Source organism: Sorex araneus, chromosome 4 (assembly GCF_027595985.1).
Source record: "Sorex araneus isolate mSorAra2 chromosome 4, mSorAra2.pri, whole genome shotgun sequence".
In the NCBI taxonomy this organism is placed as follows: Eukaryota; Metazoa; Chordata; class Mammalia; order Eulipotyphla; family Soricidae; genus Sorex; species Sorex araneus.
The window spans coordinates 185,755,000-185,894,363 of record NC_073305.1 but is presented as its reverse complement, the minus strand read 5'-3'; the positions used below and the strand labels follow the sequence as shown (position 1 = coordinate 185,894,363).

Genomic DNA, 139,364 nt, shown 5'->3' with positions numbered 1-139,364 from the left:
CTGCAAAGGCCCATTCCCGCCCTGTGTCCTCGGCTCTTCCCGGGGCTGGAGACGCGGGACCACAGCGACTCTTGCTTTGAGTCAAAGCTGCATGTCTAGTGTGGAAGCCGTGGGCGGCTCCCCGGCCCCCCACTTACTCTTTTCTCTTTTGGGGTGCCGTGGGGGGGTTGGACCCCACGTGCAGAATGCTCAGAGGCTATTCCTGGCTCTGTGCTCAGGAGAGACCCCTGAGACTATAGGCAGCGTTGGGGACCCATGGTGGGGGCCACACCCTGCGGTGTCAGAGTCGAACCCAGGGCCGGCCCCCACTCTCCCCCAGCCCCTCCTGGAAGCCTCGATGCCACCCTGCTTCCTCCCCTCCCCGGGCTTTCGGGTCTCCGCGGGAACAGAGTTAGAGAGCCATGCAAGAACAAAGGGGTTTATTCCAGTTAGCTGGGGTCAACTATCTCACCCACGAAAGCCGTCTCTTTTTTTTTTTTTTTTTTGGTTTTTGGGTCACACCTGGCGATGCACAGGGGTTACTCCTGGCTCTGCACTCAGGAATTACTCCTGGCGGTGCTCAGGGGACCATATGGGATGCTGGGAATTGAACCTGGGTCGGCCACGTGCAAGGCAAATGCCCTACCTGCTATGCTGTCACTCCAGCCCCAAAAGCCGTCTCTTGATAGCGACCCCGACTCGCAGATGCCAGTGGTCTGGATAGGTCTTGGTTACACAAGCAGCACACGCCTCAGTTTCTCCTGGAAATGTTTTTCTATACTCTACCTAAGGCGATTGTAGCAGCTAAGGGCACAGGGCTTCTTCTGATCTGACAGGGCCACCTAGCAACCGAAGAGGCATTTTGGGGGACTTTTCTGAGAACTGAAAAGTTCACCCTGTCTGGGTGAACATCCTCCTTCTGCAGCTTGTGAAACAGAAACTTGGTCCCCGGGAAAAGGAAACGTTGGCCTGGCTAGCTTCGCAGCCTGACGGGAGTCCGTGCTGGCGTTGCTCCTGTCCCACACCGTGGTGTCCATGTTGTGACAACAAAAACTGTCCACAGACATTGCCACATGCCCTGGGTGGGGTAGGAAAGGGGTGAAAGCCCCCTCAGCTGAGGACCCCCGGACCAGCCACTGCTCGAGAGAGCATTGCCACAGGCCGAGGGTCGAGGACCGAGCTACACAGCCCAGCACCATCTCGCCCGAGCCCAAGGGAATCCTGGAGCCAGGGGCCAGCCCAAAGGGCTGCAGGGGGGGCGCGATGTAGACCCCCGGCACCGCCAGGGGTGTCCCTGATGGTCCCTGCACTGTCGGGACCAAGCACAGAATGGTCGGCTAGTGGCCCCGAGGTCTCCTGAGCACTTGCTGGGGAGGCCCCCAAAGGAAAATACGAGAACAAATCAGGAACTCCAAGTGGATGTGGGTCTAGAAGGCAGGACATGACACGTGCTAAGGCATGCAGGGACGTCAGCTGTGGCGCTCTCTCTAGGACCGACGGTCGAGTGCCAACACAGATGCAGCAAAGCAGGGGAGAGGTGTCGGGCCGTGCTGGCTCACCCACCTACCCCGAGGAAGTGCGTGCCGAGCAGCCAGCTCCGTGGGGACACCAGGTCCCAGTGCTGGAAGTCCCCGCTGTGCTGCAGTCACACCAAGGGCTCGACTCAGCACGTCACAAATATTCCTGCAGAGACGCCGAGATGCGAATAATTTCAGTAGCGGTCCCAGGGTGAGAGGGTTGGTGTTCCTTGCAGGAGGTGGGCAGCCTCCCCCGCCCCATCCCCCATACTTCCAGAACCCCATGACCGCCCCCCCCCGTCACCACCATGCCAACTCATGGGCCAGACCACAGATCCTGAAGCCTTGGGCCACGTGACGCCTCCTAATTCCTCAGCTCTGACATTCCAGGAGGAGCACAAATTAGATGGGGGAGTACCACAGAAGCCAGCTCGCTCTCCACCACCAATGTTCCCAGGATCCCTCCCGCCACCCCCATTCCCCCTGCCCTTGCCCCCTCACTTCTGTGACAGGCACCTTCCCTTTTACTCTCTCTCCTTTAGGGTTTTGTGCTCTGCAATGCAAGGATTGAGTGGCCATCATGTCCGGTCTCTAGTCTACTTTCAGCACGCATCTCCCGTCCCGAACAGCCCTCCTAGCACCCTTTACTTGGTGGTCCCTTCTCTATCTGAGCTGCCTCTTCCCCCAGCATGTGAGTCCGGCTTCCAAGCCGTGGCACAAACCTCCTGGCACTTATTTCTACTATCCTTAGGTGTTAGTCTCCCTTTCTGTTACTTTATATTCCACAGATGAGTGAAATCTTTCTATGTCTGTCCTTTTTCTGACTCATTTCACTTAGCATGATACTTTCCATGTTGATCCACTTATATGCAAATTTCATGACTTCATCTTTTCTAACAGCTGCATAGTATTCCATTGTGTACATGTACCAAAGTTTCTTGAACCAGTCATCTGTTCTCGGGCACTCGGGATTTTTCCAGATTCTGGCTATTGTAAATAGTGCCTCGAACATACAAGTACAGATGTCATTTCTACGATACTTTTTTGCATCTCCAGGATACATTCCCAGGAGTGATATTGTTGGGTCAAATGGGAGCTCAATTTCTAATTTTCTGAGAAGTGTCCATACTGTTTTCCAAAAGCCGCCTAGTTAGACAAGGACTTAAAAACCCTGAAATTGGGGCTGGAGCGATAGCACAGCGGGTAGGGCATTTGCCTTGCACGCGGCTGACCCGGGTTCTAATCCCAGCATCCCATATGGTCCCCTTAGCACCGCCAGGGGTAATTCCTGAGTGAAGAGCCAGGAGTAACCCCTGTGCATCGCCAGGTGTGACCCAAAAACCAATAAATAAATAAATAAATAAATAAATAAAAACCCTGAAATCACGTATAATAATTTTCACATACAATTTTTTTTATATTTATTGATTTTAATACTGAAGATTTGTTACCTAATCAATTTCAACTCTAGAATTGAATCAACAGTTGTGGGGTTTGTCTACATTAAATACATCTTTTTAAACTTTCTGAAAAACCTGTGGTGGTTTGCAGGGTTATAACAGCAGAGAGGGCGTTTGCCTCACATGCAGACAACTTGGATTCAATCCCCAATACCCCATATGATCCCCAAACCCGCCAGGAGTGATTCCTGAGCACAGAGCCAGGAGCAACCCCTGAGCATCGGCTGGGTGTGACCCAAAAACAAACAAAAAGCCTGTGAGGACATTTAAATTTTTTAAATTAATTTTCTTATTAAAAAACTGTGATTTACAAAGTTATTGATAACTGATTTTTAGGCCTGTAATATTTCAACACCAATCCCAACACCAGTGTCCACTTCCCTTCAGTGTTCCCAGATTCCCTCCCCGCCCCACCCCTACTGGCCCCTCACATCACACAGTTCCAGTGGCTGCCGCTTAGATCCCGTGTTCTCAGTGTTGTCTGTTTCAGTTACGGCAGTGTCGCTCACGCATATGTGACGACCTCGCAAGCCCATGTTCTCCCTGAAGACCTCCTCTCTCCCTCTCCTCTCCCTCCTTTCCTCTCTCCTCTCTCCCTCTCCTCTCTCCTCCCTTTCTCCTCTCTCCCTCTCCTCTCTCTCTCCTCTCTCCCTCTCCTCTCTCTCTCCTCCCTTTCTCCTCTCTCCCTCTCCTCTCTCCCTCTCCTCTCTCTCTCCTCCCTCTCTCCTCTCTCCCTCCCTCTCTCCTCCCTCTCTCCTCCCTCTCTCCTCTCTCCCTCTCCTCTCTCTCTCCTCCCTCTCTCTTCTCTCTCCTCCCGCTCTCCTCTCTCCCTCTCTCCTCTCTCCTCCCTCTCTCCTCTCTCCCTCTCCTCTCTCTCCTCCTTCTCTCTTCTCTCCCTCTCCTGTCTCCTCCCTCTCTCCTCTCTCCCTCTCATCTCTCCTCCCTCTCTCCTCTCTCCCTCTCCTCTCTCTCCTCCCTCTCTCCTCTCTCCCTCTCCTGTCTCCTCCCTCTCTCCTCTCTCCCTCTCATCTCTCCTCCCTCTCTCCTCTCTCCCTCTCTTCTCTCTCCTCCCTCTCTCCTCTTTCCCTCTCTCTCTCCTCCCTCTCTCCTCTCTCCCTCTCCTCTCTCTCTCCTCCCTCTCTCCTCTCTCCCTCTCCTCTCTCTCCTCCCTCTCTCCTCCCTCTCCTCTCTCCTCCCTCTCTCCTCTCTCCCTCTCCTCTCTCTCCTCTCTCCTCTGCTCTCCTGTCTCCTCTCTGCCTCTCTCCCTCTCTCTTCTCCTCTCCTCTCCCTCTCTCCTCTCTCCCTTTTCTCCTCTATCCCTCCCTCCCTCCCTCTCTCTCCTCTCCTCTCTTCTCTCTTCCCTTTCTCCTCTCTCACTTTTTCCCTTTCCTCTCTCCCCTCTCCCCTTCTCCTGCCTCCCTCTCTCCCTCCCTCCTCTCTCTCTCTCTTTTTCTTTTAAAAATTGTCTTGTTCTAAAGTCAGATCAAATGGATTAAGGACCTCAACATCAGACCAGAATCCCTAAGGTACATTGAAGACAAGGTCGGCAAAACCCTCCACGACACTGAAGCCAAAGGTATCTTCAAAGCTGACATGCCACTGGCCAAGCAAGTGAAAACAGAGATAAATGAATGGGACTATCTCAAACTAAGAAGCTTCTGCACCTCAAGAGAAACAGTGACCAAAGTACAAAGACAATCTACAGAATGGGAAAGGATATTTATGCAGTACCCATCCGATAAAGGGTTGATAACAAGGATATACAATGCACTGGTTAAACTCCACAAGAAGAAAACTGCCAACCCGATCAAAAAATGGGGTGATGGAATGAACAGAAGCTTTCCTAAAGAAGAAATCCGAATGGCTCAGAGGCACATGAGAAAATGTTCCACATCACTAATCATCAGGGAAATGCAGATCAAAACAACCATGAGATATCATCTCACACCACAGAGACTGGCCCACATCCCAAAAAACAAAAGCAACCGGTGTTGGCGTGGATGTGGGGAGAAAGGGACTCTTCTTCACTGCTGGTGGGAATGCCGACTGGTTCAGCCCTTTTGGAAAACAATATGGACGATTCTCAAAAAATTAGAAATTGAGCTTCCATTTGACCCAGCAATACCACTCCTGGGAATATATCCCGGAGAGGCAAAACGGTATAGTAGAGATGGCATATGTATTTCTATGTTCATTGCAGCACTGTTTACAATAGCCAGAATCTGGAAAAAACCAGAGTGCCCCAAAACAGATGACTGGTTAAAGAAACTCTGGTACATCTACACAATGGAATACTATGTAGCTGTCCGAAAACATGAAGTCATGAAATTTGCATATAAATGGATCAACATGGAAAGTATCATGTTGAGTGAAATGAGTCAGAAAGAAAGAGACAGACATAGGAAGATTGCACTCATATGTGGAATATAATGTAACTGAGAAGTACAAGTTGGCAATGATGCAACTTCTGGCAGATATCTCTCTGGACTTAGTTACTAAAATACTAAATTACAGAAACCCAAAACTGAGAGGCCGTTAAGTGTGGCCACTCGACCTCATACCTCTTCATCCTCAGCAATGGAAAACAAATTATCTAATGCTTCCTTTTCAGCAGGTCTGACTTTAGGGGAGAGACTCTCCAAATAATAATAGTGAGTTTTGTTGAAATATTGTATGCAATCAAAGTGAAAGTAAAGTGAAATTTATTAATTACACAGGCGGGGGGGGTTGGGGGGGCTAGGGGCGTGGGGGGGTTAGGGGTGTGGGGGGGCGGGTGGAGGTATACTGGGATTCTTGGTGGTGGAATATGAGCACTGGTGAAGGGATGGGTATTCGAGCATTGTATAACTGAGATTTAAACCTGAAAACTTTGTAACTTTCCACATGGTGACTCAATAAAAAATTTAAAAAAAATTATCTTGTTCCACTTAAAAAAAAACAACCTTTTTAAAGCCCAGCTGCTGAAACAACAGCACACTGGGGAGGACACTTGCCTTGCACGCAGCCGGCCTGGATTCCATCCCTGGCTCCCGGTATGGTGCCCTGAGCACCACCAGGAGCGACTCCTGAGTGCAGAGCCAGGAGGACCCCCTGAGCAATGCTGAGTGGAGCCCCACCCACCCCTCAAAACACGTGTCTTTCTCTAGTCACCCACCCTGAGCCCCAGCCCCGGCCCCCAGCAAGCTGGTCAAGCTCTGTGTGCTTCGGTTTGGGGGCCAGCCCCCCCCCTGCCCCGGCAGGGCCCAGATGAGCCAAGGCAGGGCGGGACCGTGTTGTTGGACAAGCCTGAGTGTCAAGGGCGGGTGGGGGGACGGCGGGAGGGCGCTTGCCATCCCCGGCAGCCGTGGGGTCCCGGAGCCCACAGGAGGGTCGTGAGTGCAGAGCCAGGGGTGCAGCCAGGAGTGACCCCACACGGCCGCCGCCAAGGCAGCAGCCAACACATCTGACGGGGCGGCAAGGCCAGTGCGTGGTGGCTGCGGGGGGCGCTGTCCGGCCCTCATCACCCTGCAGGTTTCTTCTTGGCTTTTCTGTGTTGGAGAGAAGCCCCCTGCTGCTCTGTGACCCCCCCGCCCCCGACCGGGAGAGTGTGGGGTCCCCGAGGGCCGCAGCCCCAGAGGCGCAAGGCGAGGGGTCCCGCTCCTGCCGGGTTGGTCCACGACAAACGCTTTTGCGAGTAGCCACTTCCTGCCTGCTGGAGCCCTGCGACGGGCGTGACGTGGCCACCCCCTGCCCCCAGCCAGGGACTAGTGACCAGCTGGAAACCGCAGACCCCATTAGAAACCATGTGTTTAGGGAGTCCCCACCCTAATCCCCCCACTTCCTCCACTGCCCAGTTCCCACCATGCGTCTCTGGCCCAGCACCCGGGGAGCCGCGCGTACAGCCTTGCTCCCAGCCACGCCCCGCACGGGGCCCCTCGAGGTCCCTCTCCGTACTTGGCAGTGGCAGAACACGGGGACATTTCTTTTTGAGGGGGTTGGCTTGGGGGCCACCTCAGGCAGTGCTCTGGGGACTGATTCCCAGGGGTGGAGCCCAGGCTGGCTGCGTGCAGGCCTCGCCCCCTCGCCCCGTGCATCTCTGGCCCCTGGACTTTGCGAGTTTTTTTTTTCTTTTTGGGTCACACCCGGTGATGCACAGGGGTCACTCCTGGCTCTGCACTCAGGAATCACCCCTGGCGGTGCTCAGGGGACCATATGGGATGCTGGGAATCGAACCCGGGTTGGCCGCGTGCAAGGCAAACGCCCTCCCCGCTGTGCTATTGCTCCAGCCCCATGGACTTTGCTGGGTTTTGTGGGTTTTTTTTTTTTTTTCAGGTGGGCAGATGGACAAGGCCCGGGGCTTGAGGCTGTCATCAGACCCGGGCACGGGAGAGGACCCTCAGAGCCAGGCGGAGCCAGCGCGTGTGGAAGGCCGCGGCCCCACCCCCGACGCCCTCCCCGTGTGCCGCGGGCGCTGCGTTTGCCTGTGGGTGCGCCTAACGCGGCTTGACCCCTGTCGCCGTGGGGAGCAGGGCGACGGGCACCGGAGCAGCAAAGCCCGACCTTGCAGGGCGGCCCAGAAGCGAAACCTCGCAGAGGGAGTCACAGGGCCAAGTCGGCAGACGGGGTGTCAGCCCCCCGCGGCCTTGAGCCTCAATCCACCCCCAGTTACGCGCGCCGTCAGCACGGCTCCTAGGCCCAGCACACAGGACTGAGGGGGCTGGGCCAGGGGCAAAGCGGAGGGGAACAGGGACCCGCCCACCCGAGACCCCCTACGTGTGTATTAGGCAGCAAAGCGAGCTTTGGCCAGCTGCTCCCCGGGGTCTCTGCACGCTGGTCCTCCTTCGCCCGCAGACAGGCTCCTGCCCGGCCCCAGTGAGCACTGTGTGTGGGCACCTTGGGGATCACTTCCTGACGGTCAGGCCGTGGGACAGACCCCACGAAGGCCGGGCTTCCACAGGTGCCCTGACGGCCTGGGAAGAATACCTGCTCGGGAGGGCGGGGCACAGCCCAGAACCTGCACGGGGCTCACACCGGGGCGAGCGGAGCACAAGGTGTGGGGAGGGCAGAGGCGGTGCAGGGGTGAGGCACGTCCCTGCAGCCTGGAGACAGTACAGCGGTCAGGGCACTCACTTGCTGTGCACCCAGCCGACCGGGTTCGACCCATGGCACCTGGTATTATGGTCCTTGAGCCCCGTCAGGAGTGATCCCCGAGCACTGAGCAAGGAGTGAAAACCTCAGCACTTGCTTGGTGTGACCCCAGGCCAGACTCAGAATCCCGGGCACCACCAGGGGTTACTCTTGTGTACAAGGCCTGGAACGGCCCCAGAACCAAAGGGAAAGAAAGGGAGGGGGGGAAGGGAGGGAAGGAGCCACTGGCCCCCAGGCTGGAGCAAAGCCCAAGCGGAAGTGCACTCTGGTGCAGGGCTGGGTGCTGGGACAGAGTAAGACTGAAAGTCCGTCGTGAGCAACTTTGTAACGACCTCAGGTAAAAAATAATTAAGCTCAGATGCTCAATAAAGAATTAAAATAACCTAAAAAAAAAAAAACACTGGGGTGAGAGTAATACAGCAAGTAGGTCCCGCAGACACCAAGCAGGAGGGGTCACAGGGACTCCTGCACGAGTTTCTCCGGGAAAGAGGAAGCCTTGCTGGCGCTGGGAGCCCCGGGCCCGCGTCGTCTGGCTTGAGCTGTACGTTCCCGGCCCCAGTTCTAATTGCAGACGCCAGCCGGGGGCCCTCTCCTGCCCTCCCCTTCCTGGGCACAGGACCAGCTACCCCCGGCCCTGCCCCCTGCCCACTCCTCCAGCCACTGCGCCCGGGAGAGCAGAGCCTCGGGACGCAGCGGGAACACCACCTCCCTCTCTCCAGGCCCACTCGCGGGGCTTAAGGCCAGTCGGGTCTGTGTCCCCGGGCGGGAGGCTGGCACCCGCAGGTGTGCCGAGCTTGGAGGACCCTCGTCTGAAAACGCCCCCGTGATGCTCGGAGCTCTTCAGATCCGGACTCAGCGCAGGCTGCAGCTGCAGAAGCCTGTGCAGAGGCCGGGGTGCCCGCGTGCTACCTCCCCCGCCAGCCCTGCCCCCACCAACACCTGCACTGGGGGCACGTGCGACGCGGGACGCGTTACTCCCGCGGGACCCAGGCGGGCCCACCGACTGCAGGCGGGAACAAGATCCTCGAGAGCGTTGGGGCCTCAGGAGCCTCGCCCCTGCCCCCCGCGTTGGCAACATGCTGACTCCTTTCCTCACTTGCTGGCTCAGGGCCGTGCCCGCTGCTGCTCAGGAAGCCACGCGGTGCTGGACCCGGGTTTGTTTCCAAGTCACAGGTTTTGGTCTGTGAATCCACCCGTCTCTCCCCACCTCTATTTTTCTGGGAAAGGTGCCCCCCGCCCCCCACGGCCCCCAGAAGCGCTGCTGTCCCCAGCTTCCTTCTAGACGGGGCAGGCCCTGCCATCGGACGGCTGGTCCTTCCACTGCCCACGTGAGTGGGAACCAGCATCCCAGGACTGGACACTGCAGGCCCAGAACACAGTGGACAACAGCAGAGCCGGTGACACTCGGCTGGGTGTCCAGGGCCAGGAACCGTGTGCGGTTGTGGGCGGGGTGCCGCCCGGTGCCACCCAACCGCACCCTCGTCCCTCCCGGTGCCCGTGGTCCCAGGCGCATGCTCTGCTCCGTTTGGGCTGCTGCCTTTGGCCCATCTGGGCTTCACGGTGCCAGCCCCCATTTGGACGACTTCTGTGTGTGCTCACAGGGTGGGGTCCAACTCTCGAGGCAGGGCAGATGGGGACAGTGTTGCGGGGGAAGAGGCGGGCACAGTGGCCAGGGCCAGTGACTTAGAGGTGAGGGGGCGGGGCCAGGGTCTCTGGGGACAGCTGTGGGCAGAGCAAGGCTGCCCGGGGCCAGGTGTGGGGGAAGCGAGGTGAGGGGCATCAGCTCAGGGAGAAGGTGGGTGCCCGCTGCTCCGGGGTTTGCCTCGCCTGGGCCCCTGGCCTGACTCTCCCTGTGGGCATGGGGCCTTCCCTTGCCCCCACACCCTGGCGAAGGGTCCCCGATGCCCGCCACTGGCCCGCTGTCTCTCCTACCCTGACACCCGACCCAGCAGGGCCCTTCCCCCCGTCTTTTCTAGAAGACCAGGCAGGCAGTGCGGCTCCGGACTCCTTTATGGGCTGCGGGCCGGGCTGACAGAGCCCCGGCCCAGCCAGTCGGTGGGGGGCTGCCCGCCCAGCACCAGGTGGGGCAGCCTGGGGAGCAGGTCTGGGGGCTGCGAGAGCCTAGTGCGCGGCCTTCAGGGGCTGGGTCTTCCCAGGAGAAACGCCAGGAGCGCCCAGATAGTGACCACGCTGCAGACCCTGCAAGACAACCAGAGATCAGGGGTCACAGGTCGGGGGCCAGGGCACACAGCCCACACCCTCCCCACTGTTTCCCCACATGCTCTCTCCTTCCCGTCCTCCTCGAGGAGCCAGTGGTGAAGACACCTCTTCCCGCGGTGCAAAGAAGGCGTCTCTTCCAGAAAGTTCCAGAGGAGGCAGCCCAGGGGTGCAGGCCTAAGAGCCTAAGGTTTCTCCCACGGTGGCTCCTGCCACACCCCAGTCCTGTGGCCCAAAGCCCTGTCCAAGCCCCCACGCAACTCCGACTGGTCATCTCAGCCCGGCTGGGCGAGGTCACTGCCCTCAGCCCCCCACCCCGGAGTCTGGCGCCCCGCTGGGGCTGGCCTGCTCTCTCCTCTGCCTGCCTCCCCCGCTGAAAGGTTTCGGGTTTGTCTGGGGGGCCCTGAGTTCTGGGCCCTTCCCCGCCCCAGCTGCGCCCATGACTCACTGGAACAGGCAGTTGATGTTGGGGGAGTGTCGCCAGTAGCGGTAGAGGGACACCCGCAGCGTGGGGTGGCCCCGGTACTCCTTCAGGATGTTCCGGGCACTGCGGGACAGGTGACGGCTGAGGCCTGGGGGCCCGGATGCGGGGCTGGGACACAGGGGCACAGTGGCACGGGGACCAGAGCGTGGGACACAGAGACCGGTTCACAGAGCTGCAGGGGCGCACAGACCAGGGGCGCGGGAATCTGGGAGCTGGTGGTGCAGGGGAACCGGGTGCGGGGCGCGGGGAACCGGGCGCGGGGCCCGGGGGAACCGGGCGCCAGGCGCGGGGAAACCGGGCGCGGGGCGCGGGGGAACCAGGCGTGGGGAACTGGGCGCGGGGCGCGGGGAAACCGGGCACAGGGAACCAGGCGCGGGGCGCGGGGGAACCGGGCACAGGGAACCGGGCCCGCACGGGGTGCGGGGGAACCGGGCACGGGGCGCGTGGAACCGGGTGGGTCGCGGGGGAACTGGGCGCAGGGCGCGGGGGAACCGGTCGAGGGGCGCGGGGGAACAGGGCAAAGGGCGCGAGGAACCGGGCGCGGGGCGCGGGGGAGCCGGGCACAGGGAACCGGGCGCGGGGAACCGGGCGAGGGGTGCGGGGAACTAGTGCCGGGCGCGAAGAAACCAGGTACAGGGAACCGGGCGCGGGGCGCGGGGGAACCGGGCGAGGGGTGCGAGGAACCGGGTGCCAGGCACAGGGAAACCGGGCGGGGCGCGGGGGAACTGGGCGCGGGGAACCGGGCGAGGGGCGCGGGGGAACGGGGCGCGGGGGAACGGGGCGCGGGGCGCGGGGGAACCGGGAGAGGGGCGCGGGGGAACCGGGCACAGGGCGCGGGGGAACCGGGTGCGAAGTGCGGGGAACCAGGTGCGAGGTGTGGGGGAACCGGGCGCCGGGCGCGGGGAAACCGGGCGCGGGGCGCGGGGGAACCGGGCGCCGGGGAACCGGGCGAGGGGCGCGAGGAACCGGGCGCAGGGAACCAGTGCCGGGCGCCTGGAAACCAGGCACAGGGAACCGGGCGCGGAGCGCGGGGGAACCGGGTGCGGGGTGCGGGGAACCAAATGCGAGGTGTGAGGGAACCGGGTGTGGGGCGCGGGAGAGCCAGGTGCGGGGCGCGGGGGGGAACCGGGTACGGGGCGGGGGAGGGGGGACCGGGTGCGGGGCGCGGGGGCGGCTCCTACTCCTTAAACTTGTTGGTCAAGAGCAGGAACTGGCTGCGCGACAGGCGGCGCACATCGAACTTGCAGGTGTTCTGGAACTCGCGGTACACCTGCTGCACGCTGAGGCCGGGACACCGCTGGACGCTGAGGATGAGGATGGGGGGGCGGATGCTGGGGTAATCTGGGCCCGAGAAGTTCTAGAAGACAGGGCGATGCAGAATGTCCCACCGGCTCTGCCTCGGTGCACCCAGGACCCTCCTGAGAAGCGAGGAGGCGCGGGCCTGGCGTCGGGCGGGGGCAGGCAGAGCCCCCCACCCCACCCCTGCTCTGCCCTCCAACGGAAGCCGCCTAAGAAACCCCCCAGCACTAGGGCCGGCGCCACAGCCCAGCAGGGAGGCGTTTGCCTTGCACACGGCCAAGGGGACTTGGCATCCTGCATGGTCCCCTGAGCACCGCCAGGCGCAGCAGCAACCCCTCCCCTGCCACACACACACCCACAACACCCCCCCCACACACACACACACACGCCAGCACAGCCGCTGCGGATGGGGCGGAGCCACAGAAGATACTCACGATCTTAGGGACCCCGGCGCGGATAAGGTTCACCTGGTTCACGTAGGGCGCGAGCACGTCCAGGTACAGTGAGAAGGAGGGCGCAGGCGCGGAAGCGGCGCTGCCAGGGCAGACAGAAGCCCCTGGCATCAGCCCCTCGGCTGCCCCCAGGGCGCCCTCCTGAGAGCCGCGGTGGGGCCGGAGGCAGACACTCACCCGTCCGCTCTCTGCAGGAGCAGATGCGCGACTTTGAGCAGCACTGCGGAGGGAGGGAAAGGCGGCTGTGACGGGTGGGCGCGGCCCCCTCCAGCCCTGCCCCAGAGGGGAGCCCAGGCCACGCGGCGCTCACCCGAGCCACAGAGGAAGGCGTCATAGGCCGCTTCGTGGGGGTACTTGGTCTTCACTGCAGGGGCATCGCAGGAGCAGGAGAGAGCAGGGAGATGAGGCAGACACCTGGGCGCCTCTGGCAGGTGGGAGGAGCCCCGCGGCCCCCAGCCAAGGGGCCAGGCCTGTCCCCCTGCCCCGCTGACCTACCGTACTTCTCACACTGGCTGGCGTGGACGATCACCGGCCCGGAGCCCTTGGTGGGGTTCAAGTCGCTGTGAGGAAGCACGAGTCAGACCCCCGCGGGTCCCTGTCTCAGGGAAGACGCCGGTGGCTGGCCCCTGGCGGTCACCAGCAGCCGGGCCCAGGGGAACGCTCGGGCTGCTCCGTCGGTGGATGCAGAGCTTAACGCAGGAAGAACCCCAGCAGGGCAGCGCCCACCCCCCCGCACCAGGAAGGCCCGGGAGAGCGGGACCGGGCCACTCTCCTCACTGCGCGGCGTCCACCGCAGGGACACACTCGACGGTGCGGGGGAGGCAGCCCTGGGGGCTCCGAGGAGGAAGGAGGGCACAGGGCCGTGGGGCTCTGTCCCGAAGCCCAGGCCCCTCCCCCAGCCCAGGGAGGTGCACAGCGCTGCCACTGTGAGCGTGGGGTGCAGTGCCCAGTGCCCGCGGCACACAGAACCCAGCAGCCTCGTGCTGGGTCCTGGGGCCCGAGCTGGATCTGGGGGGGCTGCCCCAGGTACTGCAGCCACCCGCCCCTCACGGGACCCAGCGGCTTCCTGCAACCAGCTGCCAGAATCACGCCAGGGGGCGCCCCTGAGCCCAAGAGCCCCAGACACCCCCTCTGTACCTGTTCAGGACTTCATAGACTTCCGAAAGGTTCGAAACCCTGGGGAAGTTGAGCTCCTAGAGGGGAGACGCAGCGTGAGAGACCGAGACAGAGACACACACAGAGAGACCCACACAGAGACGCAGAGAGACAGAAACACAGAGACAGAGACAGAGAGACAGGGAGGGAGAACGCGTCTGCGCCACGCCCAGGGGGTCTCCTGGCCAGCAGAATGGACCAAGCCCAGGCGCCGTGTCCCCAGTACCTTCCAAATGTCCTTGGTCACGTTCTTGGTGTCGATGAGGACAGGAAAGAGTCTGTGGATGTTCAGCTTGAACTCCTCGTAGCTCTCTGAGGGGAGAGCCCGGGAGCGGGTGACGGGGGCGGGGGGGACGGCGCGGGCTCCCACGGTACCACTGACCACGAGTCTCGGACCAACTGGCCGCCCCCTCAGACGGGGACGGCAAACGGCAGCCCGCGGGGCGGAGAGAGCGAACCACGCGGGCCTTGTCAGAGAAACGGCCTGGGCAGAGCAACTCCCAGGCTTACTTTTTCTTTTTTTTCCTTTTTGGGTCACACCTGGAGATGCACAGGGGTCACTCCTGGCTCTGCACTCAGAAATTACCCCTGGCGGTACTCAGGGGACCATATGGGATGCTGGGATTCGAACCCGGGTCGCCGCATGCAAGGCAAACGCCCTACCCGCTGTGCTATCGCTCCAGCCCCTCCCAGGCTTACTTTTAATGTCATGTTCTAGGGGCCACACCCAGTGATGCTCGGGGGCCAGTCCTGGCTCTGCACTCAGAATTTCTCTGGGGGGTGGGAGGGAACCTGGGGACACCAGTGCTGGGGACCGTGCACGGGTGGGGGGACGGGTGTTGGGACACTCACTGAAGCCCGACCATGAGCAGCTTTGTAAGGGTCTGTCTCACAGTGATTCAATAAAAAAGTTAAAAAAAAAAAAAGAATCCCTCCTGTGGTGCTCAGGGGACCTTGTGGGTGCCAGGAAGGGCCCCGACCAGCGCCCGGCCTGCTGGGCTGCCTCTCCAGCCCCCGGGAGGCACTGTTTTCGGGTGGGAAGACTCAGTTTCCTTCGTTGCACTGCACCTGGTGGTACTTGGGACCGAGCCCGGGTCTCGGCGTGCTGTGCACGTGCTCAGCCCTCGGAAGGTGTCACTGAGGGCCCCGACAGGGCAGGGCTGTGCCTGCACATCTTGCCTGGCACGTTCGAGGCCCTGGGTTCAATCCCTGCCGTGGCAGAGAATAATAATAATTTCAAACTACTAATCAGCATATGAAAGTCACACCCCGGCAGGCACCTTCCTTGGGGAGGGCGAGTCTGGAACACAGTGGGCAGTGCTCAGGGAGCACCCTCCACCCCCCCACAAGGCTCACACCGGGGTAAGCACATACAGGGGACAGCGCCCAGGTCCTAAGGGGACAGAGTCTCCTGCAGACGAAGCCAAACACTGCACCTGCGCGACCCTGCCCTGTGCGACCCCTGCCCCTGCAAGGTCCCCAAGTCCTCGAACGGCCTCCAATTCCTCTGGGGGTGCTTGATCTCACACGAGGGGGACGCCCAGTTTGGGCCACGTGCCAACAGCCCCCGCCCAGCTGGTCTGCCCAAGGGCGCCCCCGGCTCTGAGCATCAGCACTAGGACCTGCCCCTCCCGGCACCGCCTGCCGTCACTCAGGACTGCGGTGGACCCCCACACCCTAGGCTCTGACACCACTCACACCCAAGTCCAGAGCCGAGCACAACAGTGACCGGACGCTTGCCCAGTACACGCCGGCCCAGGGTCAGGCCCGGCACCCCACAGCGAGCCAGGAGTCAGCCCTGAGCACTGCCGGGCGCGGCTCCAAAACAGAAACACGCAGGTTACTGAACGTGTTTCGGGGGTGCAAGGGGCAGCTGAGGCCACTCCCGGCCTTCTCGGGGAGTCCCTCCTGGCCTGGTGTGGTGCGGGCTGGCCCCTGGGCTCACTGTGCCCTCCCTGGACTGTGCCCTGGCCATGGCGTGTCCCACGGCATCGTTCAGGGCAGGAGCAATGCGGCCCCTCTCTGGGTGGGAACACTCAGACACACGGTTTGCTCATGGCCCAGGGGAAAGCTGCACCTGCCCCCCAGCTGCCCCTCTGTGGGGTGGGCTAGCGGCCTGCATGGCACTCCCTCCCCCTGGGGATGGGGCACACGGCAGGGAGATGGGGGGGGGGGCTGTGCACACCTGGCAGGGAGGTGGGGGAGGGGCGGGGCTGTGCCCACCTGGCAGGGAGGCAGGGGAGGGGCGGGGCTGTGCCCACCTGGCAGGGGCCGGTAGAACTTCTCATGCAGGTGCAGCAGATCCATCATCATATTATGTCCCACGAGGGGCTACTTGGAGGGAACGGGAGAGGAGAGAGGAATGGAATTTTAAAATAAAAACAGACTCTGCAGGTCCAGGGAGGGGGCGCAGGCGCGGCAGAGCCCCGGCCACACGGAGATTCTCTCCACACGCACCAGCCGCAGGGGCTGTGGGGACGGGCAGGGCCCACAGACGCCCCGAGCTGAGCAGCTGCAGGGACAGAGACACCAGCCCCTGCTCGGACCCCCCAGGCCCCGCACGGCCCAGCGAGCAGGGAGGGGTGGAGAGGGGCCGCGGGGAGCCCGGGGGTCCCCTACCTTCCGGGCCTTCACCAGCATCTGGAAGAACAGGGAGAAGCCGCGGGCCGACAGCAGGATCTTCTCTCGCCAGCAGCTCTCCCGCTCGCAGGACGCGCTTTCCAGGTACCAGCGGTGCTGCCTGCTCACCTTCTTCACCGTCACCTGCGGGGGGGAGCCCTGAACCTGCCCAGCCCGAGCGAGAGCACAGCAGGAGGGCGTCTGCCTTGCAAGAGGCGGCCCGGGTTCGATCCCCGGCCTCCCAGGGGGTCCCCGAGCACTGCCAGGAGTAATTCCTGAGCATAGAGCCAGGAGTGCCCCTGAGCACTGCGGGGCGGGGGGCGGGCGCACACTCACCTCCTGGCCCTGCAGCACTGTCCAGACATTGGGGAGGGCCTGGCGCAGCACCAGCTGCACCTCGTAGGCCTGGAAGCCTGCGGCGGAGACACCGAGTCACAGGGGCCGCCGCCCTCGGGGCCAAGGGGGACAGCACACCCACGGCTCTGAGGCCTGCCCCGGCCCCGTGTCCCCTGGAGGTGGAGACCAGGGCTCCGGCCACGCTGCAGTGCCCGAGAAACGCCAAGCAAGCTGGGCACTGTCGGCAGTCAGGCTTTGGCTCTGGAAACCAAGTCCTGTCCCCATCTGTGCTCGGGCCGCTAGGGGCGCCAAGGACAAGGCGCACGGGCACCGACTCCCAGCCCCGATATTGCTGGAGAAGTCACTGTGGCACGCAGGACCCCGGAAGCACAGGGAGTGCAGGCCTGCACGCTGTGGCTCCCGCCACGAGCACTGAAGCGAGAGGCTCTGCAAGAGGGGGCAGCTGTGGGTTAGAAGTGCATGGGCGGGGGGGGCCCGGAGCGACAGCACAGCGGGGAGGACGTTTGCCTTGCATGCAGCCAACCCAGTTTCAATCCTCAGCATCCCATAGGGTCCCCCAAGCACCGCCAGGGGTAATTCCTGAGTGCAGAGCCAGGAGTAACCCTTGAGCATCGCTGGGTGTGACCCAAAAAGCAAAAGTAAATAAATTTATATAAAATATATATATATATATATATTAAAGTGTACTAAAAGTCGAACTGTAATCCAGGATCTGCAAAAATGTGGGACCCCTCCCCGCAGGTACACCTGCGGCTGCCAGTTATTCTCCCCTTTCACAGTGCCCTGTCACATACCTCAGCCTCCTATCCCAAACTCCTACGAGGGCAGCCTGGCTACCCCAGCCACACCAGGCCAATAGCCCGCTAGCCTGTTCCAATCCAAATACCCCCAAGACTCACCAAAATAACGGTGAACACAAGAATCTTTACAAACCCAATCTGAGAGAACACGTCCCCTGAATCAGCGCTAGAGGCCCCACATAAGGCACTCAGGAGCACCGAAGAGGAAGGTGATGTCCTTGAAAGGGAGAGGAGACCACAATAGCTGAGCTCGCCCAGAGTGCTCCCTGGCAGTGAGAGGGGACACAGAGTGAACGGGAGGGACCCACGCCCACAGGACTGCAGCAGCGGGGGGGGGGGGGGCAGAGCAGATTCCCACCTCGACGAGTGGGTGAAGAAAGAGCCCAGAGCCTTTCTTCAGTGTGAGGGACATCCAATAAAAACACAGGAGAATAGGAAAGAAACAGTGGAACGGACAGCCAATAAACTACAGGAAGAAATGAGAGCGGAAATAAGAAAGCTACAAACAGAAGTGTCACGAATAAAGAATTCAGTAGATGAAATAAAAACGCAGTGGGTGCCCTCGACAGCAGAATGACAACAGCCAAAGACAGAATCATTGACCTTGAAGATGAGCTGCAGAAAGCATACAGGCAACAGCAAAAGACAGAAAAGGACCTCAAACTAGCTCAAGGGTGGGTAAGAGACACATGGGATGAATTCAAGAGGAACAGAGTATCTGAGGGACAGGAAGGCAACCCCAGTGAGGTAGCAACAGTGAAAGACATCATTGCTGAGAAGTTCCCAGAGCTGGAGAATGCAGCATCCAGACCCAAAAAGCCCAACGGGCACCAACTAAAAGAGACTCCAAGACATACTGCAATCAGAACGACAAATACCATAGAGACGCAATACTGCAAGCAGGAAGGTCAAAGAAGGAAATCACATGCAAAGGAGCAGCCCTTAGATTTATCGCAGGCTTATCAGACGAAACCATCCAGCCCGAGGACAGTGGTGGGATATAGTGAAAAAGCTCGGTGAAATGAATGCCTCACCAAGAATACTTTATCCAGCTAGACTCTCACTCACTCAAACTATGCACTACTTCATGGATAAACCACAGCTCCGGAACTCCGTAGACTCAAAACCAACCTTAAAAGGACTGAAGGAGCTACTTAAGACAAAACAAACCCAAGACACAACAAACTTCCACAGAAAGATGGCACAAAACCCCATGACAGGGGCTGGAGTGACAGCACAGCAGTTAGGGCGTTTGCCTTGCACGCGGCCGACGCGGGTTCAAATCCCAGCATCCCATATGGTCCCCTGAGCACCACCAGGAGTAATTCCTGAGTTGAACTGAGCCAGGAGTAATTCCTGAGTATTCCTGAGCCAGGAATAACCCCTGTGCATCGCCAGGTGTGACCCAAAAACAAAAACAAAAAAACCATGCCAATAATCTCTCTCAATGTCGATGGTCTAAATGCACCAATTAAGAGACACAGAGAGGCAAAATGGATTTAAAACTGAACCCAACATTCTGCTGCCTACAAGAAACACACCTGAACAGTCAGAGAAGACAGACTCAAAGTCAAAGGATGGAAAACAATCCTTCAAGCAAACAACTCAAAAACCCACTCTTACCGGGGCGGCCATACTAGTGTCCGAAAAACGTAGATTTCAGACTGAACAAGATGAGATGGGACAGGGCACACAGTGCGGCCAGCAGGCCAGCCTGTACCTGCAGGGCCAGCGCATCAGCAGCCTGGTGGCGCCTGCAGGCTTCCTGATACCCCAAAATTGTCACTGTGCCTCTGGCCTGACCCCAACAACTTGGGACCAAGTTTCCTGTGAAATTAAATGACCAACAGTGATGTGGGAGTCACACCCACAAACCACCTCTGGCTCAGCTATACGAGCTCATTTATTGGCCTTGCAAGCTTCAGATCCAGAAATCAATCTCAAGAGAGATCAAGAGCAGGCCAGCTAAGCGCATTAACGGCCATGATTCAGAGACTTACAAACGAATCTTGGAGGGCAGCAGCACACCACAGAGGTGTCTCCCCACTCCATGCCAGGCTGATTTCACCAGGGCTCCGCAGAGGGGGGCAGGTGTGGCCCTCCGCCTGCCCCAGTGAACCCCGGCAGCTGCAAACCTCCAGAACCCAACTGCCACCACGCTAAAGCCGACCTCCACAGGCTCCTCCCAAGCTCCCCACACACGAGAATGAATCGCTAAAAAACCCAGGTGTGTGGAACCAGTGACTGAAAACTGCAGGCTTCACGGAGTCGAGGATGGGCGACCACACCCCATCTCCCTGTCCTCCCGGTTTCCTGGCAGTCTCGCCTGAAACTACCTCTGGGCGCCGTTTAATTGCATTAACGGCCGTGATTCAGACTCACAAAAGAATCTCTGAAGAGCAGCACGCTGCAGAGATGCTTCCGAACCCAAATATTTTAAAATTTTAGAATTCCAGGAGCCCATGGCCACTTTCACAGCCACTTGACACCTCATACTATTCATGGCAAGCAACACAAAATAAATTATTTAGCATCTACCTAAGGGGCAGGCTGGGGTGGTGGTGGGGAGATTCAAAGTAGTGGTGGTGAGAAGGTACAATGGTGGTGGGATTGGTGTTGAAATACTGAATGAAAATAATTATTGTGAACAACTTTATGAAATTACACTCCTAAATGTATATGCACCAACGCGGGGCCAGCAAAATACTTAAAACTGCTAATAGACTTCAAGGAGGACACTGGTAGCAACACAGCAGTCAGAGACTTCATCACAGCCTTGAACCTCTTCATAAATCAACGAGGCTGAAACTTAGGAAGTACTGGCTCTGAAGGAAGAAAGGGTAGCGAGAGGGCTAGTAGATACATACAGGGATTTTCAACCCCCACAAACAAGCCAAACACACAACACACATTCTTTTCCAATGCACATGGAACACTTTCCAAGATAGATGCCGGGCCACAAAACATACCTCAATAAAATCAAGAAGAAAGAAAGTGTATCAACTCCCTTTTCAGGCCACAATGCACTGAAGACAGGAGTTAATCACACACAGAAATGGAGAATCAAATCAAACCCCTGGGAATTAAACAGCTCCACGCTGAACAACCAGTGGGTTAGAGAGGAAACCAAGGAAGAAATCAAAAGATTCCTGCCACGGCAATTCTCCCTCTGGAGAGTCCACACCGGCGAGCCCCCGTGGGCTGGGGGCGGGGGGGGGGGGAGAGGGCAGCAGTGGGGCTTCTCCTGTACAAGGCCAGCCCAGGCCTGATGCCCGGCATCCCAGATGGTCCGCTGAGCACCGCTAGGAGTAATTCCGGAGCACGGAGCCAGAGGCAGGAGTAACCCCTGAGCATTGCCGAGTGTGGCCCCAAAATAACCAAAAGAAGAGGAAAAGGACCCAGTTTGGGTCACACTAGGGGGGAGAAGAGAAAACCCAACAGCTGCTGGGACCCGAGGGCCGCTTTCTCGGGGCCACTCTTCAAGGAAGGATCCCAAATGCCTTTACCTGGATCACAGTTGCTGCCCGTGCCAGGTGAGAAGTAAAAACTACCCCTCAGACACCAGAGTTCTCTCAGTTAAAGACCACTACGCGATGCAGCGTCAGCCTCCCAAGCTGCACTGGGCTCAGTGCTGGGCATTTCAGAAACAAATAGGGCTGGAGCCATCGTACAGTCAGGAGGGCACCTGCCTGGCACGCAGCCGGCCCAGGTCCAATCCCCGACATCCCACATGGCCCCCTGAGCACCACCAGGAGTAATTCCTGAGTGCAGAGCCAGGAGTCAGCCCTGAGCATCACTGTGTGGTATCACTGTCATTCTGTTGCTCATAGATTTGCTCGAGCGGGCACCAGTAACATCTTCATTGTGAGACTTGTTACTGTTTTTGGCATATCGAATATGCCACAGGTAGCTTGCCAGACTCTGCCATGCGGGTGAGATACTCTCGGTAGCTTGCCGGGCTCCCCAAGAGGGGCGGAAGAATCAAACCCGGGTCGGCCATGTGCAAGGCCGACAAGCAAATGCCCTACCCACTGTGCTATCGTTCCAGCCCATATCACTATGTGAGTACCCCAAAAACAAAAACAGAAAAATGAGCCCATTATATGCTTAACAAAAAATGATCTGTTCTGTACGGAAAAAAGAAAACTATGTTCCTAAACAAAAATGACAATCCTTGTCATGAGTGACACTGTTTCACATCCTGGGGGCGGGACCCCACGTGTCCAGCCTTGGAGGGCCCTGAGCGGCCAGTGCAGGAAGAGGGGCTCGAGTGCATGGAGACCACCACTTCCCAGGACCGTGGGGGGCTTCCAGGACGTTTCAGAAGGCCGCTGTGCGGGGAGCCCCCTCGAGGTCCGAAGGCCTGAGAGCCACGTCACCGACTCAGAAGCTGGGCTGGCCGGGAACACGCCTCACGGCCCAATGACCCCCAGGGGCCCGGGCACCCTGCCAGGACCCCCAGGTGAGGGTCGGGGCCCAGAGTCGGCTAGAGTGTTCCGAAGTCCCAAGTCGGAGTCATCACTGAAGCTCAACTTCTTGTGAGATAGCACGTGCTTTCCCCTTGAGAAAATGGGTGGGAACGCCCAGTAGGTCTTCCCCGTAAGAGAGACACTCTCAGAGGCGGGGGGTGCCCTGCGGCCCCCAGTAACCTGCACGAAGACACGCTGCACACTTGTACCAGCCGGCCCTGCACACCCATCACTTGGATACGGCCTGGCGAATGCTGACCAAGACCAGCGGTGGGGGGGGGGGGGGTGAAAGGGCGCAGGGGGTCGGGCGGGCTGAGCACGTGATGTGTGAGCAAGAAGCAAAGGTCTAAAACCCCAGCTAACGCAGGGTCCTGAGTGTGGCCCGAAAATCAGGCCCGGTGGTGCTCAGGGCTGACTCCTGGCTCCGTGCTCAGGGATCACTCCTGAGGAGACTCAGGGGTGCAGGGAAATAGAATCTGGGTCACTTGCGTGCAGGTTGAGCAACTAACCCATTGCTTGGGTCCCTGAAACTTCTCTGGGGGGTGACGCGGGCAGTGGGGGGCTGGAAGCGTGGCCACACGCTCCGTGCCTCCCGCTGACTGCCACCCCCTGCGGTCAGCAGGCGCCGGCGGCTGCACGAGAGAAAGGACTCTTCCTCCCAAAGGCAAACTCTGACCCTGAGCTCCCCGATGGCTGGGTTCCTTCCCGTGACAGGGCTGTCCTCCCGAGACCCCAGTCCAACCTAGCCATCAGCGAGCGTCCACAGCGGGGGGACAGCCTGCCCAGAGTGACACCCAGGATGCACTAGCGTCCCCGGTGAGGGGGTCAGACCGGGTCCCAACCGCTGCCCCTGCCAACCTGCGATCCCAGGGAGGGTCATCCAGTCGCCTTCCTCGGCCAGGTCCAGCCACCCTGTCACCTCGTCGATCACCACCTTGATCTGGTCTTTATCCAGGGAACTGAAGGGCAGAATCGCCACGGTCAAGCTCTCTCGGACAGCGGCAGCAGGAGGCGGGGAGGGATTCTGACGCCTCGGGGGGCTCTGAGATCTGGGAGGAGGGCTCTGAGGCCTGGGGGCACTCTGAGGCCTGGGGGAGGGTCTCTGAGGCCTGGGGGGGCTCTGAGGTCTGGGAGGAGGGCTCTGAGGCCTGGGGGAGGGTCTCTGAGGCCTGGGGGAGGGTCTCTGAGGCCTGGTGGGGGGCTCTGAGACCTGAGAGGGGGCTCTGAGGCCTGAGGGGGGGCTATGAGGCCTGGGGGGGCCTTTGAGGCCTAAGATGGGGCTCTCAGGCCTGGGGGGTGATTCTGACACTGAGGGGGCTCTGAGGCCTGGGGGGGGTTCTGAGCCCTGGAGGGTCTCTCTAGAGGCCCGCGGGGGAGAGTTACGGAGGCCTGAGGGGGCAGGAGTCCTGAGGCCTGAGGGGTGGGCTCCAGAGGGCTGAATGGGGGCTCTGAAGTGGGGTTGGGGGCCGAGGCAGGAAGAGGGTTCTGAGGCCCTGGGGGCTGCCCCCCCCCCGCAACGCCTGGCCTGGCAGTCAGGCGGCCCGTCCATGTCCAGTCTGGCAGTGCTGGCAGGCCGACCCAGAGATGCTGAGTGCCCGGGCCGGACCTGGGCCCTGTGTGTGCACGCTCCCGGCCTGCCAGCCCTCTCCTGGCCGCCGCGCCCCCTCCTCGGACCTCCAGTCGACACGGGGGTGCAGCAAGAAGCCCGGGCCCAGGCTCGCCCCATGGGTGGCCGCAGGTGTCCTGCAGTCGTCCCCACTGTGCGTATCTGGAGCAGGTCCGGGGCTCTGTCCACGGGCCGAGAGGGAGCTTCTGCTGGTCCCTCTCACCTCTACAGCCCAAAGGGCCAGGGGCCAGCCCAGAGCGCGCCGCCAGTGCCTGTCACCACGCACACTGCCGTCCCGGGCCAAGGGCACAGCAGGACACACCGCGGCCAGGATTCCCAGACAGTCACCCTGAACCTCCCCGGGACGTCCTGGGAGTCTCGCTCGCCCCTCAGGCAATTCTTTTTTTTTTTGGGGGGGGGGTCACACCTGGCGATGCACCGGAGTTACTCCTGGCTCTGCACTCAGGAATTACTCCTGGCAGCGCTCAGGGGACCATATGGGATGCTGGGAATCGAACCCGGGTCGACCTCATGCAAGGCAAAGGCCCTACCCACTGTGCTATCGCTCCAGCGCCCCCCTCAGGCAATTCTGAGAACACGGGTACCGGGGACGGGCAGGAGATCCTGCACCCTCGGGCGCTGCTCCCGGGTAGCCTTGGAGCCCCCCGGCCACGCGAGGACACCCCGACAGCTGCGGCCAGGCCCTACCTGCGCACTGTCCAGTTCCCCGTGAGGATGCTGTGCTTGACTCTCCTCTCCTGCTCCTCGTTCATGTACGGGATTCCCTTCTTGAGAAACTGCAGGGGTGGGGAGGGGGGTGGGTGGGAGCCGGGCAGGGCCTCGGGGCGAGGGGCAAGGTGACCTGCCGGTCTCCCTGGGACAAGGCAGGCCCATACCTTGTTGTAGTCAAAGCCATACTGGTTCAGAAACTGGACGCTCGAGGCCTGGAAGGAGAACTCCGAATCCAAAACCCCAAATGTCGTAGGGAAGAGAAAGAAGTTGCAAGAGTGGGCGACGTACCTGTGTTTAAGGAAGGGGAGCATGGGGAGTAAGAAAGGGGAGCATGGGGAGTAAGAAAGGGGCACACAGGGACTAAGAAAGGGGCACACAGGGACTAAGAAAGGGGAGCACGGGGACTAAGAAAAGGGTGCACGGGGAGTAAGAAAGGGGAGCACGGGGACTAAGTAAGGGGCGCACGGGGACTAAGAAAGGGGAGCACGGGGACTAAGTAAGGGGCGCACGGGGACTAAGAAAGGGGAGCACGGGGACTAAGAAAGGGGAGCATGGGGACTAAGAAAGGGGAGCATGAGGAGTAAGAAAGGGGCACACAGGGACTAAGAAAAGGGTGCATGGGGAGTAAGAAAGGGGAGCACAGGAACTAAGAAAAGGGAAGCATGGGGACTAAGAAAGGGGAGCATGGGGACTAAGAAAGGGGAGCATGGGGACTAAGAAAGGGGAGCATGGAGACTAAGAAAGGGGGGCACGGGGACTAAGAAAGGGGAACATGGGGGAGAAATAGCTGAGACCAGTCCCTGTGTTTAAGAAAGGGGCACACGGGGAAGAGAAAGCTAAGCCCAGCTTTAGCTCTGGCCCTCAGGGCGGGGAGGCGGGCAGTGTGTGGCGGGCAGTGTGTGCTGGCCCGCCTGCAGCCCTGGGCCGGCCCCCAGCCCACACCCAGCCCCGCCCCGCCCTATCTTCTCATCTGGGGAGCAGTGACAGCCAGCTTGCTCCCGAGGAACACAGAAAGTCACACAAGGAGACGATGACAAAGGCTGCTGGGCAGCTGGGAATGCCGGGCCCCCGCTCCCCCACTGCCCATGCTCTCCCCACCCCCTAAAAACTGCCGGGCAGGGCCAGAGCGAGACTCTGGCAAGTGACATGGGCCTTGCGTGAGGCCGACCCAGTTTCAATCCCCGGCTTCCCAGGGGCTCCTCGAGCACGGCCTGGAGGGATTCCTGAGCGTTGTCAGGAGTAAGTCCCGGGCTCTGCTGCGTGTCTGCAGACGACAGACAGGAGGGGGAGCCCCTAGCTAAGAAAGCTGCGCAGGGTCCCCTGCAAAGGAGCTGCCGCAGAGGGGGAGTGTGGGAGGCCAGGCAGGGGGCGGGGACTCCTGGGAGGTGGAGGAGAGGGTTGGGCGCCATCCGCGGGCTCTGCGAGGGTTTCCGTGCTTACTTGTTTGCCTCCCCCTCGATGCTGGAGAACACGGACAGTCCTGGGGGACAAGAGCAGAGGGCATGAGTCCCGGGGGCGCGGGCAGCCAAGCAACCACGCCAGCTGTCCCGCAGAGCCCCTTCCAACAGAACGCTGCCTCCAGAGACGGCGGGGGGCCGGGGAGAGCTCCAGAAAGACAGGCTGGGCACGGGGTCGGCAGGTGGGAGGCTGGAGTCTGGGCACGGGCAGGGGGATCTCTCCACACACATGCCCGGCACCACCAGGTGTAGCCCAGCTTTTCATATATATTTAATTTATTTTTCTTTTTTTGGGTCACACCCGGCAATGCTCAGGAATTCGGCTTTGCACTCAGGAATTACTCCCGGCGGTGCTTGGGGAACCATATGGGATGCTGGGAATTGAACCCTGGTCGGCCACATGCAAGGCAAACACCCTCCCCGCTGTGCTATCCCTCCGACCCCTATATAGATATTTTTTTAATGGAAAGAGGGGCAGGAGGGTACAGTGGGTAAGGTGTTTCCCTTGCATGCAGCCAAACTGGATTCGATCCCCAGCATCCCTTATGGTCCCCTGAGCATCACCAGGAATGATTCCTGACTGCAGAGTCAGAAGTAACCCCTGAGTAAGGGGTGTGGCCCGAAAAACTTGTCATAAGGGAAAGAAACAGGGCTGGAGAGACAGTGAAGCAGGAGGCTTGCTCTGCACACAGCTGACCCAGCAGCGATTCCTAGCATCCGGTATGGGTCCCCAACACCACCAGGTGTGACCCGAAAGCAAAAAGAAGGTAAGGCTGATTTAAAACACAGGTATATTGTTACAATTCACACTGAAATTAAAATAACTATGGCTGATTCTTTAAACACAGAAGTATTGAATTGATGTCTTATGGCCCTAAAGACAAAAAAAAAATACAGTCATAAAGGCTGGGCTGGGGAGATGGTGGGGCACTTCCCTTATGGCCGTACGTGTGGGAGACTCTGGGTGTGACCCCAAGCAAGACGGGGAAAAAGGAGGGAAAAAATGGGGCATAAAGTAAAACATACATTTTAACCTTTTAGATGTGCATCCTGCTTAAAAGAGGGTGTTTGCCTTGCACGTGGCCAACCCAGGTTCAGTCCCTGACACTGCATCTCGTCTCCCGAGCACCGCCAGGAGGAATTCCTGAGTGCAGAGCCGGGAGTCAGCCCTGAGCGCCGCCGGGTGAGGACAGAAGGTCTCTACGTGCTCTCTGCCTCAACTTTCAGAGTCTCACAAGAGAGAATCCAAAGGCAGGATGGCCAGGAAGCACAGAGGGCCCCTCGCTCCTCGCCAAGCCAGGGTCAGAGCCAGCCCATTCCTCAGGCACCTGCCATGCATGCAGTGAACCCGGGAACAAGCTCCAGACCCCATATGGTCCCCCAAGAACCGCCAGGAGTAATTCCTGAGTGCAGAGCCGGGAGTAACCCCTGAGCACCACCAGGTGTGACCCAAAATCTTAAAAACAAACAAACAACAACAACAACAACAACAAAAAACTCTTTCTAAACGACTAGCAGAACTGGGTAGTTGTGACATACAGAACTTGAAATATTTCCTTCCTACCAAACTCTCAACAAAAAGCAAACAACTGTTTACTGAAAGTGTGAATCAATAGCAGCTTGTTCTCTTTTCTGAAGGGGGTGCAGTATCTTCAGGGGCCCGGGGAAGTGCTTTCTGTGTAACGGCTTGAAGGTAGCTGGGGCAAGGAAATGTATTTTTTTCCCCCTTGGAAAGGTGGGGGGGGTGGTAGCCCAAATTATGTGTGGAAACCTCTCCTGCTGAGAAAAGCACTTGTGTCTCTCCCTCCAGCAGCTCGTGGGCTGGCTACATCAGGCTGCTCGGAGCATCTCAGCGAAGAGAGCGGCTCGCCAATGAGGCCGCTGGCACACGACAGAATGAGCAAGAGCCAGACAACAACAAACCAGTACTCGCGTGTACACATGTTCCTTACTTTTTGAGTCAGAAGCGCACCAGAGACACACTCACAAGACCACAGCAATATGCCAGTACATATTTGTCAGTACAACCTCATTCATCACACACAAGCGATGATCAAAGGACACATCCAACAGGGACCTGTGTCAACATCCATCAACCCTACAGCTGTCCAAAACACGAAGCAACTGTTACAAAGAGACAGTACGTGAGTTAAGGGGCTTGCCTCGAGTATAGCTGACCCAGGCTTAATTCCTGGCTCCCCATATGATCCCCCAAGCCCACCAGGAGTGAACCCTGAGCACAGAGCCAGGAGTAAGTACTGAGCACTGCCTGGTATGGGCCCAAACAACAAAAAGCCCAAATCAGTACCAATGCACTAACAGATTATGTCCTAACACATTAGTAGAAGGGAAACAGCTGAAGCAGAAAGTATGCCTAGCATAGTCTTGTCCATACGCATTCTTCAAGCGAAAAAAAAAAATCACAACTTTTTTTGGGGGAAAAAAATAACGTGGCTGCCTTCATAGTCAATCCTGAGAGCGTGAGATCTCACAGACCTAAGAGGGTCGAGACTCAAACAAGCAAAGGTCCAGTCATCACTAAAGAACGTGAAACTGTTTGGCAGAGAGGAAACAATGAAAAGCCCTTGGTCAACCATGCTAGCAGGGGCCGCAGAGACACCTGCCTGGCATGGGGCCACAGGGGGTGGGGGGGGTGGGGGGGCTCCGTCTTCCCCTTAGGGTCCCCCAAGGCTGGCCAGGAGGTGCTGCAGAGCACCGGCAGGTGAGGCCCCCAAAGAGAAGCACAAGGATAGCGGGTGATTGGCAGCGGGCCGCACTCACCGATCTGGCAGATGGTGAACTGCTGGACGCTCTGGCGGGTCTTCAGGTACCACTCTGAAGGCAGGTCGAAGAGGCTGAAACCCAGGGCCCCTTCCTCAGCCTCGGGACCGCGGGGCGCCCCGAGTCCCCCCACGGCAATAAGGAAGCGCTGGCGGCAGGCAACGGACCACGCCAGCCCCTCCGGAGCAGCTGCCCGCTGATCACCCCCCCTGCAGGCCCACCTGGCAGCGGGCCCCGCCAGCGCCCCCTCTACCTGATCTGCTGGGGTCCGGACAGGTTGGAGCGCAGGCCAGTGAACTCTATGTCCAGGCCTGCGAGGGAGGCAAAAGAAACCCGGGTCCAGGCCGGGCCCCGGGCCCCGCAGCCCCCGCTGCCGAGTGCCCACCCGGGGATGCGCACGCAGCGGCAGGGCGAGAGGGGCAGCGAGGGCAGGGACGCGCCGGGCCCCCCGCAGCTGGCCGCCTGCTGCCCAGGCCCACGCGGCGTCTCGCTCTCCGGGGGTCCCTCCGTGGGCGCCCCCGCCCCGGGCCCGCCCACCCGCAGGCTCCCCGGAGGGGGGTGAATCCCCGCCGTACCCACGAAGTCCGCGCCCAGCACGAGCTCCTGCAGCAGCGGGAGGCTCTGCTCGAACTCGTCGGCGCCCACGTCCATGGCCACGGCTCCGGGAGGATGCCCCGAGGTGCCCCCGAGGTGCCCCGAGCGGCCCGAGAGGCCACGTGCAGCCACGCGCCCACGCACTTCCGCCGGCGCCGCCCCCTTAAAGCGCTCGGCGCGGGCACCTGCCCGCCGCGCCCGATGGGGCCGGCAGCCTGCACAGGTGTGGGCCTTTGCACCTGCTCCCCGCCCGGCGGCCCTGCAGCCCTTACCTGCAGCGCCTGGCTTTTGAGACTAGCGCGGACACGGGGTGCGTGACGGGAGAAGGGGCCAGCCTGCCCGCTCAGGCAGACTCCCCCGACGGAATGGCCCAGCGCCGCATCCTGTCTGGTTCCTAGACCAGGCCCCTCCCGGACACCCCATCCCCGGTCAGCATCCTCGGGGCACTCGTCAGCCGGTTTGCCACCTCTGCCTACCCCGGGCGCCGGCGCTGCTCCTTAAACGGAAGGAGTCGCGGCTGAACAAGGCTGATGGGCGACCCCGCTTTTCAGCGGCGGGGGCTGCACGTGGGGTAGTGTCAGTGGTGGCCGCGCAGGGCCACGGAGAGAGCTCAGTGTGCTTGGTGTGCGAAGGCCCAGGTTTGATCGCTGGCACCTGAGAGTGGCGCCAAGCACTGTTGGGCGTGGCAGGACAGAACAAACGCGGAAGCAAAACAAAAACCATCAAGGGAGCTACAACCCATTAAGGCAGAAATGCCCCTGCCCCACCCCAGGGGTCCACTGTGTGGCTGGTGGAGATGACCCTAAGGGCCGAGGGATTTTGGACAATCCTACCTGCCCTCATGCTGTCCCCAGCCTTGGGCTCCAAACAGGTATGTGGGTGCCTTTTGGGAAATCCCAGGGCTCAGTGGCCAGGGAGGGCCCACCTGGCCAAGTTCTCATGTCCATCTGCACTGAGCTGCGGAACGAGGGATGTCCACGTTCCCAGGCGGTGAGGAAAGGCACATCTCTGGCAGTGAGGCTTTCCCAAGTCTAATGGGAGGAGTTAGAAGCCACAGGGGCTGAAAAGCAGCCCAGGGGACCGAGAGGTCAACATACCCCTGACCAGGGGCACTGTATTCCTGAAAGGCCCTGAGCCACCTCACCCCAAAGTCCAGCTTCCTTGAAAAAAAAGAGAGAGGGGGCTGGAGCGATAGGACAGCGGGTAAGGCGTTTGCCTTGCACGCGGCCGACCCAGGTTCGATTCCCAGCATCCCATATGGTCCCCTGAGCACCGCCAGGAGTAACTCCTGAGTGTAGAGCCAGGAGTAACCCCTGTGCATAGCCAGATGTGACCCAAAAAGCAAAAAAAAAAAAGAGAGAGAAAACACTGATTCACCTCAATTTAAAGATACTGAAGTCTGGGTCCCCACTCGAGAGCATTTTAATGTAATTATCGTGGCTTTGGTCTGCTTGTCTTCAATTGTTATTAGGAATATTAGAAAGATTTTAAGAAAAATTTGAAAAACTCTGCTCTGGGGCCATCATTTTCTGCCGGTGACACAAACACTGACAGGTGAATCCTATTTTTGTCAGTTGTTACGAAACCGCCAATGCAAGCCGTGGGCTTCCTCCATCCTCCCTTCAATTCTACACTGGTCTGAACCATCTTCTGGAACTCTCTACAAATTGACACACTCCAGGGGCCAGAACACTCGTACAGCAGGTAGGGGGCTTGCCTTGCACACAGTCGACCCAGGTTCAATCCCCAGAACCCAATATGGTCCCAAGCCCAGTAGGAGTGACCCCTCTGAGTGTGGTCCCAAAACAAAAACTGCACTGTAGCACTGTTGTCCCATTGTTCATGGATCTGCTCGAGCGGGCCCCAGTAATGTCTCCATTGTGAGACTTGTGACTGCTTTTGGCGTATCGAATATTCCACGGGTAGCTTGCCAGGCTCTGCTGTGCGGGCAGGATACTCTCGGTAGATTGCCAGCCTCTCCGAGAGGGACGGAGGAATTGAACCCGGGTTGGCTGCATGCAAGGGAAACTGCCTACCCGCTGTGCTATCGCTCCAGTTCAAAACAAAAACAAAGTGAGATATTCCAAATAATCTTTTAAGATGAGGGATGAAAATTTTAAAACCATAATGCACATTCTTGAATGTTTCCACTGAGGTCCTTATTGATCATGGCATTCTGAAAGTGTTTCATATCATACTTTAAATGATGGTGCTTACTCACTTCTCTTTGAAAAATAGCATTCCGGGGCCAGAGATAGCAGAGCAGGTAAGGCTCTTACCTTGCACGCACCTGACCCCAGTTCAATCCCAACCTTTCATAGGGCCCCTGAACACTGCCGTGAGTGACCCCTGAGCGGTGGGCTGTGGTACCAAAGCAAACAGTAAAGACAGCGTCCTCAGTACCCACGTCTATACTGCCACGTCACTCCTACATACACAACCGTGTTCATTACTGGGGGACTACTCTAGGATTGAGGGGAACACCCTTGAAGCCCACCTTAACTGCTTAAGGTTTTTTTTTTTTTCTTTTTGGGTCACTCCTGGCTCCACACTCAGTAATTACCCCTGGCAGTGCCCAGGGGACCATATGGGATGCTGGGAATAGAACCCAGGTTGGCTGCATGCAAGGCAAATGCCCTACCTGCTGTTCTATTGCTCCAGCCCCAACTGCTTAAGGTATTTTTTTTTTTTTTTGGCTTTTTGGGTCACACCTGGCGATGCACAGGGGTTACTCCTGGCTCTGCACTCAGGAATTACTCCTGGCAGTGCTCAGGGGACCATATGGGATGCTGGGAATAGAACCCAGGTTGGCTGCATGCAAGGCAAATGCCCTACCCGCTGTGCTATTGCTCCAGCCCCAACTGCTTAAGGTTTTAACGCTTCACATTTGTCTTAGAACAGCCACAAGTTCCCACCAAGCTGCTGGAATCAACTCCTGCGAGCGAACCATCATGCTTCCACCTGCCCAGGTGTTAGCTATAGACGAAGGGGAAGGCACTTGAGGCTTCACCTCCACCCTGATCCCCTCACAGACGTGACCCCACTCAGTCCGTGTTCCCACCTGTTCCCAGTGAGCATCCCTATCTCCCTTCCAATCTGGTTCTGCCTTGGAGGGTCTAGGAACCAAATCAGAATTTGCCTACTAGCTCCACATTACTAGGATGGGTTAGAATTTATATATTGACATTTCAAAATTAAAACACCCAGAATAGGGACTGGAGCGATAGCACAGCGGGTAGGGCATTTGCCTTGCACGCAGCCAACCCGAGTTCAATTCCAAGCATCCTATATGGTCCCCCAAGGACTGCCAGGAGTAATTCCTGAGTGCAGAGCCAGGAGTAACCCCTGTGCATCGCTCGGTGTGACCCAAAAAGCAAAAACAATTTTAAAAAATAAAAATAAACCACCCAGAATAGAGCTACCTTTTATTGAAACCAATGCCGAGCTAGATACTGAAGAAAATTAAGTAGAAAACTGCTTTGTCTGGAAACTGCCTTTCCACAAGCAAAGTGTTCAGGGGAAACTGCCAGCCAGCAGAATGTAAGTCAAGCTCTACCCGGCGTCCCTGCAGTCAGGAGAACGATGTTCCCGAAATGCTCGGACTTCCATCTTGCCGTAACATTGAAGATCGATGCTTGCCAGCAGGCCCTCGGCCCAGGTGCCTTAGAAACACTACTTTCAACAACCTGGGTCCGCTCGTGTGTCTCCACGGCCCTCGTCACAGCTAGGCACAGTGAGCGTGCTTTCACATAAACCTAAACGCAGAGAAAATCTCACATGACACTGAAATAGAGTTCATAATAAGCGTTTATTCTTATTTTGAACATTCTATTTGCGCTTCAGAAGTTAAAACTTCAACAGTTTTTCCTCGGATAATTTTATCATGTGCACGAGGGAAGAACTGAATCATTAAAAAGACACATTAAAAACAATCTTAATTACAAATAACATTCCACGGTTAGACTCTTGCTACAGATGTTCGCCCGAGGGGTGCTACAGCTGTGTGCTACTGACTCGTGCCCAGGCCTGCTGTAGGGTCACTCATAGATCCTCCGGGGCTCCTTCAGCACCACGCCGCCTTCCGTCATGGCATCCTGGAGTCGTTTCAACTGGTTCAGAAGATCAGGAAAGGAAAGGATTGAGTCAGTACAAGTGAACAGATAATAAGTGTACTTCCTAAGGAATGGAAAAATAAGATGTTCTGCCTCTAACTTCTGAGACTTTTTCAGAAAGTGATGGACCTGGAATGCACACAGCCCTGCGCAGCGGAGTTCAGGGGTTCCTCCCGGCCCAGGGCCGGGGAGACATTTGACGGCTGCGCAAAGCGTGCACTCCAGCCCTGGGCGCCATCTCCCTGGCCCCTCCGAAGGTGAACGAATAGAAGGAGTGCAGCATTTCTCAACCGGAGGCCATCCGGGCCCCCTGCCAGGCGAGAAAGCAGTAATGCAGGACCACAGGAAGAAAACCAGGCCGGAGGGGGCCACGGCCGGAGACACACCAAAGCAGAGGCACAGCGCTGAAGATGTTAAAATCTGAACAGGTGGGGCCGGAGCGATAGCACAGCGGGTAGGGCGTTTGCCTTGCACGCGGCCGACCCAGGTTCGATCCTCAGCATCCCATATGGTCCCCCAAGCACTACCAGGAGTAATTCCTGAGTGCAAAGCCAGAAGTAACCCCTGAGCATTGCTGGGTGTGACCCAAAAAGAAAAAAATAAATAAATAAAATAAAATCCGAACAGGGAAGGGGAGTGGTCGTCAGGTCTCTAGAAACAGTGCTCCCACCATACTGGCTCCAGGCAAGCCAGCCTCTGGTCATGAAAGATGCAGAACTTAGTCCTGACCCTGAGGTACGCCCCACAGGACCTCCACATGGGAAGCACAGGACAAACAGAACTACTTTCTGTACCTAACATCAAGAAATACAGAGATGGGGCGGGGGGCTGGAGTGATGGTACAGCGGGTAGGGCATTTGCCTTGCATGCGGCTGAGCCGGGTTCGATCTCCGGCATCCTGTATGGTCCTCCAAGCACTGCCAGGAGTAATTCCTGGAGTGGAACCAAGAGCAACCCCTGAGCATTGCTGGGAGTGACCCAAAAAGCCAAAAAAAAAAAAAAAAAAAGAAGAAGAAACACAGAGACAGGTGACCAGGCACGTGGAAACACTCACCGAGTGTGACGCTCTCTCCCACGGCGTGGGCTGGTAGACCATGAAGTTGATGCCTGCCTCTAGGCAGCGCCCCGCCAGCACGCGGCCCACGCTCTCACAAGCCACCACGTTCCTAGTGCTATACAGGTGCTTCTTGATCGCCCACTCTCGGGTGGAGGCCGACACCACCACCTGGCCACTGCGATGCTCAACCAGCGCTTCTACATGATGCTGAGTTCTCACCACACGCAGCCTGCGGGAGAGAACGAAATCCAAGCCCCCGGCCTGGAGGCGGAAAGGCAGGGCCGGGTTTCCCACGGAAAATTCTCCTCTGCTCCACACTGAAACAAAATAAACAGGCCATTCGGGCTCAAACGCTCAACCTGCTCAATGCAGGGAAAACAGTATAAATGCTTCGGTTTACAAAGTGGGGGTGTAGCTCACTTGACTGCACAAAGCCAGCGACCCCTGAATCCTAGCTGAGTCCTCCACCAAGATTGGTCTTACTGGCCTGTGGTCTGGGTCCCCTCCGTCTGTCCAGGGGCCTTTGGAGCAGCAGCTAGTGGGGGACCCACAGCACCCTCCCGCTCTCCACCCCCCTTGGCTCTTCAGGGTCTCTCCCCCGCAGCCCCTGCTGTTGGGGGAACCAACAGCGACAATCTGGAGGGCCGAGGCCTCCGACTAGTCCCTCTCCTCGTTCCCCACTCTGGCTTAGGAAGCTTTCACGCGACCCGGACCCAACAGTTACACACACCACTTATTGTTAACAAATCCCAAGAAATGTATGATGAGACACACTGGAAAAACCTTTCAGGAGACTAGGCTGGAAGACCCGAGAAGAACAGGGGCGCAGGCACATTCCCTGCGTACGGCGTCCAGCAGGGCTGGGGTGCAGACCCGGGGCCCCCGCGGATGCTGCGACCATGTCAGGGGTGGCCCCAGCAGCACAGCCCCGGGCCGGGAGGCGTCCAGTACCTGTGCCAGAACTCGCGGGACGGCCACACGGTCCCCCAGCCCCGCTCTTTCCGAGCCACGGCTAAGAGCTCCAGATTCCGGGGGTTCCGGTTGGTGAACGCGGGGGCCACGGCTTCGTTCTCCTGAGGGTCCACTGCAGGCTTCGCCGCCGGCCTGGCGCTGGAGGCCAGCGCTGCGCCCCCGCGCCCTGGGGATGCAAAACACGGGGACCTTCAGCACATCCCGACACCGTCCCCGCCTCGCCCGCGCCGAGCTCTGCGCTCCGGACCGCGCTAACTGCCGGGGCGTCACCAGGCGACCGCTGTCACCGCGCTCGGGACGCGCCAAGGAGGACACGACACAAAACGTCGGAGCAAGGCTAATTACCGGGGCTCCTGCAAAGTGGCAGCAACTCCCAGAGCCGCGCCCGGAGCGCCATCGCCGAGGCGGGTGCAGGGCAAGGACGTGGAGGAGCCTCGCCTCCTGCCCTCACCAGCAGCGCCCCGGCTCGCTGGGCGCAGCCATATTGGTTCCGGGGAGAGCCCTAGACGCGCGGAGAACACAAGAGCCTCGACCCGGAAACGGCGGACCTCGCCGCTGAGTGGCCGACTAGGCCGTCTGTCATCGCCGCTCCTCCAATCATCGCGCAGCCCGGGGTGCACTGCGCCGCTGGAACGAGCCAATCGCCTCACAGCGATGTTGCCTGGAGGCGTGGTCTAGCACTAGGGCCGGCCCGGCGTCACGTTAGTCCGCGTTAGGGGCTGCTCCTCTCCGTCATTGTCGGGTCTCCTCCCACCTCTTTGTTGAGCACGGGGAAGAACTGGGGCGGCAGTGGTTCAAGCCACATTGCCTCTCTCGCCCTGATTCAGCCCCCTTAAGCCCATACAGTGAGCCCGACATCGACAACTGGCCACCTTCCCTCTGTGCGAGCTGCTCCATTCACGGGAGACAAGGTGGAGGAACCACCACGCACCACAACTTCCACTTCCGCCCTACCCGCCGCCTTTTCTAGAAGGCTCTAGAATGTGTATCGCGCAGGCGCAGCTGCCCCAGTCGCGCCGCCTCGGCGAAACGTCCCCCACTTCCGCTGCGCCGAGACTCTAACTTCCGCTCTCCGACCTTGGCGCCCTTCTGGCGCGCTCTCTGAGTGGAGGAAAGACTAAGCCCGCCCCCCGGCTTCCGGAGCGCGGCCCCGCCCTCAGCCCCGTTCCTTCCCGCCCTGCCCCGCGGCCTGCAGGGGAGCGGCGGGCGAGAGTGGAGCTTCCCGGCAGCACTCGCGGCCTTGCTCGGGCCCAGTCCACGCCGCCGCCGCTACCGCCGCCGCCCGGCCCGCAGACCGCGCGCCACTCGCCGCGTTGCCCGCCGCGAAGATGGAGGGGCCCCTGTCCGTGTTCGGGGACCGCAGCACTGGGGAGGCCATCCGCTCCCAGAACGGTACGGGGAGGCCGGGACCTGCCCGGCGGCGGCGCGCGGCCCGCGGCCCGCCTGCCCGCGCCCGGCCCGTCGTCCTGGCGCGCCGGCCGTCGTTCCCCCGCCCGGGGGCCCCAGGCCGGAGGTTGGGGACGCCCCTAACCCCCGCGGGGCTCGCCGGGCCTGGAGACCGGAGACCGGGAGCGGCCCGCGCAGCACGTGCCGGCCCCGCCCCGAGTCCCGCCCGGGGCTCCGCGCCGCTTTTGTGCCCATCGCGCCTGGAGCAGCATCAGTTTCCCTTCTCCAAAGCCGCTCGGCCAGCCGCTGCTTTAGGTGGCTGACCACTGGCGCCCCGGTGCTTGTCCCCTGCAGTAACGGCCGCGCCCTCGGCCCCCCACCCCCTGTGCTCTGGCGGGATGTGCCCAGTGAACGCTAACACGAGTCTGAATTTGCAGCTTGCGGGTCACACCCAGCGATGCTCAAGTCACTCCTAGCAGCGGACCGTATGTGTCACCAGGGCTCGAACCTGGGCCGGCCGTAACACCTGTACTATTAGGGAGGGTCGGAGGAATTTGAATTTAAGGGCCGGTTTCTCGTCTTTGGTCTACACTCCATGCTGATCAGACGTGAAGTGAACGTTGGGCAACCTCTTTGCAGATAGTTTGTGATTCCCGATTTCTCCTTAGTAATAGACATCCTCTTTCTTGGGAGTCCCGTCTTTCTAATTTTGTTCCTTTATCGACAGTTATGGCAGCAGCTTCGATTGCCAATATCGTCAAAAGTTCCCTTGGTCCAGTTGGCTTGGATAAAATGTTGGTGGATGATATCGGGGTAAGTATACCAATGTGTTTGTTGCTGTAAGAAACTAGTTCTTCAGTATTTGGTATTCGCCAGTTTTGTTTTTATCAGAATCGGGCAGTGTTGGAATATTGAATGCCTGTCACAAACAACTTTGTAATCCATGATGTGTAAATTAAGGGGTTGGGGGTGGGGAGAGGGGGCAGTCCCTTAAAGATGAAGGTGGTGCATTTAGGGAAGACAGGTGTTTTGTCTGGGGGTGATCTGTGCTTTGTTTTCCCCTCTCAGGATGTCACCATCACGAATGATGGGGCCACCATTCTGAAGTTACTGGAGGTGGAGCATCCTGCAGCCAAGGTCCTATGTGAGCTGGCGGATCTGCAGGACAAGGAAGTGGGAGATGGGACGACCTCAGTGGTGCGTGGGTGCCTGGAGAGTCATTTTTCTAAAATCGAAAGTAGTGAAATCACTGGAGGTCTTCAACTTCTAAGTCGGAAGTCAGTTACATCTTGGGGGCGGGGTGTTAAAAACTGATTGCCAAGGCCAGTTTGTACAGTTCAAGGACCTTAGGAATTAAGATCAGCCCTTTATGTGGTGTGTGAGACTAAGGAATCTCAACAACTGTCCTTTCTGATTGCAGGAGGAAAAGTCCAGTTTTTGTTGTTGATTTTAGCGCAGGCATCACTGTCTTGTACTCCTACCTGGCTTGGAGAAAGTTTGTGAATGGGGTAACATGGCATAGAGCAGGAGGTCAGCTAGCAGGAGCTGTGAAGAGACACTTGGGTTTGTGGGGGGAAAGTGTATGTTTCCGGGCTAAAGCAAAGAGTAGAATCTGCCTCTTCAAAAATACTGAAAATTGATTGTGTCGTTTTTTTTTAATAAAATTATTGTCACTTCCAAAGAAAAATAATTTTAACTACAAAGTATTTCTGAATATTCAGAAGTTATTGAAAGGATTTTTTTTTTTTCTTTTTGGGTCACACCTGGCTCATGCACTCAGGAATTACTCCTGGCGGTGCTCAGGGGACCATATGGGATGCTGGGATTCGAACCCGGGTTGGCCGCGTGCAAGGCAAACGCCCTACCCGCTGTGCTATCACTCCAGCCCCAGGATTTTTTTTTTTAAGAACCTAGATAAGTAACTATTGGACCAACGGTGCCATATCAGCCTGAACTATTGGTGTTATTTTTGCTTCTATATAGTATATACAGAAATGTCAAGTTAGTAGCCGTAATGATTGCTTCTTAACAGGTCATTATTGCAGCAGAACTTCTGAAAAATGCAGATGAACTAGTCAAACAGAAGATACATCCCACATCAGTTATTAGTGGCTATCGACTGGCTTGCAAGTAAGAGTTTTCAAAGAGAATTTTAAGTGAACACTTGTTTATGTTCTCTTTTCAGGAGGGGTGCTTGCCAGCTGTGCTCTGCTGGGCTAGGCAGGCTGGAAGGAGGTGGTAGGGGCTGGGGGTGGAGGGACAGTGCTGGTGATATCTCCCTAGCCCAGCACTGTTTGGGGGCTGCTCCTGCTGGTGCTCAGGGAGCCCTGTGGTCTGGGGGTGACCCTGTGCTCAACCTGTTGCTTTCTCCAGCCCCCAGTGTTTGGGTTGACTAATTTTTTTTTTGTTTGTTTTTTGTTTTTTGTTTTTGGGTCACACCCAGTGATGCTCGGATTACTCCTGGCTCATGCACTCAGGAATGACTCCTGGCGGTGCTCGGGGGACCAGATGGGATGCTGGAATTCGGACCCGGGTCAGCCGCGTGCAAGGCAAATGCCCTACCTGCTGTGCTATTTATTGCTCCAGCCCCTAAATTTCATTTTGAGGAAAATTCTGTTTGGGGGCTGGAGCAGTAGCATAACAGGGTGCTTGCCTTTCACACAATAGACCCAGGTTTGGTCTCTGAGCACTGTCAGGAATAATTCTTGAGTGCAGAGCCCTGAGTAACCCCTGGGCATTGTCAGGTGTGTCCCCCAAACAGAAGTTGCATTTGGGTGGGCATTTAAGTATTTCCCATTTGACTGCCACATTTTCTCCTACTGATAGATTTTAGTGGCTATGCTTGTGGGATAGAGTGAAGCTGCCGAGATCTGAAGGGGGAGGATTTCTCCGTGTCCTCCTTCTATATGAAACGGCCGGACAGAAAACGGGTGCCTGAGGCGGGTGAACTTGATGGAAAGAGCGTTGCGTGGGAGGCTGGGCAGCTGTCTCAAGTGTACTCTTCCCCACACTCAAACAGGGAAGCGGTGCGTTACATCAATGAAAACCTGATTATTAACACGGATGAGCTTGGAAGAGATTGCCTGATCAATGCGGCTAAGACCTCAATGTCTTCCAAAATCATTGGGATGTATCCTTTGTTTTATTCCAGTGAAGCGTAGGCTTTGTTAAAATACTGGGTCTGATTATGTGGGGTGAGGAGGGTACTAGGGGATGCAGTGTTTCAAATGGTTGCCCTTGCATTTTGGTGGGGAAGGAGCCATAAGACTGTGACTAATGAGAGGCAGACGGTGATAAACTGATAAACTAGCCCCCCGCACTCCACAGACTGCCGGGATTCAAACTCTTACATGCCCTTTGTTTATTCCAAACCTGTTCTTCTTAACCATTGACCTAGAAATGGTGATTTCTTTGCCAATATGGTGGTAGATGCTGTGCTTGCAGTTAAATACACAGATGTAAGAGGCCAGCCTCGCTATCCCGTAAATTCTGTGAATATCCTCAAAGCCCACGGAAGAAGTCAGAGCGAGAGTTTGCTCATCAATGGCTACGCGCTCAACTGTGTGGTAGGATCCCAAGGTAAGGCTCCAGATTGGCCCAAAAAATCAAAGGACTTCCATTGGAATTTGCCGTCTGTGACCTGCGTACAGTTTATCTTCATGTTAATTACCTCAAATGTACGATTAGCTGCTGGTGAGCAGAGAATCTTGAGAAAAGGAAATCTGCATGCTGTGGTCAGTTTCTGTAAAAGGAAAAATAGAACAAATTGCACGCATTTTAAGACTAAAAAAAAAAAATGTGTTGCTTCTCTGGGTGTGGAGGGTTACATCAGCCAAGTAGTATTCAGTGAGTCCAGCTGTTCTTGCCAGCGCTGCCCCCAATCTCGCCTGGAGGTCAGAGGAGAGATGCCATGCTGTGGGTGTGGGTGTGGGTGATGGAAGAGTGCAGCCTCAGGTGGGGGGTGGGGGGAGGGAGGATGTGGGGCTGCATCAGGCCTGGAGGCTGGAGGGAAGGTGCAGATCAAGGCCCAGATGGAGGTGTGAGTCATGTGCCTGCAAACTACTTCCCCAGCACTGAAATTTTTTACTGTCAAGATAATTGCAGTCAAAATTTGTGGGCTGGAGAAATAATGCAGGGATTAAGGTACTTGGCGTGTGTGCAGCTGATTTCAGTTCCTGCCGCTGGGCAGTTTCCCTGAGCACTGCTGGGATGACCGCCCCCCAGCCGAAGTACTACCAGTTTTGCCACCTCTGCCTCCAAAAAAAATAAAATTTGCCTGTTTAAATGGTACGTAATGTTTCAAGTTACTTTATGTAGTAAAGATTGACATATATAATAGATGTAAGCATTTAATGAGACACTGCATTGTTCTGAATACTGTAAAGGACTCTGACGGTCTATTCTTCAATTCTAGGTATGCCCAAGAGAATAGTCAATGCAAAAATCGCTTGCCTCGACTTCAGTCTGCAAAAAACAAAGATGAAGCTTGGAGTGCAGGTGGTTATTTCAGACCCTGAGAAATTGGACCAGATTAGACAGAGGTATGTTGACAGTTGCACTGGGACTCTGGGGGTGCCTGTGTTTGGGCCACTCGAGGCTTCCTGCTGGCTCTGCTCAAGGATCACTCCTGGCGCGGCTCGGAACTTAGGCAATGCTGGGGTTGAACCCGAGTTCAGTGTATATGCAAGCAAATGCCCTTCCTGCTAGACTATTCTCTCTGGCCCTGCTCCAGCTATTGAAAGGGCTGGGGTTTTATTGTTTTTGTTTTTGCTTTTTGAATCACACCCAGAGATGCTCAGGGCTTATTCCTGGCTCAGCACTCAGGAATTACTCCTGGCAGTGCTGGGGGGACCATGTGGGCTGCATGCAAGGCAAAGCCCTACCTGATATACTATGGCTCTGGCCCCTGAAAGGGCTGTTTGTCAATCATCTTTTTCTTAGCATAGGTGACAAAGAACAGCCACAGGGTATGTGATTTCCTCCCACCACAGCCATTTTCTCTGGCCAACCTACCCAGTCTGTCTGCTGTCTTTGCCCTCAACTTTCCTTTGCTGAGTTTTAGCTGTCTTGGGCAACTAATCCTACTCTTCATTTCTTTCCACATTTGGCTTCAGGCTTGCTTCTCTCCTAAGGCAGGAACGTTGGGGATGGGGGAGGCAGCTTATCCCAGCGCACTGAGCAGGGGATGTTCCTGAAGGTGCTCTGGGACTGTGTGCCAGGGATCGAATCTGGGCCTGCCACATGCAGGGCGTCTCGTCAGCCCTCCAGATCTTGTTGCCCCGCTGGTTTTACGTTTTTTGTTTGGGGGCCACTCCCAACTGTGTTTAGTGCTCACTCCTCACAGTGCTCGGGACCACATGTGGTGCCAAGCATTCGAGCCTGAATCAGACACAGGGACAGCAAGTGCCTTACCTTGTGTGCTGTCTCTGTCTCATGTTCCTGGGTTAATCGAGAGCCCCAGCCAACGGGGCTCAGGGGACCGTAGGTGGTTCTGGGGATGAAACCCAGGTTGGCATGCAAGGCCAAGGGCCTTACCCACTGTACTACCTCCAGTTTGGTCTCCCTCGTGATTTACTGGACTCCCATTTCTGTGTGGCCAGGGCAGGAAATTGACCAGGTCACTGCCATCATCCTTTCCGGGGCCTTTGATCGGGCCTTTGACTGCTCCCTCTGTGGGGGGGTAGGGGTGTTGTACCCTGCCTCTGTCTCTGACGGTGGCATCTACCATCTTGTTCTCTGTCAGATTGCTTCTTTCTGTAGCTTCACTGCCTCTGTGGTAGAGACTCCCAACTGTGCTTTCTTAACTCCGCACATACTTGTAGAACTGATACACTATGCAGTTTAAGTATCTTACAGTCCTGGGGCTGGAGCGATAGCACAGTGGGTAGGGCGTTTGCCTTGCACGCAGCCGACCTGGGTTCGATTCCTAGCATCTCATATGGTCCCCCGAGCACCGCTAGGAGTAATTCCTGAGTTCATGAGCCCTGAGCATCATTGGGTGTGACCCAAAAAGAAAAAAGAGAAGTGTCTTACAGTCCATGCGCTAGAGCGATAGCACAATGGTAGGGTGTTTGCCTTTCTCGGGGCCAACCCGTGTTCGATTCCTCCGCCCCTCTCGGAGAACCCACAAACTACCGAGAACATCCTGCCCGCATGGCAGAGCCTGGCAAGCTACCCGTGGATATGGATATGGATATGCCAAAAACAGTAACAATAAGTCTCACAATCAGAGACGTTACTGGTGCCCACTCAAACAAATCGATGAGCAACGGGATGACAGTGATAGTGACAATCTATACACCTAAAAAACTGATCTTACAATACTCGCCCATTTGCTCTTGTAATTTTAGTGATGCGAGGTACCCCTCTTAACTCATGCAGAGAGCTAGGAAATACCTCTAATTCCCCTTTTTTTGTTTTAGAGCCACACTTTGCACTCAGGAATTACTCCTGATGGGCTTGGGGAACCATATGGGATGCCGGGAATCGAACCCGGGTTGGGTGTGTGCAAAGCAGGTAGGTGTCTTGGGGCTGGAGCAATAGTACAGCTGGTAGGGCGTTTGCCTTGCACACGGCCAACCCGGGTTCGCATCCCATATGGTCCCCCAAGCACCGCCAGGAGTAATTCCTGAGTGCAGAGCCAGGAGTAACCTTTGAGCATAACCCAGTGTGACCCAAAAAGCCAAAAAAAACAGGTGCCTTGTCTGCTATCCTATCTCCCCGCTCCCTAAAGTGTGGGCTCTGATGGTCAAGATGACCATTTTCCTCTAAAAGGCTCTGTCCAGTAACAGGTGAGTGGAGAAAGGAGCTCTGGTACGTATGACAGTGGCTTGTTGTAGAACTAAGAAAAAGATTAAGCTCTTAGTTGCTGTGACAGCCTGGATGAAATGGGAGGGATCAAGTGAAGGGCAGTAGGTCAGGGAGAAGGACAAAGGCCGTTCTCCTCTGTGGTTCAGAGAGAAAAGAGGGTCTATGAAGTGTGGAACAGTGACAAGCTGGAGATGCTCAAGCGAGTAGGGTCTGGGGGAGACGCTGGATAGAGGCCGGCGAGGGTCCTGCAGTGGCCTTGTGGCCCGGTGTGGTAACCGTGTTAGCAAACATGTTCCCGAAGCTGGCGTGAGAAAGTCTGGGTGGGAAGTGAAACGGCTTTAGTTCTCCACCCCCCTGTTCCCAAGACTGTGTCTTCTCATGGCTTCTGAACTGCATGTTTGCTTCCTGTAGCCTCGACATGAAACAGGGCCCAGAGTCATTTTGTTGGATGGAAAGCTTTCTTCCTCTTCCCCTAGCCTGCTCTTTATACCAGAGGGCAGGCTAACTTGAAGCTAGCCAAACCTTTAGTTTGGACACAATCCGTCAGCCGCCGGCCTCTCAGCAGACATTCTCGTTCCGGTCGTTGCTTCCTTCTCTCCTTCCCAGTATCTGCGTTGGCATCGTGAGCAGTTCCTTTCACTTGAATCTCTCAATGGCCAGGGGCATGCTCTAGCGTGCAGATTTAAAAGATAAGCCCCCTACCAAGAGTGACCCGAGCACTATATGACAGTGGTTCAGCAGTCACCGCACAAATGTGAAGCCCTGGGTTTGAGGTGAGGCATCATAAAAAGAAAAATGAGTGCCAGCTAGCAGACGCCAGGTCACATTATTTCTGCCCTGATTAGTCCTTAACACTTTGTGGCCCCCTTGACCCTCAGCAGTGCTGGGTCTAGCCCAGAAACAAAAGGGGGGGAAAGGAAACTTGCTTCCAGTCTAACTTGGTTTCCTGTTCCGCCCTGCACTTGAACCTCTGGGCCCTCTAAGGAAGCCAGACTTCAGGCATTCCACATACCTCTGCCACTGCCTTCAATATAAAAGGCTGTCTCGAGCAGTTGTATGCGGCTAGGGTGTGGGCCGTGCACATGGATGGTGAGGTTTCGATCCCCAGCATCCCATGTGTTCCCTCTGAGTGTTGCCAAGAGTAACCCCTGAACACCACTGGATGTGACCCTCCCCCCAAAAAACTGTTTCACTGCTTCCTGCACTCACTGACTCCTACTTCGGATTGGAGGGTGGAAGAGCTAGAAATTTTTAATTACCCAAGGTTCCCAGTAATTTTACAAAATCATGGTTATTAACTACTTATTTGGGACTCAGCAATAATACGGCAGAGGGGGGGACATTTACCTTTCACACAGCCAACAAGGGTTGATCTCCAGCATCCCGTATGGTCCCTGAACATAGCCAGGAGTAATTTCTGAGTATTGTCAGGTGTGACCCAAAAGGCCAAAAAAAAAATTGTTTTAAATATGGGGGGGATATAAAACTTAGAGGAGTAGTATAAAAACCCAGTCTAACTTTGTGTTGTTTCTCGAATTCTTTTCTCTCCACAGAGAATCAGATATTACCAAGGAGCGAATTCAGAAGATCCTGGCAACGGGGGCCAATGTCATCCTCACCACTGGTGGCATTGATGACATGTGTCTGAAGTATTTTGTGGAGTCTGGCTCCATGGCAGTCAGGAGAGTCTTGAAAAGGGACCTGAAACGTATCGCTAAAGCGTCTGGAGGTAGGACTTCCCCCAACGCCCGTGAACATGAACCCTGTCGGGCGCACGTGCAGCAGTGCCCTGGGACATGGGGAACAGGATGGACCCAGACACACCAACCCATTGAGCAGTTTCGCCCTTTTTCTTTCCCTTTTTGTAATGAGACCCTCTCATGGCAGTGTGGATGTCCTAGGTGGGTGCTCCCGTTACCCCGGGTTACCCACCGGAGAGCTAGCAGAGTGGAGGGTCACATCGTGTTAGACCTGCACGGTCTGACTGGGTGGAGAGGTCAGTCAGCAGTCTCCACTTTCACAGCATGGCTGGCGTGGCGCCCCTCCTGCTTCCTGAAACATGGAGATGTATAGGATGCAGCAGTGATTGCATCCCACTCTCAGCTATATTTGCGGGCCTAACACTGAACTCTGAACCTTAAATCATTCATACAGGACTCTCAGATATGAAAATGTTGATGGGAGGAAAATGCTTATAAGTTTTTCCATTATATTACTAGCGGTGATTCTGTCAACCTTGGCCAATTTGGAAGGTGAAGAAACTTTTGAATCTTCCATGTTGGGACAAGCGGAAGAGGTGGTACAGGAGAGAATCTGTGACGACGAGCTGATCTTGATCAAGAAGTAAGGCTACTTGAAAAAAGCTACACGGCTTCCTGCCAAGGAACTCGAGGCTCTTCCCATTGATTTGCTGCTCTGCTCTGGCAGTGATCTGAGCAGTTATACGCGTGGGATATAGTGACAGGAGACTTTTGTAAATGGGGGTGCAGTGTCTGTTTCCATCCCCGGTGCATGGTCTCGACATTGCTCATATATAGCCTGTTGAGCGTCCTGTGGCGGCGAGGTTTAGGCCGGGCACCGAGGGGGCTTCCAGTTGTGATCCTGGGTTGGGGAGAGGAGTAACGGAACCTTACCTTTTCTGCAGCACTAAGGCTCGTTCCTCGGCATCCATTATCCTACGTGGGGCGAACGATTTCATGTGTGACGAGATGGAGCGCTCCTTACATGACGCGCTGTGTGTGGTGAAGAGAGTGCTGGAGTCCAAGTCTGTGGTTCCTGGTGGGGGCGCGGTGGAAGCCGCCCTGTCCATCTACCTGGAGAACTACGCCACCAGCATGGTACGGACAGGGGCGGGCAGCACTCCGCACACGGCTCGGGGGCCCCATCCTTGGCTAGGGGCACAGCCTTTCTCTTCCTAAGAACATTGTCTTGTTTTTAGGGATCTCGGGAACAACTAGCTATCGCAGAATTTGCGAGATCTCTTCTAGTTATTCCAAACACTTTGGCGGTCAACGCAGCTCAAGATTCTACAGATCTAGTTGCAAAGCTGAGAGCCTTCCATAATGAGGCCCAAGTCAACCCAGAGCGCAAAAACCTGAAATGGTGAGCATGTCCTACCTGCCTCATCCTGGCCAGTGTGTTGTAGCTTGCTTTGGGTGCCTGAGGGAGCAACTCGTCTCTCCTCTCCCTGCTTGTCACCTGAGGATGGTTCCAGGGAGATTTACTTATGGGGATCCATGTCCTTTACGTGGTTTTTCACATACAAGTTGGCCTTGTTTTTCTATTGTGATGTAGGTGTGGAGTGGAGGTCTCTAAGATTTTGGAGACAGAAACTGGTACATTGACCTGTTTCCAGAGCCCTACACATGTCTCCACTGGCTCTTGTTTTGGGGGATGCAGTGAGGCGAGCAACCCTGTTGCTGCCGTTGTTCAGTTATGTTTAGAAATTATTTTCTAGTCCTTTCTACAATATTTCCAGTGCCAACTTTCTCCTAAACAGCTACTTCAGAAGTTTATTGTCTGTCCCATCATTTCCCAAGTGAATTTTGAAAGACATGCGGAGAAAGAGCTACTTGCTTATTCCTCTTTCCCTGGTGTTCTGTTTACCCTAAATACAGGATTGGTCTTGATTTGGTCAATGGTAAGCCTCGTGACAACAAGCAAGCCGGTGTGTTTGAACCAACCATAGTTAAGATAAAGAGTTTGAAGTTTGCAACAGAAGCTGCTATTACCATTCTTCGGATTGATGATCTGATTAAATTACACCCAGAAAGCAAAGAGGATAAGCATGGAGGTTACGAAGATGCCGTCCACTCGGGCGCCCTTGATGACTAAGCCCACTTTTATTTATGACCATATTAGACACCCCTGTCCCGTACCTTGCGTGTTACACATTAAAAGGACAACAAGCTGACAGGCCTTGGTTCTTGACTTGGGGGGGGGGGGGTGTCCATCCTCACCCGGTTCTGAGAGGTTCAGAGCAGAAGTGCACGCTGACTCAGTGCCGTGCGGGGGCTCAGCCTCTCTGAACACACATGGCTATTCCCAACCCGCCCCCGATGCACAGGGTGTTGACCCTTCAATGAGCCCCCCCGTGCGCTCCAGAGTGTACAGCAGGGTGACCGGAATCCAACAGCCAGATGCACCCAGGGGGTGGCCCAAGGCAATCACTCCTTGCCTTGCATGTTCACCTGAGGGGGAAGCACACGAGATCCTTCTGGCCCTGCACAAAGGGATCCAGCCCCGACTACTGTCTCCCCACACACCCCTCACACGGAAGGCAGGAAGGAACCCCTCCAACCGTGCCGCTCACCCTCTGGCCCTCTCACCCGCCCGTCACTGTCCTCGCTGAGGACACCTGTGTCTTTAATGCCTTTAGCTTGCCTCCAAGTAAGGGCATATTTGGTTTTCAATGCACGAGCATTTTAATGACAAAGTATGAGATTTTTCTGCATTTATTACTAAAGCAACCAACTTATCAGCTCGATCATTGCCTTGAACTAAGGGACCAGGAAGACCTATATGAGTTCACATATGAACAATGTATAAAGGATGTTTACGGTCTCTCGCTGCAAATTTTTAAATCAAGAAACAAGCTCAGGGGCTGGAGCAATAGCACAGTGGGTAGGGTGTTTGCCTTGCACGTGGCTGACCTAGGTTCGATTCCCAGCATCCCATATGGTCCCCTGAGCACCTCCAGGGGTGATTCCTAAGTGCAGATCAGGAGTAACCCCTGGTCACACCAGCATTGCCAGGTGTGACCTAAAAAGCAAAAAAATAATTTAAAAAAAAAAGCTCAACCCCCATGACAAATGGAGTTATTAATATGAATAAATTTTTACTGCGTGTTGTAAAAAATAAAAAAAAAAGCTCAGAGTCACTCAAAGGCAAAGCAATAGTAAATATATGATTGACAGTCCAAGCTGCATACTGAGTCCGTTACAATATTTATTGGTTCGGAATAATTTTGTAAAAGAAATAATTGCAAACAATTCATTCTTCTGAACTGATTTATGTGGAATTTGTAGAATCTTATTTTGCATATCAGTATAAGCAGCCTTTCCTTCTTTGCTTGTAACAGCATGAATGTAACAGCAGACTCAATAGGTTCAGCTTTTATAATGTTAGGCCAAATCCAATGAGTAAATTTAAGAAATTGAAATATCTTTTGCTTTGGAAAGTTGTTATGAATTTTGCCCAGATAATTAGTACAAGCAATTTGCCAATCTTTTTTTTTTTTTTTGCTTTTTGGGTCACACCCAGCGATGCTCAGGGGTTACTCCTGGCTCTGCACTCAGGAATTACTCCTGGCGGTGCTCGGGGGACCATATGGGATGCCGGGGATTGAACCCGGGTCGGCCTTGTGCAAGGCGAACGCCCTACCCACTGTGATAACGCTCCGGCCCCCGCAATTTGCCAATCTTCATCAATTTCCCATAGCTCTTGAATTTGCTCACTAGTCAGTGGTACAATAATTTCAGTAGGATCGCTCCCTATTAATTGTCTAGTTCTTCTTCCTTTGAAAATTATTTGAGATATTTTATTTACATAAGTAACCAATGTTTTACTAGACTTGTTATGTAAAAAACTCCATTCCACAATATTAGTTCCTTATACCAAAATCCCAGTAGGAGAATATGAAGTATGCAACACTGTCAGATTTAAACTTTCTGAAGAGTCAATTCTATCCAGCTGAGCCTTATTAACAATTTCCTCAATTATTTCTAATTCTATTTCTGTTTATTCCTCATTCTGTTTCTAAAAAAAATTCTTTTTTATTAGAGATATTTGTTCTATTTCTAATTATTCTATTTCTATTTTTAATTATTCTATTTCAAATTTTTTTTCAGCTGCTGGGCTAAGTTGTCTTGGACTATTTAAAGAGGGATCACCTTCCAATGTTTGAAACAAATTTTGTAGGGCATAAGTTGGAATACCCAAAGAAGGCTGTAGCCAATTTATATTTCCTAATAGTTTTGGAAAGTCATTCAGAGTTTTTAATTTATCTCTCCGAATTTGGACCTTTTGAAGTGTAATTTTACTCTCCCATATTATTTGTCCCCAAAATTCCCAAGGAACCTGATGTTGAATTTTGTCCTGTGCAATTTTTAAATCCCATGACTCTAGTTCATAAGTTATAGATTCATAAACTTTCTGCAAATTTATTTGAGGTGGAGCAGTGATTGGAATATCATCCATATAGTGAATAATTTTGACTTCAGGGTATTGTGCCCTAATTATATCCAATGGTTGATTAACAAAATATTGACACATTGTGGGATTACTTATCATAACTTGAGGCAAAACAGTCCAGTGATATCTTTTAGCAGGAGTTTCACTATTTAAGGAAGGTGCAGTAAAAACAAATTTTTCTCTATCCTCTTCTCTCAAAGGGATGGTATAGAAACAATCCTTTAGATCAATTATAATAATATTCCATTGTTTTGGAATAATAGCCAAATTAGGTAGGCCCACTTGCAAAGGGCCCATTGGTTCCATGTAGTCATTAACTTTTCTTAGATCGCTTAACACTTGCCATTTACCAGTCTTTTTTTTTGCTTTTTGGGTCACACCCAGCAATGCACAGGGGTTACTCCTGGCTCTGCACTTAGGAATTACCCCTGGCGGTGCTCAGGGGACCATATGGGATGCTGGGAATCGAACCCGGGTCGGCCGCGTGCAAGGCAAACGCCCTACCCGCTGTGCTATTGCTCCAGCCCCCAGTCTTTTTCTTGATAACAAATACTGGTGAATTCCAGGGACTAGAGCTGAAAACAATATGTCCCAATTCAAACTGTTCTGTAACTAATTCAGTTAAAGCCTTAAGCTTTTCTTTTGTTAAGGGCCACTGCACAACCCAAACAGGCTGAACCTTTTTCCAGACGATTGGGAGAGCTGTTCTTTGAGCAGCGGCCCAAATTAAAAAGGCGATTGCTCAGACACCTCTTTTTCTTTCATATATTTCACACCAAGTTTTTGCAACAAATCTCGTCCCCATAGGGTGACAGTTATTGGAGCAATATATGGCTGGATGACTGCCTTGTCTCCATCAGGATCACTTCAATGAAGAGGTTGCACACTCTGTTGAACAACAGTGACCACTCCTATACCAGAAAAAGTAACGTCCACAAAACACTTTTGCCAAACCATAGGCCAGTGATGAGAGGCGACAACAGTAACATCAGCACCTGAATCTAACGTACCCTCCAGTTTTGTCCCATCCTCAAAGGTCATAACTAAAGTACGCTTGTCATCAGTAATCTTTTTTGCCCAAAATATTTCTGCACTAGTACTTCCAAAATCACCTCTTCTTTTCATGCCTGTATTTTTCCCTAGTATGCACGGAACCAAACGCAGTTGAGCAATACGTTCCCCTTTAAATAGTCTGATACCCGCTTGAACAGTGACTATAATTGAGATTTCATTCACAAAATCACTGTCAATGAGTCCCACTTTTACGTTAACACCTCAAAGTAGCAAAGTCATACTACTTCTTCCTAGGATCAATTCTGCTGTTCTTTTGGAAGGGGGCCATAAACATTAGTTGGGATTTTATAACTTTTATTAGGAGTCAAAAACACATCCTGTAAAACAAATATCAGCAGCTACACTTCCTTCCATTGCTCTCATAAGGTCAATATCAGACAGTTTTTTGCCAATATTCTTGGGTTTATCAATTACTACCAGCATAGGGGATGAAAAAAAAAACTCTTTAATTTAATTTGAGGTTTTATTGACAATTTCTCGTATTGTTGAAGAGACCCAGGTCGAGCCCCGACTCCCGTTTCCCAATGGCTCATTAGCTTTTCGAAATCTTTCTCTTTTGTAATGACATTTATTAGCCCAATGCTTCCCCTTCCCACATCGTCTGCAGATGCCTGATTCTTTCCTTATTCCAGACTTAATATGAAAAAAATCTCGTCTGAGATGTCCTAAAGCTCCACAGCCATACATTTTACCTGTTTTACTCTTTTAAAAGCAGCGGCTATTATTTGCGCCTCATGGGTTGGTGTTCCCACTTCCCTACATACTTTAATAAAATCATCCAGGGAGTTTTTTCCCATTAGCTTAGCAGTTTGAATTGCTTTTTGGCAATCTGCTGTAGCATTTTCCACTGCTAAAGTTAGCATAAGCATTTCACAGAGGCCTTCATCAGGTATAGCCTTTTTAAGAGAGTCTTGGAGTCTGGCAATAAAATCTGTGTAAAGTTCATTTACTTCCTGAAAGATTTTTGTGAATGACACTATGTTTTGCAGAGGTCTCCAGATAATGCCACGCCTTTAGACAGGTTTTATTGACAGCTTCTAAAATGTTTGCCTCCAAACGGACTTGTTCATCCACTAAAGTCCACTTGCCAGTGCCTAAAATCTGGTTCACAGATCACTGTGAAATCAACTTATTTTGGTGTTTTAATTCTAGCAAATTTCTCAGGCTCTTCTCTTCACCAAGATTTAAATTGTACATATTGAGAATTTTCTAACACTGCCTTTGCAAGAGTTTGCCAATCAAGCAGAATTACAGTATTAGCTTCTGCAAATTTTTCAAGAAGGGCTAGCATATAGTTAGAAGTAACACATGGTCACAGCTTGCTTAATCGAGGAAAGAAACTTAAAAGGAACAGGTTCATATTCCCCTGCCTGTCTTTTTCTTTGCACATCAAGATTACAAACGACTGGAAAAGCCATAAACTGAGCAGGCTGTTGGCTCAATTTTTGCCTTATATAAAGGAGCTTTAGATTTTTGCATCAGAGAATGTCACTCAGGAATAAGCTTAAAATGGCAACACAGAGATTCCTTTTCCCTATTCTTATATAATCGAGGGGAAGGAGCTGCCAAAGGGTCAGGATCAGTGATACCCTGTACAGCAGGCATTCGACGTATCTCAAGGTACTTCATTTGTCTAACTAATTTATATCTAATTTTTTATTCACTTTTCTCAACTCTTGGGCGCTTTCAACCTCTTTTGAAACCGAATTCTCTGTGTCTGACACGAAGCTGTCAGACTCAGACCGGGCAGGCGAATCATCAATTTGATACGAATCACCAGATAATGTAGATGCTGTTGGCTTAGCACAAAATTTAGACTGAATCAAAGATTATTCCCCACTCTTCTGTAACACAGGAGTTTCTCTGTAAGTTGCTTTGAAAACTTGTGCATGATGCAACTTTTCCCCTACTTTTTTCCATAGTTTTAAATTAAATTGTTCTCTATCTTTTTGCTTAAACCAATGACAATACCTTTTTACCCTCTCAAGGAGGCATAGCTCTATCTGTTCCTCCAACGGCTGACCAGCTGCTTTTGTTAGAGAGTTCCGGATGTCAACATAGGCATCCTGCTGAGACATTACAGAATTACCCATTACTCTTTTTCCTTTTCTTCCTTTATTTATTCTTTATTTCTTTCTCCCTTTCTTTCTCCTTTACTTCTTTTCCCTTTCTTTCTTCCTGTCTTTCTTTATTCCCTTTCTTTCTTTTTTCTTCTTCTTCCTTTCTTTCTTTCTATCTATATTTCTTTATTCCCTTTCTTTCTCTTTTTTCTTCCTCTTCCTTTCTTTCTATCTATATTTCTTCTTTTTTAAAAAATTTTATTGAATCACCATGAGACAGTTACAAGCTTTCATGTTTGGGTTACAATCTCACAATGATCAAACACCCATCCCTCCACCAGTGCACATTCCCCACCACCAATATCCCGGGTATACCCCCCTTTCCCACCCTCCCCCTGCCTCCATGGCAGACAATAGTCCCCATACGTTCTCTCTAGTTTGGGGCATTATGGCTTGCAACACAGACATTGAGAGGTCATCATGTTTGTCCATTATCTACTTTTGGCATGCATCTCCCATTCCAACTGGTTCCTCCAGCCATCATTTTCTTAGTGATCCCTTCTCTATTCCATCTGCCTTCTCCCCTCCGCTCATGAAGCAGTCTTCCAGCTATGGGGCAATCCCCCTGACCCTTGTATTTACTGTCCTTGGGTGTCAACCTCATGTGATGTTACTCTATAATCTACAAATGAGTGCAGTCCTTCTATGTCTGTCCTTCTGTCTGACTCATTTCACTTAGCATCATATTCTCCATATCTATTTATAAGCAAATTTCATAACTTCATCTCTCCTAACAGCTGCATAGTATTCCATTGTGTAGATGAACCAAAGTTTCTTTAACCAGTCATCTGTTTTAAGGCACTCGGGTTGTTTCAATAGTTTGGCTATTGTGAACAGTGCTGCAATGAATATATAGGTACAGATGTCATTTCTACTGTGCTTTTTTGCATCCTGGGGATATATTCCCAGAAGTGGTATTGCGGGGTCTTATGGAAGCTCAATTTCTAGTTTTTGAAGGACTGTCCATATTGTTTTCCAGAAAGGCTGGACCAGTCGGCATTCCCACCAAAGTGAAGGAGCGTCCCTTTTTCCCCACATCCACACCAGCACTGGTTGCTTTTGTTCTTTTGAATGTATGCCAGTCTCTGTGGTGTGAGATGATATCTCATTGTTGTTTTGATTTGCATCTCCCTGATGACTAGCGATGTGGAGCATTTTTCATGTGCCTTTTGGCCATTTGTATTTCTTTTTTGAGGAAACTTCTGTTCATTTCTTCTCCCCATTTTTTTATGGGGTTGGAGGTTTTTTTCTTATACATTTCTACTAGTGTCTTGGATATCCTTGATATTAATCCCTTACCAGATGGATATTGGGTGAATATTCTTTCCCATTCTGTGGGTTCTTTCTATATTTTGGTCACTGTTTCTTTTGAAGTGCAGAAGCATCTTAGTTTGATGTAGTCCCACTTGTTTATGTTTGCTTTCACTTGCATGGTTAGTGCTGTTTCGTCTTTAAAGATGCTTTTAGCTTCAATGTCATGGAGAGTTCTGCCTACATTTTCTTCTATGAACCTTATAGATTCATGTCTGATGTTGAGGTCTTTAATCCACTTTGATCTGACTTTTGTGCCTGGCATTAGACAGAGGTCAGAGTTCATTTTTTTGCAGGTAGCTATCCAGTTTTCCCAGCACCACTTGTTATAGAGGCTTTCCTTGTTCCACTTTGCATTTCTTGCTCCTTTGTCAAAGATTAAGTGGCCATATATTTGGGGGTCTGTGACAGGATATTCAACTCTGTTCCATTGGTCTGCAGGTCTGTTTTTATCCTAATACCATGCTGTTTTAATTACTACTGCTTTGTAGTAGAGTTTGGAGTTGGGGAAGGTGACGCCACCCATCTTCTTTTTTTCCAAGGATTGCTTTAGCTATATGTGGGGGTTTATCGCTCCATATAAATTTCAGGAGTGCTTTGTCTATTTCTGAAAAATGTCATAGGTATCCTGGTAGGGACTGCATTAAATTTGTATAGTGCTTTGGGCAGTATTGCCATTTTTATAATGTTAATTCTCCCTATCCATGAGCAGGGGATTGGTAACTCGTGTCCTTATTGTTGTTCGTTTCCAGGAATCTTTTGGTTTCCTCTTTGATTTCCTTTCTAAGCCACTCATTGTTCAATAGTGAGCTGTTTAATTTCCAGGTGTTTGATTTCGTTTTCTGTTTGTGTGTGTGATTTATTTCTAATGTCAGCGCATCGTGGTCTGAGAAGATCGCTGATATAATCTGTCTTCTTAATTTTATGGAGGTATGTTTTGTGGCTCAGCATGTGGTCTATCATGGAGAATGTTCCATGCACACTTGAGAAGAATGTATATTCAGATTTTTGAGGATGAAATTGTCCTGTATATATCTACTAAATCCCTTTCTTCCATTTCTTCCCTCAGATGCTGTATGTCCTTGCTAAGCTTGGGTCTGGTTGATCTATCAAGAGGTAGGAAAGCGGTGTTGAAGTCTCCCACTAGTATTGTGCTGCTATTGATGTCTTTCTTCAAGTCTATGAGTGTTGTTTCAAGTACTTTGCTGGACCCTCATTACGTGCATATATATTTAGTATTGTTAGTTCTTCCTGTTGTACAGATCCCTTTATCAATAAGAAATGACCTTCACTGTCTCTTGTGACCTTCTTCAGTCAATCAATGTGGTCTGATACTAGGATGGCTACCCCAGGTTTTTTATGGGAGTTGTTTGCCTGTAGGATTGTTTTCCAGCCTTTGACTTTGAGCCTGTGTTTCCTCTGACTGTTGAGATGTGTTTCTTGCAGGCAGCAGAATGTTGGGTTCAATTTTCTAATCCATCCTGCCACTCTGTGTCTTTTTTTGTTTGTTTGCTTTTTGGGTCACACCCGGCAATACATAGGGGTTACTCCTGGCTCTGCACTCAGGAATAACCCCTGGCAGTGCTCAGGGGACCATATAGGATGCTGGTTGGCCGCATGCAAGGTAAACGCCCTACCGCTGTGCTATTGCTCCAGCCCTGTTGTTGTTTTTTTAATTTGGTGGGGGGTCACAACTGGTGATGCTCTGGTGTTACTCCTGGCTCTGCACATTCCTGGCTCTGCACTCAGGAATTACTCCCCTATGACCATATGGGATGTCAGGATTTGAGCTAGGGTTAACAGTGCAAGGCAAATGCTTCTACCCTTGTCCTTCTTTCTTTGTTTTGTTTTGTTTTCTTTCTGTTTCTGTTTTTATTCTGTGTTTATACCCAGTGCTGCTCAGGGCATACACCTGGTGGTGTTTGGGTACTGTATGTGGTGTCAAGGATCAAACCCTGGTCATCAGTGTGCAAGACAAGTACTCTATTCACTGTACAATCTCCAGCAAGCTTCTGTTTTGTTGTAACTTTTAGAATCAGCACTAAATATTTAAGGGTTTCAGGTTGGGCTAGCACAAGGCTTCAGAGCCAGAAATGGGAATGACCCACCTATCCTTCCCCCGTCTATTTCTAAAAAAACTGAACCACCGAGAAATACAGTTACAAAGCTTTCATGTTTGAGATTCAGCCATACAATGATCAAACGCCCATCCCTCCACCAGTGCATATTTTCCACCACCAGTGTCCCCATTATCCCCCCAGCCCTTCATCCCAGTCCTCACCCTACCTCTATGGCAGGCAGACAATTTCCCCAATATTCTCTCTCTACTTCTTCTTCTTTTTTTTTTTTTTTTGAGTCACACCAGCATAGTACAGGGGTTATTCCTAGCTTGTGTATTAAGGAATTTCTCCTGGCGGTGCTCAGGGACCATATGGGATGCTGGGAATCGAACCCGGTCGGCCACATGCAAGGCAAATGCCCTACCTGCTGTGCTATCACTCCAGCCCCTCTACTATTGGGCATTTTTTTTTCTTTTTTGCTTTTTGGGTCACACCATGCGATGCACAGGGGTTATTCCTGATTCATGCACTCAGGAATTACTCCTGGCAGTGCTCAGGGGACCATATGGGATGCTGGGAATCGAACGTGGGTCGGCTGCGTGCAAGGCAAACGCCCGACCCGCTGTGCTATCTCACCAGCCCCAGAGCATTATATTTATGCTCTAATTTTCCCATGACCATTCAAGCCTGCCTTCCAGGGGTAGACGCGAGATAATTTCTTTTTCATTGCTTATGTGGAATATTATGAGAGGTTGCATGGTTGCAAGAGCGGGTGAGCGCTTCTGGAATCTTAGTATTGTAAGTGTTGGTTTCCAGAGACATCTCTGTAGGGCACTAACCCACTTTGGGATTCAATTGGAAGTCTCTGTGCCAGGGCTGTTAGGGTCTAAGACGGCGCCCGGAGGTACATTGTGGGCGTGATAGCCTGGGTGGGGGGCGGGGACCTGGGGAGGGACAATCCGCCTCTTCTGCCCCCTTGCGGCCTGGAGACTTAGTCTTGGAACCACACACCTGAGCTTTCTTGGGGAAGCTCTTGGTCCCTGGGATTCCGGCTGGAGTGGGTGGGGAGACTGCACCTGCTCCATCTGGGGTGCCCCAGTGAAACTGGCTTGGTCTGGGGCCCAGAGAGATCACCGGCGCTGTGGTGGCTTCTGGGACTCGCCGCTGTGTCCTCCCGTCCATTTATAGGCTAACTCAACGGACCTCTGCAAAATTTACTTGTGTGTTCAAATTTTAATCGGCAGTGCATTCAAGAAGTGTCTGAAAGTTTAAAAGTGTATCAAAATGGGCAGAGAGGAAGAAGGAAAGGCAAGGCAGGGCCAGGGAAATGTGCAAGGAGATGAGCACACGTGTTTGTGGGAGGCGTGGCTTCCGGCACTGGGCCTGCAGAGTTGCCTGGGTCCCACTGGGAGGGTCTCCCGCCAAGGAGCTAGGGCTCCCTTAGCACAGGTGGGTGGGATGGGCACACTCAAGTTCACCCCTCCTCCAAGTAAGGAGGGAAAGAAAGTGGCTCCTCCAGAGTTGTTTCAATATTTCAGGCCCACTGTTGAGTGCGAAGACTGCAACAGGCACTTCCAGCCCATCTGGCCTGTGGTGTCGGCTGGTGTCCTGGTGTCCTGGTGCTGTTCCTTGTGGGCCACAGGGGTTGAGCCAAGTGTGCTACTGTTATTTTCTCTTTCTGCACCGCAGCCAGCAGTGCTTCTGTCTTACTCCTGGCTCTGTGCTCAGGGATCACTCCTGGCAGGGTTCTGTGGACCATGTGGGGTGCCTGGGATTGAACACAGGTCAGCCATGTGCATGGCAAATGCCTGACATACTTACAACAGTTCTGACCCAGAATGTGGTCTTAGAATTAAAGAAAGCTGCAACAACCAAATGCCAATTTCTGAAAATGCTTACTTTTTATTTTTTTTTTTTTTTGCTTTTTGAAGCACACCTGGCAATGCACAGGGGTTGCTCCTGGCTCTGCCTCAGGAATCACCCCTGGCAGTGCTCAGAGGACCATATGGGATGCTGGGCATCGAACCCGGGTCAGCCGCTTGCATGGCAAACGCCCTACCCGCTATAATATTTCTCCAGCCCCTGAAAATGGTTACTTTTATCTCTTTCTCCCACAGCGGAAAATGTAGCCAAAAAATATCACGTGAGTCGCAAAGACCAGGACAGGCTGGCAGTCCTGTCCTAGAACCGCACGGAGCGTACGCAGGAAGCTGGCCATTTGGGGCTGGAGTGATAGCATAGCGGGTAGGGCGTTTGCTTTGCACGTGGCCAACCCGGGTTCAAATCCCAGCATCCCATGTGGTCCCCTGAGCACCGCCAGGAGTAATTCCTGAGTGCAGAGCCAGGAGTAACCCCTGTGCATCGCCAGGTGTGACCCAAAAACAAAAACAAAACAAAACAAAAAAACAAAACAAAAAAAAGAAAGCTGGCCATTTGACAGACCGATTTGCCCGTGTCCGTGCCATCGGAGAAAGGTGGGCACCAAGTCCATGTGGGTAACACTGGAGTGATCGGGAGAGACGGGGGTCCTGCTGCGTGTGCGAGGCCAGTGAGAGCAGGGGTGGGGGGTGACAAGCAAAGTGCCCTCTCAGCTGCGTGTGCATCCATGCTGGGCTGCAGGGTCAGGTGAGCGGGCGATGGCCATCAGCCACTCTGGGTCACGAGTGTCCACACTGCTGTGTGGACCCTGAGGTTTCCTAAGCAGCCAGAGCGTGTGGTCACAGCTGCCCTCCAGGTGGACTCTCGGGAGTGTCATTTCTGGGTCCCTCCCTGCTGCCCGGGGAGACCTGGCAATGGCCGCGCTGTATCTCCTGTTGGAAGTGACCGCAGGTTGCGTTATTGAAACATGTCTGTGCCCCTCAGCCGTTATCAGATTGGCTTTGGCATCCCCTTGTCAGGCTGTGGTAACCCGCCACGTCCTGCGCCTCAAACCATGGTCACCTTTGCACAGAGAACAAGGATGCCTTGTCACTGCCATGCTGAGAAAGGGCTGTGGGCCTCAGGCACTCGAGTCCCCGAGACAGTGCGTGCAGGGAGACGTCTGTACTTATCCCTGCTCTGTGCACTTCCTGCAGCTGCCATGGAACCTTCTTTGTGCAGATCGGAATCCTCGGGTCCCGGGACTGAGCTGTCGCGAGCTCACGTCTCTAGGTCAGCTGTGGGTCATTGACTCGCCTTCTTGTAGGTCTTACTGAAGTGAAAATGGATGAGTTTCCTCGACACGGCAGCAACCTTGATGCCATAGTGAAGGACTGGACAGGAACAGTGACCCCTGCAAATGCTTCATGCTGGCCTTTCTGAGATTGCTCTCGAATACTCTTTCTTTTGAAAGGAGAGTATTTAGGAGCCATTTATTACTAACATGCACCTGCTTTCCACATGGACCTGACCTGGCAAAGCTGAGTCAGTTGTCATCTATTTCTAGTGGCTCCTTTAAGGAAACTTAGTGAGAGCAGGGCCCATTGGAACCAGCAGACAGCCATTCAGGGAAGTAGCTAGAAAAATCACTGTCACGCAGGGGGTTCACCTTTTAGTTATTCACATCAGGCCTTGCAGGGAGACATCCTTAAGGGGAGGCTGACAGGCGGTCTCATTTCCAAGGCAACCTCTGTATGTCCCTAAGGTCCTTCCCATGAAATCAGTCTGTGCTAAAGTAGGCATCCTGTATAATTTCTGCTTTGCGGCCATGCCCAACAGTGCTTAGGGCTAACTCTTGAGTCCGTGCTCAGGGATCACTCCTGGCAGTGATTAGGGCTCCATATGCAGTATCAGATCAAACCAAGGTCAGGGTAAGCCCCTGTATTATCTCTCTGGCCAAGGCAGTGTGTTTTGGTGGTAGGTTTGTACTTCCCTCTATTAGTGTCATTGGTTTTAGCTAATTTCCCACTTTATGAATTCTGGTGTCTGAATTTTTGTTTTATTTTTGTTTTTGGGCAACACCCAGCGAAGTCCTGGTTTTAATCCTGGCTCTGCCCTCAGGAATTAATCCTGGTGGTATTCAGGGGACCCTATGGGATGCTGGGAATCGAACCCGGGTTCGCCGTGTGCAAGGCAAACACCCTACGTGCTGTGCTATCGCTCCATTCCCATGAACACTTTTCTTTTTAAAACGTTTAGGCACCCTGAGTGACAATACGGTGGATGTTTCAGGAATACAGTGATGCTAGATTACAGCCAGCAGCACCCTCTCTCACTTCTGTCTCACTATCCTCTCTGGATTGGCAGCCTCTTAGGACCTATTCTCTTAGTCCACTGTTTAAGCATTCTTTTCTTTTTTCTTCTTTCTCCCCATAGATTTTTGGGTCACACCCAGCATTGCTCAGGAGTTACTCCTGGTTCTGTACTCAATAATCACTAAGAGTACCTCCTAAGCATTTCTGTGGGCCTACTTTCACTGTGTGACCCCAAAAATAAATAAATAAATAAAAAGAGTTTGCAGTGTAGGGGCCAAATTATAGTGTAGAGTTAGGGTGATTGCCTCGCTCTCAGCTGACAGATTCAATCCCCAGTATGCCATATGGACCCCCAAGCTTGGTCAGAAATAATTCCTGAGTACAGAGCCAGGAGTAAACCCTGAACTTCAGTGGATGTGGTCCAAAAACCAAAACCAAAACAAGTTTGCCTTTTGGGGCCAGAGAAATAGTACAGCAGGCAGGAATTGGGCCTCATTATTCCCCGAGAAACGCCAACAGTGATCCCTGAGCTCAGAGGCAGGAATAAGCCCTGAGTATAGCCAGAAGTTACCCTTCTGCTGGGAGTAAGTTTAAAGTTCAGCAGCTGGAAGGATAATGTAGTAGTAAGGTGCTTGGTATGTCGCATACTCTGCACACAGCTAGACCCAGTCTGAATTCCAGGACTGCGTAAGGTTCCCTGAGTGACCCCTGAGTACAAAGCCAAGAATAATCCCTGAGCACAGCTGACTGTGGGGCCCTCCCACCAAAACAGTTGCAAATGCGGGGCTGGAGAGACAGCACTGTGGGTAGGGCGTCTGCCTTGCATGCAGCTGACCAGGGTTTGATGCCCATCATCCCACATGGTCTTCTGAGCAATGCCAGGAGTAATTCCTGAGTGCAGAGCCAGAAGTAACCCTTAAGCATTACTGGGTGTGACCCAAAAAGAAAAGAAGTTACAAGGGTGCAACTGAAACTGCAATTACTATTCTTTGTATCAATGAACTGATTAAATTACACCCAGAAAGCAAAGAGGATAAACATGGAGGTTACGAAGATGCCGTCCACTCGGGCGCCCTTGATGACTAAGCCCACTTTTATTTATGACCATGTTAGACACCCCTGTCCCGTACCTTGCGTGTTACACATTAAAAGGACAACAGGCTGACAGGCCTTGGTTCTTGACTTGCGGGGTGATGTCCATTCTCACCCGGTTCTGAGAGGTTCAGAGCGGAACTGCACGCTGACTCTCACAGCCGTGCGGGGCTCAGCCTCTCTGAACACACATGGCTATTCCCATCCCGCCCCCGATGCACAGGGCGGCAACCCCGCGATGGCCCCCCATGCGCTCCAGAGTGTACAGCAGGGTGACGAGAATCCGACAGCCAGATGCACCCAGGGGGTGGCCCAAGGCGATCGCCCCTCCTTGCATGTTCACCTGAGGGGGAAGCACACGAGATCCTTCTGGCCCTGCACAAAGGGATCCAGCCCCGACTACTGTCTCCCCACACACCCCTCACACGGGAGGCAGGAAGGAGCCCCTCCAACCGTGCCGCTTACCCTCTGACCCTCTCACCCGCCCCTCACTGTCCTCGCTGAGGACACCCGTGTCTCCCATCACCGCACTGACCCCCCGGGCTCCTTCCCGTACAAGCGCCACGAGGGATGAAGACAAGAGGGAGGTGCAGGAGGACGGGAGGGGGCGCCCCCAGAGGCCAAGCACCATCTCCCCCCGCCCTGGCCAGTGCCTGGGTTCTGTCTCCTGCCGCCCCGCTCTCGGGACTCTCCTTCCCACTCACCTTCTCTGGGTCTAACCCCAGGTCCTTCATTATGGCCACAGAGAGCACGGCGAAGGCTTCGTTGATTTCAAATGCATCCACATCACTCAGGGACCACCCCGCTTTTGCAACCTGGAAGAAGATGAATAGGTCTGAGGTCTGAGAGCTTGGGTAGAACCTTCCCTCCCCACTGCAGGTGTGAAGCAGGACGTACTGCCGAGTACAGGACTGGGTATCATGTCAATAAGGACCCTGACTGATCCCTGGCACTGCAAACACAAAACGAGGCTCTCTGAAAACCGCCACTTCGCATTCTTTTTTGCATTAGCCAAACCCATCTCACACTTTCCCTTGATTGACTGAATTGGAAAATATGAAAGATCAAACATCCCTGTGAAATTCATTAAACTACCTGAGTTTTTTTTTTTTTTTTTTTTTTTTGCTTTTTTGGGTCACACCCAGCGATGCTCAGGGGTTACTCCTGGCTTTGCACTCAGGAATTACTCCTGGCGGTGCTTGGGGGACCATATGGGATGCCGGGGATCGAACCCGGGTCGGCCGCGTGCAAGGCAAACGCCCTACCCGCTGTGCTATCGCTCCGGCCCCCTACCTGAGTTTTTAAAACCAGTAATCTCTCTTGTCTTGAAATACTAAGATTTTAGAGTATTTAGACCCCAAAGAAGATACACCCCAATGTCCTGGCTGGTGAAGGTGTGGTGAACGTGAAAATACTAATAAGACAGGCCAGAGATGGTACAATGGGGTAGACCCAGGTTCATCCGCAAGTGCATATGATCGCAAGGCATGATAGGACAGGGCATCGTCCCCAAAGCCCACCTGTCCTTCCAAAACGTTAAAGGCAAATTACATAGCAAAATAGCAAGCAAAGCCCCATGCAAGTTCCATCCAGAGCAAAAGACAAACGGAAACTCACAGCTTGCTTGATAGCTGGAATGGGTCCTATTCCCATGATGGCAGGGTCCACCCCCACTTGTGCCCAGGAAACAATCTCAGCTAAAGGTGTCAGCCCACGATTCACAGCTTCTGATTTCCGCATGAGAACCACAGCAGCGGCGCCATCATTCATTCCTGGAAGACAGGCGGGGCTCATGCTCCAGTGCTCACCAACCCAGCTCCACAACCACTGTGCACCACAAGGCAGGATCACAACTGCGCTTCACATGTCTTGGCAAAGCATTTGCCACATATTTAGTGGACAGACAAAAGCACAGTATGGCAGCTGAGAATAAACATTCTAAGAGGAAATGGGGGAAATGACAGCAGCTGGGGATGGAGGAAAATGAAAGCAATAGTATAACCCTCACAGGAGATCCTGCAAGTTTCTGTTTTGGTTCACAGTAATGAAATAGCTCAGATTCTCTGTCAAGAAGTGGATAATGAACACCATCTTCCAGCCTAACTTAAATCAATCAAATATGGAGAAGATCAAATATAGAGAAATTGCATTTCCCATAAAGCAACTGAAGGTTTTAGGATAAATCACATTAAAAATAAGCAGGTGGTAGACAAGATGCTGGCATTCGCCATCAGAAAGGCCAACCTGGGGGCTGGAGTGATAGCATAGCGGGTAGGGCGTTTGCCTTGCACTCGGCCAACCCGGGTTCAAATCCCAGCATCCCATATGGTCCCCTGAGCATGGCCAGGGGTAATTCCTGAGTGCAGAGCCAGGAGTAACCCCTGTGCATAGCCAGGTGTGACCCAAAAACCAAAAAAAAAAAAAAAAAAAGGCCAACCTGAAGCATTTGCAGGGGTCACTGTTCCTGTCCCGTCCTTCAGGAAGTAAGGCTTTAGCTTACTCATGGCATCAAGGCTGCTGCCGTGTCGAGGAAACTCATCCGTTTTCACTTCAGTAAGACCTACAAGGAGGCGAGTCAATGACACTCATTAGTCTAGAGACGCGCGCTCAGCACAGTGCGCCCCTCAGTCCCGGGACCCGAGGATTCCGATCTGCACAAAGAAGGTTCCGTGGCAGCTGCAGGAAGTGCACAGAGCAGGGATAAGCGCAGGCATCTCCCCACACGCACTGTCTTGGGGACTCGGAGTGCCTGAGGCCCACAGCCCTTTCTCAGCTTGGCAGTGACAGGCATCCTTGTTCTCTGTGCAAAGGTGACCATGGTTTGGGGTGCAGGACGTGGCGGTTTACCACAGCCTGACACGGGGATGCTGAAGCCAATCTGATAACGGCTGAGGGGCACAGACATGTTTCAATAACGCAACCGGCGGCCGCTTCCCACAGGAGGTACAGTGTGGCCATGGCCAGGTCACCCCGGGCAGCAGGGAGGGACCCAGAAACAACACTCCTGAGAGTCCACCTGGAGGGCACCAGTCCGCTTGCAGCTGGGACCCCACACTCTGGCTGCTCGGGAAAGCTCAGGGTCCACACAGCAGTGCAGACACTCGGGACCCAGAGTGGCTGATGGCCACCCCCCCTCACCCGATCTCACAGCCCAGCATGGATTCATTCACAGCTGAGAGGGTGCTTTGCTCTGCCCTGACTGGCCCTCGCACGTGCAGCAGGACCCCCGTCTCTCCCGGCCACTCCAGTGTTACCCACATGGACTCAGTGCCTACCGTTCCTCGATGGTACGAACACGGGCACAATCTCTCTGTCAAAATGGCCAGCCTTCTGCGCACTCTCCGTGCGGTTCTGGGACTGGACTGCCAGCCTGTCCTGTTCTTCTCGACCCACTTGATATTTTTTAGCTACATTTTCCGCTGTGGGAGAAAAAGAGATAAAGTAAGCCCTTCGGAAAGTGGCTGGGTTCCACTAAGGAAAACACTTTGCAGGCCACCAGGATCTCAGGCCACCAGAGCTGCCCTGAGGCTATCAGCCACCCCAGAATTTGAAGATATTGCAGTAACATGTGATGGCCATTACTCCCCCTCACAACTTTTTCTGCTTTCCTATCTACAATTTGATACTTTTAAACATTTCTTTTTTTTTTTCTTTTTGGGTCACACCCAGCGATGCACAGGGGTTACTCCTGGCTCTGCACTCAGGAATCAACCCTGGCGGTGCTCAGGGGACCATATGGGATGCTGAGATTAGATTTGAACCCGGGTCGGCCGCGTGCAAGGCAAACGCCCTACCCGCTGTGCTATTCCTCCAGCCCCGATACTTTTAAAGATTTCTTTATTGCAGCTTATAGTACCTGAAACGGGGTAATCTGATGCTTGCATGCTGCTCACCCTGGTTTGCTCCCAATACTGCATATGGTCCCGCTTCCAGCCAGGGCTCACTAGTGAGCACTGAAAGCAAGACTGGCCTAAAAACAAATTAGGCCCTGAGGTAGACTTTGTAGAGGTCCTTTTAGCAACAAAGCAGAAAAAACTAGCCCTTTAGTGCACGTGACCCCTTGTGGCAACTCAACCTGAAATCTCACTGCATAACCTCAAATTAAGTGCTTATAAACTCACTCCAAGAGGGAAGTCAGACTTTTCATTATGAAAGGAGTTCTTTAGAGGCTAGAGAGACAGTACAGTGGGGAGGGTGTTTGCCTTGACAGGGCAGACCTCGGTTCAATCTGACATCCAATATGGTCTCATGAGCACCACCAGGAGTAATTCTTTAGTTCAGAGTACAGAGTAACTCTGTACATCGCCACTTGTGGCCCAAAATCCCAGCCCCCTCAAAAGAGTTATTTTTGTACGTAACATAAAGAGCTGCTTTTTATCTGTGTTGATGACAGCGAGATTTGTTGTGTAAAATGTATAATTTATCGCATTTTCTCCTCTTAACTTTCCATTTCTGTAATTTTGCTGTTCCAATGAAGGGTCGAACAGCCCTGGACCGAGTAATCCCCAGGAGATGCACCAGCTGAGCTGCTGCGTGCTTGGGGTGATCCCAACTTTTTCCTGTGCTTATGGGAGTGTGTATGGAAGGGTAAGGGTGGGGTCGCCACACACGAAATGAGGGTGCAAGGGACGACTCTTTGTTGCAGTGCCAGGGATCAACGGGGCAACACCAGTAGGATGCACTCAGCAGGAGGCCTGCAGATGGAGACAGGCCGCCTCAGTGTCCCGATGCTTTGCTGCGTGCGGGAGCACATGTGCGTGGCGACACTCAGCACATCTGCTGCACTGCCTTTGAGCCACATGCCAGCCTCAAACTTCAACACCACAAAACCACTTTCGGCATTGTCTTTACTTGCGCCAGGGTTGGAGACTATTCTCCGTTGGCTTCTAGTCTTCACAGCTTTACCTTTCCCCCTACATTCGTTTTACCTCCTCCACGATTTATTCGCGCTGAGAACCAGAGTCAAACCACACCCCTCTGAGTAGGGCACTTAGCCACTCAGGGTATCCTTTTTTTTTTTTTTGGCTTTTTTTGGGTCATACCTGGCAATGCACAGGGGTTACTCCTGGCTCTGGACTTAGGAATTACTCCTGGTGGTGCTCAGGGGACCCTATGGGATGCTGGGAATCGAACCCGGGTCGGCTGTATGAAGGCAAACATCCTCCCCGCTGTGCTATGGCTCCAGGCCCATCAGGGTGTCCTTCTTGAAGAACACAATGGCCCAATGTCTTAAGCTTGATGGTACAGCTAGAATGGGCGTAGGCTGAGACTGCATCTGCTCTGCCCTAGCCCTCGCCTGCAGGAATCTCCTGAGGGTGGTCGTGAGGCTTTGACTGAGAGGTGGAGGAAGAACAGCATTGGTATTAGAGGAATGGTCCGTGTCTGACTCTACCTCTTGATACTTTCTTGGGGAGCAAATGGCACCTTTAAAGGAAGGAGTCCCAGAAAAACACTGAATTACCATCTACCTCTTTCTCAGTGAGAGGAAGAGAGGAGACATTTCCTCACTCTCCCTAAATGCCTGGAACGAGGACCTAAGTCTGCTCTGTAGGAAACAGTGACTGGGACAGTCCCAGCCGGGATGCACATTTGACCTGCATGCCTCTGACTCCCAGAACTTCTGTGTTTGTCTGTAAAATAGGGGCCACACACAAAGGTGCTGGGGATCTGGGCACCAAGCTCACCACCTCACATGGACCTGGGTGCTGTGGACCAGCACAGCTGCCACATTCGCATGACCAACTGCGTCTCACACACACCAGAAAGCACTTGAGCCCATGCCCCCTGTTGAGAACCCATCCTGCCCGCGCACCTGTGATGCCCATGTGGTAGTGGTGGAAGGCATCGATGAGCCCGTCAGAGAGGATGCTGTCGCTCAGGGGCGCTTCCCCAAGCTTCACTCCCGTCCGCAGGTGGACAAAGTGCGGGGCCTGGAAGGAGAAGCACAAGGCCAGTGACACCAGGGTCACTAAGAGGCGCTCCAGGGACTCACTCAAACTTCCCGGGATGGCACAGGGACACCAGCGTGGCACAATGAGGGCAGAACTCTGGATACAGGACAAGGCACCAAGGAACAAAATGAGAGATGGACAGAGGGGGAGGGGAAGGAGGAGGGAGAGGAGCAAAGCGCCTGCAGACACCGATGGCCCCAGCAGGGATGTGAGTGGGGACACGCTGCTTCCACGGACAGAGTGGGGAGAAGTGCAGGCTGTGCTCAGGCTCCTGCATAACATCGCTCACCCACAACCCCAGGGCATCCCCGCTCAGGGCCCACCTGACACACGCAGCCACGCTCACAGTGTCTCCCCCCCAAGGGGGTGGGGTCAGTCTCCATCTGGCCTGCCAATCCAGACGGGACAGCCCTCAACACAGCAGCGTTCCTGTGGGGCCCGCCAGCTGTGAAGCCAGGCCTTCAGCAGGACCGCACGCTCCACCCTCCTGACACCTGGGGAAATGCACACGGGCCTTGAGGCACATCAGCAAGGACACTTGGGATGAAGACAGGCACCGCCCGGGCACTGCCAGTGGCAGCAGGGAGGCCGCAATGCGGGACACCCAACAGGAGCCGCCTGGAGCCCGCCCGAGACCTGTGTCAGGACAGGCTGCAGGGACCCGGGGCGGGCCAGGCAATATGCCCATCTGGGCCGACAGTGACATTCACGCCACCTCCAGGATGTGCCCGGGGCCACAGGAAGACCAGTGCAGTGACTGAGAGCCAGCACGCGGCTCCAGGCAGTCTGCAGCTCAGTGACCTCTGCCTGATGCAACAGCTTCCCCACAGGGCATGTGCTGGTCCCCGCAGCCCTGGGCGGGGATTGTGGGACAATCTCAAAGGTGTTTGGACACACCAGAGTCCAGGGGAAGGAGGCCCCGGGAAGCATCAGAGCATGCAGGGCCACAGGTGGGCTCTGCAGCTGAAGACCCTCTGACCTGAGTCAGTGGGTGCAGGGGGCAGGGAGTCGCTGCCCTCCTCACAGCAGATTCAGGCTCCCTCAGGGGCAAGCAAAGACGACTCAGCTCTTCCAGCATCACACCCCGAACCCCACAGACACCCACGCACCCTGCATGCTTCCTAGCCAGAGTCAAGGCAGGGACCCAGCTCCCCCACACAGGGTGCTGATGTGTCCCAGGGGCATTTCCAATGACAGTCCCCACTCTGGGCCACAGGAGAGTGGCCAGTGTCAGCGCAGCTCCTGGCCCATCCGGGATCCCGTCTTTCTCCCTCGCTGGGCACCCCTGAGACTGGAGCCACACCCACCTGGGGAACAAAACCCACCCGGTAAACTCTAAATTGGGTCCCTCCAGTCCTTTCCCGCCTTCTAGTACCCGAGAGGCCAAACAATTCTACTCCTGGGAGCCACTGCGGGCAGGTCAGACACAGTCTACTTTTCCATACAGTGAGGCAGAATTCTGAGTCGAGGGGTACAGTTCCCAAGTAACGCGTGTGCTCTGCCTGGGTCCATCCTGATACACAAAATAACAATAAACACAGAGAATCCAAAATTCCTGCTGGAGGAATCCAGGCTTCTGGAACCGTTCAGAACATAAGAGACTCTGGCCGACAGGTTTCTTCCAGAAGATTTTCCCACACAATTTGGAGAATAAAGAGCCTGCAGGATTCAAGGCAGAATCCACGCATCTGCCTCTTAGACACGTGTTTCTTTTTCTTTCTTTTTTTGTGTTTGCACTGCGGTTTACAGTACCATTCTGATAGGGGCTTCTGGCCGTGACTCACAGCCGTGTCTGCGGTTTGGCTCACATAGGGGTTCTCAGTAGCGGGCACGGCTGCCCTGCCATCCTTACCCTGCTCATGTTCTCCATGCCCCCTGCAACCACGATGCGGGCGTCTCCCGCTCCTATGGACTGCCGTGCCAGGCACACGGCTTTGAGGCCGGAGCCGCAGATCATCTGGCAGCTCCAGGCTGGAACGGAGAAGGGAATTCCGGCCCCCAGGCTGGCCTGTCGAGTGGGATTCTGCCCGCAACCTGGAAGGAACAGCGAAGCAGGCTCATCGTGAAGGACAGTGTGTCTGGCAGCCTGATGAGGAATCTGACTCTTTGGGGTCTCTTGAAAGTTCATCCCTCTAAGCACAATGCTTTAAGCCCTTGCCCCAGACAACTGCTACCCTGTGCCTTACTGTCTGGCTCCACATTAAGAAAAAAAAAAAAAAAAAGAATACCAAGAAGAAACTTCTCTTCGACAAAGTATAAGGGAAACAAACCCAAGGACTCTGGCCACAGAAGACCTTACAGCAGGAGGATGGAAAGAACTGAATGAGGCCAGTAGTAACTGTATCGGTGGACTTTCCTTGGGCTACATTTTCAATACATAAATCAAACTACCTGTAAAGTTTGTTGGGGACCAAATGGCGACCAATGGATGAAATAATGACATTCCCAGAATCAAAGATCACCCTGCCCTCAGCACAGAAGACAGGACTCATGGCCCATTTGTGACAAGAGGCCACCAGGCTGCATTCCATGCTTCCTCACATGGACCCCCTACAGACAGAGGCTAGACTAAGCAACTGCAGTGATTCCACTAGTCTTTGTTCCCTTTTCCTGCCTAAAACAACTCAAAAATCCCACTTAGTCTCTCCCCAGGGGTGGCTCTACCCCAGCCTCATCAGGTGTTCAGAACCCGCCCAGGAGTGTACCCCAATATCCTTCACTTTCACGTGGCTCTCTCTGTGCTGGCTGAGGTCAACGATCTATCACGACCTAAATATAAAATTCAGAGAGATCTTTTTTTTTTTTTTTTTTTTTTTTGCTTTTTGGGTCACACCCAGCGATGCTCAGGGGTTACTCCTGGCTCTGCACTCAGGAATTACTCCTGGCGGTGCTTGGGGGACCATATGGGATGCCGGGGATGGAACCCGGGTCGGCCGCGTGCAAGGCAAACGCCCTACCCGCTGTGCTATCGCTCCGGCCCCTCAGAGAGATCTTATAAGGGAGCTGGGAGATCATATGAAGGTTAAGGTACTTGCTATGCACGGACAATCCTGGCTTGAATTCTTGGCACTACATATGGTTTCCAAACATTCCCAGGGATCCTTCTTGAGCACCCACCCAGGAATACTCCCTGAGCACTAGTGGGGGTGGCCCAAAGCACAAGCCTCCACCCCACACTCACGGATCTATTTTTTTTTTCTTTTTGGGTCACACCCGGCGATGCTCACGAATTACTCCTGGCGGTGCTTGGGGGACCATATGGGATGCTGGGAACCGAACCGGGGTCGGCCACGTGCAAGGCAAACGCCCTACCCGCTGTGCTATCGCTCCAGCCCCTCACGGATCTATTTTCAATGTTCGATTTGCACAATGATATTATACACCTAGGTCACTTACGCATCAATGTTTGTCTTGGTACCATATAAAACGAGATCATATGCCTAGATCAGGATTTTGTAAAATAGTTTCCCGGGGAAGGATTCTGCCTGTCGGGAAGCGTCTGAAACTTCTGCTCCAGGTCACTGGGGAAAGTGGGAGAGCGAAGGGCTGGGGCCACGCGGGGCACGGGGGGGGGGGGGGAGGGGGCGGGGGGCGAGGCCCGCGCGTCGGGCAGGTACCTCCGGACAGCACGTGTCCAAAGACGACCTCGGACACGTCTTCGGGCGCCACGGCGGCCCTCTTCAGGACTTCTTTGATGACGGTGGCGCCCAGCTCGTGCGCGGGGACGGCGGCCAGGGCCCCATTGAACGAGCCTAGGGCACGAGGGGGCGCCGGGTAGGTGAGGGGCGCGGGCCCGGCCCATCGCCCCCCACCCCCCCGCGCCCCTTCTGAGGAACAGGCCGGCCGCGACCGGCCCCCCCCCCCCCGCCCACTCCCGGCCCGCGTCGCTCCGGCCCCGGCGGCCACCGCCCACCCCGCGCGGCCCCTCAGACCACCCGCTCGCCCCGCCCGCGGCCGCCTCAGCGCTGAGCTGGCCCTGCCCGGCCCGGCCAACCAGCACCTCGCCAGACAGCGCCTCTGCGCGCCGGCCAATGGGAGAGCCGCGCGCCGGAATGGCTCTACCCGGCCGGCCAATCGGAGCCGCGAGCGGGCGGGGCCCCGCCTCGGGAGGGAGCGGGGCTGCCCCAGGCCCCGGGAGGCGCGAGGCGCGGGGGTCGGGGGGGTCCGCCGCCGCCGCTGACGGGCCAGACCCGCGCCTGGAACCCGCGGGGGCCGCGACTACTCACCGATGGCGGTGCGCGCCGCCGACACGATGACCACGGGGTCCGCGCCTGCACTCATGCTGCCGCACGCCCAGCTGCCGCACTGGCCCGGCCCCGCGCCGTCGGCGAGAAAAACCAGCCCCCGCCGGGCCGGGCCGCTGACGGGCGCGGGGCGGGGCCGGCAGCCGCCCCGCCCACAGCCTCGGCGCGCAGGCGCGCGGAGGAACGAGCGTGGGGGCGGGAGCGGGGGCGCGAGCAGCACGGGCGCGGGAGCGCGGGGGCGTGGTCAGCTGGCGTGCACGCGCCTGAGACCCTTGTCCCCGCTCCCGCGTTCGCCTCCTCCGCAAAGTGTCGCTCCCGGGGGCCGGAGCCGGGGATCCGATTGGTTTTTGATCGCTGGGAGTCACCGTGACAATTCCAGACCCCGGGATACCACCGCGAGGCACGGTGGGCTTGAGGCAGTTCTGCAGCACGTGCTGACAAAATTTCTCCACGTTTTTTCTGTTAGCCCGTAATCCGGCCTTCCTTTGCGGGGTGACGTGGTACCGTCCTTTGGGATTTCACTGGAGCACTGCGCACCCTCACTTCTCGTGCACGGAGCCTGCAAAGCTCTAGCAGGGAGGATGGAAGGGAACCTGCCCTCGGAAACCCGACGGCGAAAGCCAACTCCCATCACTGAGCTTTCCAACCCCTTGACTCCTTCTTTTGGAACTGGATCCAGTTCAAATGTTAGCAAATTGGCATGTTAATCCTCCTAAAGATCTTACAGGCCCCAGGGCTGTGCGACTCAAAAGATCAGAGTCACTACACAAAGGGCACCTGTGAGAATAATTAATAGCTGACCAGCGCATTGCCAATATTAGCCAGGTGTGTCTGAGCACAGGGTAACTGGGATGGCAGGGCCGTTAGGAATGGGCCTTGCATGTTTTCATGCATCCATGCAAATCTTGCAGTCTCTTGCCAGCTTCCAAATTGCTCCAAAAATTCCTCTTACCTCTTAAACGCTAATTCCTTTTAGTGTTTAGAGGAAAATGAGCCTCAGTCGCTGGAGGTTGTGGTGCCTGGCTGTGGGTTATGAAAGTGTCTCCAGCAGAACTCTGAGCCAGCAGGCGCTCAGCTTAATGCCGCCGAGCCCTGGATTCCTTTGGATTCCTCTGACTTTGTCTCTTGTTTTGGGCACACCTGACTGTGTTCAGGGCTGACTCCTGGCTCTGCACTCAGGACCACTCCTGGCGGGCCTGGGGGACTATGAGGTGCCTGGATTTAACCCGGGTCAGCAGCGTGCAAGGTAAGCACTCTACTAGCTGCAGTATGGCTCCAGCCCTAACGCTTCTTACTTAAACTGCTTGAGGCGAGCTGTTCTGTTCTTCTCACGGGGCCCATAAATCAGGCCACTGTCCTGGGGCGAAGTTAAGCTTTTAAGGTGCTCATTGTCTAAAAGCTGGATTCACTGGTGCCCCTACAAAGTGGGGGTCATTGGGGCCTAAGAGGTAGTTGAGAAGTTATAGCACTTGCATGGTTACTTGCATATTGCTTACCTGAGTGTGATCCCTGGCACCACATATGGTGCCCCATATCTGGCCAGGAGAGCTCTGGCACAGAGCCAGGAGTAAGCCCTGAGGACAGCTGGTGTGACCAAAAAATGCAAAAAAAAAAGTGGGGTGGGAGGGCAGAGACTTTATAGGAGGTTAAAGTCTTATTGTTAAAGCTGGCTTAATTGCTGGCACTGCATATGGGTCCCCTGAGGACAGCCAGGAGTGACTCCTGAGCATTGCTGGGTCTGGCCCAGAAACACACACCACAACCCTGCCACCCCCCGCCCCCCAAAAGAAAATGGGTATAGAGAAGGCAGCTCGATAGCTGAACAGGCTGGGTACATGGGCACATGTTCAGAATGGAGGAGTCCCACCTGGGTTAAGCCCCTGAGCACCACCAGAAGGGAAACCCTGGCAGAGCGGAGAGTACCTGGCGAGCATCACTACTGGGTCCTCAAACACTCCACTCCTAAGAAGGCTGAAGTAAGAGGCTAGCGGGCTGGAGAGAGTCAAGCCGGTGAGGCGCTTGCCTTGCACACAGCTGACGTGGTTCTATCCCCAGTATCGCTTCTGGACCCCAAGCCCAACTGGAGTGACTCCAGAGTGCAGAGGCCCGAGTTATCCCTAAGTACCACCAAGTGTAGTCAAAAACAAAATTATAATAATAAGAGGTTACTGCGGCTGCAGCTGTAGTATGGCAGGTAAGGCACTTATCTTCTCACAGCCAATCCAGGTTCGCTCCCTGCCATCCCATATGGTGCCCCAAACCCCGCCAGGGGTGATGCCTCAGTCAGAGCGCCAGGAGTAAACCCTGAGCATCAACAGAAGTGCCCCCTCCCACCTCAATGGCAGAAAAAAAAGGTTCCTTACAAACTATTATAAAATATGTAATTTTAGGGAAACACTGGCAGACTGAACAGTTTCCGTATTTCACCAGGCAGGTCTGAACACATGTGGCCTGAGCTGGAGCCCTGCCACCGTGTCCACGGGCCCAAGAGGGACTGGGATCATCTCACTGTCTAGGGTGCAATGAGGCAACAGTCAATGGCCCATTTTTATGCAACCTTTATTACAGGTTATGAAATATTTTAAAAGATTACTTTTGGGACGGGAGCAGTAGTATATTGGGGAAGGTGTTTGTCTTGTATGTGGCTGACCCAGGTTCAATCCCCAGCATCCCATATGGTTCCCGGAGCTCAGTGATTCCTGAGCACAGAACCAGGAGTAACTCCTGAGCAATGCTGGGTGTGACCCCAAAATCTATGTGGGGGAAGAAAAGAAGAAAAGAGAAAAGAATGCTTTCTAACCTTTAAGAACAAATTCAGTACTGATTCTTACTCAACTACTTTAGTGTCCTAATATTCCCCCAACATAAGAGGCTGGAGTGAATGAGATACCAAATCCTCTCTAGAGATATGAGAGCGAAGTTGTGAGGGAGTTGGTACTTTGTTCTAGCATGACTTCAGGATGGGTCTTGTTTTGGTCAATGCAGGGGTTTTTGTTGTTTTTTTCGGGGGGCTTTTTGGGTCATACTTGGAGATGCATGGGTTAGTCCTGGCTGTGCACGCGAGACTTGCTCCTGGGGGTGCAAGGCAAACACCCTAGCCACTGTACTGTCACTCCAGCCTCAAGCAGGTGTGTTGAACCAAGCAAAGATTAACAGTTTGCAGTTTAGGGGGCAGGAGCGATAGCACAGTGGGTAGGGCGTTTGCCTTGCATGCGGCCAACCTGGGTTCGATCCCTGCATCCCATGTGGTCCCCTGAGCACTGTCAGAAGTAATTCCTGAGTGCAGAGCCAGGAGTAACCACTGAGCATCGCTGTGGGCTACTATCGCTGTGTGACGCCCCCCCACCCCCGCCAAAAAAAGAGTTTGCAATTTAGGGGCCAAATTATAGTATAGAGTTAGGGTGATTGCCTCGCTCTCAGCTGACAGATTCAATCCCCAGTATACCATATGGGCCCCCAAGTTTGGTCAAAAATAATTCCTGAGTACAGAGCCAGAAGTGAACCCTGAGTGTCAGTGGGTGTGGCCCAAAAGCCAAAACCAAAACAAGTTTGCATTTTGGGGCCAGAGAAATAGTACAGCAGGATAATGTAGTAGTAAGGTGCTTGGTATGTCGCATACTCTGCACACAGCTAGACCCAGTCTGAATTCCAGGACTGCATAAGGTTCCCTGAGTGACCCCTGAATACACAAGAATAATCCCTGAGCACAGTTTGTGTAAAACTAAAACTCGCTGAGGGGGGAGTGCATTCTCGGGCTCTCCGGGCGGCTCTGTCTAACCGCCCATGTTCGGTGCCCTGGAACCGCAGTGTGTGGACTGGATCGGGACGGCCGGTGGTCAAGGAAAGGCGAAGGAAGAACGAGGACCATGCTGGTTGCTGATTAGTTACCATTTATTCAATCTTTAATCTTTCATCTCCCGCACTCCCAGCTCCGGCCTCTCTCTGGATCAACCGGCACCTCCTTCTCTAGTCTCTCCTCCTTTTCTGTCTCTCCCTCTGAACCCCTTTTACTCCTCATGCCACTTCCAAAAGTGCGCAATACATGACGTCACCAAAGGCACCAAAAGATGTTACAGGAAGAACATCTGCAGGCCATTAATCTAGCACCCCCCCCCCCAAAGAAGATACAAAACCAAAACCTAAGCCTTCTTTGGGCTGAAAGCACTGGGATTTACATCCCAAAGACTAGGCTAGGCCAGAGCCTGGAATCTACAATGTCAAGTCAGGCCTGGCTAGCACCTAAAATCTGCATGTCAAAGACCAGCCAGGCTTCTTGTGAGAAAAGGGGAAAATATTCCAACACAGCTGACTGTGGGGCCCTCCCACCAAAAAGTTGCAAATGCAGGGCTGGAGAGACAGCACTGTGGGTAGGGCTTCTGCCTTGCATGCAGCTGACCAGGGTTTGATGCCCACCATCCCACATGTCTTCTGAGCAAAGCCAGGAGTAATTCCTGAGTGCAGAGCCAGAAGTAACCCTTAAGTGTTGCTGGGTGTGACCCAAAAAGAAATAAAGTTACAAGGGTGCAACTGAAAACGCAATTACTATCTTTGCATTAGTGAACTGATTAAATTACACCCAGAAAGCAAAGAGGATAAGCGTGGAGGTTACGAAGATGCCATCCACTCGGGCACCCTTGATGACTGAGCCCGCTTTTATTTATTTCTTTGTTTGTTTGTTTGTGTTTTATTGAACCACCATAAAAAAAACGTTACAAAGCTTTCAGGTTCAAGCCTCAGTCACTCAATGATCAGACCCCCATCCCTTCACCAGTGCACATGTTCCACCACCAAGAACCCCAGTATACCCCCTGCAGCCCCCCCACCTATGTGGCTAATGATCTTCTCTTTATTCTCTCTATACTTTGAATACATTCAATATTTCAACAGAAAAATATTATTTAGAATTTCCCCCCAACAATCAAACCTGCTGAAAAGGCATCATTTGATAATTTGTTTTCCATTGCTGAGAATGAAGAATATATGAGCTCGCGCAGCCGCTGTCTGATTTCTGGTATTGGATTTCTGATATTTAAGCTCAGTTCAGTTTCATGTGCAGCTGCTCCGGATCTCGTCTGGGCAGGGAGCGTGCCCGTAACACCCCCATTCCAAATTCTCCTGCGCGCCACGTCACTGCAAGCTCCTACCTCTGGGTAGTGGGTTGTAGAAGATGCCACTGCCACCGCTGCTGCCACCCCCGTCGAAAGAAAAGGTCCAGACAGAAAAACCTTTCCCTACCTGGGGCAGCATGGGGTTGTAGGTCAGTTCACAGTCTAGATGCATTTTTTTTTTTTTTTTTTTTTTTTTTTTTTTTTTGCTTTTTGGGTCACACCTGGCAATGCACAGGGGTTACTCTTGGCTCTGCACTCAGGAATCACTCCTGGCGGTGCTCAGGGGACCATATGGGATGCTGGGAATCGAACCCGGTTCGGCCGCGTGCAAGGCAAACGCCCTACCCGCTGTGCTATCGCTCCAGCCCCTCTAGATGCATTTCTATACGAAGCCGCTGGGTGCCAAAAGTAGTTAGCAGACCTCCAGGATCGTAGTCTTTAAGGGGCAGAGAAGTCGTTTCGTGTGCGGCCGCTCCAGATCTCGTCTGGTGAGCCCGCTTTTATTTATGACCACGTTAGACACCCCTGTCCCGTACCTTGCATGTTACACATTAAAAGGACAACAGGCTGACAGGCCTTGGTTCTTGACTTGGGGGGTGGCGTCCATCCTCACCCGGTTCTGAGAGGTTCAGAGCGGAAGTGCACGCTGACTCTCAGTGCCGTGCGGGGCTCAGCCTCTCTGAACACACACAGCTATTCCCATCCCGCCCCCGATGCACAGGGCGGCAACCCCTCGATGGCCCCCCATGCGCTCCAGAGTGTACAGCAGGGTGACGAGAATCCGACAGCCAGATGCACCCAGGGGGTGGCCCAAGGCGATCGCCCCTCCTTGCATGTTCACCTGAGGGGGAAGCACACGAGATCCTTCTGGCCCTGCACAAAGGGATCCAGCCCCGACTACTGTCTCCCCACACCCCTCACACGGGAGGCAGGAAGGAGCCCCTCCAACCGTGCCGCTCACCCTCTGACCCTCTCACCCGCCCCTCACTGTCCTCGCTGAGGACACCCGTGTCTCCCATCACCGCACTGACCCCCCGGGCTCCTTCCCGTACAAGCGCCACGAGGGATGAAGACAAGAGGGAGGTGCAGGAGGACGGGAGGGGGCGCCCCCAGAGGCCAAGCACCATCTACCCCCGCCCTGGCCAGTGCCTGGGTTCTGTCTCCTGCCGCCCCGCTCTCGGGACTCTCCTTCCCACTCACTTTCTCTGGGTCTAACCCCAGGTCCTTCATTATGGCCACAGAGAGCACGGCGAAGGCTTCGTTGATTTCAAATGCATCCACATCACTCAGGGACCACCCCGCTTTTGCAACCTGGAAGAAGATGAATAGGTCTGAGGTCTGAGAGCTTGGGTAGAACTTTCCCTCCCCACTGCAGGTGTGAAGCAGGCTGTACTACCGAGTACTGAGTCCCAAGCAGCTCTAGGGACCAGCGATGTGAGTCAGTGGTGTACAGCACGGGATTACATGTACATGGAGAACATGAGTTTGATCCCTGGCACTGCAGAAACCAAACGGAGTAGGGCTGGAGAGACAGCACAGCAGGTGGGCACTGGTCTCCATACTGCCAATCCAGGCTCAATTGCCAGCTCACCACATGGTTTCCTACCACCAGAAGTGATCCCTGAGCACAGGGTCAGGAATAAGTCCTGAGCACAGATGTGTGTGGTCCAAAAAACAAAAACAAAAACCAGATCTCTAGAAATTGCCACTTTGCATTAGCCTAATAAATCTCACATTTTCCCTTGGTGACTCAATTCAAAAGGTGAAGGATGAAACAGCCCTAGGAAATTCTAAAGTACCTAAAGTTTTCAACCCAGTAACATTAATTATCTCAAAGTACTACACATTCTAGAATAGTCAATTCCCACACAAGATGCATTGCAAAATCCTGGCTACTCACAATGGAAACGAGGTGAAATCAACTCTTAATTCAGACTGCAAAAACTAATAATTATGTGCCCTGAAAGGGAGAGCAAAGTTAACCTGCCCCAACGGATGAACACACAGCTCCTCCTTGGCACTGGGGAGTAGAAAGGAGATGTGAGCAAAGGTCACAGAAGGGCATTCCAAGTTACTGGTCTCATCCCAGACATGTTCCATCCAGAGCAAAGGACAAACAAACGGACAGAAACACAGCTTGCTTGATAAGCTGGAAAGGGTCCTATTCCCATGATGGCAGGGTCCACACCTTCCTGTGCCCGGGAAACAATCTGAGCTAAAGGTGTCAGCCCATGATTCTCAGCTTCTGATTTCCGCATGAGAACCACAGCAGCAGCACCATCATTCATTACTGGAAGACATGCAGGGCTCATGCTCCAGTGCTCACCAACCCAGCTCCACAACCACAGTGGACCACAAGCAAGGACCACAACTGCGCTTCACATGTCTTGGCAAAGCATCTGCCACGTATTTAGTGGACAGACAGAAACACAACATGATGGCTGACTACAAAATTAACTAAAGGAGGGGCTAGAGCTATAGTACAGCAGGTAGGATGTTTGTCTTGCATGTGGCTGACCCAGGTTCGATCCGTGGCATCCCATATAGTCCCCTGAGCACCGTCAGGAGTAATTCCTGAGTGCAGAGCCAGGAGTAACCCCTGACCATCGCTGGATGTGACCCAAAATGCAAAAAAATAAACAAATAAATAAAAATTAACTGAAGGAGAAAAGGAGATGAGGCTTGGAGAAACATTACAGCCATTAAGGTACTTGCCTTGTATGATCCCTAGCACCAGGGTCCACCAAGACCACCAGGAGTGATCCCTGAACACAGAAACAGCGGTAATCCCTGAGCACTGCCAGGTGTGGAGTCCCAAAATAAAAAGAAACAGAGAAAGAGAGAGAGAGAGAGAGAGAGAGAGAGAGAGAGAGAGAGAGAGAGAGAGAGAGAGAGAGAGAGAGAGAGAGAGAGAGAGAGAGAGAGAGAGAGAGAGAGAGAGAAAGTACTGCTTTCACAGTAGTTCTGTGAGTTTCTGTTTTGGAAAAATAGTTGATAAATTATTGCTCTGCATTTAATTTTCCATCTTTGTCAGGACATCAGACAACTCACTGTATATATAGCTTACATTAATCAAAAATGAAGATCAATGCAATGATCATATATGGAGAAACTATAACATTTCCCTTAAGCAACTGAAGATTATATATTAAATCATGAATAGATACTAAATAAGACGTGTGGCAGTTCACACCCCACTTGGATGAATTAGAGAGTACCAGGCCGAGTGAAGTGAATCAAAAGCCGCAGAGAAATACCTATTCATGTCTCAGGCGCGGCTTATCAAGAAACACAGGCAGGGAATAAACAGTGGACTAAGAGAATAGGTCCTAAGAGGCTGCCAATCCAGAGAGGATAGTGAGACAGAAGTGAGAGAGGGTGCTACTGGCTGTAATCTAGCAGCACTGTATTCCTGAAACATCCACCATATTGTCAATCAGGGTGCCTAAACGTTTTTAAAAGAAAGGTGTATGTTAACATTGCCAGATAGCATACAAAATCTAAAGTGGGGAAACCTGTTAACCTCTAAGGTCTCGCTAAACTTTTTCCCAAATCATCTGAGCATGGAGCTCACTGCCCAGGATGCCAGCAGGAAGCAAGCCCACTGAAGCATGTCTGCACTGCAGTGAGCGGTGGGCAGCCTGAGTGCAGTGTCCTGTGCCAGCCAGTCGGTCACTCAGGTGGTGACACACGTGAAGATAACAAGCCTCTGCTGCAGGCACCGTGTGACACTGGGTCAGTTCCTCCGGCCAATTCAATCAGTGCAACAGACACGGCAGAAAATCTCTTTGGCTGAAGTAAGAAGGGCACAGACAAGCAAATCACTCAAAGGTGATTTGAAATTTCAGACATCAGAGGCCCGAGTGATAGTTCAGCAGCGAGGGCATCTGCCTTGCACGCTGCCAACCCGGTTTGATTTCTGGCATTCCATGTAGTCCACAGCACTGCCAGGAGTGATTCCTGAGGGCGGAGCCAGGATTAACCCCTGGACTTCACTGGGTGTTGCCCAAAAACAAAAATAAAACAAAAATTCAGACACCAGAATTCATAAAGTGGGAAATTAGCTAAAACCAATGAGACTAATAGAGGGAAATACAAACCTACCACCAAAACACACTGCCTTGGCCTGAGAGATAATACAGGGGCTTGCCCTGATCCTGGTTTGATCTGATGCTGCATATGGAGCCCTAATCACTGCCAGGAGTGATCCCTGAGCACGGACACTGCCAGGAGTTAGCCCTAAGCACTGTTTGGCATGGCCGCAAAGCAGAAATTATACAGGATGCCTAATTTAGCACAGACTGATTTCATGGGAAGGACCTTAGGGACATACAGAGGTTGCCTTGGAAATGAGACCGCCTGTCAGCCTCCCCTTAAGGATGTCTCCCTGCAAGGCCTGATGTGAATAACTAAAAGGTGAACCCCCTGCGTGACAGTGATTTTTCTAGCTACTTCCCTGAATGGCTGTCTGCTGGTTCCAATGGGCCCTGCTCTCACTAAGTTTCCTTAAAGGAGCCACTAGAAATAGATGACAACTGACTCAGCTTTGCCAGGTCAGGTCCATGTGGAAAGCAGGTGCATGTTAGTAATAAATGGCTCCTAAATACTCTCCTTTCAAAAGAAAGAGTATTCGAGAGCAATCTCAGAAAGACCAACATGAAGCATTTGCAGGGGTCACTGTTCCTGTCCCGTCCTTCACTATGGCATCAAGGTTGCTGCCGTGTCGAGGAAACTCATCCATTTTCACTTCAGTAAGACCTACAAGAAGGCGAGTCAATGACCCACGGCTGACCTAGAGACGTGAGCTCTCGACAGCTCGGTCCCGGGACCCGAGGATTCCAATCTGCACAAAGAAGGTTCCGTGGCAGCTGCAGGAAGCGCACAGAGCAGGGATAAGTAGAGGCGTCTCCCCGCACGCACTGTCTCGGGGACTCGAGTGCCTGAGGCCCACAGCCCTTTCTCAGCATGGCAGTGACAGGCATCCTTGTTCTCTGTGCAAAGGTGACCACGGTTTGAGACACAGGACATGGCGGGTTACAACAGCCTGACAAGGGGATGCCAAAGCCAATCTGATAACGGCTGAGGGGCACAGACATGTTTCAATAACGCAACCAGCGGCCGCTTCCAACAGGAGTGGCCATGGCCAGATCACCCCGGGCAGCAGGGAGGGACCCAGAAACGACACTCCCGAGAGTCCACCTGGAGGGCAGCTGTGACCACACGCTCCGGCTGCTTAGGAAACCTCAGGGTCCACACAGCAGTGTGGACACTCGTGACCCAGAGTGGCTGATGGCCACCGCCCGCTCACCCGACCCTGCAGCCCAGCATGGATTCATGCACAGCTGAGAGGGCACTTTGCTTGGCAGCCCCCACCCCTGCTCTCACTGGCCCTCGCACACGCAGCAGGACCCTAGTCTCTCCCAGCCAATCCAGTGTTACCCACATGGACTTGGTGCCCACCTTTCTCCGATGGCACGGACACGGGCAAATCGCTGTGTCAAATGGCCAGCTTCTTGCGTGCGCTCTGTGCGGTTCTAGGACAGGACTGCCAGCCTGTCCTGATCTTCGAGACTCACGTGATATTTTTTGGCTACATTTTCCACTGTGGGAGAAAAAGAGATAAAAGTACGATTTTCAGAAATTGGCATTTGGTTGTTGCAGCTTTCTTTAATTCTAAGAACCATATTCTTGGTCAGAACTGTTGTAAGTATGTCAGGCGTTTGCCATGCACATGGCTGACCTGGTTTCAATCCCAGGTACCCCACATGGTCCACAGAACCCTGCCAGGAGTGATCCCTGAGCACAGAGCCAGGAGTAAGACAGAAGCACTGCTGGCTGCGGAGCAAAAAGAGAAAATAACAGTAGCACACTTGGCTCAACCCCTGTGGCCCACAATGAACAGCACCAGGACACCAGGACACCAGCCGACACCACAGGCCGGATGGGCTGGAAGTGCCTGTTGCAGTCTTGGTGTTCAACAGTGGGCTTGAAATATTGAAACAACTCTGGAGGAGCCACTTTCTTTCCCTCCTTACTTGGAGGAGGGGTGAACTTGAGTGTGCCCATCCCACCCACCTGTGCTAAGGGAGCCCTAGCTCCTTGGCGGGAGACCCTCCCAGTGGGACCCAGGCAACTCTGCAGGCCCAGTGCCGGAAGCCACGCCTCCCACAAACACGTGTGCTCATCTCCTTGCACATTTCCCTGGCCCTGCCTTGCCTTTCCTTCTTCCTCTCTGCCCATTTTGATACACTTTTAAACTTTCAGACACTTCTTGAATGCACTGCCGATTAAAATTTGAACACACAAGTAAATTTTGCAGAAGGTCCGTTGAGTTAGCCTATAAATGGACGGGAGGACACAGCAGCGAGTCCCAGAAGACACCACAGCGCCGGTGATCCCTCTGGGCCCCAGACCAAGCCAGTTTCACTGGGGCACCCCAGTCTCCCCACCCACTCCAGACAGAATCCCAGCGACCAAGAGCTTCCCCAAGAAAGCTCAGGTGTGTGGTTCCAGGACTAAGTCTCCTGGCCGCAAGGGGGCAGAAGAGGCGGATTGTCCCTCCCCAGCTCCCTGCCCCCCACCCAGGCTATCACGCCCACAATGTACCTCCGGGCGCAGTCTTAGAGCCTAACAGCCCTGGCACAGAGACTCCCAATTGAATCCCAAAGTGGGTTAGTGCCCTACAGAGATGTCTCTGGAAACCAACACTTACAACACTAAGATTCCAGAAGCGCTCACCCGCTCTTGCAACCATGCAACCTCTCATAATATTTCACATAAGCAATGAAAAAGAAATTATCTCGCGTCTACCCCTGGAAGGCAGGCTTGAATGGTGGGTGGTGGGAAAATTTGAACAAAACTATAATGCCCAAAAGTACAGGGGCTGGAGAGATAGCACAGCGGGTAGTGCAGTTGTCTTGCACTGGCCAACCCAGGTTTGATTCCCTGCATCCCATATGGTCCCCGAGCACCATCAGGAGAAATTCCTGAGTACATGAGGCAGGAATAACCCCTGTACAATGCCGGTGTGATGAAAAAAAAAAAAAAGTAGAGAATATTGGGAAAATTGTCTGCCATAGAGGCAGGGTGAGGACTGGATGAGGGGCTGGGAGGATAATGGGGACACTGGTGGTGGGAAATATGCACTGGTGGAGGGATCATTGTATGGCTGAATCTCAAATATAAAAGCTTTGTAACTGTGTTTCACGGTGGCTCAATTTTTAAAAAAATGGACAGGGGGAAGGATGGGTGGGTCATTCCCATTTCCGGTTCTGAAGTCTTGTGCTAGCCCAACCTGAAACCCTTAAATATTTAGTGCTGATTCTAAGAGCTACAACAAAAAAAGACGCTTGTTGGAGATTGTACAGTGATTAAAGTACTTGTCTTGCACGCTGGTAACCCAGGTTTGATCCTTGGCACCACATACAGTACCCAAACACCACCAGGTGTATACCCTGAGCAGCACTGGGTACAAACACAAAAACAAAGCAACATGAAAAAAACAAAACAAAACCAAAAAAAGCAGGACCAGGACAGAAGCATTAGTACAGGCAGGAGGGCATTTGCCTTGCACCGTTAACACCAGTTCAAATCCTGGCATCCTATATGGTCATAAAGAAGTAATTCCTGAGTGCAGAGCCAGGAATGTGCAGAGCCAGGGGTAACACCAGAGCATCACCAGGTGTGACAACCCCCCCAAATAAAAAAACAACAGGGGTTAGAGCAATAGCACAGCAGATTGGGCGTTTGCCTTGCACACGGCCGACCCAGGTTTGATTCCCAGCATCCCATTGGTCTCCTGAGCATCGCCAGGGGTAATTCCGAGGGCAGAGCCAGGAGTAATCCCTGTGCATCACCAGATGTGACCCAAAAAAGAAAAAAATAGAACACCACCACAACAACAACCCTTTCTTGAAGGACCCCAGGTCTCTACACTGACCAGACTTAAGTGGCTGTGGAACCAGCCCTTGGAGATCATGAACTCTTCCACTCCAGCCTTTATCCAGGACCCTCCTAGAGTAGACAGACTAAAGAAGTGAGACTGTGGTCAATGGCCACTGTTCAGTGGTCTTCAAAGCATGTCTTCATTTGTACTTCATCACACCTAGAACGTTTCCTGCCCTCAAGTAAAGATGTTGAGGCTGAGGGTTGGAGAGACAGCCGACCAGGCTGGGCAAGAGCTCTGCACGCAGGAGGCCCACGTTTAATCCTGGGCAGCATTTGGTCTCCCAAGCACCGCTGAGAGGGATCTCTGCACAGATGCACAGAGCGGGGAAGTAGCCCCTGAACACTGCTAGTGTGGACATAGGGCAAAACAAAAAGATGTCAAGATTAAAATACATTTTATCCCTCTTTGTTCAGCCAGGGTATTGGGATAATTACTATATGCCTTCAAAACACAAAAACTACCTTCCTCCTGACACTTCAAAGGTAACTGTGTCCTCTACTGCAAAGGTCCACCTGTCAAAATAAATTATAAGCTGGAATTAGCCTAGGGTGTGGAGACAGCTAAGTAAAACACTCTAGTTTCTTCCTCTGGGGAGCTCAAACATTTAACCTCTGAAAAATGAAGTTCTCTTTCATCCAAACGATATATTTTTTAAATTTATTATTTTTTTTTTAAAATTGGGTGAGTACTGCTATTTATTCAGCCATTGATTAAGCTTATTGAATTGAGCATGAACTCCACATTACTTTTTTTTGTTTTTTGGGTCATACCCGGTGATGCACAGGGGTTACTCCTGGCACTGCACTCAGGAATTACTCCTAACGGTGCTCAGAAGACCATTTGGGATGCTGGGAATCGAACCCGGGCTCAGCCATGTGCAAGGCAAACACCCTACCCACTGTGCTATTGGTCCTGCCCGTCCACGTTACTTTTTAAAAAAATTTTAATTGAATATTCATGAGACAGTTTCAGTCATACAATGACCCAGCACCCATCCCCCCACCAGTGTACATTTCCCACCACCATTGTCCTGTTTCCCTACCACCATCCCCCAGTGCCCCATCCCCCCAACCCCAGGCTCTCTATGGGAGGCACTTTCCTTCCTCTCACTCTCTCCTTTTCCTCTCGTGCATATGGTTTGCAATACAGGTGCTAAGAGGTCATGGTGTTTGTTCAGGGCATTCGGCACTTTTATCAGGATGGTCAAGCTGGAGCAGGTTTTCAATTGGGAAGCCGCTTTGGGGTGTGGATGTGACCGCTGAGGCTTCCAGAAGCACAGGGAGGTGGACTGTCTAAGCAAACCTTACTACAACAGGCAGCTGACAGGTTTCTTCCAGAAGATTTCCCGCCCAATTTGGAGAATGAAGAGTCTGGAGAATCCACCCATCTGCCTCTTAGAGACGTGCTTCTTCTTCCCTTTTTTTTTTGTAAGTGTTTGCACTGCGGTTTACAGCACCATTCTGATAGGGGCTTCTGGCCTTGACTCACAGCCGTGTCTGCGGTTTGGCTCACATAGGGGTTCTCAGTAGCGGGCACGGCTGCCCTGCCATCCTTACCCTGCTCATGTTCTCCACGCCCCCTGCAACCATGATGCGGGCGTCTCCCGCTCCTGTGGACTGTCATGCCAGGCACACGGCTTTGAGGCCGGAGCCGCAGATCATCTGGCAGCTCCAGGCTGGAACGGAGAAGGGAATTCCGGCCCCCAGGCTGGCCTGTCGAGTGGGATTCTGCCCGAAACCTGGAAGGAACAGTGAAGCAGGCTCATCGTCAAGGAGAGTGTCTGGCAGCCTGATGAGGAATCTCACTGTTTGGGGTCTCCATATATGGCCCCTTGTGTCTACCAGAATTGATCCCTAAGAACCACCTGGTATGACCGAAACCACTGTTCTCCCAAGAAATAAAGAAGTCAGATAATATTAGTTAGGCACTTCCTTTGCATGCATTGACCCTTGATCGATTGCTTAAACTCCTGTAGTCCCTAGAAGGACATGGAGTAATCCTGAGCACAGAGCCAGGAGTCAATCCTTAGCACGGGCTGCATGTGGCCTAAAAATCACAAATTCTTGGATTTGTATGATGCTGGGGATCAACCTAAGGTTGATCAAATTCAAGACAGTGCTTTACACCCTATTTTACCCCTCTATCCCTAAACTCTTTTTGTTTGTTTGTTTTTTGGGCCATACCTGGTGGTGCTCAGGGGTTATTTCTGGCTCTACACTCAGAAATTACTCTGAGGGATTATATGGGATGCTAGGGATCAAACCCAGTTTTGTTGCATGAAAGGCAAGCACCTTACCCACTGTATTATCTCCCTGGTCCTCGCCCTAAGACGTTTTTTTGTTTGTTTGTTTGTTTGTTTTGTTTTGTTTTGGATCAAACCTGGGCTGGTGACACGCAAGGCAAGTAAGTGCTTTAGCCAGTATAATTATCATTCTGGCCCCATTTTTCTAGGTACTTGCTGTAAAAGCAGGCCTTAAGTAAAGAGTGAAGGAAAGAAAGACACCAGGGAAGGAAAGACTTAAGAGAATCTCAATGACTCAGACGCAGAGACAAGACTTATAGGTAGAGCATGCATGTCACATGCACAGAGAGCCCAGCACCATGCAGGAACAGAGAGGAAAACCTTCCTGTGAGCACTCCTTTCTTTCCCTGATTACTGTTCTTACACAGGGTTAACTGGGTATGAAACAATACGGGTTCACTCTTCAAGCCTGTGTTCTCCCTTCAACTCGTATCTCTTGCTTCTCTACTTCTTTGCTGTAGAAGCCTGTGTTCTCTCTTGAACACGTACTTCTCTCTTCCTCTCCCTTTATATCTTTCTAAGTAACTTTTGATAAAAACTTTCTGCGTCAGGGGATCAGAGCGACGGTAAAGTGGGTAGGGCATTTGTCTTGCACAAGGCCCTGAATTCAATCTCTGGCACCCTATATGGTCCCTTGAGCTACCCAGGAGTGGTCCCTGAGCTCAGAGCCAGGAGTAAGCCCTGAGCACTCCCAGGTGTGACCCCAAAACTAACAAAAAAAAATGAAGTTCTTGCATCACCAAAAAAAAAAGTACAAAATTGGGAGCTGGAGTAGGACAGCGGGTAAGGCATTTGCCTTGCATGAGGCCGACCCGGGTTCGATTCCCAGTATCCCACATGATCCCCTGAGCACCACCAGGGGTAATTCCTGAGTGCAGAGCCAAGAGTAACCCCTGTGCATCGCTGAGTGTGACCCAAAAAGAGAAAAAAAAAGTACAAAATTAGAACTGACGAATAATTCAATTTAATTATCTAAACTCAACTGTGGTGACTTCTCTCAGAATAGAAGTTGATGTCACGCTTATAGCCACAGAGGAGGGGGAGTGTGGGAGGTTCCAAAAGTCCAGTCACTACTGTGTGTTATCAGAAGCAATGTTCACTCAGTGGCCACTGTATCGCAAGTTCAAACAGATCTATCAACTTCATTTGTTCAGTTACTAGGAAAAACAACCAATCAGTGATAAAAACTTGAGAGTATATTCATCACAGTGCTATTAATCAGAGGTCTGACTGGAAAGCAAAACAGTTACCTGAGACCGGGGGCTGGAGCAATAGTAAAGCAGGTAGGGCATTTGCCTTGCACAAGGACCCCGGTTCAATTCCTGGCACCCCATATGGTTCCCTAAGCACTGCTGGAGTGATCCCTGAGTGCAGAGCCAGGAGTTAGCCCTCAGCAATGCTTACCAAAAAAGTTTTAAAGTTTTTTAATTAAAAAAGTTACTGAACACCATCAAGAATGAATCCAGGGGCTGGGGTGATAGCACAGCGGGTAGGGTGTTTGCCTTGCATGCGGCTGACCTGAGTTCAACTCCCAGCATTCCATATGGTCCCCCAAGCACCACCAAGAGTAATTCCTGAGTGTAAAGCCAGAATTAACCCCTGAGCATTGCTGGGTGTGACCCAAAAGGTCAAAAAAAAAAAAAAAAAGAGTGAATCCATAGGAAGGGGGGGGAATTAAAAAAAAAAAAAAGAGTGAATCCAGAACACTGTCAGGTGTGGCTGAAAATCAAAGGTAGTATCATGAGCTGAAAAGATACTCAACAGGAAAGAGCTCTGCTTTGCTTGCAGGAGTCCGGGTTTAATACTTGGTACTGCAGGTAATTCCCTGAGTACTACCAGATGACCCAGAGCACTAGGACAAAGTAGCCCTCCAGAACACCACTGTATGTGGCACAAAAGACTTATGTTTCGTTTTCTTGTTTCCTAGCCATATCTGGCAGTGCTCTGGCAACCACATGGGGTACCGAGGATTAAACACCAGTCTTGTCTGCTATACTATTTCTCTCCATTACTGCACATACAAAAAAATTTTCTCATTCTCTGAGGGGCTTGGGAGGCAGTATCAAAAAGCAGGCCAACCTGGGTTCAATTCCGAGCACTGCACATGGTTCCCTGAGCCCCACCAGGAGTGAACCCTGAGAATGAGCAAAGAGCTAGGAATAAGGCCAAAGCACAGCTGGGTGTGGCCCCAAAATAAAAACAAAAATCCTCTAAATTGGCTGAATAGGGGCTGGAGAGATAGCACAGCGGGTAGGGCGTTTGCCTTGCACTCGGCCGACCCGGGTTCAAATCCCAGCATCCCATATGGTCCCCTGAGCATGGCCAGGGGTAATTCCTGAGTGCAGAGCCAGGAGTAACCCCTGTGCATCGCCAGGTGTGACCCAAAAAGCAAAAAAAAAAAAAATAAAAAATAAAAAAAAAATAAAAAAAAATAATAAATTGGCTGAATAGTATAGGGATGGACTGGAGTGACAACACAGAGGGCAGGGTGTTTGCCTTGCACACAACCAACCCAGGTTTGATTCCTCCGTCCCTCTCGGAGAGCCCGGCAAGCTCCCCGTGACATATTCAATATGCCAAAAACAGTAACAAGTCTCACAATGGAGATGCTTCTGGTGCCTGCGCAAGTAAATCGATGAACAATGGAATAACAGTGCTACAGTGACAGTATAGGGATAAGGTGTTCATCTGCCTTATAAGCAGCCTATAACGTTCTATCCCCAGCACCACATTGGATCTCAAAGTACTGCAGGGAATGATCCTGAGAACAGAGCCTGGAGTAAAACCCTGAGCACTGCAAGGTACCTCTGAGTTGAACTAACATATTTAAAGTAATAAAGAGGACATTAGTAAAATTACCTGGCTTTCCAAGCATAGTCAATCAGAGGCGGTTCAGAAGGTCCGTCTAGATGACTCAGATGCGCCACCTGCAGGTTCCGGGAGAAAAGGGGGCTATGCACACTGAGGGATCCCAGTTCCTTGTAGCTGTCAGAAAGCAAAAAGCAAAAAAGAGCACAGAGTGGGTGCTCTGTCAACATCTGTAGCAGTGGAGGGATCCTGGCTTATGGAAAGGAGAGATGTGGAAGCAACTGCCAGCATCCAAGTGTGTTTGCGAACACTTCTTAACCTCATTTGGTTCCATCACTCCTCTGAGAGGTTTCAATAAAAGTAGACTCCATGGGTTTCTTTATACCTCAGGTCAACAGAGCAGATCTCAGTCACGGTCCAAAACAGGAGACAGATTATGGCCTGAACTAAGCCCCCCAATATTAGAGCTCTGGAGAATCATGAAAGTGGTAAGCCTTACACTGAACTTTTTTTTTTTTTTCTTTTTGGGTCACACCCGGTGATGCTCAGGGGTTACTCCTGGCTCTGCACTCAGGAATTCCTCCTGGCGGTGCTTGGGGGACCCTATGGGATGCTGGGAATCAAACCTGGGTCGGCCGCATGAAAGGCAAATGCCCTACCCGCTGTGCTATTGCTCCAGCCCCATACACTGAACGTTAAGAGCCTTCATGTTATGCAGAGAACATGACAGGCATGAGGAGGAGCAGAGTGAAAATAAGGAAAATGAGGGGCTGGAGCAATAGTACCGCAGGTAGGGTGTTTGCCTTGCTTGTGGCCAACCCAGATCGGACCCCTGGCATCCCATAATCCCTGAGCATCACCAACAGTGATTCCTGAGTGCAGAGTCAGGAGTAGCTCCTGAGCACTGCCAGGTGTGGCCTCAAGATGGAAAACAACAAAAAGGAGGAAAAAAAAAAAACCCAAGGAAAACAGTCTAGGTATTAGGGAGGTAAGGATGATATCCTAGGAATGGTTACAATTCACGGAGAGTAATTCTGAAAGAGTATGAGATTGCTCTTGTATGTGTTCTGGGGCTATACCCTGTGGTCAACCTGGCAGTGCCGCAGTGCCACAGTGCCTGACATTCAACTTGGTCCTCCAGTTCCAAGGTATGTGCTCAGTTTCTGGAGCTGCCTTTCCAGCCATGAAACTGGTATGCTGTTGGGCTGGAGTGACAGTACAGCTCAGCCAGGCTCAATCCCCGGCACTCCACATAGCCAGAGCGCTGCCAGGAGTAGAAAAAGAAAAAAACTGATGCTGTGTTGTTTTTTACTTGGGCGGGGGAGACCGAAATAGGGGGGAAGGAGTACTTGGCCATCCCCAGAGGAACTCCAGGGTTATTCCTGCCTCTCTACTGGGCGATCACACGTGCACGGGACCGGACCCAGGGGCTTATTGCCTCCATTCCTGTTCTATCTCTGCCGCGCTCGTTTGTAGGTGGGGTACTGGGCTTTGGTACTGGGGTCTGGGCTCCAGGCCTGCAGGCACACTGCCCCACACCTGGGGCCCAGCCCCAAGCCCTCTCAGGCTCCCAGTAAGATGCCCGGGCAGCCGGGCACGAGTCTACAGCAGCACACTGGGTGCATTGTTCTGGGCCGGGTGTCACCCGAAAGGGTAAAGCCTGAGATCCTCATCCTCAGCAGGGCGGCGCGTCCCAGAATGAAGCACACGGGGAGGGTGATGCTCTAAGTCACTGGGGAACGTGGGAGAGAAGGGCTGGGGCCACGCGGGGCACCGGGGGCGCGGCCCGCGCGTCGGGCAGGTACCTCCGGACAGCACGTGTCCAAAGACGACCTCGGACACGTCTTCGGGCGCCACGGCGGCCCTCTTCAGGACTTCTTTGATGACGGTGGCGCCCAGCTCGTGCGCGGGGACGGCGGCCAGGGCCCCATTGAACGAGCCTAGGGCACGAGGGGGCGCCGGGTAGGTGAGGGGCGCGGGCCCGGCCCATCGCCCCCCCCCCCCCGCGCCCCTTCTGAGGAACAGGCCGGCCGCGACCGCCCCCCGCCCCCTCCCGGCCCGGGCGCCGCACCGAGCCCGCGTCGCTCCAGCCCCGGCCGCCGCCCACCCCGCGCGGCCCCTCAGACCACCCGCTCGCCCAGCCCGCCGCCGCCTCAGGGCTGAGCTGGCCCTGCCCGGCCCGGCCAACCAGCACCTCGCCAGACAGCGCCTCTGCGCGCCGGCCAATGGGAGAGCCGCGCGCCGCGATGGCTCTACCCGGCCGGCCAATCGGAGCCGCGAGCGGGCGGGGCCACGCCTCGGGAGGGCGCGGGGCTGCCCCAGGCCCCGGGAGGCGCGAGGCGCGGGGTCGCGGGGTTCCGCCGCCGCCGCCGCCGCCGCTGACGGGCCGGACCCGCGCTTGGAACCCGCGACTACTCACCGATGGCGGTGCGCGCCGCCGACACGATGACCACGGGGTCCGCGCCTGCACTCATGCTGCCGCACCGGCCCGGCCCCGCGCCGTCGGCGAGAAAAACCAGCCCCCACCGGGCCGGGCCGCTGACGGGCGCGGGGCGGGGCCGACAGTCGCCCCGCCCACAGCCGCGGTGCGCAGGCGCGCGGGCGCGGGGCTTGCCGGCGCTGGCGGTGGCAGGGCCGAGGGCGCAGGCAGCGGGCAGTAGAACTGGACCTGCCTGAGACACTTGTCCGAATTGGGGGCGGGAGCGATCCTACAGCTGTTAGCGCACTTGCTTCTCAAGCGTCCGACCCTGTTCGATCCGCGGCATCCCACATGGTCCCCTGAGCACCGCCAGGCGTAGTCCCTGAGCGCAGAGCCAGGAGTAACCTCAGAGCAAACCGGGTGTGGCCCCAGGGTTAAGCTCTGAGCACTGCCAGATGTTTCCGAAAATAAAAAATATGAAAATAAAAATTACAGAGAATATAAAATAATGGAACTCCAGGGACTTAAGACACAGTAGACTGGGTAATGTGCTTGTCTTACACACTGCCCAAGCGGGCTGATGATCCCTGGCACCACATTTGGTCCTGAACCTCTCCAAGAGTGATGCTTGGGTAGAGTCGAGAAAAGCCCAAGGTTATATACCTTCACTCTCCTTGTGGGCATCTGACAGCATCTGAGCCCAGAGTGCTAGTGAATTGACACGATTATACTCGAAAGCGTTAGCAGCTCCCTAGCACTGTGAGAAACATAAAGATCAGGGGCTGGAGTGATAGCACAGAGGGTAGGGCGACCTAGGTTCGATTCCCAGCATCCCATATGGTCCCCTGAGCACCACCAGGAGTAATTCCTGAGTGCCAAGAGTAAACCCTGTGCATCACCGGGTGAGACCCAAAAGAGAGACATAAAGATCAGAGTCACCACACACAGGGCCCCACTGAAGAAACAGTACAGTGAGCAGGGCACTCCCCTTGCTGCGGCGGACTCCGGTTTAATCCCCGGCATCTCATATGGTCCTGAGCACTACCAGGAGTGCCAGCTAGGAGTAACCCTTGACACTGCAGGGTGTGGCCCTAAGCTCTCTACGACTCCTCCCCACCAAAAAAAAAAAAAAAAAAAAAAAACTAAGGGCTGGAGCAATAGCACAGCGGGTAGGGCGTTTGCCTTGCACGCGGCCGACCCGGGTTCGATTCCCAGCATCCCATACGGTCCCCTGAGCACCGCCAGGGGTGACTCCTGAGTGCAGAGCCAGGAGTAACCCCTGTGCATTGCCGGGTGTGACCCAAAAAAAAAAAAAAAAAAAAAAAAACTAAACTAAAAAGAAATTACTATTCTCCCTTTGGTGCTTGGGATTAAACATGGGGAGCTGCACCAGGTCCCACACTGGGGAAATAATCAGCAATATTCCAATAGACCAACAATATCAAGAATAATTTGTTTTAAAAGGCTATCAAGTTGAACTTTTATGTACTTTTGTGACTCCACCTTCTGATCAAGACCGCATCATTCTTTCTCCTTCCAAAGAGCTTCCACCACCACCTGCATATTTTTTTCGTTTGCTTCTTGTTTGGGGGTCACACCTGAAAATGCCAGGACTTACTCCTGGCTCTGCACTTAGGACTTCCTTTTGGCACTGGGATACTGGGGATCAAAGCCGAGTTGGCTGCGCGTCAGGCAAACACCTTATTCCCTGTTTCATCTCTCCAGCCCCCAACCCGCCCGCCCCCTAATTTTTCCTCTTTTGTCTAGAAATCTCTGGTTCCTTTTTTCCCCTCCCAGCATGGCTCAAGAGGTGCTCCTTGAAGATGAGACCTGGGCCCCCTGAGTGCACAGCACGGGGTCAGGCTGCTGAACTCTCCCTTGATCTCTGAATATACTGGATATATTCTTTTCTGGTGTGGGCCAGGAGGAGTTTGGGCCAGATGCACTGGTGCTCAGAGGCTCCTCCTGGCTTTGTTCCTGGGAGTAACTGGCAATGCTCATATATATCTTAGTGTCAAATGATATCCACACAATCCTTCTCATTTCCTTTTTTTTTCTTTTCGGGCCACACGCAGCGATGCTCAGGGGTTACTGCTGTCTCTGCACTCAGGAATTACTCCTGGGGACCATATGGGATGCTGGGGATTGAACTTGAGCCGCACGCAAGGCAAATACCCTACCAGCTGTACTATCACTCTGGCCCTCATTTACTTTTCTATGCAGTTTTATGGGATTGCTTCCAATTGCCAAGCAGTTGGCACCAAGAGTAATGGTGATGCTGGACCCAGCAGCTCAGGATACTTCCTTTCTGGGAGGGGGCAGCTGTGTACACTAGTCTGAACCCCGATTCTTGGAATCAGACCTCTCGGCTCCCAGAAGTGCTCAGCTGACAGCAAGGAACTCAAATGACAGCACCCTCAGAGAAGGTTTCTTCGCTCCAGGGCCACACGTCCTGCTGTGGGCTCCAGGATATGCCACAGGTGAAAAGCCATATCAGCTTCGTGAGTAGGGGGCACAGCACGAGACTGGGGGCCAACAGGCGCGACAGAGCCACAGGAAGAAAACGGTATGAGGGCCAGAATCATTGCTCTAGAGAAGCTGTTGCAGCTTATTTCCTGGGTGACCTCGCATCGATAATTGTAGGAGCCTGGAAAACAGCTCAAGGGGCTGGAAGGCATGTGTGAGACCCAGGTTTGGTGCCTGGTACATGTCAATGTAATGCATATAAAATGTCAGTTTGGCTTGCTCTTCCAGGCCCCCCCCCCCTCTCTCTCTCTCTCTCTCATTTCTTTCTCTCCCCTCACAGCTGAGTATATTTGGTGCCTCTCTCTCTCTCCTCTACCTCCCCTCCTCTCTCTTAGGTATTTCTTTCTTTCTCTCCTCTCACAGCTGAGTAAATTTCGTTCAATAAAAACTATCTTGCTTTGGGGCTGGCGGGATTGCACAGTGGGAAGGGCCCCTGCCTTCCATGCAGCTGACTCAGGTTTGATCCTGGCACCCCACAGGGTTGTTCCCCTCCCCCCATCCCACATGGCCAGAAATGATCCCCAGTGCAGAGGCAGGAGTAAGTCCTGAGACAAGCAGTTGTGAAAAAAAAAACAAAATCCAAATGATCTCGTTTCATTAAGTCAGTTATTGGTATGCAAATTAGAACTCCCCCACTCCTCTAGCCCTTAAGATCTTTTTGTTTTGCTCTTGGGGTCACACCCGGCGATGCACAGGGGCTACTCCTGGCTGTACACTCAGGAATTACTCCTCACGGTGCTCAGGGGACCATATGGGATGCTGGGAATCGAAGCCGGGTTGGTTGCGTGCAAGGCAAACGCCCTACCCACTGTGCTATCATTCCAGCCCATAGCCCTTAAGATCTTATGTGCAAATTCCTCTGTAATAACACCAACCTTCTTTACTAATTAAGTTTTGTGTGCTGGGGCCAGTGGACTGGAGCAATAGCACAGCGGGTAGGGCGTTTGCCCTGCACATGGCCGACCCGTGTTCGATTCCTCCGTCCCTCTCAGAGCCCGGCAAGCTACCGAGAGTATCTCGCCCACACGGCAGACCCTGGCAAGCTACCCGTGGTGTATCTGATATGCCAAAACCAGTAACAATGTCTCACAGTGGAGACATTACTGGTGCTCGCTCGAGCAAATCAATGAACAACGGGATGACAGTGCTACAGTGCTGGGGCCAGACCCAGTGGTGCTTGTGTCACTCCTGGTGGTGTTTGGGGGAGCATGTATTGGGGATCAAACTGGGGACTGGCTGCATTCAAGGTAAGTACCTTAACCCCTGCCTGGCCCACTAGTCCTGTTTCATCTACAATGCCTGCTCTTAAAACCAACAGTCTTGGGGTGGGAGTGACGGCACAGCAGGTAGGAGAATGCTTGCCTTGCACAGGGCCAGCCTGTGTCGAAGCCCCGGCAACCCACATGGTCCCCAAGCCCACCAAGAGTGATCCCTGAGTGCAGAACCAGGAGGAAGCTCTGAGCACTGCCAAGGTGTGGCTCAAAAGCAAAAACCTAGAATGAACAGTTTTTGGTGCCCAAACAGGTGATGAAGACTGAGTCCTTGGACGCTGCCCTGCAAGCAGGAAGCAGAACCAGGACCCCACTTTGAATGAAGTGGGCAAGCGGAAGCTTGTGAGCCTCACTGACTTGGAAAGGGCTAACATGGCCTCCTCTGTCAGCCTTGTTGTCTTGGGTCATGCAGGACTGAGGGATTTGCCTGGCATATGGCAGATATCCTGCCACGGGTGCCCACCGAGCACCACTGGGTGTGTCCCCCTCCCCCATAACTTGCCTTATTTCTACATTTCCAGGAGTTATCTAGTTTTTAACCACTGGCCCACAGTAAGTCATTGCTATTTAAAACACGGTCCATCTGGCTCAGGTAGCAGCATTATTAACAATATTTATATATATTCTTTTTGGGGAAGGATAGTTTGGGCACACTGAACAGTGCTCGGGAGACCATATGCGGTGGTAGGGGTACCTGACCTATACTCCTTCTGATTGAGATATATTCAGGTTTTATGTCCACCATTGTAGTTCTCAGTATAATTTATTTTTTCCAGTCCACAGGTGTGAAAGTTTGAAAATCATTAGGATACTTCGGCACTTCTGCCCTTCCTGCTTAGAAGAAACTGTTACAAACTGCTTTTTTTTTTTTTTTTTTTTTGGTTTCTGGATCACACCTGGCGATGCACAGGGGTTACTCCTGGCTCTTCACTCAGGAATTACCCCTGGCGGTGCTCAGGGGACCCTATGGAATGCTGGGATTAGAACCCGGGTCGGCCGCGTGCAAGGCAAACGCCCTACCCGCTGTGCTATCGCTCCAGCCCCAGTAAACAGCTTTTCACTCTTACATCACAGATATTTAATGAAAATTCTGTGGCAAAGTTCAAAATTGACATCTTTTCTTTCTGTGAAGCCCCCCAAAATCCTGAAGGAGAGTTGGTACACAGCTCTCGTGGCACTTGACTTCTCGACACTGGCGGTCGTGACTATTTCCTGCCCACCACCGCGCCTGGCACCGCTCTGTGCAAGCACTTGCCACAAGCCAAGCTGTGGCGCCAGGTGTCAAGCCCCGTCCTTCAGAGGCGTCCTCTGCACCACCTCCTGCGGACACACGCCCGCAGAGAAAGCACTAGTGTCAGAAAGGACGACTGACTGCAAGGCTGGAGCTCTCTGTCCAAGTCCATCTTGTACAGGTTCAACAGCGCCAGAAAAGTGGTGACACACAAACAGGTCCACTTTTAGCCAAAAAAGGGGAAGTTCCTGCTTTACACCAATTAATTACATGAATTCCAAAAAGAAGAAACTGTTACAACTGGACAAATGAAATGGACCTACATAAAACCCAAAACCCATGGCACTCGACAGACCAGGGAATACTATTGTAGTCAAAAGTTCAATTGGGGGGAGGGGGTGGAGCTTACTACAGTGGGTAGGGTGCTTGGCCTGGGTTTGATGCTTGATACCCTTTACCGGTTCCCAAGCCCTGTGCAGAGCGTGTAGACCCCAAACCAAAACCAGTGAAAAACAAAAACTGGAGCTAGACAGTTTAGTGGACGGCAGCTGCCTGACACAAAGTCAACCCAGGCTTGGTCCCCAGCATTCCATATGGTCCCCTGCCCCACCAGGACTAATTTCTGAGCACAGAGCTAGGAACAAACCCTGAGTGCCACCAGGTGTGGCCCCCAAACAAAAGGAAGAGCCCTGAGCCACAGCCAGGTGTGACCCAAAAATCTAAACCAAAAAATATGAATCCAGTTTATCACAAACTGTCCCAGTCCAATATCTGGATTGGGAAGTGTAGGGGGCCGGGAGATAGTGAGTAGGGCACTTGCCTGACACATGGACGATGCGGGTCCAATCCTTCGGATTCCCTGAGCACTGCCGGGCGCAACCTCTGATCACTGCGAGGAGTGGCCCAAAAGGAAAAAATAAAACATGGAATACTTTACAGGCCAAAGAGTACAGGAGGTAAAGCACGAGGCAGATCCCAGTTCAATCCCCGGCACCGTGGAGCACGGTCTGGAACGATCCCTGTGCACAGGGACAGGAGTAAGCCCTGGGCACAGCTGGGTATTGCCCCAAAACAAAACCTATGGATTGCAATGTCATTCACATCACAGACCTTTGTATTCAAAGCTTAAAATAAGAAAGTATGACGCAATTTTAATTCTTAAACATAAAACAATTTCTCTTCCCTCTTAATACCTCCCCTGCTTACCAGGTAACATTAGCAGACTTATCATTTATAGCAGTGCAGAGTGTTCTTCTGGGGCCACATCCAGAGATGCTCAGGGCTTACTCTGACTGTGCCTGGGGGACCAGGGGACGCTGGGGGCCAAAGTGCATGGCAAGTGCCTCACCTACTGTACCATCTCTCTGGTCCTGGCAGTGGATGTGTTTTTTGGGTCACACCCGGGATTCAGAGTGTACTCCGGGCTCTGTGCTCAGGAATAATTTCTAGCAGCATTTGGGGACAATCTGCGGTGCCAGGATCACACCCAGGTTGTCCGCATGCCAGGAAAGTGCCCTACCTGCTGTATGATCTCTCCAGAACCTCACCCCCCGAGTTCTGGGGGATTTGGGCTCCAGCTGGCAGTAATCAGAGCTTACTCCTAGCTCTCTCTCAGAGATGGCTCCTGACGGGGAGCCGGGGCAGGAGCCTGAGTTGTCTCTGTGCAGGTCAGCACCCTCCCCCCACCCCCCGCCCCGTGCTGTCACTGCAGTCCGCTCTCCAGCCTCCTCTTCAGACTTTGCAGAATCATTATTTTTACAAGCCAGAAAGAACAGCAATCAAATGTAATCCTAAACTCCATGTTCATTTTACAAATAATGTATAACTGGCAACAACATTATAAAATCACAATAAAAAATGACGCATGGATTTAAAGATTTTCACGTTTATGAAGTGTGTTGCAAAACTAATGGACAAAACTTCAGCAATACCACATGAATCAATGACAAATGCTAAGTACACAGATTGATGCAGGAGTTACAATAAAAATCTTTATTCGGGTTTGGTCAGTACAGGCGAGATCTACTAGAGTCACAGAGCAATGTGCATTAACAGGTACAACAGGTCATAACTGAGTTAACTACACACACACATTTCTTCAACAGTCACCTAAAGAGAAAATGCACAGATGAATGGTGGGAAAAACTGTATCTAACACGGAAACTACTATAGGACTCCGTCGGCAAGTCCCACTCTTAGCGATAGAACTACTGTACTGGGCCAACTTGGCAGTCATGACCTCCCACCTATGACAGTCCTGGACGGTGCGGGGCTGAGAGCAGGAGGAAGATGCCCTCACACAGCACGGGATCTAGATAGACACAGATTTACACAGACATCATTGTGTTATACTGGAAGCAAAGAGTTCCATTTACAACTTCACATTAACTCATATAAAAATAACTTGAGCCTACACAAAATGTCCTTTGAAGCAACGAAGCATTAACTGTTACAATTCCCAAAGTGGCAGAGGTATAGAAGCAAAAGGAGAAGGAAAAAAAAAAGGAAGAAAAAGAAAACACCCACAGAAGAGGCAAATTGTGACCAAAGTATGCATTAAATTTCTGGACAGTATCCTCTCCCAAATTAAATGACACTGTATAAAAATTTGCTGGAAAAAATATTACAAAACTGAACCCTGTACATTTACACTTGAGTCCAAGCCATTCTGGACGTGGCGGGAACCCGCAGTTCGGTTACCTTTCCCACTCACTGTTTTCTCCTCTTGAGGGTCAGGATTGGAGTCTGTGTCATTTGAGTGGTGTGTGAGAGAGTTTTCACTGCCCGTGGGAGAGTCTACACTTTCATACCCCGCACTGAGTGGGTTTACGTAACCACTACCTCTGCCAGTTCTCTCCTCAGAGCTGTTGGAGGCCTTATTCCCATTCCCTGGAGAAGGAGGAGAAGCATCTTCGGTTGTGTCCCCCTCCCTGTGAAATCCAGACCCAGACGTCCTCTGGCGGGAGGAGCTGCCATTGCTTGGTCCATTGGCCAGCCGACTGCAGTCTTTACCTGCGGCCTCCGCCGGTGCCCCGGGCTCAGAAGCTGTAGTCCTGCTGGTACTTGGGGCGGAGGCTTGAGACTGCTGCTGTTGGTACTGAGCCAACTGCTGGCGCGTCTCCTTCAGCTGCTGCTGCAGGACTAGAATGGTGCTCTGCATACCCTCGACTTCTTCGTCCAGCTGGATGATAAAGTCATTCAGTTCTGCACAAAGGAGAGTCAAATGTGCTTCAATATCTCATAAGACATATTCTACTTCTTAGTGACTATCAGAAAACCAGACAATTCACTGTTTAAGAGTCTCAAAACACAACAGAATGATCTGAATGGCATTTTAGAAAGGGGCGGGGAGAGAGAGAAAGGAGAGCGAGGAGAGAAAGAGGAGAAGGACAGAGAGAGAGAGAGAGAGAGAGAGAGAGAGAGAGAGAGAGAGAGAGAGAAATGAGAAAGGAATTCACTGGTTCTTAATATTCCTGGCACTTAGTACTTTTCCCCAGCACCATCGGGAATGACTTGAGTTCTGTCAAGTATAGCCCACCCTAAAAAAAAAAAACTGTGATAGTGAGGGTGAGGAGACAGCAGGGTGCACAGGCTGTCTGCAGGAGGTACAGGTGCAAACATCAAGCAACGAGCAGTGCACCAGGAGAAACCCATATATAACACCTGTGTTATATATGTTATGTGTTATATATGGGTTAACTCCAAAACCAAGAAAATAAAGTCCCAAAGTGAGGTGTGCTTTTGGCTGACGGCAGATTAAAATGTGAGTGGTTGGGGCTGGAGCAATAGCACAGTGGGTAGGGTGTTTGCCTTGCACGCGGCCGACCTGGGTTCGAATCCCAGAATCCTATATGGTCCCCCGAGCACCGCCAGGAGTACTTCTTGAGTGCATGGGCCAGGAGTAACCCCTGTGCACTGCCGGTTGTGACCCAAAAACAAACAAACAAAACAAACATTAAAAAAAAAAAAAGTGAGGGGCTGAAGACAGAGCAACGGGCTGAGTGCATGCCAAGAAGGCTTTGCATGAGGGATCCCTGCCACAGCAAAGTACTCCAGCACTGGCGGCAGTGATTGTGCATTCTGCCAGACGTGGTCCCCCAAACAGATAAATGTGCAAAAGGAATGAACTGAACCATCTAATAAGGTACAACTGAACAAGCCCACAAGACCCATGCCTTTCAGCTCCCTGTGCAGGCACAGGGCTGCACTGTGGGGTTCCGCTCTAACAACCCCCAGACGGCTTTGCTGACATCAAGGAAAAGCAAAAACCAGTTAAGTGTCTTGAGAGCTGATACACCGCACAGGAGATCTCTGGCACACACTCGTCTTCAGCTGAATCCCAACTACTGCAAAGAACGCTCAGGGGACCAAAGCACAAGCACAATGCTGCTGCCGCGCCAGCCGTGGCTCTCATTTTAAAAAGTAAGAACGGTTACAAATTGGTAAATATACAGTAAGTTGTAAAAAGACTTTAGGGGCCGGAGGAATAGGGATCTGAAAATAGCTACTATGTTTATGAAAAGTTAAGAACTTCCCACATGTTTAGGAGGTAGTTTCTGTTTTGTGTTTTCACAAAACACAGTCCCCAACAGTGTCAGGCTCAGAAAGCAAGCTGGGGGCCTGAGAAAGAGTAAAGCTGCAGGGCGGATTCCTGAGCGCAGAGGAGGAGTAAGTCCAGAGCAGGAGAGAAAGAGCGAGAGAGGGAGGGAAAGATAGATGTCCCAAAAAGCCCCCCCCCCCCTCCTGGAAAGACACACCTCTCACTTCTTTTGGTTTTGCAGGCCCCAGCAGCCTGCTCAGAGCTCTCTTGGCTCTGGGCAGAACCGAGCTAGGGCACAAACCAAAGATGGCCATGTGTGAGGCATGTGCCAAACCTCTGGACTCTATCTTTTCAGCCCTGAAAAGGTATTTTAAAAGATCTACTTTAAAAAAAAGGGGGGGGAGAGGGGAGGATTGATTTATTGATATCTGCAATTTTTAATTATAGACATTCTCAAAAAATATTTTGTTGATTTTGGTGTCACACTCAGCAGCACTTAGGGGTAAGGGCAATCAGGGATGAAACTCAAGATTGCAGCAAGCTTTCAGCCCTTTGAGGTGCCTTCCCAGACCCGTCTCTCCCCCCCCCCCCCCCCCCCGTTTTGACTGGATGTTTCCCCTGCTGCTCTTTTCCCCACAAACAGCACTGATGAAGTCACAATTAGCCGCAGGTGGGCAGCAGCGAATAAAGTTGTTTCAAGAATTTAAATGTTTCGGGGCTGGAGCAATAGCACAGCGGGTAGTTGCCTTGCATGCGGCCGACCCGGGTTCGATTCCCAGCATCCCTTATGGTCCCCTGAGCACCACCAGGGCTAATTCCTGAGTGCAGAGCCAGGAAGAACCCCTGTGCATTGCCAGGTGTGACCCAAAAAGAAAAAAAAGAAAGTTTCTCTTATTCACTGAATGGGCCCTTACTATGCATGTCCAATTGTGTGCACTTACACACACGTATCTGTATCTTCATTTGGGGGCACACCTGCAGTCTTGAGGGTCACTCTTGGCAGTGCTCAGGAGACAGGTAGTACAGGGGATAGAACAGGGTTGCCTGCATGCAAGGCAAATGCCTTAACCCTTGCTTTTAGTTTTGTTTGGTTTGGGGGTCACACCCAGTGTGGCTCAGGTCTTACCCCTGGTTGTGCAGTCAGGAATCTTTCTTGCAGTGCTTGTGGAACCATCTGGAGTGGCAGGGATTGAACCCATGATGGCTGCAGGAATAGCAAGTGCCTTATGCACTGTACTATCTTTTTTTTTTTTTTCTTTTTGGGTCACACCCAGCGATGCACAGGGGTTACTCCTGGCTCTGCACTCAGGAATTACCCCTGGCCGTGCTCAGGGGACCATATGGGATGCTGGGATTTGAACCCGGGTCGGCCACGTGCAAGGCAAATGCCCTACCCACTGTGCTATCTCTCCAGCTCCACACTGTACTATCTTTAATTCCATTTCTAAACTGCTGGAAATGGCCAAATACTTTGAAGATTTGAATTTGTAGCTCTACAAATTCCATAATGCCAAGATAGCCTGCCTTTATTTTGGGGGTGGGGGGTGGCTCTGTGCTGGGGGGTTAGAGGGTAGATCCCAGTGGCAAGGTGCCAGTGACTGAACCCCACTTCCTTCTTATGAGCCCACTGGGTTACTGCTGCAGACCCCAGCCTTTCTCAGTTCACCAAATTCCACACTGGGGGTGGGGGAGAGGGGGGATATAAAACAAAACTAAAAAAAAATCTACACAGGAAATTATCAGAACAGGGATTGACAACTAGAAACACTAACAATTGGCAGCGATTAGCATGTACAGAATCTAATCTCTAGTATTCACGCCTGGCATGTTAAAGCCAGTGCAAGGTTAACCAACTTCCAGAAGACCCCTTACCATCCTGACTGCTTTTAAGCTCCTCACTATATTTCTTCTGTAAAGCCAACTCTGCTTCAAGTTGTGCAATACGTCCCTGGGACAGCTGCCTTCCAAGCTCTTGGTTCTCCTGGATAAGCATTCGACACTTCGCCATTAACTTTTTGCCCGTTTGGCTGCAAAGGAAAGAGCCACTCATCATAAAGTGAAGACAAAATTCCCTACAAGCGTTATGCTGCGGTTATTACAGTGACAGAAATGAACACACAGGCAATGCAACTATTTCACAGAAGATAGCGCCCTATAATTCCTATCTTCTTTCCCGGAACACGTAGTCTTCCTTCTGCATTTCAGTCTTTCACCAATATAGGAGCAAACATAAATCCTAAATAAAAAATACCCAAATGGCCATTTCCCTCTGTATTACACTAGTAAAGAGTCTAAAATATACATTCATGCATACTATTTGTAGTAAAAGTCAGTTAATTAACACACCTCAGATATACCAACATTAATAAAATATTAAGGCATACAGCTTTAATGGAACAGAAGTTTCTGTGAAGTCAAATGCAGTATTAATTGCAAATACAAACTTCATGATGATCTATTCGGATTTGGCACTGACTTAGGACAAGTATTTTTTAAAAAAAAAAAGGGAAGGGGGAAGGCCAATTGGAAGAGACACAGTGAAGAGTAGTGGAAGCTTTGGTGGTAATGGGGTCCAATAATTTTGTACATAAATAACATCAATTTAAAAACTATTTAGGGGCTGGAGCGAGGGCGTTTGCCTTGCACGCGGCTGACCCAGGTTCGATTCCCAGCATCCCATATGGTCCCCTGAGCACGGCCAGGGGTAATTCCTGAGTACAGAGCCAGGAGTGACCCCTGAGCATAGCTGAGTGTGACCCAGAAAGCAATAAATAAATAAAATCTATCTTAACATCCTAGAGAATAATAAAAATTTACGAGTTTGGTCAAGAGAGATCATATAGGGGTTAAGGCACTTGCCTTCCATCCCGCAGACCCTGGTTTGAATCCTAGGCACAAATATGGTCAAGAACTACCAGAGGGGGCTGGAGCGACAGCATAGCGGGTAGGGCGTTTGCCTTGCACGCGGCCGACCCGGGTTCAAATCCCAGCATCCCGTATGGTCCCCCGAGCACCGCCAGGAGTAATTCCTGAGTGCAGAGCCAGGAGTAACCCCTGTGCATCGCCGGGTGTGACCCCCCGCCCCAAAAAAGAACTACCAGAGGTCACTCTTGAGGAGAGACAGGAATTCCTGAGTTTCTGGGCAGCACCAGATGTGGCCCCAAATCAAAAACATTAAACTTCCGGGTACGGGACAGATAGTACCGGGGTTAAGGAGCTTGTCCTGCATGTGGCTGTCCCTGGTTTGATCTCTCAGCACTGCATGGTCAGTCACTCTGGGGGTGGGAGAGGGAGCCACAGCTAGTGATGCTGGGGGTGGAGGCTGACACCGGGGTCAGCTGTATGCAAGGCAAACACCCACCCTGCACATGATTCTCTCTGGTCCATGCATGGTCAGTAGTGACCTCCAAGCACAGAGCTGGGAGCAGACCCTGAGGGTGTGACTGGCCAAAAAAATATGGGGCTAAGAATTTATAAAAAATTATTCTTAGGATGAAAAATGACTAGCTTAGCACAGTGGGCAGGGCATTTGCCTTGCACGCAGCCGACCCGGGTTCAATTCCTCCATCCCTCTCAAGAGAGCCTGGCAAGCTACCGAGAATATCCTGGCCACACAGCAGAGCCTGGCGAGCTCTCCGTGGCATATTTGATATGCCAAATACAGTAATAACAAGTCTCACAATGGAGACGTTACTGGTGCCCGCTTGAGCAAATCGATGAGCAACAGGATGACAGTGCTACAATGCTACTTATAAAAATATAAGACCTGGGGCTGGACCGATAGTATAGCAGGTAAGGCATTTGCCTTGCACACAGCCGACTTCGGTTTGATTCCCAGCATCCCATATGGTCCCCTGAGCACCTCCAAGAGTAATTCCTGAGTGCAAAGCCAGGAGTAACCCCTGTGCATTACTGGGTGTGACCCAAAAAGAAGAAGAAAAAAAGGAAGACCTAAAGGTCATTGAAACAGGGGTCTGGTGCAAGAGTACAGTGGGTAGAGCATTTGCCTTGCACGCGGCCGACCCTGGTTCAATTCCCAGCATCCCATATGGTCCCCCAAGCACTGCCAGGAGGAATTTGAGTGCACAAGCCAGGAGTAACCCCTGAGCATCGCCGAGTGTGACCCAAAAAGAAAAAAAAAAGGCTATTGAAACAGTGTCAGATAATACTGGAGCTAGTATGGGGCTAAACTGCAGCCTTCCACGTGACCACACGTGGAACCCGAGCACTCAAGACTGATCCTGTAGCACAGAGCCAGGAGGAAGTGCCGAGTGGCCCAAACACCCTCCTCCCAAATTTATATATACACGTGTGTGTATAAAGAGTACACACATACAGAGATAAATTGCTAATATGTAATCTAAAACCCAGATGAATAATAATAATATCAGCAAAAATTTTGTAGGCAAAAAATGTGTTTAATTCTTGGGCATAGAGCTAGGGCTTACTCATAACACAAAACAAAAAGCAATTCCCTAAACCCAAAACTTTACCCCTTTTTCTTTAGCCTCAGCACAGTAACAGAAAAGAGACCACTCTTTTTTTCCCCCTCAGGAATCACTCCTGGCATTGTAGAGTGAGGTGTGCAGATTCTTTTTTTTTGGGGGGGAGGTCACACTCAGCAATGCTCAGGGGTTACTCCTGGCTCTGCACTCAGGAATTACTCCTGGCGGTGCTCAGGGGACCCTACGGGATGCTGGGAATCGAACCCAGGTTGGCTGCGTGCAAGGCAAACGCCCTACCCACTGTGCAATCACTCCAGCCACCAATTCTTGAAGTTCACCAAGATCTTATTGGATAAAACATGTTTGGTGGCCAGAGAGATAGTATAGTGGGTAGAACGCTTGCCTTGCATGCACGACCTGGGTTTGATCCTCACATCTTCCCCTGAGCACCACCAGCAGTTATAACTCCTGAGTACTCTGGGGTGTCCCGCCCTCAAACAAAAACAAAAAGGTTTTAGCTAACACTGTTTTTGGAGGTCACACTTGGTCCCAGAATGCACTTTATCTTATTAGGCCTTATAACTGCCCAATCACAGTACTAGGAATACAAACCAAAGTCTCACTCGCATACAAGAAATATTCCTTCTTAGGTCTGGAGCGATAGCACAGCGGGTAGGGCGTTTGCCTTGCACACGGCCAACCCGGGTTTGAATCCCAGCATCCCATATGGTCCCCTGAGCACTGCCAGGAGTGATTCCTGAGTGCAGAGCCAGGAGTAACCCCTGTGCATCTCCGGGTGTGACCCAAAAAGAAGAAAAAAAAAAAAGAGAAAAGAAATATACCTTCTTAAGGGGAGAAAAAATTGTGTGTGTGGAGGATTTTGGTCACACACAGCAATGCAGTATTACTCCTGGCGATGCTTGGGGTACACTATTGGATACCGAGATTGAACAGGGGTCAGCTGTGTGCAAGGCAAGGGCCCTACCCCATTGCATTATTACTCTGACCCCCAGGGAGGGGGAAAATATATAATTTTATTTATTTTTGTTTTTGGGTCACACCCAGCGATGCACAGGGGTTACTCCTGGCTCTTCACTCAGGAATTACCCCTGGTGGTGCTCAGGGGACCATATGGGATGCTGGGATTCAAACCAGGGTTGGCCGCGTGCAAGGCAAACGCCCTACCCGCTGTGCTATCACTCCAGCCCCCTAATATATATAATTTTAAAAAATGTACAGTGTGTGTGTGTGTCTGGGGCGGGGGGCACATCTGGTGATGCTCAGGAGTTAATCCTGACAACTCAGGAATTACTTCTGGTAGTGCTTGGGGGGCCATATGGGATACTGGAGATTGACCCTAGGTCTGCTGTGTGCGAGGCAAATAAATGCCCCACCTGCTGTACTACTGCTCCGGAACCCAAGAAATATATCCTTGCCAGAGCTAAAACCCTTGCCCAGAACTTTTAAAGCAGAGCAACTATGGAAATGGAATTTCATTCTTTCCCTTAGTGGGGCTTTTATTAGGGGTGTGCTCAAGGGTTATTCCTGGCTCAGCAGTCATTCTTGGGGGGATCGTATGTGGCACCGGGGATGCAACTCAGGCCCCTCTGCATCCCTACCCGTTGAGCTATATGTAGCACCTATCCTAGTCTGTGGTAGAGTAAAACCTGGTTTACCACTGCTCAAAGGAGCCCTGGTTTCACAACAGCCTTGAGTTAGTACCTGGAAAGGCTTATTCTTCTGGAGGCAGAAATCGAGTCAGGGTCTCACACGTCAGCATGGACCCCACTACTCAACTCACGCCTGGACCAAGAGTGTCTTTATATGGTGCCTAGTAAGCTGGCAATTCTACCACTAGTCATTGGTACTGTGATTTCAGACAGTCCCATTGCATGTTAGTACCCTCTGACTTCAGCCTCCACTGAGTACTAATTCTCCAGCCTTTTTACATGTTTCCCCTCATAATGTTTTCTTACAAATTATGAAGTACTGGTGCTGATCAACGAACATGAAAACACTTTTATGGGAATCCGACACATTAGAGGCTACAACAAAGTTGGGCCACACTCATCGATGCTCATGTCTTACTCCTTTCTCTGTGCTAGGGCCCAAACCTAGGTCAGAAGTGCGTGAGGAAGTGCGCTACCCTCTGCACTAACCTCCAGAAGGTCAGAGCTTTTTGCCTAAGCACCTGTCCTAGGAGAACCCCATCGTTTCAGAGACTAGTAGTGACGCACAGTTTGTGTTGTGTTCATCACACCAAGAAACTGGGGCCAGAGCGAGCACAGCAGATAGTGGCTTGCCACGCGCAAGACTGACCCAGGTCCAATCCCTGGCATCTCACATGACTCCCCGAGCATCGCTGGGGGTGGCTCATAAACCTAAAACTAACATGAGAACCAAACTGAGGATCAGGGCTAGAGCAACAGGACAGCAGGGCGCTTACCTTGCACACGGCAGACATAGGTTCCATCCTGATACCCCAAACGGTGCCAGAACCCGCCAGGAGTGACTCCCAAGTGCAGAGCCAGGAGTAAGTCCTGAACAGTGCTGGGTGTGGCCCGGAAACAAAAACAACAACACACCAACACCCCCTCCCCCACCCACACATCAACTGAGGGCCTCCTCAGCTCAAAGGGTTGGAGTCCACGATTTACTTTATGCAGTAACCCTGGCGGCTCCCCACCACTGCAGGACACCCCAGGAGGAGTAGACCCAGGCACCACCAGGCATGACCCTAAAAATGGAGGGGGGCGGGTAATTCGAAGTAATATCTTTACAAAATCAATAAATTACATTTATACGTCCCGCAGCCACACCTGGTGGTACTAAGAGCTTACTCATGGCTCTGTGCTCAGGGCTTACTCTTAGGGGGACTCAGGGCCCATACACAGTGCCGGGGATCAAGTTCAATAGAGCAGCCTACATGAGTCTTTCTTACTGTCCTCTATCTCTGATCCCTAAAATAATTCTTTTTTTGTTTTCTTTGGGTCACACTTGGCGATGTTCAGAGATTACTCCTGGCTCTGCACTCAGGAACCACTCCTAGAAATGCTCAGGGAACCATATGGGATACCAGGGATCGAACTCAAGTTGGCCGCGTGCAAGGCAACGCCCTGCCCGCTGTACTATTGCTCTGGCCCCCAAAAATAATACTTAATAATAAGAATTAAAATCTTAAAGTTACATTAGAAAACTGTCCAAGACACTTATTAGGGGCTGAGGAGACGGTGCAGTGGGTAAGGTGCTTGCCTTCACCCAGGCTGGGTCCCCAGCATTCCATATAGTCCTCTGAGTCCCGGCAGGATTAAGTCCTGAGCATCACTGGGCGTGGCCCCCAAACAAAAAGAAGACAATTTTTTTTTCTTTTTGGGTCACACCCAGCGATGCTCAGGGGTTACTCCTGGCTTTGCACTCAGGAATTACTCCTGGCGGTGCTTAGGGGACCATATGGGATGCCGGGGATCGAACCCGGGTCGGCCGCATGCAAGGCAAACACCCTACCCGCTGTGCTATCGCTCCGGCCCCCGACAATTAAAAAAAAAAAAAAGTGTGTATCAGGCTGTAACCGGGGGAGGGCACACCTAATAATACAGTGCACAGGGGTCAACTCCTGGTGGGCTGGTACGACCATATGAAATGCCAGAGATGGAACCTGGTCAGCCACATGCAAGGTAAGCACCCTATTCACTGTGCTATGGTTCCGAACCTGGAGAGAACAGATTCTTATACCTCAAAACACTAAAATGAATATACATGTCACACAAAGTAGGTGACTCTGGTAATCTTTCTCCCTCAAAACTGAAACTGAGAATACCAACATGAAAAAAAAAATGCAGTCCACACTGATTTAGTCCATGTTACTGAGCTGTTTCAATTTAATGAAGTATTTGTAGTGCTGGATATACTCTTACTTCTGTTTTCTGGGCCATCCCTTGCCATGCTCAGGAGACCACATGGGGTGCCAGAGATAGAACCCGGGCCGGCTGTGTGAAAGGCACCCTACCCTCTGTATTATCTCTGGCTCCCTACAGCTTTCTTTCTTCTTTTTAAATAGAACAAAATTTAATTATGTCACGATTCTTTAATACAGTGGAAATAATTTTAACCATTAAAACATCTACATGCAGTAGAAAATCCAAAGGAGGCATGATCACATTTTTTTAGAGAAGAACCATACATATAAACACGGATTCTATGCACAGAGCAATGATCGCGCTACCCAAGAGAACGGCACTCACTGCTCCCAGGCAGGGAGGAGCGCGCGAGCGCGTTCATGGGCCACTCTCCGCATCCTGTTTCCACCATTGCTCCAGACTTCCAATTTTATGAAAGTGTATCTTAAATTTAAAAGATGTTAAACAATAAAATCCCACAGACCTCTGGGATTACCTAAATGGCAAAGATGTTATATATAACTGATATATGTATTAATACATTTTATAACCTTTTTAAAACCTAAAAATAGGTCACTTCTATCTTTAATGGCATCATATAAAATTATTTCAAGACTTTTGACAGGTTTCATTACTTACCCTCCAACACCCAAAAACTGTGAGAATTTTAGAAGCAAATGTCTTGTTGAAAGTCACAAAAACCACTTCTTTAACCCACCCTCGGCCCCACATCAGTTCCCTAAAGCACAAACATACAAGATACTTACAATTGATTTGAACGATTAAGAGAGAACTTAAGTCACCCTTGTTAAAACTGCACTTAACCGTTGGGACAATCTGGAACATTTATCTTCCACTCATCTTAGACTCCATTATCACCAAGCGAAAATTCAAATTGGTGACTTACAGAATGATCTGACGAAAAAAATTCACCTCCAGGACTGGATGGAAGCATGAAGAAAATGCCTCATTTATCTAAATGATCAAATGAATTTGCTAGAAATGATCACTATACCTTTGTTTGTAATTCAAATACAAAATGGCTCACTTAGGCCAGCCCACAGTCTCGAGTCACTCTACTCCCCAGTCTTCAGCAGGCACCCGTGAAGCTGTCCCACATTAATTTCTACTGCAATATCCTGGGACATAGTGTCAAAAAGTAACAAGTGTCAAGTGTCCTTGTCTTTTATACCAGCTGGAAAAAAAATAGGTCTTTAAAAAATGAGACACAGAGCCTTTTCCTTCTCTTGAAGAGCACAGCAACAATGTTTCCAAACTGAATCTGCTCTCCATAGCCCCCCAAACCAAAATATTAAAAGTACAACAAAATCATCATAGTATTCCTTGAACTTAAAAAAAAAAACAACTATTTCAAGGCACATTTAATTTAATATCAAGAGTGCAGTACAAAAGGCCAAATACAATGAAGGAACACATTCCCCCATGAACACCAACGACAATGCTCTTTCCACATGTGCCTGTTGAACGGAACGGGGATTAATAAATTCCACTACTGAAAAATAACGCAGTGAGTCCCACCACAGCCAATATCCTTATACAATCTACTTGTGAAATGAATGTTTTTAATGCTTCAAACAGTTTAAACCTGATTTGATACCACACCTTCATATTTGTACAGTCCTCGATATGATTATCTACAGTTTTCGCAACCATTCAAAGAACAAACCATTGATTAAAAACCACATTGATTTAAGGCTCCATCAAGTAATAGAGAGCCCCAAAGGAGATGGTTAAATAAATGAACTATTTGTACTGACATCTATTGTTTGATTCTCTCACGACTCTTAAGTTAGTTCTTAGCAAATAAACCTTTAGAGGCAAAATTCACCCCAATTGAGTTTTGACCCAGAAGTCCACCAACAATCACGAAGTCCACAGTCTTATCGGCAAAGCTGATAAGCAGTGTCTCTAAGTCACTATGCTCAACAGTAAGAGCGATGCATTTTCCGTTTTTACATTTTACTGCAATTTTACATGTTCAATTCAGGATTTTAAATCTCTAGGTTTTCATTCCTCCAAACTGTCTGAAGACACAGTGTGCCACAGACTTAAGACTTCTGTTTCTCCCTGTATTTTCTTCAAACAGAAACTGTTCTCTCAAGTGTCTACATGTTCTAGAAGGGGAATTTTTCGGAGGAGGCCACTTCTTCGGAATAGTCCGACGCCATCAGGCCTCTGAAGCAAGGGGAGGGGGAGAGGAAAGAGCTGAAACACAAGGTTCATCTGGTAAGTGCACATTAACCATTACAAGCTGGACAGTAAGGAATGTGGCTTTTTTTGGCTCAAAAAGTCTGAGTCTTGGTGTGGAAACGAGTACTCGGCTGTCCCACACAGTGTTCTCGAAGTGGGACTGTCAGGGAAGTCTTGACTGGGGATATGATTGTTTACCTATCAGGCGTAAACTTCCAGGCACTCAGTTCATTTTGAGCTTGTTCCAGTTTGTCTTTAGTCTGTTCCAGTTCGCCTTTCATTTTTAGGAAAAACAAGTTGATCGCTGGGTCTACCATAGTCGATCTCAGTTGAGCAACACTGGGCTGCTGGACTTGCTTGAGGTACTGGATCTGAGTCTGTGCAAACAAAAACAACAATTACTACCTAATCAAAGGGGTAAATGAAGAGAGAGTTTGGCGAAGTAACCCCAGAGCCCATTGCCAGTTGGATTTATAATAGGGTGTTTGCCTTGAACGAGGCCAACCCGGGTTTGATTCCTCTGTCCCTCTCGGGAAAGCCCGGCAAGCTCCCTGTGGCGTATTTGATGTGCCAAAATAGTAACAACAAGTCTCACAATGGAGATGTTACTGGTGCCCGCTCGAGTAAATGGATGAGCAATAGGATGACAGTGATACAGTGATATTAAGAACCACACCCCCACCACCTTAAAATCCTTTGGGAAAAAATATAGGAATTACAAATAACTTAAGGTTATTCAAATTTCATACTTGGAGTCTTTAAAGAAAGTGATTACATACTACTCTGCAACAGAGTCCAAACCAAACAAAGCCCTAATGTCAGAGTACTGAACATGCTGACAACCACAGGGAAAAACTTGTCTATTATTAATCATAGGGTCAGAGAGATGGCACGGCCAGTGTGGCGCTTGTCCTGCATGCTGTCATGCTGGGTCAGTCACTGGCCCCACACATGGTCCCTTAAGCAGTCAGGGATGACCCCTAAGCCTGAAGGAAGCCAGGACCACCACTGGTGATGCCAAAAGCAAACAAAACAAATGAGAAAACCAGTGGATTCTTAAATTTACTAGTTCAATCTTACGCTCAAGGAAATAATTCTATGCACAGGTCCCCTGGAAGCATATCTGTTACTTAAAACCACAATGCTACTTCAGAATTTAAAAAAATACACTACTTCTAAGAGTTGGTATTAAAGTTTTAGAAGCAACAAATACCAAAATAATGTCTATAATCTTTTTCTTTAAATACCTCTGAGTTGATCAGATCAGAATCACAAAGTCTGATGCTGGAAGGTGACTGACCTAGTTCACCTTGCTTATTTTGACAAGATTAAATATAATGGTTCAAGGATACAGGTAGTTCAATGGCAGAATGACTGCAATCTTGCAGCTGTTGCTCCCAATAAAGGGCATTTCCACCATACCAGATCCCTCTACTTACACACGGAACCTTCCATTTCCACTTCAGCTGTACTATTACTAGCACACCAAAAATAAACTTCTAAAACATGAAATACAGTTTATTAGCATCAAGCGCACCACTTTCTGGGACAGAAGAGAGCACAGCAGATAGGGTATTTGCCTTACACAGGTGGCCAGTCTGGGTTCAATGCCCGATAGCCAATATGGTCCCCTGAGCCTGCCAGGAGTCAACCCTGAGTCAGGAGTAAGCCCCAGTACTGCCAAGTATGGCACCCAAATAAAAAATAAATGCATTAGGGCTAAAGTGATAGCACAGCGGGGAGGGCATTTGCCTTGCATGGGCTGACCTGGGTTCGATTCCCAGCATCCCATATGGTCCCCTGAGCACTGCCAGGAGTAATTCCTGAGTGCAGAGCCAGAAGTAACCCCTGTGCATTGCCAGGTGTGACCCAAAAAAGAAAAGAAAAAAAAAAAAAGCATCACTTTCTTCACACTACACACAAAGTGTTAAATAAGACTAAAAGCTGACATAAGTAACTAATCTACAAAACTTTACAGAGGAGAAAATTCCAAATAATAATGGTGGGACTGGTGTCGAAATTGAATATAATCAAAGTAGACAGTAACATGGAAATTTTCTGCCACACAGGTAGGGGCAGGGATGGGATGGGATGGGGGGGATACTGGGGTTTTTGGTGGTGAAGGGATGGGTGTTTGATCATTGTATGACCGAGACTCAAACATGAAAGCTTTGTAACTGTTCTCACGGTGATTCAATAAATAAATTAAAACAACAAAAAAATCGTTACAGAACAAGACACAAATATACTAGATGAGAATACAGAGTTTCTATTTTAATGAGCAAAACACGATTTACTTAATTTAGGGATTGTTTTTGAATTATATCAAGTGATGCTCAGGGACCACATGTGCTGCCGGATATAGAGCCCAGTTTGGTCACATACAAGGCAGCGCCCTACCTGCTGTACAGTCCCTTTGGCCCATGGTTAGTGTTCATTCCCTGTACCACCACACACAAAAAAGTGAGGACAAGATAAATGAGTCAAACAACAGGCTTAAGCAGTACAAATTACACAGTAAGAAAATACTTCTTCAGCAATCAAGCTACTAAAACAAGCCTATGAGCAATTCATTAAATCTTTTAACTTCATGGGCCAGAGAGATAGAAGGTAAGGCCTGGGTTCAATCGCTGGTGTCCCGTATGGTCCCCTGAGCCCTGTAAGGAGTGATCTTGAGGATAGAGCCAGGAGTAACCCCGCTGGTGTTACTTTGGTGTTACTAACCAAAAACAAATATAAAACATGACCTTGGACTTTCTTTCTTTATAAGAAAGACCAGAGAGGGACACTGGATACTTTCTGACAAGCTTAAGACTCTGGGGGCCAGAATGATCCGGAGGGCGGAGGGCGGAGGGCGCTTGCCTGGCATGTAGCTAACTCAGGCTCGATCCCCAGCTTCCCATATGGTCCCCTGAGCACTGCTGGGAGTGATTCCTGAGTGCAGAGCCAGGAGTAAACTCTAAGCACCATCGGGTATGGCTCATAAAACCACCCCCACAAGACTCTGGGATTATCTCCAACAGCAGACCTTTGTGATCAAATTCAGCAATCAAAATGCCACCTTTTTCCTCAACAGAATTTATGCAGCCATGACTGGAGGGAGGCTATGAGGTTGTTGGCCTTTTTTTTTTTTTTGCTTTTTGGGTCACACCTGGCGATGCACAGGGGTTATTCCTGGCTCTGCTCAGGGGACCATATGGGATGCTGGGAATCAAACCCAGGTTGACCGAATACAAGGCAAATGCTCTACCCGCTGTGCTATCGCTCCAGCCCCCAGTTGTTGGCCATTTTTAATCAGATCGTCAAATAGTAGAATGTGGCTGTGAGCTTCGACCTTTACTTTTCCAGCTTAAGTGTCTGCATGGGAATCATCTCCAAAAGGTTGCCCTGGTCTGGAGACAGTTCAACAGGTTCAGCAGACTTGGGAGGTCAGGGTTTGTCCCCAACTTACATTCCCCTGAACACCAGCAGCAGCAGTGGCCCCAAGTACAGAAATGGATACATCCCTGAGCACTGCCAGATGTGGGACCCCCAAGAAAATGAGACAGGCTGGCACATGGGTTTTCTTCTACTGTTGTCATGCCCCTTCTTTCCATGGATTTTTTTTTGGGGGGGTGGTCCCACATCACCCTTGTTATCATGCCACTTCTGATCTCTTCAGTTGCTACACAGATCCTGAGTAGTACAGACTAAGACATTTAGCCATCCCAGCAGTGTCATGGTCTCTAATTAAAAATTTTTTACTTAAGGACATTTTAAAAAAATTTTAAAAAAATTTTAGGACTATCAACCTAAATTTTACATTAGTAAACTTTTAGCTCAAAGTGTGTCATAACAAATTGTATACTTATATTTAATATATATATTTTGCTTGGGTCAGTGATGCACAGAGGTTACTCCTGGCTCATGCACTCAAGAATTAATCCTGGTGATGCTCGGGGGACCATATGGGATGCTGGGAATCGAACCCAGGCCGGTTGCATGCAAGGCAAACGCCCTACCAGCTCTGCTATCACTCCAGCCCCCTTATATTTAATATTATATAAAACTCGGTTTATACCAACACATGATAATGTGAACTCTTAAAGCAATTAAATCTCAAAAACACTGTAAACAAGTGAAATACTTACAGTACACTCTTGCATCTCTTGCTCCTTGGTTGCTAGTCGCATTACAAGGATGTTTTCTCTGCGAGCAGACTCTTGCTGTTGTTGCTTTAGTTTTTCTTCAGATTCCCTTAAGCCAGTTACATCATTAGCTGATTTACAGGAAAAAAAAAAACAACAAACCAAACATAAGAAATATAATTTAAAAAATGTATTTAGTCAGTGAAGTTACAGGATTGGGTTTCAAGCATACATTGTTTCAACAGACTCCATCACCACGCCCACTTCTCTCCTCCATGACCCCCCCACAACTCAACCACCAGTCTGCTTCTATCAGAGATGAGAGATTAAGGTGGTGTGTGAGTGTGTTTGCACTGTGGTTTACCGTGCTGTGGCACATAGGGCTTTATATATAACATTTCCACCTTTCAGCACCCCCCACCCTGCTTCCCCAACTGGCATGCCTCCCATTGAAGACCATTCTTATGTTGTTCCCACTGTCTTTGGGTATTTGTTGTTACATCATGATGTTCCTGTCTCCCACATAAGAGAGATTATTTTGTGACTGTCTCCCTCTGACTAACTTCACTCAGCATGATAATCTCCAGGTTCCACGTAGCAGCAAACTGCACGACTTCATCTTTTCTTTTCTTTTTGCTTTTGTGAAATTCATTTTCTTTCCTGCTTGATAGCTCATAGGTAAATTTTATCCGACTTCATCTTTTCTTATGGCTGAGTAGTATTCCACAGTGTACATATACCATAGTTTAGGAAATAAAAATTTCAAGCTCCAACTGCACTAACAATGATCTGATTGCTTTTATCAAGTGTAACAAAAGCCAACACAAAACTTCAGAGTTTCATCTTTCCTGAATTCTTTTGTAACAAGAAAATTTGTTCCTATTAAGTGCTTTTGTTATTGTTTTGGTTTTTGGAAAATGCTCAGTGATGGCTCAAGGGTTTAGTAAATTCCTATCACTGTGCTTAGGGGACCATACAGTGTTGAGGATGGAACCGGGTTAGTCACAGTCAACTGCCTTCAGCCTGTGCTCAAGGAGGCTTACGGGAGTCACCACCGCAGACTAGATGGAATTATGGTCTCTGTTCCCAACAGAACACAGGAACCTTCATTAGTAGCATCTGTTTACACAAGACACAACATTCTGCTTAGGACTGTCCTTGACCTAGTTGACATAAACATGCCAGGAACTACATGGAAGATTACTGTTAAATTCTTCAAAGTGCATACTATTTTTTCCCCCTTTTTGGGTCACACCCGGTGATGCACAGGGGCTTACTCCTGGCTCGCACTCAGAAATTACTCCTGGTGGTGCTCAGGGGACCATATGGGATGCTGGGAATTGAACCCGGGTTTGCCACGGGCAAGGCAAACGCCCTACCACTGTGATATCTCTCCAGCCCCAAGTGCACACTATTTTTAGCAATACTGAAATTCCAGGGTGATTAAGCTTTCCGGATTTGGACGGTATTGGTTTTGTTTGGGAGCCACAGCTGGCAGTGCTCCGAGCAGAGGTCACTCCTGGCGGGCCTTGGGAATAGGTGGTGCTGGAGAAGCCCCGGTCAGCCACGCTCAAGGCACGCATCCCACCTGCAGTGCTGGGACTCCAACCCAACACTGGCTTTTTACCCACAAACGGTATGTGCTGTTCTAACTCAGTTACAATGACAAGAACTTGAAAGTTTAATAGACTGATGCTTTGAGAAGATTTTTTGAGAAAACTTTTAAATACCTGGATATATATTACATTTGCTTAGTAATCAACTATACCACGATTATATAAAAGAAGATACCAAAAGACTTTAGAAAGTTCAAAAGCAAACTTACAGTTAAGATCTGTGTACTTGCCCTCCAAAGCTTGCACATACGCTTCATATTGCTTCCACCTAGCACAAAAAGAAATTCATCATTAGTTATAGTGCTAGAATTGCTTTTATTAAATCACATTAAAAAAAAACCCCACATGTATAAACTTGTAAATGTAACAAGTTCATGTTGGTAGGTAGGGCGTTTTCCTTGCATGCGGCCGACTCAGGTTCTATTCCTCTGTCCCTCTCAAAGAACCCGGCAAGCTACCCGTGACGTATTTGATATGCCAAATAACAGTAACAAGTCTCACAATGGAGACGTTACTGGTGCTAGCTCGAGCAAATTGATGAACAAAGGGGATGACAGTGCTACAATCCCTCTGGATGATTTCAAAGCTTTCTTGCACTTTACACTTTAAACCAAATTCCTGTTTGGTGGCATCAGGTTAGCCCAAGGCTCACACACAATATAAGTAGAGGTCTAGTCTGAGTTGCACACCAACCCCTGTGAATTGAGTCTAACAAATAACAAACCTGTCACTTCATTACGCCTTTATCTATCTATCTATCTATCTATCTATCTATCTATCTATCTATCTATCTATCTATCTATCTATTTTTGGGTCACACCCAGCAAATGCACAGGGGATACTCCTGGCTCTGCATTTGGGAATTACTTCTGGTGGTGCTCAGAGGACCATATGGATGCTGGGCATCAAACCTGGGTTGGCCGTGTGCAAGGCAAATGCCCTACCCGCTGTGCTATCGCTCCAGCCCCTGCCTTTTTAATTTACAGAGATCTGGGGGCTGAGAGAGTACAGCGGGTAAGGCACTTGGCTTGCACATAGCTAAGTTTCATCTCCTGGCACCCTATATGGTTCCCCAAGCACTACCAGGAGTGATTCCTGAGTGCAGAGCCAGGAACAAGACCTGCGCATTGCAGAGTATGGCCAAACAAACCAACAAAACCCCCAATCTGTAGGACACTGGCATCAGAGAAATAGTACAGGGATTAAGGCAACTGGCCTTGCAGTTGGCTAACCACATTTCTGTCCACCAATCATCATCATGAGTGACCCTTGATCTCAGAACTAGGAGTAACCCTGAGCACAGCCGGGTTTGGCCCAAAAAAACAAAACAAAGAAAAACAAAAATGTACAGGAATTTGGTGTAAGAAAACAGAGAGGAAATTTTCTTGGCTAGGAATCTGTCAAGTGTGTTCCCCTGGGTCAAATCACATACCACACAGGACTTTGCATCACTGATGTTCAGAGTACAATGTTTGTATCGTGGAAGCCAAACAAGCTATTAGAGGCTGGAGGGATAAGACAGCATGTAAGGCGCTTGCCTTGCACACAGATGACCCAGGTTAGATATTCTAAGCACCACAAGGAATTCCTAATTGCAGAGCTAGGTGTGCGCCCCAAAAGTCAAACAAAACAAAACTATTATTCTGAGATGCACTAAACACAGCAACAAAGGTTATGTAAAAAATGTAGCTAATTATTTAGGACTGAGGTTTTCTTGGTTCTTATGAGAAAATAATTCTCAGAAACAATAAAATACCTTTTAATGTTTTTAAGCCTGTTATCTGTGCAGGGTGTTTTGGGACCTCACTCGCTCAGTAGTGCTCAGGGTTTATTTTCCTGGCTCTGCACAGTGAACACTCCTGGCAGTGTCTAGGGGACCATATGGGTGCTGGATGGCATGTGATACCCTCTATCTGCGCCTTCTCTGTGCCTCTGTGTATGATGAGCTGGGATGGAACCCAGGGCCACACAAATAAATTCAGAAGCACTTTACCACTGGACTACACTCCTGGCCCTTAAGCTCGCCTATCGCTGAAACAAGCTAGAAGACCTTTTAATGGAATTATATTTCTCTAACCTCAAAATAGAAGCTTCACTGCCAAAGTACTCCCAGCAATGACTGCAGGTACTTTTCCTAGTGTTGTATTTAAAGCAAATGCTAATGGAATTGTAACCTGCCCTGAAGGTCTGCTACCTGAAGCTGTGTCTTCAAGTTACTATTCAATGCTAGCTAATCAAAATTTAATTTCATTATTATTTTGATTTTAGGTAACACCCAGTGGTTCTCGGGATTTACTCCTGTCTCTGTGCTCAGGGATCACTCCTGGTGGGGCTCAGGGGACTGTAAGAGATGCCAGGGATCAAAAGTAAATTCCCTATCCGCTGTACTATCACTCTGCACCCGCCCCCACCCCCCCCCAGTTTAATGTATGAAAACCTCTTTGTAACAAGAAACTTTGCATCCATAGACTGCCTTCAGGTTTATTAGAACATAGCTAACAACAGTATTTTTTTAATACCAAGCTAATCCTTGGTCACAAGGTTGACTTGACCATGTATTTTTCTTTTTCTTTCTTTTTTTTTTGCTTTTTGGGTCACACCCAGATATGCTCAGGGGCCACTCCTGGCTCTGCACTCAGGAATTACCCCTGGCGGTGCTCAGGGGACCATATGGGATGCTGGGAATCGAACCCGGGTCAGCCGCGTGCAAGGCAAACGCCCTACCCGCTGTGCTATCACTCCAGCCCCAATCATGTATTTTTCATTGGGGGGTTCTGGGTGGGGAGTGGTGGGAAGAGGAAAGAAAAGAGCTCCAAAGTCTGCCAGACAGGAGACAAAGCACAAAGGTAAAAGCACTGGATCTAACTCGTGGCTGCACCTACAACCTGGTTCAAATCACAGCAACGAATATGGCCCCTGAGCACTGGGTCCCAGCTTAGAGCCAGGTGCATGCGTGCCCACCCTTCTCCCAAGAGAAAAATCAAAGCGAATGCAAATACTTTGCATATGGGAGGCGTGGGTTTACTCCTGACACCAATACCTCATGCTGCGACTCTAAGGCACCACAGCCAGGAGAGCCGCCTGAGCACCACCAGGTGCAGTCCAAAATCGAACAAAAAGTATTTTTCACAACTGGAAGCATCTCTCTCAGATAGAAACTTCACAGATTAAACACGAAGGGGGAAAGCAACTGCAGTAACACACGCATCGTACAAGTAAGGGCTTTCACCTTGATAAACAAGGTTCTTCAAACAGAAATGTTCTCAGTATTGGGCTAGGGAGATGCTCCAAGTACTGCAGCTCACTCCGGCACTGAAGGGACCTGAACACCTCTGGGAGTGAGCCTGGAGTTCCAACCTGGGGGTAGGCCCTAAGTACCGTCTGTTGCGGGCAGTGGGCCAAAATCTAAAAAAGTAACTGCCACATCTTACCTCTGCAAGAATCAATTCCGGTTACCTGTCAATCTAGAAGTTACCCAAGCAAATGCTGTAGTTCTTTACCGTGCTATGCCTTCCAGTATTCAGATAAAGTAAACACGCTGAAGGAAGTACATTTGATGACTTGAGGATGCAGCAACATTGAAGCAGGATGGAGGGCTGGTGAGATAGTATGGGACTGAGGCCCAGACTCTGCACATGGCCGGCCCCTGTCCAATTTCTGGACTCCACAGAGCACCCCGAGCGTCACTGTGGTGACCTTAGAGGCCCCCAAATACCACTGAGTACCTAGGTAATCCCTTCCATGCCAGAGCATGACAGCACCGACTACCTATGCAATTTGTCCCTTGGCAGCATGTGGGGGTACCCCACCCCCAGTCTATCTAACAATCACTGCTACAGAAGCACAGTATAATGATTACTAGGAAGATATTTACATTTTTAATGAAACAACACTATACCTTAGAATTAACTCATCTCGTGCCATTACTTTGAAGTCCGTTTCACTCAGTCGAACCTATAAAGAATTAAAACACAAAACTAAGTGCTCATCTTAAACAATCCAAACATTGAGGAGCTTTACACAGTACAGCAGGTAGGGCATTTGCCTAGCATGTATCCAACCTGGGTGCAATCCATGGAATCCCATATGGTCCCTAAAGCCTCCCTGCTCCCCGCAGAGTGCAGAGCCAGGAATAAGTCCCAAGAATGCACTGCCCCCAACCCAAAAGATTGGGCCCTAGGGCTCATACGGGAGTTAGTGGCCTGTGGCCAACTCAGGTTCTATCCCCAACACTGCCTGTGTTCCCCATGTGGAGCGTTGGGAGTAAGCACTGCTAGGTGTGGTCCCAGCGCATCCCTCCCCTGCCCACACACAACTTAGAACATTAGGAGCTGCAGCACATGGCTCTGTGAGCACCATGGGGAATCACAGAAAAGAACTTCAAATGTCTAAGACCACCAGCACTTATGTCCTTCATAGTTTCATACATACAGGATAACAGCTTGTTTTTCTCCCTTTGGTTTCTGGGTCATAGCCAGTTGTGCGCAAGTCTTACTCTGGGCTCTGCAGGGATCACTCCTGCCTGGTCTCGGAGGATAATAATGGGGTGCCAGGGATTAAAGCTGGTTGGCTCTGTGCAAGACAAGCACCATACCAACCGTACTATCTCTCCAGTCCCAGGATTATATTTTTAAATGTCTTAATTGCTAGGCTGTTATCAGGAATTTCCTTATTACTAAGGTCATACAAGGCCCCTCCCAAATGGAACTTCTTGCTGAGACACGAAATCCTTCCAGTCTGAGAATTTCACTATAGCATGTGTTTGTTTACTGGGCCACACTGGCTGTGCTCATTGGATCATGTGACGCAGGGTACTGAATCCAGGTCAACTGCCTTCAAGTATATACTGTGTTCTCTCCCTGGCCCAGGACCTATCATTTGGGATGGGTACTGTTGTTGCGTGGTGATGTGGGCTATACCCAGTTGTAGTCATCAGGGCCTACTCCTATGGCTGTGCTCAAAGGACATACATGGTGCTGGGGAGTGAACCCAGAGCAGCTGCACACAAGGCATGTATGTTACCTATTGTATTGTCTCGAATACTCTTGTTTGGGCCAAACCCAGATGTGCTCGGGGACCAGACAGTATTGGATATTGAATCTGGGTCATCTAGATGCAAGGTAAGCACCCTGCCTGCTGTTCTACCTCTCTGAACCACACGTGGTTTAAAAGAATTTTCTGCTATAATGCAAACACGAAAGTTCGTAAGTTCGTAACTGTACCCCACGGTGATACACTAATAATAAATAAATAAATAAAAGAATCTTCTGCTTTGCTGGATGTACTTCCAAAATTTTGAACTTAATTTTTAAAATGGGCTTTCTGTTGCTGTTGTTTTTTTGGGCCATATCTGGCGATGCTCAGGGAACCATATGGGGTGGGAGAAATCGAACCTTGGTCAGCTTTAAGAAAGGCAAGCGCCTAGTTGCTGTACTATCACTCAAGCCCTGAAAAATGTGTTATCACTATTGGGGATATACAAATTAAAATCTCAATAAACTATGGGGTTGGATCAATAGTACAGCAGGAAAGGCATTTGCTTTCTAACTGGAACGCAGCCGAGCCGAGTGTTTTATCCCCAGTACCCCATATGGTCTCCCAAGTACTGCCAGGAACGCACAGTCAGGATTAAGGCCTGAACACAGTCAGGTGTGACTTAACCCCCAGAATCTCAATGAAATATTACCACAAACCTATTAGAATGTCTATTAAAATACTGGCAACGGGCAATGCTTTGAAGAGCCGGGGCACTGAGCCTGCACACAGTACAGGTGAGAACCCAACTGGTACGGCTATCAAGGTAATCACACTGCGCTGGCAAAGAGAGCAGCTGCGCTCCAAAGAAACACAAATCTAGTTTCACAATACATACTTGTATGTAAACATTCAAAGCAACTTTATGTGGAATAAACCCAAGCTGGAGAACTACTTGAACGTTATTCAACATGAATGAACGGCTATAATCAGGTGTGTCCATACTATAACAGAAAATACTGACTCCTGCTCCATGCAGTATCATGAAAAAAACCTAACAGAAATGGCAATAGTAAAATAAACCCCAATCTAAAAGGGACTCAGGTGCTTTCATTAGTTGATTTATATTAACGGTGAAACAACAATTACAGGAATACAGAATCGGGTCTGGAGGGTGATACAGAGCAGAGAGCACTTGCCTTCTAAGACCTGACTGGAGTTTGATCCCCAGCCTCCCATATAGTCCCCCAAGGACCACAAGGAGTAATTCCTGAGTGCAGAGCCAGGAGGAACTAACCCCTGAGCATTGCCAAAAGAACCAAAAGGCCAAACCCAGGAAGGAGACAAGGCAGGCTTATGACTATGGCTAACTACTAGTAGTCACACAGCTTCACTCAAGATAAAACCACATGTAGCTACAGATCTACACTCTTGCATGTACAGCCAGTGAAACATGAATTTGTGGACTCTGCCAATAATAGTTATTGACTATTCCAAGACTTCTTGAAGAAACTATGCCAAATTTTAACACTGAAGGAGGTTGGTGAAAGATACACACAGAACCTCCCCAGCACATTTCTTTGCGACTTCCTAGGGAGAGAAAATTTCTTCTTTTCTTTCTTGCTTTCTTTTGTGGGGTGGGGGACCACACCTGGAGATGTTTAGTGGTTATCCTGGCTCTGTACTCAGGAATCAGTCTGGGGGTGTTTAGAGGGACACACATAGGGTGTCAGGAATCAAATCCGGTTTGGCCACGTGCAAGGCAAATACCCTACCTGCGGTGGTACTGAGACTCCAGACCCAATCTTTCCCTCGAACTGCTATTTTGCCAACGCTGTATACAATCAACTCATGAAACTACACAAGTTTCTGTGAGATTAGGGCTTTTTTGCTATTGTCATTTTTATTAGGTTTTTTTTTCCCAATATACTGCCAGGAACAATAGCTCCAGTTTTTTTTTTTTTGGGGGGGGGTGGGGGGAGCGTGAGTGGGAGTTGGGGCTAACAGTTCAGGATCTGCTTCTAGAGGCGCTTGGGGGACTGTGCGGTGCCGCGGATCAAACAGGGGCTCCTGTTTATAAAGCATGTGTTCCCCGAGCCAGCCCCCAAACAGGAAGGCAGTTAAAGAGTTATGAATAGTTGAGTTATCTAAACCTGCTTTGTGAATTGATAAATATGAAGTGTTTTCCTCATACTTAGTAAGGTGAGTTACTTCTCTTGTATAGAATTTATATAACACTAACAAATCACACAGTATTTACTGAAAGAAAATTTCTTCATACTAGGAAATAGTAGAAGTGCAATAAAAAGCAGTGATACTCAAATATTAAATATCAAATATCAGAGTACACTCTCTGGGAGCAGAGAGATGGTATAGGAGGTGGTGCTTGCCTTACATGCAGCTGAGCCCTGCTTGAACCTTGGTGCCCCTTAACGGATCCCCAGCACCACGAGGAGTGGATTCATGGAGCAGAGTCAGCAGGAAGCCCAACCCACAATGCCCCCAAAGAGATAAGTACAATTCTTTTCAAAAACATTTTGTTGTTTGGGGGCTGGAGCGATAGCACAGCAGGTAGGGCGTTTGCCTTGCATGTGGCCAACCAGAGTTCGATTCCCAGCATCCCATACGGCCCCCCGGAACCGCCAGGAGTAATAGGAGTAATTCCTGAGTGCATGAGCCAGGAGTAAACCCTGTGCATCATGGGGTATGACCCAAAAACAGAAAACAAAAACAAAAATGAAAGATTTTTGTTGTTTTAGGGCCACACCCAGCAATGCTCAGGAATTACTCCTGGCAGTGCACGGAGGACCATATGGGATGCTGGGAATCCAAACCTGGGTCAGCCGCAGAAAAGGCAAATGCCCTCCCTGCTATACTATCACTCCAGCCCCCAAAGTGCAATTCTTTATCCCATGAATTATCTAGATTATTCACTTGTTTGGGCCACACCCAACGGTGCTCAGGAGACTGACTGGGGTGCTGGAGATCAAGTAAGTCCTGTCTAACTCCTGTATTATCTCTCCAACTCCAAACATTTGCTAGTTATTAAGCGCATACTCTTTTCCTAGATGTTACCAAATTCCCAGCAGAAACCAAGTTACTAAGTTGTTACTTCCTCTAGATGTCAGTAACATTATTAGGTTGTTGAGGGTGTATTTTATTTTGTTTTGCTTTGTTTGAGGGATAAACCCAGAGGTGCTCAGGGCTTACCTCTGGCAGTGCCACAGGGCTTTATGTGGCACCAGGGATCAAATCCAAGTTAGCCACGTGCAAGGCCAAGTGTGTGTAGTAACAGCATATTTGTAGTTATGTAGCAGGAAATATTTAAATAAAGGGTGAGAGAACCTTTATGTGTCCTCAAAGATAAGGCTATTTTTGTTGTAAGTTTTCCAGAAGCTGCATAAATTTAAGAATATACTGCATAGAATATATAATGTCTAGCACACTACACAGCCACATAAAAAAAAGAAAGCATATAATACAGGGTTATTTAACTCTACTGTGACTTTCTCATACCCACAAGCTTAGAAACTGCTGGGAAAAACTTACTTTTTTGGGAAGAGGTTCCTCGTTGGTCATTTTGAAACCTAGGGAAAAAAGGTAAGAGACTCAGGTGATTTTCTAAGCATTTATAGTAGAAACGTAATACACAGTCCCCCCCCTCAATTTACTGATGAAGTCAGTAAAGATCAAATAACTAGATCCTTACTTTTAAGTGGAAATAAGCCTTTCATTTTTTAGAAATTTATTCATTTTACTTATAGACCCTTACAAAGCTGTTCATGATTGGGTTTCAGTCATACAGTGTTCTAACACCCAATCCTCACCAATGTACATTTCCCAGCACCAGTGCCCCCAATTTCCCTCCCGCCACCCCCCACCCCACTCCCAGCCTGCTCCTATGACAGGAACTTTTCTATTTTTCTCTGTCTCTCTCTGCCTCTGTCTCCCCACTCCCACACCCTTTGGGCACTGAAAACCTTTTATTTTAGAATAGTTTTGTAGACTTACAGAGAAGTTGCAAAGGTATTACTTAGTTCCTCATTCTCTCTAGTTTCTCTTTTGCTTGTTTTCTTGGGGCACACCTGGCTGTGCTCAGGGGACCATATTGGTAGATAATCACACCTGGGTCAGTCATGTGCAAAGCGCCTTTCCCACTGGACCTCTTTGGCCCCACCTTACATTGTTATTATATATGTTTTTATGTTATCATATTTTTAAAGTACTCTTGAAGGGGCTGGAACGGAGAAAGCTCACTGTCTAAGCATTCTTCACAAGAGGGCTTTGGCTTGATCCAGGCATGGCAGGGTCACACCAGCACTGATGTGAGTGACCTCAGCACCCGGCCAGGAGTTACCATCTCCCACCCCAAAGCACTACCAAGTGTGGTCCGAAAGACAAAACAAAAAACTCCTGTAAAAAAGCTGATCTGGGGCTGCAGCAATAGCACAGCGGGTAGGGCATTTGCCTTGCATGCAGCCAACCCGGGTTTGATTCCCAGCATCCCATATGGTCCCCTGAGCACTGCCAGGAGTAATTCCTCAGTGCAAAGCCAGGAGGTAACCCCTGTGCATTGCCGGGTGTGACACCCCCCCCCACAAAAAAGCGGATCTTTCTAATTCACCATGAAGAACTGAGAAACAAAGTTCATTGCATTCTGACAGCATCCTAATAAAAAAGCAAACCTTAGGGCAGGATGGACACCTTTCTGCTCGAATCAGATACTCAGGCCCTATCCCAGATTCTCTTGCTGAAGCAACCCCAAAGTGAACATCAGTCACACACCTTTCCTTTCATAGCACTGCCCCTAACGCAGACTACAATCCACTACAAACCACTGTCACCAGGGCCCACTAGTGGGTTTTACACACACACACACACACACACACACACACACACACACACACACACACACACACACACACACACAAAGGAGACTATCTCTACATCTTATTTCATACCAGAATCATCTATCTCAAAATTAGCTACTTTATTTAAGTTTCACTTAGTCCTAGTCCTGCTGTAAAAAGCTAACAAATTCAAATCAAGACCTACTTTTATTATCTGGGTTGGATTTGTCTTTGTAACAGGAGCCGCGCCACTAGTGCTGGGCAATCCCAGCAATGCTCGGTCCATCAGGGTCACTCAAGATGAAGTGCGATGGAGGGACCCGCGGGAGGATAAGGTCTAAACTCAGGGCTTTTATCTGTCGCGGCTATCTTCCCGGTTCCAATGCTTTGTGGTCGTGACTCCTCACACACACGTTCCCTGAGCACCTCACTGCTAGCACACACAGCTTACCTTCCTCCCCCCCCCCCCCCCGTTACAAAGACAAAGACTAGGCTTCAGACTAGGTTTTCTGACTAGGTCCCCCCAGCATAAACAAGGAACTTAAATTGTTTACAAAGTTTACAAATAACAAGTACAAACTGAAATATAAATTTGTACAGGGGACCAAGCTCAGAGCTAGAGTTCATGCTTAAATCCACGGGGGCCCCTTTCAATCCCTGGGTGTCTGCAGTGACTATTCCTAATTCTTAAAGCAACTCATTCTTCCAATACCATGTTACATATAAATCCCAATTCTCATATTATCAGGTTTTGTTTGTTTGGGGGTGGTGGTGGTGTCAGGGCTGCGTTGCTCAGGTCTGACTCATGGCTCTGTGCTCAGAGGACCAGATGAGACACTAGGGATAGACCCAGGTCGGCCACATGCAAGGGAAGTGCCCTACACACTAAACTATTGCTCCAGTCTCTACTTTTTTTTTTTTTTTCCTTTTTGGGTCACCCCCGGCGATGCTCAGGGGTTACTCCGAGCTCTGCACTCAGGAAATTACTCCTGGCGGTGCTGGGGGATTATATGGGATGCCGGGGATCGAACCCTGGTTGGCAGCATGCAAGGGAAATGCCCTACCCAATGTACTATCACTCCAGCCCCTACTTTTTAAGTGCTAGAATTTCAGACTAGGCTTCAGACTAGGTTTTCTGACTAGGTTCATCACGTTGAAGAAACCAATATATTTTAGGGGAAAGAAAACGCCTAAGTGGATATTATATATTACTGGCTTCTTTCCTCTAATAATACCTATGAAGGTAAGACCATTATTTCCAGGATCTGAAGTCTCTTGCTCTATTTTTTTTTTTTTTTTTTTTGCAGTTTGGATCACACCTGGCAATGCTCAGGGGTTACTCCTGGCTCATGCACTCAGGAATCACTCCTGGCGGTGCTCAGGGGACCATATGGGATGCTGGGAATCGAGCCCGGGTCGGCCGCGTGCAAGGCAAACGCCCTACCCGCTGTGCTATCACTCCAGCCCCTCTTGCTCTATTTTTGTCTTTAAATGGGTCCCTATGTTAGGTCCCTCTCCACCCTATTTATAATCTCTGTGGCAAAATTACAGGCAGCTATTTTGTGACGATGCTAAACCAATGATACCAATGATGCTAAACAAATTTTCACTATGTTCATCTCCACGAAGGTCTCACTCTACTATATAGAAACCTCTTAGAATACAGAAATTAGGAGCCAAAGGGATAGTAAAGCAGTGGGGCACTTGCTTTACGTGTGACCAACCCAGGTTTGATCCCTGGCATCCCATATGGTCCCCTTAGCACCAGCACAAGTGGCCCAAATACCAAAAAGCACAGAAATCAAGTCCTGTCATTCCTTGGAATTCCCACACGTGAATAGAGGAGGCAAATATTACTTTTGTTTGTTTTGGGGTTACACCTAGCAGTGCTAAGGGCTTACTCCCTGTTCTGTGCTCAGGGGACCATATGTGGTACTGGGGATGAATTGAGGGTCAGCTCCTTGCAAAGCAAGTGTCAGAAATCACTCCTGGTTTGCTCTGGGGATCAAAGCTGGGCCAGCGCAAGGTAAGCACCATGCCCACTGAACTACATTTTTACATTCTTAAATAAAAAATACTAGTAATAGGGCTGGAATAAAAACTTTTGTAATTAGAATATAGCAAACTAAAAACTGGGCCAGAAAGAGTACAGGGGTAAAGATGCTTGTCTTGCCTTGCGTGCAGCCAACCCACATCTGATCCCTGACACCCATATGGTCCCCTGAGCACTACCAGAAGTTACTCCTGAGCAGACATCAGTAAGCCCTGAGCACTGGCAAGGGCTTATACAAGCCGCACCCTCCCCCACCCCATACAAGCAAAACCCAAACTCACAGACTAGCTGTGAGATTTTGTGCATATTTTACTGTACTGGCTAAATTCACTTCTGGACTCGGGGGCACAGCAGCAGTGCTGATAGCCCTCTCCGAGTTCTCAGGGAACCGTGGGGAGTGGGTGGAGGAATTACTGGCAAAATTCTTTCCAGCCCTTGCTTATCCCCCACTTCAAACAGGATTTGGTTTTTCTTCATAGGGCTTCTGACCTGATGTTTCGTTTACTGATCTGATTCTCTCAACTATAAAATAGCCCACCAGAACTGTTTTATTCACTGTAAATAGCTCAGTATTTAGCAGGCACTCAAATATACACTGAGTGAAGTGTGAATACGTACATCTGTTTCAGTTATTAATGAGATTATAAGTGAACTAAAAAAGGCGACCTAATTTAGTCGCAAAACTATGATGACCATGCACATAGTAAAATTAGAGAACACAGGTACTACAGAGTTCTGTGAGTAACAGAAAACATCTCCACCTACCACCATACTTAGTCTGCTTGTCATCTAGTTATGAGGAACTATCATTACTCAGGGCCGGAGTGATAGCACAGCGGGTAGGGTGTTCGCGTGCGGCTGACCGGGTTTGATTCCTCTGTTCCTCTCAGAGAGCCTGGCAAGCTACATGTGTCGCATTCGATATGCCAAAAACATTAACAAGTCTCACAATGAAGATGTTATTGGTGCTCGCTCGAGCAAATCGATGAACACCGGGATGACAGTGCAGTGCTGTCATTATTCAGAACTTTACTTGTAAAACTGACGGGATGGTTGAGGGTGGGAGGGAACCTGTAAACACTTTCTAAAACTCAATTACGAATAACTTTGTAAACCACAGCATTCTATTAATTTTTGAATTTGCTTTAATAAAATTTAAAGAAAAAGGGAGGAGGCGGAGCTATACACAGTGGGTAGGGCGCCTGATCCCAGCACCCCACATGGTCCCTCAGCACCTCCAGAAGTAATCCCTGAGCATCGCCTGGTGTGGCCCCCAAACAAAACCAAAAAATAAATTAAAAATAATTTAAAAAGCCTGAAGCATCATAAATTTTATTTTTTTTATTATTTTTTAAAATTTTTTATTGAGTCACCATGTGGAAAGTTACAAAGTTTTCAGGTTTAAATCTCAGTTATACAATGCTCGAATACCCATCCCTTCACCAGTGCTCATATTCCACCACCAAGAATCCCAGTATAGCTCCACCCTGCCCCCCCTAAGCCCCCCCCCGCCTGTGTAACTAATAAATTTCACTTTACTTTCACTTTGATTGCATACAATATTTCAACAAAACTCACTATTATTGTTTGGAGAGTCTCTCCCCTAAAGTCAGACCTGCTGAAAAGGAAGCATTAGATAATTTGTTTTCCATTGCTGAGGATGAAGAGGTATGAGGTCGAGTGACCACACTTAGCGGCCTCTCAGTTTTGGATTTCTGTAATTTAGTATTTTAGTAACTAAGTCCAGAGAGATATCTGCCAGAAGTTGCATCGTTGCCAACTTGTACTTCTCAGTTACATTATATTCCACATATGAGTGCAATCTTTCTATGTCTGTCTCTTTCTTTCTGACTCATTTCATTCAACATGATACTTTCCATGTTGATCCATTTATATGCAAATTTCATGACTTCATGTTTTCTGACAGCTACATAGTATTCCATTGTGTAGATGTACCAGTTTCTTTAACCAGTCATCTGTTTTGGGGCACTCTGGTTTTTTCCAGATTCTGGCTATTGTAAACAGTGCAAAGCATCATAAATTTTAAATACAGAACGCCAGATTATACACTAATAACTTTGTGTTTTAATTTACATTTGTTTACCTGAAGAGTTTTGTATTTTAAAAAGAATGAAGGGGACAGTGCAGGTAGGCTTGTGCCTACTACATGACCAAATGGGGATTGATCGCATATGGTGCCCTGAGTCCATCCAGAGGGAGCTCTGGGCACAGAGAGGAATAAGTCTTGAGCCCTGCTGGGTGTGGCCCCCAAACCAAAATAAAGATTTTGATAAAGATAGGGGCTAAGAGAGAGTCCAGCTGCTAGGGTGCCTGCCAGGAAACCAGGTTCGATTCCTCGTGTCACCTGGTCACCCGAGCACTACCGGGTATACCCCTGAAGGCCCCCAGCACCAGCAGGATAGACCCAGGTATGTGGGTGGCCACGGGGTCCAACTAGCATCACTCCCAGGTCCTTGCATTGAACCCCACCCCCCACCAACAGTTTGATGAAGATACAATTTGACAGATTTTGGCTTTGTTTCTAGGGGACACCCTTCACAAAGCTGCGCAAGAATCACCCTGGCCGGACTGGCAGATCAAACTTGGGTCAGCTGCGAATACGGAAAGTGTCTTACCAGCTGTCCAGCTCTCTGGCCCAGAAAATAAATTTTATACATGGCTTACAAGTATCTATTTTTATTATAAAAATACATCTAATTTTTTTTTGTAAATTAGGGCTGGAGAGACAGTATAGTTGGTAGGGCCTAAACCTGAGCATTGTTGGGTGTGGCCCAAAAAACAAACAAAAATCTAAAATTGTCATGTCAAGGGTCAGCATGGGTTTCATATATATGTTTGTTTCAGGTCATCTCGGTTACAGTCACTTCATTTATCAGCTATCACAGGCCGTTAGAAAGAACTCCCCCCCTTCATGTAGATAGTTATCCTTGAGAATGCACGATATGCCAGAGTTAACAGTCTGACGAAAGACAAATTAGAACAGATTACCAAAATTTTTGTATTTCTGAGCCTCACGCATTAGTGTTCAGAGTTCACTGCTGGCAGTGCTGAAGGACTGTAAGTAGTGCCCGAGGGCAGACGCGGGCCGGAGTGTACAAAGGAAGAAAACTAGCCACTGCACTACCTCTCCAGCCCAGGCTTAGTATCATAGAGCACTAACAATAGGCCCCGTTTCACAATGCTAATATTTACATTGCATGGATATACTAAGAAATCTACTGGCCTTCCCAAAGGTATTTTTAAGCATAACTGACAAGCACAATAAACCTCAGTCAATTCAAAATTCACAAAGACAACAGATAGTCCAGCTTCTTTTAACAGCCTATTCTCATACTAAAAAAATAGAATGACTTAAATATCATCTGGAGTCAAGCAGAGTTGAATCCTGAACCTTGAAGGAAAAAAGATCATGTACCCAGCACTGAGTCACTTACCTAATCATCGCAACTTTCAAAGTTATAGTTACCATTTTTCGGATAATGAAAATGACTATGAGTCATGAGATGGTGGTGTGAGGCTAAAACAGTTATTAGTTAATAATTGGGGATTAGGAAAAAAACCCAGGGCTTCAAAAACTAATCCTCCCACTCCCCCATCCTCAATTCTGATGGCCAGAGACCGCAGCGAATGGACCATTTAGGGACCGGAGCAATAGCACAGTGTAGGGCATTTGCCTTGCACACGTCTGACCCAGCCTCAATCCCCAGCAACATAGATGGTCCCCCGAGCCCCACCAGTGATACCTGAGCACTGTGGGTGTGCCCCCCAAAGGACAATTTAGGGGGCCATAGAGGTAGTACAGAGGTAAGGCACTAGACTTACATGTGGTTAATCCTAATTTGATCCCCAAGACTTCGAAGTGACCCCTGAGCACTGCTGTGTACCCCTCTCCCTCAAAATAGACAATGTGGCTGCCTTCTAGAGATGGGAAAAATGATTCATCTAACGGGGTTGGAGCGATAGCACAGTGGGTAGGGCGTTTGCCTTGCATGCGGCCAACCTGGGTTCAATCCCTGGCATCCCATATGGTCCCCCGAGCACTGCCAGGAATGACTCCTGAGTGCAGAGCCAGGAGTAACCCCTGTGCATCACCGGGTGTGACCCAAAAAGCAAAAAAAAAAAAAAAAAAAAAAAAAAAAAAAAAAAAAAAAATCATCTAACATGATTTAAAAATTGTAATCCTAGGGTAGGGCATTTGCCTTGCATGCGGCTGACCCAAGTTCAAGTCCCAGCATCCCATATGGTCCTCCGAGCACTGACAGGTGTAATTTCTGAGTGCAGAGCCAGGAGTAACCCCTGTGCATCGCCAAGTATGACCCCCCAAAAAAAAAAGCAAAAAAAAAAAAAAAGTAATCCTATTTTTTGGGGTGGTGGTGGAGGGGTTTGGGTCACACTGGACAGAGCTCAGGGCTCACTCCCACTTGGGGGACAGTATGTGGTGCCAGGATTGAACCTGGGGTGGTTGTGTACAAGTGAGTGCTTTACCCACTGTACTCGCTGGTCTTATAATCCTACATTATGCAACTCAGTGTCTCTAATGAAGACACAGCACTAGTTTTTCTAATTTCAGAAAGAAAACAGGTACCTAGTTGAAACCAGTCATAAACCAAGTGTAAAAAGAAATAAGTTGTCACACAAATATAAATCTCCGTGCTCAATGATAAGGGTTCTAGTTAGGAATTGGTGTTTTTTTTTTTGGGGGGGGGGCACACCTGGCCATGCTCAGGGGATCATGAGGTGCTGGGAGCTGAACCAAGGTCAGCTGCAAGCAAGGAAAGTACTGTGCGCATTGTGCCCTCTCTCCTCCTGCCCCCTAGATAGAACTGGAAGAGCACCTCTGATAAATCAGTCGTGTGGCCACTAAGACTCTAGACTGCAGTCTCGAAACCAGTGAAAGGAAAACTACTTTGCCTGTCTCAGAGGGCTGCAAACCTCAATGCCAAAGTGTCAAGAAAACACTATAAGGGGCTTTTACTTTACTTTTTCGGGAGTTAAGGTATTTGGGCTGAATCAGGTGATAGCTCCTGGTTCTGTGCTCAAAGATAACTCCCAGTGTTTGGAGGACCCCATGTGGGGTTTGGAATCTGATTGGCTGTGTGCAAGACAAGTACCTGACCTCCTGTGCTGAATCTCTGGCTCCCTGAGGGACTTTTAAATAAAATACTCGTAGGGACCAGAGCGATACAGTACAGCAGGTAGGGTTTTTGCCTTGCATACGGCCAACCTGGGTTCAATACCATCCTCGACACGCATATGGTCCCGGACGCAGCACCGTAGTAATTCCCCAGCGCAGCAGTCAGGAGTAACCGAGTCCTGCTGGGTGTGGCCCCCAAACCAAAATAAAATTTAAAAACACTAATAGCAACATAAGAAACAACTTTTTTTTTGCGGGGGTACTCCCATCGATGCTCAGGGGTTACTCCTGAACCTGTACTTAGAAAAAATGGAGGTGCAGGGGGTCCCCCAACCCGAACCTGACCGGCAGTCTGCAAGGCAACCGCCCTATGCTGCGCCCACGCTGCACTAGGGCTCCAGTCCCAATCAAAGACAACTTTCACGTGCATCTGGGGAGACGGAAAGCACACCCCGCCGACTGCATTCTCAAAGGCCGAACGTTTACCGACAGCACTGCGTTCCGGCCGGCGGCACGCACTCGGCACCGGGGACATTGTGCCGGGAACGCGGAACCGCTTTCCTCCGATGAGCTTCGCGGCAGAGAATATTTAGAAGCACCAAAGCAATTTAACACACAAAAACGAAAGGCCAAACATTATCTAGCTGGAATCCTCTGCTCAAGGGCCTCGCGGGCCAGGCAGGTCCGTGCAGCATCGTGTGACAATGTAATTACATAAAGTCCAGCGCTGCTAAGTGTCCAAGACACGGCGCCAGCTCCAACCCCGGCCCCCGACGCCGCGGGCACCGCACCCCCAGCCCCGGCCGCGATGACTCAAAATGGAAACGGCGCGCGGGGCCCGAGCGCGGGGACACCGGCCGCGGGGACAGTCCCTCCTGCGCCCGCGGGCCCCGGCAGGCTGAGCAAGTTGCGCCCGGAGGAGGCCGGGGACAACGGGGCCGCTGCCGCCGCCGCCGCTTATCTGCTTCCGATCCGGGCCGGCGGCCCCGGGGACCCCGACCGGCCGCGGCGCCGCCCCGTGACCGCTCGCCTCCGTCCTCCGCAACGGGTGGACCCGGCGGGGCGCGAGCAGAACTCGCCGGGCGCGTCCCCACGGGGAGAAGGGGCTCCCCGCTCCACCGGGGCCTGAGGGGCTTTGGGGTGTTTTTCCTTGCGGGGGGCGGGGGTTTTATTTATTTCTTTGATTTCCAACCCAACTTGCCGACCCGCGAGGCGAGACCCGCCCGTTCGGCGGAACAAACCTCGCAGCGGGCGCCGGGTCTGCGCCGCCCCGCTCGGGGGCATCGAACCGGGCCGGGGCCGCCGGGCCGCGGCCGCCGCGACAGCCCCGGGCACGAGGCGGGGCCGCGCCGCCCCGGGAGCGCCGCCCGCGCCCCCGCGCCGGCCCCGGCGGCCCCGGCCGCCTCGGCCGCGGCGCGCGCGGCCCGCGGGGGCCTCGGGGCGGGCGGCGCGTCTCCCCCGCCGCCCCCCGGCGCGGCTAACGGGAGGCCGGCCCGAGGCGGGCGGCGCCGGGGCCCGCGGGCGCCCGTGGCCCGCGCCGCGCCCCGCGCCCGCCGCCCTCACCTACCTCTCCCGAGCGGGGCCGCGCAGGCGCCGCCCAGTCACATAGGCCGAGGCCGCGCTGCCCGCTCGCCGCCCGGGCCGCCCCGCCGCGCTCCGCCCGCCGCAGCCCCGGCGCTCCCCTTTATTTGCGGGTCTCGCCGCCACAAAATGGCGCTGAGGGAGGAAGCGAGGCGCCGCCGCCCCACCCCCCTTCCGCCCCGCCCGCCGCCCCGCCCCGCCCCGCCATGGCCGCCCCGGCTCACTCACCGCGGGCCGGCGCCGCCGAGGCCGCGCGCGGCCGCCCGGCCCGGGGCTCCACACGCGAAGGGCGGAGCGGCGCGGCCGTGGCACGCCCCGCGGCCCCCGGAGCGCAGCCAGCCCCGCGACGGGCGTGGGGGGGGGCGCGAGGTCGGAGGTCAGCCGCGGGGCCTCACGGGAAGGGCGGCGGGGGGCGCAGCGGGGGCGGGGCCAGGCGGACCCGTTCTCGGGCCACCTGCGGCGGCGGCGCGCGCCCCGGCGGAGGAATCCGGACGAAGGCGGCGCGTCATTGGCTGTTTCCTGGGGTGCGACTCGCCGTGGCTGATTCTTCCGCGGGCCGGCGGGCCAGGTGCCGCGGCGGGGGCGCGGCCGCGGCCGGCGGCGCTCGGCGGGCTCGGTAGCCGGTGCTCCCGCCTCGGGCGGCGGGCGGGCTGTCGGCCGTGACGTGGCGAGGAGCCTGGTTCTAACAGGCCGGTGACGCCGCCCCGGGCGCCCCCCACCCCCAGGCGAAGGTTGTTCAGAGGTTCGTTTCAGGGAACCCCAGGAAAATAAGGTTTGCGATTGGCAGCGTCCCTCGAGGCCAGGTGCCGTGTCGTTTGCACATGGCCTGAGAGCCGCAGGGTCATCCGGAAGATGGCTTGTCCCAACTGTTTCCCCCCCCACCCCGCTCTGAGCGATTGAGGGGGCTCAGAGGCTTCACGACCGTTGGGGTCGTGGCATAGTCCCAGGAGATCAGACCGGCATAGAGAGAAAGTAATTTCAGCGTGACATTCTAGGAACTCAGCTGCAGAGACCCGGGGCAGGATGGGCAAGGGCAGGGACACAGAATTCCCAGGAAAGCCAATCGCGACGGAGCGGAAGCGACCTGGGCGTGGCGCGCTGATCTGGAACCGCGCCCTGCCCGGGCAGCGCAGGGCCCTGGGACTGCCGCGCGGGTCAAGTTCCCGGTGGCCAGGGGGAAGAACTCAGACCTCGCCGACTGCCCGATTTAGGAATGCATTGGTGCTTGTGATTCGCTTCTAGCCCTAATCTTTCCCAGTTACACCTCTACGAATAGGCACAGAATTAGGGAGGGTCATTAATTTACGAATGTCACTGGTAGTGGCAATCTTTTTCGAAAAGAACCCAGATACCCTTTTTAAGAACTTGATTGAATGCTGGACAGCGGGACAGTGAAATACAATGTAGCTATAAAAAGGAAACGAGGTGGTTTATGTGTAGCTTTGGAATTGAGTTCCTGGCTATGTGAGAAGTGTGAAGGCTATATTAGAAGTTTGATAGAAAAGGTTGCTCACTGGAGTGGAGGAGAAAGAAACAAGCGAGATTTCTTTTTAACTTTGAGTTTCTAAAGTTTCACATAGCCAAAAAAAGTAAAATAAAAAGGAAAGGAAGAAAGTCCAGAGTGGAAAGTAAATTGAAACCGAATTTAGCTCTAGGTTACATTAGGGACATAGCTGGGTTATTACACAGCAAAGAATGATTCCCTGAGGCTTCTGAACATAGCCCTCAAGGGAGTATATGTGGTGGGACATAGGAGTTCAAAACAAAACCTTTCCTAGATGTCATCTTCCACCTCACTTATGCATTAGTGGTAATACTTCTCTGGTTTTGAAACAGACTTAAGGAAGTATTTCAGTGTTACAGTGTACCAAGACTTACAGAGGAAAAGGAAATGAAATGCTAATATACTACAGGATGTTGGGGAACTAATGCACTTAAGTTGGAAATACCCATTTTTGAACATGCGTTTTTGCAATAAATTTCTGGGTGTTCAATACTTGTCTTAACTTCTGTCTTAACAATGTGTTTGCACCGGTTCAATCCCCAGCACTGCAAATAGTCCCCTGAGCAGTGCCAGGAGTGACTCCTGAGCATAGAGCCAGGAGCAAACCCTGAATAAGAGTTGGCATAGCCCCCACTCTCCTAATTTTGTGCACCGAGAGAACCTGGAAACACAATGTCCAATTGCCTGGGTTTACTAGGAGCTGGGGGAATTCCAGGATGTGGGACCCGAGTTATCCAACCTGGAGCCGCCTGGCATACCACAGTTATTGGACACCGTGGAGTGGCCAGGAGCACACTTGCCCCTTGGATGAGCCTCAGTTCCATTTCCCACTTGCACTTTCGGGGGGAAGAGAAAGCCCAGGTAAGTTTTGTTGTGCCTGAATACAAAGTGCTTAGGTGAGCGGGGGATCCTCAGTACCAAGGATAGGCCAGATGAATCCTCAGCAAAAGGAGAAACACGGGTGCCTGGCTGGGAGGGACGGGCAGGAACCAGCTGCCCAGGCAGGCATAAGCGTTTCCAGGAGGATGGAGATTCCCTCCACCAGGCGCTGCCACGGACACCAGGGAAGCAGGCCGGTCACAGCTCCACAAATCCCCTCTGAAATGGTTGTGCTCCATACAAATAATACCACATGGAAGCT

The 139,364-nt window shown here is 51.5% G+C and overlaps 7 protein-coding genes and 2 non-coding genes across 10 annotated transcripts; 3 read left to right on the top strand and 6 right to left on the bottom strand.

Annotated features, from left to right (window-relative positions):
• Positions 1–10,196: 10,196 nt before the first annotated feature.
• On the bottom strand, positions 10,197–29,199 carry PNLDC1 (PARN like ribonuclease domain containing exonuclease 1). Its single transcript, XM_004601082.2, has 19 exons — positions 29,087–29,199; positions 28,765–28,822; positions 28,512–28,585; positions 25,714–25,753; positions 24,438–24,561; positions 24,250–24,338; positions 22,794–22,894; positions 16,646–16,722; positions 16,310–16,453; positions 15,952–16,021; positions 13,917–14,002; positions 13,673–13,728; positions 13,031–13,095; positions 12,846–12,899; positions 12,713–12,755; positions 12,518–12,617; positions 11,966–12,141; positions 10,749–10,847; positions 10,197–10,282 (listed from the first exon to the last, which is right to left on the bottom strand). The coding sequence occupies exons 1-19, from the start codon at positions 29,160–29,162 to the stop codon at positions 10,219–10,221; spliced, it is 1,596 nt and encodes a 531-aa protein (XP_004601139.2). The 5' UTR covers positions 29,163–29,199; the 3' UTR covers positions 10,197–10,218.
• A 3,695-nt stretch (positions 29,200–32,894) lies between these two features.
• On the bottom strand, positions 32,895–36,071 carry MRPL18 (mitochondrial ribosomal protein L18). Its single transcript, XM_055136454.1, has 4 exons — positions 35,592–36,071; positions 35,226–35,412; positions 34,272–34,503; positions 32,895–33,214 (listed from the first exon to the last, which is right to left on the bottom strand). Exons 1-4 carry the CDS (start codon positions 35,641–35,643, stop codon positions 33,143–33,145), a joined length of 543 nt encoding a protein of 180 aa, XP_054992429.1. The 5' UTR covers positions 35,644–36,071; the 3' UTR covers positions 32,895–33,142.
• Positions 36,072–36,423: 352 nt separating this feature from the next.
• Positions 36,424–47,355, top strand: TCP1 (t-complex 1). The gene is made up of 12 exons (XM_055136453.1): positions 36,424–36,638; positions 37,360–37,445; positions 37,701–37,829; positions 38,665–38,762; positions 39,652–39,762; positions 40,030–40,211; positions 41,047–41,173; positions 44,996–45,171; positions 45,662–45,785; positions 46,087–46,279; positions 46,381–46,544; positions 47,060–47,355. The coding sequence occupies exons 1-12, from the start codon at positions 36,575–36,577 to the stop codon at positions 47,274–47,276; spliced, it is 1,671 nt and encodes a 556-aa protein (XP_054992428.1). The 5' UTR covers positions 36,424–36,574; the 3' UTR covers positions 47,277–47,355.
• On the top strand, positions 39,422–39,561 carry LOC129404692 (small nucleolar RNA SNORA29). Its single transcript, XR_008630061.1, has one exon. It is a non-coding gene; the product is annotated as a small nucleolar RNA SNORA29 (small nucleolar RNA).
• LOC129404676 (small nucleolar RNA SNORA20) lies at positions 45,838–45,968 on the top strand. Its single transcript, XR_008630045.1, has one exon. It is a non-coding gene; the product is annotated as a small nucleolar RNA SNORA20 (small nucleolar RNA).
• Positions 47,356–61,333: 13,978 nt separating the features above from the next.
• Positions 61,334–92,386, bottom strand: LOC101537078 (acetyl-CoA acetyltransferase, cytosolic). 2 transcript variants are annotated; one of them, XM_055135175.1, is made up of 10 exons: positions 92,276–92,386; positions 71,641–71,657; positions 71,032–71,166; positions 69,267–69,448; positions 67,276–67,393; positions 64,739–64,882; positions 63,901–64,023; positions 63,081–63,235; positions 62,168–62,278; positions 61,334–61,806 (listed from the first exon to the last, which is right to left on the bottom strand). In XM_055135175.1, the coding sequence occupies exons 1-10, from the start codon at positions 92,296–92,298 to the stop codon at positions 61,636–61,638; spliced, it is 1,179 nt and encodes a 392-aa protein (XP_054991150.1). In that variant the 5' UTR covers positions 92,299–92,386; the 3' UTR covers positions 61,334–61,635. The 2 variants fall into 2 exon arrangements, with proteins under 2 accessions (XP_054991150.1, XP_054991149.1); XM_055135174.1 differs by lacking the exon at positions 92,276–92,386 and having other exon boundaries at positions 71,641–71,801.
• Positions 76,947–81,862, bottom strand: LOC101537343 (acetyl-CoA acetyltransferase, cytosolic-like). Its single transcript, XM_055134941.1, has 5 exons — positions 81,805–81,862; positions 81,423–81,524; positions 78,899–79,056; positions 77,967–78,077; positions 76,947–77,607 (listed from the first exon to the last, which is right to left on the bottom strand). The coding sequence occupies exons 1-5, from the start codon at positions 81,860–81,862 to the stop codon at positions 77,437–77,439; spliced, it is 600 nt and encodes a 199-aa protein (XP_054990916.1). The 3' UTR covers positions 76,947–77,436.
• Positions 79,543–92,298, bottom strand: LOC129398778 (acetyl-CoA acetyltransferase, cytosolic-like). Its single transcript, XM_055135176.1, has 6 exons — positions 92,244–92,298; positions 91,630–91,764; positions 89,876–89,943; positions 86,271–86,452; positions 82,227–82,368; positions 79,543–79,563 (listed from the first exon to the last, which is right to left on the bottom strand). Exons 1-3 carry the CDS (start codon positions 92,296–92,298, stop codon positions 89,909–89,911), a joined length of 225 nt encoding a protein of 74 aa, XP_054991151.1. The 3' UTR covers positions 79,543–79,563; positions 82,227–82,368; positions 86,271–86,452; positions 89,876–89,908.
• A 6,854-nt stretch (positions 92,387–99,240) lies between the features above and the next one.
• WTAP (WT1 associated protein) lies at positions 99,241–136,858 on the bottom strand. The gene is made up of 8 exons (XM_055135069.1): positions 136,706–136,858; positions 126,630–126,667; positions 122,005–122,060; positions 118,316–118,374; positions 116,494–116,621; positions 112,562–112,740; positions 103,684–103,838; positions 99,241–100,475 (listed from the first exon to the last, which is right to left on the bottom strand). Exons 2-8 carry the CDS (start codon positions 126,657–126,659, stop codon positions 99,895–99,897), a joined length of 1,188 nt encoding a protein of 395 aa, XP_054991044.1. The 5' UTR covers positions 126,660–126,667; positions 136,706–136,858; the 3' UTR covers positions 99,241–99,894.
• Positions 136,859–139,364: the final 2,506 nt, after the last annotated feature.

Coding starts and splice junctions, on each gene's coding strand:
- PNLDC1 (XM_004601082.2), bottom strand. CDS start 29,162: ATGGACGTGGGCGCCGACGAGTTCGAGCAGAGCCTCCCGCTGCTGCAG. Junction 16,454..16,645: donor CAGTGCTGCAGGGCCAGGAG/GTGAGTGTGCGC, acceptor TCCCCCCCGCAG/GTGACGGTGAAGAAGGTGAG. Junction 12,142..12,517: donor GCGCCGGGGTCCCTAAGATC/GTGAGTATCTTC, acceptor CCTGTCTTCTAG/AACTTCTCGGGCCCAGATTA.
- WTAP (XM_055135069.1), bottom strand. CDS start 126,659: ATGACCAACGAGGAACCTCTTCCCAAAAAA. Junction 122,061..126,629: donor AGGAACCTCTTCCCAAAAAA/GTAAGTTTTTCC, acceptor AATTCTTTATAG/GTTCGACTGAGTGAAACGGA. Junction 100,476..103,683: donor GCTTAAAAGCAGTCAGGATG/GTAAGGGGTCTT, acceptor TCCTTTGTGCAG/AACTGAATGACTTTATCATC.
- LOC129398778 (XM_055135176.1), bottom strand. CDS start 92,298: ATGAGTGCAGGCGCGGACCCCGTGGTCATCGTGTCGGCGGCGCGCACC. Junction 91,765..92,243: donor GGCGGCGCGCACCGCCATCG/GTGAGTAGTCGC, acceptor CTCGTGCCCTAG/GCTCGTTCAATGGGGCCCTG. Junction 89,944..91,629: donor TGGACACGTGCTGTCCGGAG/GTACCTGCCCGA, acceptor CGGAACCTGCAG/GTGGCGCATCTGAGTCATCT.
- TCP1 (XM_055136453.1), top strand. CDS start 36,575: ATGGAGGGGCCCCTGTCCGTGTTCGGGGACCGCAGCACTGGGGAGGCC. Junction 37,830..38,664: donor GAGATGGGACGACCTCAGTG/GTGCGTGGGTGC, acceptor GCTTCTTAACAG/GTCATTATTGCAGCAGAACT. Junction 45,172..45,661: donor TATCGCTAAAGCGTCTGGAG/GTAGGACTTCCC, acceptor TTATATTACTAG/CGGTGATTCTGTCAACCTTG.
- LOC101537343 (XM_055134941.1), bottom strand. CDS start 81,862: ATGTCTGTGCCCCTCAGCCGTTATCAGATTGGCTTTGGCATCCCCTTG. Junction 79,057..81,422: donor GACCCCTGCAAATGCTTCAT/GTTGGTCTTTCT, acceptor CATGTCTTCCAG/TAATGAATGATGGTGCTGCT. Junction 78,078..78,898: donor CAGCTTATCAAGCAAGCTGT/GTTTCTGTCCGT, acceptor ATCTTCTTCCAG/GTTGCAAAAGCGGGGTGGTC.
- LOC101537078 (XM_055135174.1), bottom strand. CDS start 71,695: ATGAGTGCAGGCGCGGACCCCGTGGTCATCGTGTCGGCGGCGCGCACC. Junction 62,279..63,080: donor TTCCAGCTATCAAGCAAGCT/GTGAGTTTCCGT, acceptor ATCTTCTTCCAG/GTTGCAAAAGCGGGGTGGTC. Junction 61,807..62,167: donor TGGGGTTAGACCCAGAGAAG/GTGAGTGGGAAG, acceptor CTTCCCCCTCAG/GTGAACATGCAAGGAGGGGC.
- MRPL18 (XM_055136454.1), bottom strand. CDS start 35,643: ATGGCGCTCCGGGCGCGGCTCTGGGAGTTGCTGCCACTTTGCAGGAGC. Junction 35,413..35,591: donor GCCACTTTGCAGGAGCCCCG/GTAATTAGCCTT, acceptor TTGCATCCCCAG/GGCGCGGGGGCGCAGCGCTG. Junction 33,215..34,271: donor GGGAGAGAGCGTCACACTCG/GTGAGTGTTTCC, acceptor CTTCTGAACCAG/TTGAAACGACTCCAGGATGC.